The sequence below is a fragment of the Pholis gunnellus genome, assembly GCF_910591455.1.
Source record: "Pholis gunnellus genome assembly, chromosome: 3".
Classification (NCBI taxonomy): domain Eukaryota; kingdom Metazoa; phylum Chordata; class Actinopteri; order Perciformes; family Pholidae; genus Pholis; species Pholis gunnellus.
Genome location: NC_136529.1, coordinates 2,970,475 through 3,114,653, shown reverse-complemented (window position 1 = coordinate 3,114,653; position 144,179 = coordinate 2,970,475). Strand labels below are relative to the sequence as shown.

At 41.1% G+C, this 144,179-nt stretch overlaps 1 protein-coding gene across 1 annotated transcript; it reads right to left on the bottom strand.

Annotated features, from left to right (window-relative positions):
• Positions 1 to 80,452: 80,452 nt before the first annotated feature.
• On the bottom strand, positions 80,453 to 138,541 carry nfasca (neurofascin homolog (chicken) a; the record flags this gene model as incomplete). Its single annotated transcript, XM_079183379.1, has 33 exons — positions 80,453 to 80,748; positions 88,794 to 88,811; positions 91,541 to 91,610; positions 92,591 to 92,626; positions 93,738 to 93,866; positions 94,733 to 94,882; positions 98,928 to 99,050; positions 99,698 to 99,952; positions 103,092 to 103,118; positions 104,970 to 105,143; positions 105,886 to 106,008; positions 106,862 to 107,072; positions 107,236 to 107,351; positions 107,530 to 107,752; positions 108,014 to 108,084; positions 108,824 to 109,021; positions 109,470 to 109,571; positions 110,218 to 110,262; positions 112,297 to 112,421; positions 112,836 to 112,983; positions 114,233 to 114,399; positions 114,529 to 114,640; positions 115,361 to 115,504; positions 116,196 to 116,327; positions 116,410 to 116,594; positions 117,116 to 117,227; positions 121,494 to 121,541; positions 121,976 to 122,146; positions 124,800 to 124,922; positions 125,327 to 125,523; positions 129,739 to 129,844; positions 132,258 to 132,275; positions 138,448 to 138,541. 33 exons carry the CDS (start codon positions 138,539 to 138,541, stop codon positions 80,520 to 80,522), a joined length of 4,182 nt encoding a protein of 1,393 aa, XP_079039505.1. The 3' UTR covers positions 80,453 to 80,519.
• Between the last annotated feature and the right edge of the window lie 5,638 nt (positions 138,542 to 144,179).

Sequence of the window (144,179 nt, the reverse complement as noted above, 5' to 3'; positions counted from 1 at the left end):
TTGACTACGAAAACACTCGCTGTTGTACAATGGTGTTACAGAGTGAAGCTTCTCTTCCTGACAGCTGATGTGACCTACCGCTGGCGATGTTTGTCATTTTAACTAGTGTAGTAGTAGTAGTAGTAGCAGTATTATTAATCAATAATCTATCTCTTTAATAATATACCATCCTCTATAAATATAACCTCACCCAAAAGTGAAAGAGCCTGGAATCTCTTTGTTGAAGCGAGTAAAGAACACGATCTTCTCCCGCACCCAGCCGAGTGGCTAGTTGCTGGAATCAGTCACTATACCAGTGTTCAGACTGAACGCTTGCACACACTGTGTGGAATGGCTCACTGCCTGGTTCCCGGAGCGTGGGCGGCTATATTTACATTAAGTGGAGTTATTAATGATTTCAGGTCAGACAGTATTGCCGCTCAGTGAGAAAGTCATTGTGTGTGTGATTACACAAACAGCAAACGGTAAAGATCAGCAGTTTTATTATTAAGTCACAGATGACGTCTTAATATACGTCAAGTATTGCAAGTGTGAAAATGGTAAAATGAATGAGGCTCAATATGGGAAATACAAACCATCCCTTAAAACCTCTTGAACCCTAGCTCTATTTTTAGGCCTCTGCTCGAAAATGCCATACCCATACTCAAAGGGGCTTATCTCTCTAACTACAAGGTCTATTTGAATAATTTCAATGAAATAATAACAAAAACACTTGTGAGATTTGTTAATATGTGTACATATCAGTGTATATATTACTGGTTAATGCTGAATGAAGGTAGCACACAGCTCAAATTGAAAATGTTCAGTTTCGCCTGGAAAAAAAAGCACTTCTATTGATGCTATTGATTTGAAATGATGCAGACGAAGGCCTAAACTCTCCCAAATCATAGCACAACATGTCAGCAGTCCTTGGCTTTGATAAAGTGAAGCAGGCCAGAAATATCGATGGTTTTGTACAGGTCAGCCGACGTCAATTCTGATTTTGGAAGCAGCACTTTCAGCAGTTTTATTGTAATTTTATATACTATATAACTATATATTTCACTTCTTTTATCACTAATAGTGTTCAATCTATCTAATACAGCAGTTTGGCATCATTTTGAGAGCCTGGGCCTATATAAACCTATAAAACAGAGCTCATCCTCATCTGAGTTCCAGTTTTACAGACTACAATTGAACCTTACAGAGCCTGGCGGATTTTCACCTACGACACAGCGTTGAATGCGGAAGAGTCCAAGGAGTGTAATGATATGTTCTTTGAGTTGATTGACAGAATTTTAAGCCAATAAAAAAAATCGAAAACCGTGGCGCGCCCCCAAGGGTCAAACCCATTGGCCAAATGAAAGACAACCTAACCTTCATACAAGCTAATAGAGACTCAGATTTTTCACACAACGAAGGAGAGAGACCGGCAGCACATGGCTGAAAGGATTAATTTTGGATTTTTGGCGATTTTCTTCCAGAAAACCATCTCAAAGTGCGAAGCGTTTACAATTGTTTGATGTTTGGCTGTGTGTTGATCTGTGGCTTATGGAGTGCAACTTGTTAATGGAGAGGAATTTGGAAGATATGGTTGGATTCAGTGTGGAGTCCTCATGCTGTCTGATATGCAGTGTGTCTGTGAAAGTGCCATAGTCTTTGGTTGGGATCGGTAACGGAGAACATAGCTCGCCGTGTCCTGGTGAAAAATAGGTGAAATTGTGATACCACTTGTAGTATATAGTATTAATTTGTGTATATATATGTTTTTGAGTGAGTAAAATAGCTTACATGGTCCACTTTATCAGAATTTCTTCGTTACGTAGGTTTTTGATATATCTTAAAATATAATTTAATTCGTTCTCAGAAGTGATTTGTACTACATGTGTGTACTCTGTCGCCCCCCCCCCCCCCCCCCCCCAGCTCTCAGAGACAGGAGGTTAAACATGAAACAATCATTAGAAAAATATTTTTATAGTGTGTTTGCAATAAGTTAACCGTCACAATAATTACTATATCAACTCATCATTCAATACATGAGCATGCCCTTAATCATTTCACGTTACTGACTTATCGTATCATAAATGGGCATAACCTCGATAATTTTTACATTATCGACTTATCTTACGATATCTCAAATCATTTTCACATTACTGACCTATCGTACGATATATGGACATCACCTCAATCATTTTTACGTTATCTACTTATCGTAAGATATATGGACATGGCCTCAATTATTTTTACGTTATTGACCTATCGTACAATATATGGACATGACCTCAATAATTTTTACGTTATCGAATTATCATACGATATATGGACATGACCTCAATCATTTTTACGTTATCGACTTATCTTACGATATAGACATGACCTCAAATATTTTTATGTTATTGACCTATCGTACGATATATGTCATGACCTCAATCATTTTTGCTGATCTCGATATTGCACGTTGTGTTTCCATGTGTTTGTCACCAACATTTGACCGAAAATGTTTCCAGAATAAACAGCAGGCATAGTTCAGTGGGTGGACGTTTTTTAGACTGAAGATCTGACCAAACATTTGGTGTCAAATTTCAGAGCTGTACTATTTGATAGTCTGAGAGGTGAAAACACTTTCGATGGTTCTCAAAAAGGCCTGATGTTCCAGACTCAGCCTTTGGCGTATGAGCACTTTTGTCAGATTTCTGGTTATGTGGTAAGATGTCAATGGCTCGTCTCTCATCAATCTAGTTACATTCTGCTCCAATGCAGTTATGTGACAGGTTGCTGAAAAATGATTGCTTCACAGAGCAGATATTATGTCACTATAATACTAAAGGTTAGTATTTTGTTCAGTTGGCGGAAGCCACCAGCCACAGGAGACGTTTCTTTGATCAGCAGAAGGGGAATCAAAGATATGCCACGTGATATAAAAGAGATTATGTACTAAGACAAAAAAATAAATGAAATACAAGTACAGAGGCATCTGTGCTGCTCTGACTTCAGCGAAAGGACTGAAATGGATCAAATTGGACGTTTAAATTTTTTCTGGCTAGGAGAGATCTTGTTCCATACCTACACTCATATTACCCTTACTGTGTGGGTAACACAACACCAGCTTTTTATGTGCCAGGATACTTAAACTGTGCTTTGATTTCTGTGAACACGTGATAACCTTGAGTTTACAGTATATTTCAATGATCAATACAGATTCATTTTGCCATTCTCGTTGAAAACGTGAAGTGTTACTCATTTTACATTGCGTAGAGTATTTTCCTTGTATTCAACTTTGCATTCAACTGTCTCAGGTCATAATGTTAAACCTGAAATCCAGAATAAAGCCTAGTCGATACATCAGCCTGAACAACATTATCAGCAAATTTGAGCTTACCATCACAGATATGGTAATATTGGTGTACTTGTTGCCAGTGCAGTAGAGAAGTGTCCAAGATATGTTTCAGGTAATTTAGGAACAGTTTCGCTGTTACATAGTTTGACCACCAGAGAGAATTGACAAGTTTATTTTCTTACTGCATATTGTCCTATTCAGTAGGCTACTCACCCCGGTATATAGAACCAAATGAAACCAGATTAAGTAATTTAGGGAATCCTTACTAAAAATGTATTAAAAGATTGTTTGTGTCGTGTTTTGTTAAAAAACTGAATGTCGGTCGATGTATCGTTAGAAGAATTCTTACATATGGAAACCATGGAAGTCCAGGGTCCATTTAAAAGTCCATTTGTCAGTCTCTAATCTGCAGCATTCCACAGGTGAAACTATAGCAAAGATGACAGAAACTGTGTTTCCTTGTTGCTGTTGAAATTTTCATAGCTTCCAAGTACCTTTCCAAGTATAGATTTTATTTACTGGAGCGATAAAGTTACGTAGTGTTGCCATTGTATGCCGGTCAGGTGAAGTACAACCCGACAAACCTGATCAACATTTCAAAACAGCAGTGTAGACAGAGCCTCTCCAAACAGAAAGAAGTTTTAGAGTAGCATGGTACACTAACCTCTAACCTCTGGTTATCTACGATGAGCAGGATGGTACTTCACACTTAAGTGTAGCTCTGTATTCTCAGTGGGCTAGCGCTATAGCTTACCTAACATTAGTTAGGTGCACTCAGTGCACTAGCTCCTCGTGCTGTCCTGCTATTAGCAGTCTGCAGCATGTTCTCCTGCACAGCGCTTGACTGGTTTTTAATTTGGACTCTGAGTGTTGGAAGGCTTCTATCTACAGCCTCAACACTTCCCAGACACCAGGAGGCTTCCAGCAAGTCATCCCTGACTCTGAGAAACACACATCTGCAGAGTGTTCATATGACAGAGTCACCATATATCAAGCTTTTCTTTTTGCATGACTGGGCCTTTTATAAAGGTTTATGGTAGCTTATTCTCCAGTCTGGAGTAAATAGAACAATAAAAAACAACATTTTAATGTCATCGTGTTTATACTGAAGGCTGGTTTGCTTGGCCCCAGTAAATTATAGAATATATAAATAAATCAGAATGCATGAAACAGTTGCAGAATGTAAATAATTCTTACTGTACAAACACCGATATAGTAAAGAACAAGAACTTAAAAATAAATAGATATGCGAACAACTTTCTTTTTAAAAACAAAATATTTTAAAATTCTTATAAAAGCAATATCAACTGACAACAGGTGTGTTATTGCAGAAAAGTGGGCGTCTGTACGTTGGTGTTGTTGGTAAAAAAATATGTGTTGCTTTACACTGAGCTGTAGAGGAAAGCAAACCCACGTCTCAATCCATCACTACCTACATGAGATTCAGAAGATGCATTTAATCACCATTGAAAAGTGTGTTTTCACCTGCACCTTCTTCCTAATTCCTACTAGTCACTTCTCTGACTGCTGAGGTCCACTGCAGCTGGCTCTGAAGTTATTGTGAGCTATATTTGGCTTCAACACACCATTAAACAACATAACGGGCGCTGAAGTACCCAGCCACATGCTGATCTTGTGTTTTAGGCAGAACCTATGTATGCCACCCCAAAATATAAATGGCTAATGCAAATGGAAATGCATACAAATTTGGAATTTGACTGTGGAATTTCAAATGTCAGCAGATGTGCTCCCAGATCAGCTATCAGGATGATTTCTCTGAAGAGGACAAAGCATTCTCTCTCTAACCAGCTCCATATCTCCACATCTACCCGACGCTTCAGAGGTTCGTCATGACGGGGTGCTCAGCTCAAATCTCTCTGAAATGAAGGGACTGACCTCTCTGGTCTCAGCCCTTATGAGAGCACAAAGAGCTGCTGGGCATGCTGACAGGGATCCTCTATGAGTGAGAGAGGTCTTAGCGAAGGCTCAAAGCGTGTCACAGATGAACTGAAGATGGAGTCTGGTCCAGTCAACTCGTGGATCGATAGCAGCCTTGATGGAGATGTGGAGACTGCGTACTGATGCAAGGGATTTAAAGGGAACTTAGAAGGAATAAAAGACAGATGAAGCATGACTTCACTATCTTGTTTAGTCTTAAGATCTAGTCATCATCTCTAGATAACAAATGGGGCTCATATTGAGTTTCCTAAGCTCATTGTTCTTATAAAAGATGTATAATGTACCGGCCGACACTTAGACATTATAATGAGCCAAGTTCAGCTCATTACTGATGCTTCTGTATCTGTATCTGCGTCCTGCCCAAAGTAGGCACTTTTTGCACTCTTCACAACTGCTGCTACTCTTTTCTATCTCTCAAGTTCTCTGGCTGTTTCATAACTCATTGATTAAAATTAATAATACACCACAGCCCAAGCGTCACGCCTCATACACAATATGAACATAAAGACAATGTGGCGAAAATCTAGATGAGCCAATTTAAGCAATTATTACTAAAATGATGTGAAATTGCTTATTTTTAAGTGAAAACCTTCCAATTAACTTAGGGGAGTATTGCCATTTATTTCTTCTCACTTCCAGCAGTGTATCTGCGGCTACTACTAACATTAGCTGTTATTTCTTCACAGCTTATCACACATGGAGGGATGACTATATGAGCACCAGTCTGACATCAGACTACATGTTGTTCATGTTGTTCATGCAACCTTCTCTGCTGACCTTTGCCTCCAATCCTTGATCAAATGCTCTGATGAAGGAAATGTCCTGAAGAGAGATCCCCATCAAACAAGGGAATAGCTCTAGCTGGCAAAGACATTAAATGTGGTTGGTGGACGAGGGCTCAGTCTTGCGATTTGTATTTCCTAATCAGTCCACTCCTCTGGTGCATTTCTGACTATCCATCTGAGGCAGCATAGCAGTAGGTGCTGGGTTACTTGCTGGCTGTGACCAATCCTCACTTTGCGGTGGCTGGCTCAGATTTACAGGTATGTAATCCTCTGCCATTGTATTGGGCCTGTTTGAAGTTGCTGCCTTTCTTTATTCCTTCACCGGGTAGGAGTTCATTGCATTCGGTGATGCTTTGGAAAAACTTTGAAGGTCAAAGGCCTTGAGAGCTGCTAATTTAGCAGCAGGTGCAGCTAGCATAGCTTCCAGCTCAAGTTGCCCTCTTCATCTTTTCAGCATTTGCGCTTTTTCCTCCAAAGCATGCTTTTCCTTTAAAACTGATACACGAGCAAGCAGCACAGCCCTGTCGGACTCTGCTTTCACTCTTGCAGAGAAAGTGAAGCTACATTTCCTACTGTATGCACACCGAGCAACATTTGAAACACTCTGTCCTCTGGCTTAATACCATCATCATTATTAAAGGCATAATGTTCAGAGCATGCTACCCACTCTTTCACATCAGAAATAAATTCATCATTAAACATACTTTTTGCTTCCTTTTCATCTCCAGGTAACATCCGATCAAAGAACCATGGATCACACAAACTGACAAGATCATCAAGAACACGTTGTACATCGGCTTTTATCTTTTTTTTTTGCATCATGTTTCTTAACTTAGTAGCATTATTTAGCTTAGCTTTCCTTTCCTAGCACCCGGCAACCTTTCCAGCTTTTCTCCTCTCGCCACAATGAACTAAAGAACGAAACAACACTGTCCAACTTCTGCTGCTTTGCCTTGGATGGATATTTATTGCTCAGTGTTAATGTTCTTCATCTTCAACATGTCAACGTTACAAGAGCCCATAACGATTGTCAATCGATCGCCATACAGCGACACCTTTCATCTTCAACTAGCTTGGCGTAACGGTCCAAACATTGTTTTTTATCGTCCGTGCAGCAACGCCTGTCACCTGAGTGAAAGTTCCTACCTATAGTTTACATGACCCAAGGCACAATGGTGACACCTACTGGACCAATTGTATCCTACATACACTTCATTCATTTCACACTATAATTAAATGTGATATCTTACGTTATGATTTTAATTAATTTAATCTAATTTAATTAACTTGCCTTAATTCCAGATGTGGCTTCTTCAAGTGCAATCTTGCTAATGCAGCTAATATTTGTTCTAGTTTATTTTTTTTAAATTTCAGGTTCCTTCACTTACAACAACAAGGGTCACAAGTAAACAAGAGTATTGAGTCCATTTAAGGTAGCCAGAGACAATCACCTTTCATATCTCCAGCTCGACACCTGCAGCTTTATGACAGAATATCATGTCACAGTATTAAACTATCACGCTCTGCCAAACTCTTCATTACAGCTGAAAGCTCATAACATCTCTCTACACGTCTTCCCCAGCTTCGCCTCTCTTTAGTAGTGTTTCACAAGCACTGACTTTTGTTTTGGAGAATCTGACCAGTCTCTCTGACTTGTCCTGTTCACTGAAATTTAAACTATGAATCATTTGATTCAGGTTGACTGCATGTACTGTACATAGAGTGAGTGCAATATGAATACTATGATACTACAGTAGTTAATGGAAACAATGTGGTCTGTTTTAAAGTGAATAAACTAAAGTGTGTCTTCCTGTCAGTGATCAAATACCAAAATAAATACAAATCTATTACTGCAGTGAACCAAAGTGTTAGTGACTCAATAGAGCAGTATTTTGGTACAATGCAGTTATTATATTATTATTGTTACGGCCTATTACCAGTACACTAAAAGTAGAAGTAAAAATGAAGACAGTGCATAACCTCCATTGCTATAGCAATAGTGCCAACACACTATGTGATTACAAGATGGGATGACCCCATCAATCAACTCAAACCTTTTCATGTGTCAGAGCTCCAGACATTACTTATAACACTGAGGCTATTTAAGACCATCACTCATTTACACTTAAAGGGATGGTTCAGGTGTTTTGAAGTTGGGTTTTAGGAGGTACTTCTCCATAGTGTACCACGGTACGCCCCCGGTTTAAACAGACAGGAGTACCAGCACATGCGTAATGTACTGCTGTGGACTGGGGCAGCAGCAAAACATATTTTAGACTCCTAAAGAAATCAATCAATCAATCAAATTAAAGTGTAATTCACCCTCAGGTCTGAGCCTAAGTCCACTCACTGCATTATTTTGAAAAATGCTAAAAGATGGGCAAGGGGTTGAGATGAAACCATGTCTTTTTCCGTGAAGCCTTCACACAGCATTGACAAACGCAGCATCGACAAACATGACAGCCAGAGCAGATGACGTCAGCCAGCGCAAACCCTAACCCGTGTCCACAGCAGCAGTCTGCTCCCCTCCCGGCTGTAGTCTTCAAGCAACGGGGAGACAGCAGACCACCAGTCTAACGTTAGCGGGATAACGTGGTGGTAATGTTAGCGGGATAACATGGTGGTAATGTTAGCATGATAACAAGGTGGTGATGTTAGAATGATAACAAGGTGGTAACATTAGCGGGATAACATGGTTGTAATGTAAGAATGACAACATGTTGGTAACGTTAGCGTGATAACATGGTGGTAATGTTAGCATGATAACATGGTGGTAACGTTAGCATGATAACATGGTGGTAACATTAGTGGGACAACATGGTGGTAATGTTAGCATGATAACATGGTGGTAACGTTAGCGGGACAACATGGTGGTAATGTTAGCATGATAACATGGTGGTAACGTTAGCATGATAACATGGTGGTAATGTTAGCATGATAACATGGTGGTAACATTAGCGGGACAACATGGTGGTAATGTTAGCATGATAACATGGTGGTAACGTTAGCATGATAACATGGTGGTAATGTTAGCATGATAACATGGTGGTAACATTAGCGGGACAACATGGTGGTAATGTTAGCATGATAACATGGTGGTAACGTTAGCGGGACAACATGGTGGTAATGTTAGCATGATAACATGGTGGTGATGTTAGAATGATAACATGGTGGTGATGTTAGAATGATAACAAGGTGGTAACATTAGCATTATAACATGGTGGTAATGTTAGAATGATAACATGGTGGTGATGTTAGAATGATAACAAGGTGGTAACGTTAGCGTGATAACATGGTGGTAATGTTAGCATAACATGGTGGTAACGTTAGCATGATAACAGGTGGTATTGTTAGCATGATAACAAGGTAGTAACGTTAGCATGATAACATGGTGGTAACATTAGCATGATAACATGGTGGGATTAGAAAGCTAATGCTAGCTAGCTAACTAGCCAGCTGCTAAATTAGCTGTGCTGTGATTGTAATGCTACACAATGATTACTGAAAAAGTTAAAGCGATAGACGCTGTGGAAAGGAGTGGAGGAGGGTCTTATTAGAGGGTGTTAACATCAGGCGGCAAACTCCAGTTCTGCCGAGTGAAGCCGATGCAGAAGTGTCTTAAAACTTGCATTCTCTCTCCTGGCCATCAGGGGGCAACTCCTCTGGTTGTATAGAAGTCTATGAGAAAATGACTCTACTTCTCTCTTGATTTATTACCTCAGTAAACATTGTAAACATGTGTTTATGGTGTCACTCTCTAGTTTCAAGTCTTCTTCAACACATGTTTATTTAGTAAATTATGTTCCATTTACAGTCAAATAGACCATAAAGCAGAGTATGCTTTAGGGCGGGATTACTGTGATTGACAGGTCGCTGCCACTACCAGAAACATACGGCATCTCAACATCACTCCTCCGCATCCCAAATATGGTAACTTCTGTTCATTGTAATAAAATCAACATTTTCCAAGATCGTGACAGCGAAATTGACAAACTTCGAGGCTTCAAAATGGCAGTCCACAAACCAATGGTGGACAACACGATGACTACTTCCACTTCTTAGATACAGTGTATGGTTAACATTCTTTTATTTCATAACGTAGATTGGTCCCAAACGGTCCACCTTATCTCACAATTGGCTGATTTAATTCAGTAGATATCAAGCTACTGTATTGATGTATATGACAATGACATTTTAAAAAATGGGCTAAGAAATATCAATATTAACACCAGCATTGATGTGCTTCATCACAGTACAGTCATATCATTTAGTTCATAGCTTAAAAAATATGTTAAAATGTGCAGTGAGCAGTACGCTAAATTTAGAATACTTGAACCGCCAAACCATGCTGTCAGACAACCCCTCCCCAACCGGGAAATGAAGCAGTTATCTATGCTCTCTTCAAAGCCACCACTCAAAATATTCTAAAATATAGTGTACACTTAAACTGGTATTGATTTTTTTTAGACATCTAAAATAAATTTTGCTGCTGCCCCCGTCCACAGCAATACATTGCTTTGCTCCTGTGCTGGTACTCCTATCTGTTTCTACAAACTCCATCTACTGTCGGTAATACACCGACTATGGAGAAGTACCTCATAGAGTCCCTCTTCAAAACACTTGAAATATCCCTTTAGAGTGGCAATATCCAAGATTTTCATTTAAATAAAAGTCTGTTCAGTCACTTTATATCCCCTCTGGCCCACTGATGAAAGTATGCAATATTTATATATTTCCAGTATCACAAACTGAGTGCATGTGGTAACATTCCCAGAAAATAATTGTGATAACTATTACAGTCTCAGCACAGATATGTTTAGTATTCAAAATCATGCGGGGGAAATTCTGGTGTGTGTTAATAGAAAGCACATTCTCTGATCTTAAAGAAATGTTGTAACTTGCATCATTCATGAAATATCTATAGTTTTGGTATGCATGGAGGCAAGGATAATACTGAATTACCACCTGGTCACCGAATCACTCATCCACTAATTCCTAGCCTTCATATGGCATCATTCAATGAGGGAAAACTGATAATTAGTCATTTCGCTGTGGTCCTCCGGTCCGGGACCTCTGAACGGACTCAAAGACCCCGTTATTGGAAAGCACTGCTCCTCCTGATTCAGTCCGTCAAAGGAGCCTTGGCACAAACCTGAGCCAAACCTCTGCATGGCTACGAACCCTCATTTGCCAGATTTTACACAGTACCCTGCAATGTTCCCAGCATGCATATGGCTCGTCAAAATTTGAATATGCATGGATGTGGACTTTTAAGAATATGGGAATTAGCGTTGGCCGTAGAACACAGGTGTAGAGTAGCATGATTAGATTAGATAGAGTAGCATGAAACAATACAGGGTTCGACGTATTCAGCAAACAGCAGAAGCCTGAACCACTTCAGTAAAATGACCGATACACGCACATAAAGGAATTAAAGACGTTCCAGGTTGAAGTTTACCGACATGGAACTTGTTTTAGCCGGTCGAAGCAAAGACCAGGCTCGCTTCACCAACGGTCCTCAATTATGTTTAGAGGTGCAGCCTACGTATGGGCTGCATTCAATTAAATGTAATGTGAAGTTTGCCGTAACGTCCCTCACCTTAACGTTACATGAACACAGGTGTTGTACCGTTAAGTACTGGTAGGCTACTCCGGGTCTCTCCGAGGTAGCCGACACTTGTGCTATTGCGTCAAAACAGACTAATAAGGGGGATACCCGTTCACACTGAAGCTATTGGTGAAACAGCGTTCAACAACATCCCGAAAAACCTGCATCTGCCGTTATGTTTTTCAGCGCATATTGTGCTAAAATATAGGGTAAATTAAACAAAATAAGATGAGGCAAAAGATAAAGGTGTTTGGTGATAGGTGTGGGTTTGTTTACCTTGTTATGATGCGGATAGTCTTCTCCACGGGCAGCTGCGGATACGGAGCCGCGGATGATGCGCAGGAGGCTGGGTGATGCTGCTGCGACGTCGGTGTAACCAGCGCCGTGTTTCAGATAACAGAAGCGACCCGGACTCGTTTCACATAGCTTTGTTACTGTCCCTCTCCTTTTCTCCGCATTCAAGGACGAGCCAGCTCTCTCTCTCTCTCTCTCTCTCTCTCTCTCTCTCTCTCTCTCTCTCTCTCTCTCTCTCTCTCTCTCTCTCTCTCTCTCTCTTTCTCTCTCTCGCTCTAATTTCTTCCTCTCCTCCGCATCCCTGCTTTCTTTTGATCACCTTATGGTCTCGTTTTATCAGTGTCAAGCCCGCGAAAGTATAGCAATAGTACTTCCGGTATCCATATGAAGAATTAAACGTCCTCACTTGAACGTCCAGCTAGCATAAATGCTAATGTTGGTAGCTATATTAATTAATCAGTATTTCTACATCGTGATGTTTATTTTAAACTGATAATGTTGATGGCAAGCCATTTTCTGCAAAAACAACACTGCACCAAACCAAAGGCAGAAAAACATTTCTAAACCAATCAAACAATGTTTTGTTTCGCATCTTTACTGTAAAAGGAAGGTATAGGTTTTGTTTTTTAAATACCTTCAACTTTGTGTCATTTCCCCTTAGTGTCTGACTAGACTAAAACGAATGGAGCAAAAGTTATGTTACTTGGGAAATACTGAAGCATAGTGTATTAAAAAGGGTTTCAAGATGACAAATGTATGCCAAATTCCTACCTCCCTATGTATGTTAATATGTAACTTTAAAAAATAGTAACATCAAACAACTTATTTTTAGGTCGCTGAAGTGCAATAATCATCCTCAACATGTGTTGTGTTCTGGTTTCAGAATGATATGGACAGCTGGAGAACAATTTACACAATAAAAATGTTGTGGGCTTTACAGAATGATTTATTTTCTTGCAAACTGACGGGTTTCTTTCATATGACATACATAAGGTATTGTTATCAAATGGCTTGAAATATAGTACATATAGCTGCCGTAAATAGGAATAGAATCCCCTCCCTGGTTTGGGCTGATACCCGAATATTTGCAACATCTGGCTCCACACCTGGTTAGGCCTAATTATACGTCCTCTAGCGCAGAAACCCAAATTAAAAGCTTTAATTTTGAAGGCAAGTCGATAACTTCCGGTATTTTTCTTGCTTCCCCCGGCCAGCTTGATGCAGCATCTCCGTTTTTGGACGGCGCCAGTAAGCATCTCCTTTTGTTGTGGGCTCCTCGGCTGCCTGTAAGTAAAGCACAGAGGGGGCAGGTGCTGCTCAAGGCCCCGCTCCACACCCCTGCTCCCCGGGGACCAGCGCAGAGAAAGAGACCCCTCCAATTACACTCTGCAAAGTATATTGCACTGAAGACTCTGCTTTACTTTTCATTTTATTATTCTTCATTTTACTTTTACAAAATATCATAATAACAAAACTATATCCAAAAATAAATTCAATAAAGAAGAGGCCATATGAATAAAGTGATTAATGACGCAATAAACAAGTATGAATGTTATTATTAATAATAATCATAACTGCATTATTATTAATAATAATAACAATAATAAATACGTCTATTTTCATATGAATGTGAAAAATGTCTTAAAATTCAGGTTTATTTCATATGGTCTGGTGTTTTTTCTAGAATGTTCCATTTAACCAGTACTAGAAATTGTTTTAAAGCTTGAAATTGATGGGGATTTTCATGTATTAAGCTTTGTTTAAGTAACATTTGCTTTTATTTGAATCACCATTACACACATTAAATTGATAATGGGATTTTAGTGCAACAGTTTTTTTGTTAATTCAATCGAGCTATTTTTGATTTGCTTGACAGTCAATCAATAAACAAATGTGGATGCTCAGTGGTTTCACAGACTCTTTTACAAATGAAAAATAAATATTGTAAGAAATAAATATTAACTTGGGAAATTCACTGCAATTATATGTACTAGTTAGCCAAATGTATGTAGAGTCATTGGTGTAGTCCAAGTCCTCTCAGGCATGGATGGAGCTAGCTGATTTGTTTCAGAATATTATCCATAAGTCATTATTTTAAAGACGGCCAACAGGCCCTGTTTCATAATAAAGGTGAGAATGGGGGAAAACACAAAAGTTTGACACTGTTTTGTTGAGAAGTTGATCGGCCTCTTTATTGCTGCAAGAGGAAGACAGGAACATAATGCATCAACAATCAACCAGATCATTCTCAGGAGACAAAACTCACAATGTAAAAGCAGTGAAACACTTTCTGTGAGTGACAGCATGACAGTGGAATCTGTCGAGTAATAGATTACTGTGTGAGCAATAAGCACTAATCCGACTCTATAATTTCATATTTCAGCCTCAAGGTCATTAGAGCAGAGCAGGCAATGCACAAAGTGCCACCAATTAGACAGACTGCATGCAGAGCTAGCAGGTCCTTTCTAATTGGTAATTACTCAAGTCACAGTGCCTCAAGGAAGACTGAAATGTGCTTAATTAATCAGCGATTATTCACACCTTTTTTTTTGCCTGTTAAATAACGAGCGTGCATGCTACTTCCTCCATCTGAAACTAAACCGTTCAGTAACGAGTTCAGATTGAGAAGAATTGGCTCAAACTGATTCAGAGTAGGTTTGAGCAGCAAAGAGAGGCAGACAGTGAGTCTCAGTGTTCAGAGAGGCATTGCAATGACAAAGCGATAATTCATGAAATAAATGAAACACGGGAAGCAATTTCTTATTTGTAGACATTAAAAAGCACACATAATAGCTCTCTGTTTTTATTCAGCTTGACATCCTAGATATATCTTTTAAAGGCATATTGTAGAGCCTCGGTTTGCTTTTGTCTGAAATCTGTCTGTCATTGTTTTTTCTGTCTTACATAAATTTAAACAGTGGTCGTTTTCAAACAATTTAATGTAAATATTATATAGGCACATGCATCTTCATGGGCAGGAGATGGGACTGTAGAGCCCATCAAAGAGAGTCACAGTCGTGTCACCAGATGCTCTCTTCCTGCTCCAGCTTTCAGTCAAGTCACAGCCAAAGAGTTCAATGAGGTAAAAAACCCTGAGTGGTTGTCATGAAAGGATTTCAAATTCATTTCTTTTGGCCATATTAGGGACTTTCATTTGCCCACTTTTCCTTATACACTCGTATTTGATGTGAGTGCCATTATTATTCCTCTGAGCCTCTTTGCTCTAAGATCTACTGATTGTCCAGGTCTCAACTTCAAAAACACCGTGAGGATCTGAAGCAACCACACACACACACACACACATCCTACAACAGGCTCTTCATAATTCATCTGTGCTTTATCTTCCTTGCTGGACAAAATATCAGACCAGCAGTCAATGCCTTCATATATCTATTACTGGTAATGTGATGTCCCCTTGTCCCTCTAAAATCAATTTAAATGCAATGACACAATATAAAACATCTGAAATCCTCCTGTCAGGAACATTGTCTGACACCTCTTCTTCCTGCCTTGATATCCCACCAACAGGCTTTTTCAAAAATGTTTCACATTGATAGGCCTTTTGGTCTTTTACAAATTGTAAACATGTCTTTTCTCTCAGGTGTCCTCCTTCAGGCCCTCACAACTGCTGACATCAAGCAACTCTTAAAAGTGAACAATCGAGACACATCACTAATTAACAATTACAGGCCCATAACTAACCAAAACATAACTAAACTGGTTGGAGGACTACTTTGTGTCCACAGGTCATTACACCTCTGAACGAATAACTATGACACGTGGAGTTCCCCAAGGCTCCATTCTGGGGCCTCTTCTCTTTTAATATCGATAAGCTTCCTGCTTTTATGAAAGACAACAAAATAAGTTGCAACAATGATGCAAATAACACACATTTACATAACCACATGACCCGGTGGCTATGGTCCGGTACAAGCACTGTACTAAACACTTTAAATGTATTAAACAAATCAAAAATTGGATGTGCCTGAAATTCCTACCATTAAACAAAGAGGAACGTTTAAAAGTCAACGCAGATCTTCAATCGGCATGTTAAAAAACCAAAAATCAAGCCAGAAGTCTATCAGTGTAATCATGGACTCAGACCTGAATTTCAACAGCCACATAAAGACAATTTCAAAGTCAGCCGATATCATTTTAAGAATATATCAAGGATTAAAGAACGTATGTTTCGGCGGGATTAGAAAAAGACTCTTCCATGCGTCTATCTTCAGTAGACTGACTACAGTAATGCTGTCTGCACAGGTCTCACTAAAGAATCTATTAGACAGCCGCAGCTGATTCAGGACGCTCTCCTCACTAAGACCAAGGAAGTGGATCACATCACTCCAGTTCTGAGTTCTTTAGATCGGCTTCTTGTCTGTCAAAGAACTGATTTCAAAATACTACTGTTGGTTTATAAAGCACCGAATGCTTTATTGCTGATCTCCTGCTATGTTGTGAACCACCCAGAGATCTCAGGTGGTCTGGGACGGGTCTTCTTTCTGTCCCCAGAGTCAAAAGTCAACATGGAGAAGCAGCGTTCAGTTTCTATGCACCATATATCTATAACAAACACCCAGAAAACTGCAGGTTCACTGCAACTCTCCAGTAATGAAGGCTGGAGACTTTTCTGTTTGCCGCTGGCTGCTTTAATTGCATTTATTGCAATTATTATTATTTTATTTTTTCACCTGTCTTCTTCTATTTTAGCTTGTTTTCATTTTATATTCTCTTGGGTTTTAAATGTCCTTTTATAATGTGTCTCTTTTGCACTTTGTCTTCTGATGTTTTATGTAAGCACGTTTGTTCCTGAAATATGATAGAAATAAACTTACCTTGACCTTTCACCTCCTCTGCTGCTTTCACTGACCTCGTCCAGAGTTTGACATCAGAGCACCTTTTTGTCACGGCAGGACTTTGGACCTAACTTCGGGGTTGAAGCAACACAGCTTTTTAAATCTAATATCATGAGCTTGTTTCGTGCAGACATTGAAAATATTTAACTAAATTAATATATTTGTTCATATATATGGCTCATACTGTCCACTACCTGCGCAAAAATGATCACTAAAAGAAAGTGATTGGTAAAAAATGTAATAAATGTAAGAACAGAGTAATTCCACCCCCCTCACGCCCCTCCTTTGGGTCTTTGGCTACCCCAGACATACCCGCTCCCCCCCTCACCCCTGTCTGTGTTTCAGTCCCCCCAACCACTCCACTGTCCCCCCTCTGTGCTCCCTACCGACCTATTCATTTTCATTTGGGCTATGCATGCACACAAACCATCCACCAACTGTCACATGTCATCTTCCCCAGGCTGGCTGTGTGTGTGTGTGTGTGTGTGTGTGTGTGTGTGTGTGTGTGTGTGTGTGTCTGGTGTCAGATTTATCAAATGAGGTTTTCAAAGAGTGATGTGCAGCAAGAGTAAATTAATTGAATATGTCGCCTAATGAAATACCACATTGACAAATGTATCAAGCGGTCACAGTGAAATGAAGTTTGCAGACGCTTGTTTCCTTGTGTGACAGTAGACAGAGATGCACTTCACCTTGTGTGTCCTTTACTCCAGTTGCTGACCACCAGAGTAGAGCAGGGACGTTTGTCCCACCAGAGAACTGCATTTTATTGACTGCACCTTTAGAATTTGACGAATTATAGGGCAAGTGTGTAAGATTTAGGCAATCTTTTGGAATATAATATGGAATAACAATTGCACCGCCATGTTTCTACAGAAGCCCAGAACGGACAAACCAAACACTGGCTCTGCAGTGGGCCAGTCACATGTTTACTTTACCTGAAGGCCACCGTAGGTCTCTGACATGCTTTGAAAGGGAAGGATGAGCGAAGGGATAATTACTGGGTTGCAATCTTCAACCTCACTACTAGACGCCACTAAACCCTACACACTAAGTGTTTTTAACTCAAATTAAATGACCTTTTTTGAATTTTTCCCAAATTTAGTTTCAAATTATTGTAAAAAGTAAAAATGTCAGGAAATTAAATCCCAGATTTTTGGGGTTTGGCTGATTGTTGGCAACACCATGGATGAATCAGCTTGAGACAGATCTCTTGATTGACAGTTCTTTGTCACTCAGATAGCTTCTATCTTTATCTTTTTAACCTGTTTTCACCACGGTGGACTTATAACCGATAGATAATTGAGAACTATGACATTTTCACGGAGCGCTTCTATTTCAACCGGAGCAGTTTTTCTAGCCTTTACGGCACTCGTTCAACGGTCCAGGAAGCACACCGACCAAGTATATGTGCTGTAAATCATCTCACGTGATGCTTGGCCCAACAGTTGGAAAAAGTACGTGAGTCAGAGAAGTTATTTCTCACGACGTGCTCGATAAAGAGAAATGTGGACAGAGACCAGAGCCTTTAACCAAGAATGAACAGACTCTTATATATAATCCCACAACCAGCTTAAAACCAGTGCGTCTCACATGAGAGAGAGACCGTGGTGATTATTAAAAGCAGTAATGTGAAGCGTCACTGCGAGACAAAGCACAAATCCTTTGAGCAAACGTACCATCTCACATCCACAATGAAGGCACAGAAAATAAATGATCTAAGAGCCCAATATGATCAGAATCCTAACTCATGAATTCACTGTCCAACAATGATGTAAACAGAGGACTAGAGCTGAAACAAGTGGCTTAATAACCACAGAGAAAGTCCAGGCACACACATTTCTCTTTTTAGAAGATAAGAATATAGTATTATGGCTTTTTTGATTGACATCATTTAACACCTGAATAAACTGAATTTAAAGTTGCAGGACAATTCAGTTCAATGAATTTAGCTAAAATGAAGTACTTTTATTTTAAGAGCCACCTTTTTCAAAAGCTCTCTGTTATGTATTGTTTTTGTATACAGTCCTTTGGCTTTGCCAAGGGATAATTATCTGTGGATGTTTTTCCAGACTTGAATATCAGTCTATAGTGAAAGCTGAGCTGACATGATGCAGTCTGACTGTGCTTCCAGCTAAAATAATGTATTATGTATGAGATGCTGGTCTGCCGGTGAACACGTCTCATGTCCCTCTGACCTGGAGATAAGTTGGAATTCATTGAGCATTTACATAGTGTGTTTCTATTCATAGTGCTTTACAATATGCCTCTCATTAACCCATGGACTGATGATGCTGATTGTGGTGGTGTTTTGGTAAACGCTTTGTTTCAAAGAGTCAGTTCAAGGCTACGGACGGTGTCTTCACTTCTATGTACACAGACTCCAAGGCTCTGCTGACCTGTAGTTTGATGTGTCTGTTGGACCAATAGAGAAGTAACGTACAGGACAATTTAGCTTTCTATGTTCAAGTAAACTAATGTTTGAGGGGCTGTATTGAGTTTTGTATTTACTGTCCAGCTTTTAGAAGGTGTGCTGTAGGAGTAATTCATTCATTGTCTCACACACATTCACTGAGCGGTCACCTTGTCCATTTCATCTTAATGATGGTTAGTGAGCAAAGTTCTACGTGTCACGATGTTTGTGGTTGAAGTAGAAGTTGTTTTTTTCAATCAGGGAAAGGAATTGATGGCAGGAGAACACTGAGGCAGCAGCAAAAGGTCAGCTGTCAGCGAGCAACACAGCGGAGGACAGAAACGCTGGCTTATTGGTTAGTCTGTGAAGCAGCTACAATCCATTATGAGGCTTATGGACAATAAGGAAATAAGGGAATTTGGAAAATGTGGCACTTTGGTTTGTTTCGTGTCTCTTTTGTAACACAACATGGTAATGAAGCTCAGTAGTAATAAAGGAAAACATAAAAAAAGCTCTCAGTGAACTGAGATTCACAGAGAATCTTTGGTTACAGAAGAAAATCGTGGAAGTTCACTATTCCTTTAGCGAACGGTCACTTAAACTCCCGACTGATTTTAGCCTGATTAATGTCCACCCAGTCACAGGTACCTGGTGCCTGGTTTGTTTGCTTGCTTGCCAGCCAGCTGACTAACACATGAGGAACAAACAATGATTCAATCATGTATGCATTTAAAAATTTGACAAATTCAATGAGGGATTTTTCTGACCTTTGCACATAAATAAAAGACACCAACCAATCACGTTGTGTGAAACGGACATAATCAAAACGTACTCTAGTGTAGAACAGCCAACAACACGTACACTTTATCACTCCGTTCAACCTTGACAAAGGCAGCACAGACCAGATCCACTACTGCTGTCCTTACCGTTCACAATGAAAGCCCGAGACATATACACTGTGAAACTGTTTACAAGAGGCAACTCAAATTCATTCAGAGCATTTGGCTAAAAGGAAACTCAATAAAATCGCTTACAGTAGCTGAGGCTAAACAACAGCTGAGCTCAGACAGACTGCCAGAAGCTATTTAAACTGCTCTGTTTAAATAGCATGCTAGTTGTCTGTCTGCCTGCAAGAATCTATTCAAACCTTTTATTGGAAAAGTGTCACAAAAATGTCTCTAATTCACATCACTGCCAATGTGAATAGTTTTTATGCAAAATAGTTCCAGGCGAGTTTCATTCATCACATTTTTAGATGGTTGATGTGTCAAGGCCTTAAAACTCACCTGCAGTACCTACTGGTAGAACAATCGGGTACATTACCTTCAGTGACGTGCGGTGAGGTTCATGGCTGGTGAGGCACTGACTCTTTCAGAGTCAGATTTACAAATATATGATCCCAATATAGAGCAGCTTCAATCACCATTCAATTGGCAGCTTTGCACATTGACTACTGGTTGTTTTTCATATCAGCATTCTTTACACACACATAGGTAAGGTACATATTTGATTGCACCAGGAGCGCGATCTGCGACCTGCTCCACTGGGAGCGTTTCAGAGGAGGAGCGCTCGCGGGCGCCACCCGCGAAAATCTCGAGATCCCACGATAATTTGTGTAAGAGAACAACAAACACACAACAGGTTACTTTACCTGTCCGATGTTGAATTGCTGTTGATTTGGTCATATTTCCCTGTTTTTTGAGAATTGTTAAAGCTTAGATATTTAATCTTCAATGTTTGCGGTCAAAGCAAAACTGTATGAACAGTCTCACTCTAGCACAGAGCTACTCATCAGGGTGAGTCCAAAGTGTTTCAGAGAGCAAGGTTTTGGCGCAGATGCACATGTATGGAAAGTAGTGAGCATACTGTATGTTAGACTTGGATTATACTGCAAGAGTTATGTTAGAGTTTGTAAACGGATGTGTTGATACAGTTTAGCTGCTGTTAAACCTAGACCCCATTTACTTCAATTCATCAAGACATGTTTTCAAGAATTCAAGGTCGCACAAGGTGAGTAAATGATATACAAACAGTCATTTTGTGGGTGAAATATTCCTTAAATACCACCAATGATGGCTCTGTGTCACTTGGAAATTCCATAATCCGTACCAGTGCGTCAGCATGGACAGGGGTCCTGGAGCTGGACCACCTAACTGGAACGTCATCATAACATCTAAGCTTTTTCTATGGCATGTCAAAGTGTCCACAGTGCTTTGCATAACTTTTCCAGGCATCTGTTCAGTCAGTCTCACATCCAAGGGTGAAACGCATCCCCATCATTAGCACCTTGTATTGATCAGCCCTGTCCAGCCTTTGCTCATGTTTTACAGTAGATCATCCTGGGTGGTGAATGACAGTCCAGCCAGACTCTGGAAAACCCCCTGAGGCTGCGTCCATCTGTTGTTTGGAGCTGCTCGATCAATACCGCCGATGTTAATGACGGCTAAAAGCCTGCTAAGAAACCTGAGAGGCTCTTTTAGCCCAGGGCCAGCACTGTCACCCTGGTGGGCTATCAGTCCTTGCACTTGTCAGCTGAAGACTAACCCAAAGAGGGTTGGTGGTGGAACATCACATTCAGCCCCAGTTTCGACCTGTTAAGATGAGCCAAAGACCTTGAAGATGTTTCTATCGCCATGATGAACACGGATGAGAACAGGGTTGATTGCTTCACACACGTTGTCTATTCCTCCCTCATGGCATGATTACACGAGGCCTTAGATACCAGAAGCTGAGAGAATGTATGCTGTGCCACATATCCGGGGTTTGTAGAAACGTACAATGCCAACATTTGATTGTGGCGACTGGGTTGCCTCATCCCAATGACCTTTAGGTCAGAGAAATAAACACTACTTGAGAAGTTAGAAAGTACAACTTTGAAAAGCATATTCATGATCCATTCCGTCTGCTGGAGTCAAATATAATACAAGCTCACTTGCTATTAAAAAAGGTCAACATTATAATTCATCATTTTATTTTTGGGGCAGAAGAGTCTGGGGATTTTGTAAAAGTTATTCAATATTCTGCCACCTTTAAAAAACCGTAAGAAACTAATTGAAGAAACTAATATCTGTGACTCTACTGTAGTCATGAAAGCAAAGCTTTCAAATGTGCGAGACAGCCTTACCGAACATGGCTGTGGGGCAAAAATAACCTTCTGAACCGCCACCACTCACTTCCAGGGTGAGTGATGTATCCAATGACAAGTCACAGTGTGTATTCATCCTGTCACCTTAAAGCAAACAAATAATACAGATTCATATATGCACTAAGAGAGCACAAACATACTGAGGGTATTCAAACCAGTCCTTTGCATAAGACACAGGGCCTCAGGAGAATGCAGCACACAATCACATGACCTTGTCATTCCAATTAAAAGGTGGAACATTCAGCGTTTCTCATCCAAATGCATATTGTGTATTGTTGAGGCCTAACAAACATGTTCCATGCATTTTCTTACTAATATAACATTAGCAAAACCAATTTTAAAAAACATCTATAGTATTACAAATATTATCTTGAGACAGATCTCTTGATTGACGTTCTTTGTCCCTCAGATAGTTTCTATCTTTACCTTTTTAACCTGTTTTCACTGCTGAATCACTTTGACATATTGATATGTCCTTCAAGCAAATATTATAAACATGACGTCACTAACAATTCTCATTTAAATGTTTTGTTTTAATAATATCGTCAATAGTCTTCGACATACAAAAACCAGGGGTGGAGTAAGACCGTGTAAACATTCAGGGCTCAGCCCAAACCTAGGGGGGTCCAGGTGGGCATCCTCCCCCAGGGAGAAGGTTTCCCTTATTTACTGCAGATATATGCGCTATTTTACAAGTCACTTGATAATAGAATGCCTTAAATATTATGTGATATTGTGAAACAACAGTCTGAAGTTCTGAAGCGAGTCTTTATTGATCTGTTAAACACAGTCAGGTCAATGCTGAGGTGTTTATCAGTGGCCCTCTTCCACCAGTCAGAGGAGGAGATGAAGGATGCAGCAGGCTGTTTGCACTGAACAAATGGCTGTCAACTGCATTCACCACATCTTATCAACAATTTCTACCTTTTCTGGGAGCGCAGACATCTTTTTAAGGCACATTTTGCATGAACAAGTCAGGGGTAAAACTGTCTATCTCTAACCTATTTTTCTTCCTGCGTCACCCGTCTCCCACTGCCAAGGACAAGAGGAGTCTAAACAAGAGAGACCTGCATCGCCATGGAGACCTTACGGGAAGGATGCCCCCGCCTAACGACAGCCAAGAGGAGGAGTCTCCAACCTCATCATCAGGGACCGCCTCTGATCTCCCACTTTCCCCACCCTTCCGAGAGGAGGAGTCTTTACCTCCCTCCCCAGCACCTACTTCCACCCCCCAGACTCCATCCAGGTCCCTTTCCTCTCTCACACTCTCCCCATCCTCCCCCCACCTGGAGTTCACTGACCACATGAAAGAGCTGGTCATTGTTGGAACCAAACACACTCCTCGCCCCACTCCTCCACGTACAGTTCCAGCCACACCCCCGCCACTGGCTCCAAGTCCTCAGCCAGTTTTGACACAATCGGCGAAGTTAGAGCGCCCTGCCCCTCCCCCACCTCCACTACTGTCTCCCCTACCTGATAAAGGCAATAATTGATATCTTCTGGGTCCAGGCTACAAGGCTAATGACACCAATGATTCTCTCCAGGAAAAGCCGGTATGCAGCTAGCCTTCTCAATTCCTGTCCTGATAGTTTATAGAAAAAGAAAGGCTGCGAAGAAGGCTGCGAAGAAACAATAGTAAACCTGCAAACGTATCAAATGTAACATTCATTCCTTGTCAGCCTGTCCAAATAAATTGGGCAAATAAAGCTTTAACCACATTAAACTCAGCTTTATTAAATGTCAGGTCTCTGTCAGGAAAAACATTTGTAATCAATGATTTTATTGTTAGGCACAAACTGGACATTTTGTTTTTAACTGGAACTTGCTTAGACCAGGATCACAGTGCAGCTGTTCTTATTGAATCAACACCTCACAACTTCAGTTTCATGAGTGAAACAAGAGCACATAAGAAAGGCGGTGGAGTTGCTATTTTATTTAATGATTCTCTTCAATGCAAGCAAAACAAATCATCCCGTAGATCCCAACATCCTCTTTAGTGTTGTTATCCAACTGTCTTCATCATTCTGAAACTAGTACACATCAAATGTTGAGTCAGTCATTAATCAGAGGTGTAAACCAGAGATGTAGCAATTTCACAATGCTTCAGGATAGTTGCTGAATTCACACTGACCTAATATCCCATCATCCCACCTCAACTCCTCAATCCTCAATCCTCAATCACTTCCTCCTCAACTCCTTAAATACGCTCGGAGGAGTTGAGGAGCAAAGAGGCCAGTGCTGCCTTTGCAGAAGTGTTATTGCTATGTATAAATGCTCCTCCTCCAGCTTCACAGCTGGTCAAATGTAAAGGAGATATTTAGTTTGAAAGATGATGTCCTATGAAGCCGTTAAACAATCGTCTCTAGGGCTTTACAAATACATTTCACCACTGTAATGCAAAGCAGTTTATTGTAAAGGAACGGGTGATTTGACAGGTGATACAGCTGTGGACACGCCATGAGTAAAACACGTGTCCCATTTCCCAACTGAAGATTCCTCTGTCCTCGATTCTCATCCTCACGTCTTATGCTGTGTTCAATGTATGAGCCACACAGAAGCAGGCCGCAAGTCAATGAGTGACATGAAGCTACAGACTGCCACTGTGTAACAGGCATGACGCGCTACGAACAAAATAGTTTCAGCTCTCCAGTGACGAGGTGAAGCCTCAACCACATATGTTTTTGTTCCACCCTGTTTGGTTCCATCTAAAGAGAATGCTGTTAGCCAGTTACCATTTAACGACATAACTACGGCCCACAAGCACTGAGGACGCGTGACTGTTTAGTTGCTCTTGTCGCTCGTAGTGTTTAACATATAGCATTATGGGGGCGGAGCTAAGACGCAAGGAAGAGACTCAGGTGATTAAAACAAAGATGTGAAATAAGCTATGAATAATGTTTAATTCATCTTTAGCTCTGGAAAGTGAGTTTCATGATCAGCTGAGCCCCAACCGTCAGCTAACATTGTCTCTGTAAAAAAAAAGAGCTTCTGAAGCAGCATCCAGACGTGCACAGATCCCAAATCACTTAGAACAGTTGAAATAATCCTGTTTCCTCAGCCCCCATCTCTGTCTACCTGTTTCAGCTCCCTGCAGAAAGACATCTCACCGCTTCTGTTCCTTTGCACATTAGATGTACGGATGTTATTTACTGAAACTGATTCACATCATATTTTATGCTGTTGAGAGAATTCATTGAAAAACACTGAAGAACTGATGGGTTAATGCCATGTTTACAACTTTTTGGAAATGATTTCTTCTATAGAAGTATAGCTCAGTGCGGCCCCCTTTCTCTCTCTGCCATGGTTACCCCTCACCTGGAAACTCTCCCCATTTGGCAAACTACAATAGTTCCACACATTCAGTCAAATTAGACTGTGGAAGAGAACCAAGCTACTTCTAAGAGGCATGTCTGTCCTCTGGCACAGACGGAGCTGGAAGACGTTGCTGAGGAGATGGAGGTCTGGATGAAAGAAGGTTTTGATTTTGAGTATCTTGTTGTTTTACCTTTAGCCAGATTTTGCCTTCTTAGTATGACATCCACATCTCTGACCTCTCTCCAATTTCTCAGCTCCGTTTCTAATTCTTCAAATGTCTAAAAGTTTATCTATCTGTATCGCACATACGGAAAAATGCTGTGATTTTACAAGGAGTTATTCAGTTCACATTCAGTTCACATTTAGCCGGGCTAACAGTTCACTCACAGTTTGATTGTGGTGCGCAGCCTCTGTTGAAGCTCAGCCTTCAGTGATGTCAGCTCTTCACTCAGTCGGTCAGTGTCCACGTCCAGTCGTGGGGCCAAAAATTACTTTGGTGGTAGGAAGACACAAAGAAAAGGTGTCTCTTTCACCCAGGAGACCATTGTTCATGCCCCGCGAGAAACGAGGAGTCAATGTTGATCTATTTTTCACATAACTTCCATAACCAAAAACTACAATCTCTTCCTGAACTCAGTAGTTTTGTTGCCTAAAACTAACTAAGGATGTCACAAATGTCTCCTCAACCTAACTAAGTTGTTTCCTGTTAAGACAGAAGTTTATTTTGAAAAGACTATATGCATGTAACGAACGCAAATTGACGGGTGTTGCTGGACTTTCGTAGGAAAACTCACAAAGAATGAGGAGTAACTTTTTCTTAAGAGATCATATGAACTATTGTATAAGGATACGTTAGGGAGACTCTCCATGCTGAGACATCAGCTCCTGCTTGTCCAAAAGAAAGGGATAACAGAGAAAAGCAGAAGAAGGGAACCATCCACCTGTTTGTTCTAAGCCTTCAGTTAGATTTTTCTGGCAGGAAGCTGTGTTTGCAGCCAGAGCAGGGTTTTTTTTTTTTCTCTTCCCATCTTTGGACGGTTAGCTGCAGAACCTTGATGGTCTGCTTTGGAGATTAGAAGAAAAAAACAACACAAAAACATATCATTTTCACTGCCGGGCAGAAAGAGAGGCTGTGAGATCAGACAGGGCCTTGAACATGAAAGTTAAAATGGCTTCAAAATGGCCAGAAGAAACACAGCAGAGCGTTTGCTGCAGTGTTTGGTCAACAATAAGTGGTATTACAGTCCTTCTTTCTTTTCAGTGCTATGGTGAGCCATAAGAAGGTCTTTTCTCTTCATCACAATTATTTTACTCGTCTCCTCTGATTGTCTGAAGACAATTAGCATTGAGACTTCAGTTGTGTCCTGAGGTCCTGTTACCCTCACCCATGGGTGTTCAGCACCTCAGGGTGGCAGCTTCTTTCCTGAGCGGGAGTCTAATGGGTAAATTGTGTGAACCACAACACTGCTAAGTCAACAAAGCAGATTTTTTTAAATTTGATTTACTTTTATATGAATTGGACAGTGTTGTCTTCAATAGTGTTTTATATTTATACTGCGGAGTACACTGAACCCCAAATTGCTCCTGAAGGCTGTGCCATCGGTGTATGAATGTGACTGCGAGTTAGTTTAGATGGCACCTTGCATATTAGCCCCGGTCATCCTTGTATGAATGTGTGTGAATGATGACACGTAGCGTTAAAGCGCTTTGAGTGGTCGGAAGACTAGAAAAGAGATATACAAACACAAGTCCAGCAGACATTTTTTTGGTCTTTCAAAATAATTGGCCTCCCTAGATGAGCCTCGTCACGACGTGGCTCTGAAGCCTTGACAAAGGAGAGGGAGACGCAGACTGAAGGCAAATAATCAGTAATTTATTACAAATAAAGTGGATGGCAATAAACCCCAAAACAACTAGGGAAACGAAGGCATGTGATAATCAGTCAAATCAGTGGTGTAGGTGGATGTCTACATGACTGCTGAGTGTGGTGTGAGAAATAGATGTTGCATGGATGGGAACAAAACAATAATGCACGGGAGCGCAGAGGGTCTCGCTGTCAGAAAGGCGGAGTCATATACGCGGTGAGCACCGGGCCCAGGTGCTTCCAACTAGGGCGATCAACACCTCCAGGTACCTGTTGCATTAAGAGACACATACTGTATATGTACAAGTATACAAGCCATGGGACGGTCATAGCCGAGTGCCGAGCTACTAAATAACTGATCCAGAACTTCCGTTCAACTTTAAGAGAGATCGCACTTGTTACATGTACCCTGCACCATATTGTTCTCACAAGCCAATCAGAGCAGACTGGGCTTTCTCAGGAGGCGGGCTTAAAGAGACAGGCGCTAGAACGGATCAATTTAGATATACAGGTATATTCAGGCAGACAGGATGAGGAAAATAAAGTGTTTTTCAAACATTCAAGCTTTTAATCATGTTATACTAGAAACCCAAAACACAAGTATGAACCTAAAAACGACCGTGATATGCCCCCTTTAAAACCTACAGTGACTACAGTCAACTTTGAAAAAGTCAACAGTGACACAACGATCTTTTCCTTTAAACACAAAAGCTTTCATCATGCTTTATTTGCATTATTATAAGTGGATATCTAGGGGAAGAGACATGGAGTATGTTGTCAGTGAATGTTTTTCAGATACAGTCCATTCAGTTGGAACGTTTTGAGATTTTGCAGATACATTCATGAAATATGATGTTGATTCAAACACATTCTGGGTTGTGGGAATGAAAGGAGGAAGACAACAGGTGGCTAGCTTATTAACATATGCAACATGTAGCATTTGAATGGACATGTTATATGATGTAATGATATTCATGCTGTGGCATGTGGTGACAAACTGTGCAGACAGTTTTGCAATTTATTTTTTCCAAACACACAACTCCGAGAACTGCTTCAAATCTCTTTGCCTGAGTTGTATTTGTTCTCAGTGAGCCATCTGGATAGTTCTTTATCACTGTGAGAGTTTCACAGTTCTTCTGCATTAGAAAGGAGACAAGGACAAAGTGCCAGAGACCCTTTAAACGAGGAAAAAAGACAGAAACCATTACAAGGATAACACATGAAGGACACCATCTCCAGACAGAAGTGGAGGCAATAGAAAGTTAGTTTAGAGTTTATAACACATCATTCATCGTTGAGGAGGAGCGTCACTCATCCAACACTGGCCACATAATCCTTTTTTTCTCGTATCCCCATTTTTCACTTGCCAAATGGTTTCTGAGCCTGAGCTTCTCATCTCCATCCCTGACAGTAAAGAGATATTCTACCAATTCAGAGTTGACTTGGGGGCCAGATAACAATGTAATCCACTTTTGCTCTTAGTTTCTGCCTTCCATTCTCCCAAGTAGTTTTTTGGCATTGCTTGATAATTAGTTTGAGTGGAGTTAGTGCTTGGAAAGCAGCTGTCTGATAAGCGTTTCCCTGAGACATCTACAGTATATAGTCTGAAATATTTTTTGCCAGTTTGTGGGTATTAGTTCTTGATGAAAATCGGACTAATCCGGCCCCACCTGTCTCTTCAGGGGTTTTCCTTTGAAAGTGGACAACGCATATATACATCTTTTACATGTTTTTGTCATCTTCTCTAAACCAATAGCTTGAATGTTAACCCTGAATTATGATGCTGTGAAAAACAGAGAGAGAGGCAGTAGGATTGCTCTTGTTTTTATCAGCTCAACATTTCAGACAAATAACATGAAAAACACACAGAAGCTCTCTTTTAGCATCACTCTCCTTAGTTTGTCTACAGCTATGTTGTACATATTTATTATAGTGCTTTTTCTAGTATCTTTTTCATATTTTTATTGTAACTTTTCCATTTTGTATTTATGTTCTTGACTCTTGCAGTACTTTGCCTGTATATTTAGTTCCTCTTAAGATGTTTAGTGTATACACCAAACACCAAGGCCTTGTCCTTGTATGTGACCTAATCATTCTGATTCTATGACCACTCATCACCCGTTCATTTGATTTCTGTCTCCATGCTTCCTCTTCACAGCTGTAGGCAGGTATGAATGATCATGGAGAGGAAATAGAAGGACGCCTCATCTTCTCTTTATAGCACAATGAAACAATGACATCATTAGCCTATCATATGATTGTCTCTCTACCTTCAGTAAGTTCATGCTGCTGTTACGCACCCCTCCACCTCCCCATCTCCTCCCAGTCTTCATCAGATTCATCAACTCATCATTCTATCAGCCTCATCAGCCACCACCACCACCAGTGTCTGGACTCCACAGGGGGTTTATCTTGCTGCTGCTCAGGGCAGACGCCCCTCCATGACAAATCTCCCTGTAGAGTCTAAGCGCCAAAGACTCTGTCAAGACTTTATCATCCCATATCATCTGTTAATAATAAACAATTATCTTTTCTTTATCTGACTTCTCTCTCCTGATTGAAATCATGATGTTTTTACGAAATCAAACCAAGTGTCACGATTAGGCTTTGCCTCTGTGTTCTGTGTCTTTGTGTTTCTCCACTCTACCTGTCAGTCACTCCCTCAGCCTAATTCCCTTCACCTGCCTCTGATCATTAATTAAGCACTTCCCCCTCATCAGCACAACTCTTCTCACCTGTTCTTCTCTCTACATAAACTCCTGCCCCTCAGTCACTCACTGCCAGATCCATGTAATGTCTGCCCGCCCTCCCTCCCGCCCTCCCTCCCTCCCTCCCTTCCTTCCTTCCTTCCTTCCTTCCTTCCTTCCTTCCTTCCGTTCGGCTTGTCCTGTTCCCGGTTTTCCAGTCTGCCTTCCCTGTCTCATTCCTGCTGGATTCCCCCCCCCCCCCCCCGTCTCTTGTCTGTTCTGTGGATCCCCTAGCGAGTCCTGTAAGGTCTGCTGTTGGATTATTGTTCATTAAATTACCTTCTTCACGCTACTCTGCCTGGTCTGCGTTTGAGTCCTCCATGCCCCGTGACACCAAGTAGTTTTGTAGCGTTAACTGTTTTGCGTTATTTCAAATGACAGCGTTAACCACGTGTTGAAACTGCGACTGTAATCCAGGAGAAAAAACATTTCCATTGAAACTTAACTAAGAATACAGTTTAGTTGTATGGGAACATCATTTTGTTGTTTAGAAATAGTGACACGAGTCTTTTGGAACAGTCAAATGGGAAAGCATAATAAACTCCTACAGCATGAGTGTTTCTAAAGCAGGACAACATGCTCTGTCTGTACCCTTCAAAACAAATCACTGTTGATAAAATAAATGAGTTATATGATGTGATAATACTCTGGTTAATGGTTGGTTTGGTTTGGCACAAAAACTACTACTACTACTACCACCAGAATACTGGCGCTACAGCAAGTTTGATTGGCTGTGAATAAGGTCTCCATCGATAGGTGGTATTCCTTTGACTTTGTGCTGAGAAAAATAAAGTTTTTCCCCATGGACTTTAAGACAGAAATCGAATGAGCAGCACCACTGTGCTTCGAGAAGAGTTCAGTTTTGTGGTGATGTTCCGATGTAAGACAGAAGACACCCTGTCTGTCCATCGACTAGAGTTCATATTGATTTACCCTACGGAGTGACAGAGTCCATGTGCAGATGGTCTGCAGTGTAACCTTACTCTGATTAATACACCTTCAATCAAATACGCAGATTCAATTATGACAGAGTTTCTGTCACAAAACTAACACATGGTAGACACTCCACCTACATCCTGGAGCAACCCCACGTATCTCATACTGGATGGTTCTCGGGGGAGCTGCACCATTAAACCGCATTATCTGGATCGAGAGAGGATGAGGGGCTGGGGCATTGATCCGTCAGAATGGTCACATCTTCTAGTGTCACACACATAAATGGATGGAGTGTATCAGGCTAGAAACCAGGGATTTAGAAAATGTCATTCATGCTTTTATCACTTCATGATTGACTGCTTTAAAACCTGTCCACCTGCCTCAGTCAGTCTGCCCCAGCTCAGCTCCAACGGGTCCAGAAAGCTGCTTTTAATAAAGAGACAGTGATCACACAGCGTTTTTAGTCTTACTTCATTGGATCCTTTTACAACTGAACTCTTCTTTGCTTCCCTGCAGTCAACCAACGAATAGCGGTCTTTGACGATGCTGTGAGCAGCAGTGCCAAGCTATCCGCCCGCTACAAAGGGCTACTAAACAGCTACTAAAGAGCCAAGTCCCGCCCCTCAAACGCAGACTGGCCAATCATAGCGTAGCATTGGACAGCTCTGACCGGGATCCTGGTCATGGTTAAACATGTAATGGTGATACTTGTTACCCAGAGAGGTTGTGAGAAGTATATGTTTCTAAATTACCTGTTGAGCTAACATTAACAGAGTGCGTTACCATATCTAGCACGTCTATGCTACGCTAGCTACTGAAGATATAATAAATGTCTTATACTTGCATTCTCTCTAATGTCCATCAGGGGGCGACTCCTCTGGTTGTATAGAAGTCTATTCAAAATGATTGCACTTCTCACTTGATTTATTACCTCAGTAAACATTGTAAACATGAGTTTAAATTTTATTTTCTGAAATAAATTATTCTCCAAAATGAATTTTTTTTCCTTTCCTCCTTTTGATTTTGTAAGTTACTCGTTTAATTTCCTAAACAAACACTCAGCTGTTTTAGTAGATTTGATCATTTAATTGTAACACAAACTCATTTGGTTTTTGAATCCTCAAAATCCAACACACAGCTGTCACAGGCCAGAAGTGCTAAAACCACTTCATTAGCATTTCAATACCTTTGGTTGCAAAGTAGTAGAACAGTCGAAATTGTAAGTCACAAGACTAAAACATTTCACTGTGTGCCTCAGAACAGTAATTAGCATACAGCAGTAGATCTTGTAAGTCACAGACTAAGCAGTTCACTGTGCACCCGCGATAACAGTTATAACAGCAACAGTCTCTTGCTCACATCCAGTAATTAGAGCCACTGGGTGTTGCCGCTTACTAAAAAGTAAAATGTGCAACCAGAAACCCCACAGGTTAGGAGCTGAAGCTCTCCAGGAGTCAGACAACCCTGCATTACAAGATGCAGCTGCTGGTCTCCTCAATCTCCCCACAGAGGTTTGAGATAATGTTGGTAGCTACAATGCTATCTCATGCGATGAGAAAATAAAAAAGGATTTAGGGGCTCACAGACCGTGAAGCCACAACGCACTGTTCCAGACGTGCTGGGAGCAATACTCCTCCTTTTCCATCGTTTACGAGCTACCATCGTAAAGTTGCAAGCTGAAAAACGTCACCAGCAAACTGAAAAGCTGCAACAAAAAGCTCTGGTTGTTCAAACTACACTTACAGAGTTGCAGCAGGGCTACCATGTTGCGCTGCAGGACACAACTGCCCTGCCCCAAGAAGCCCTGGTCGCTCAAACAGAGCTTGACCAACTGCAGAAGAGCCACACAGCTGTACTGCAGGATAATGCCAGCTTGGAACAGGACGTTATGGTCCCCAAAGCTGTAGCCTCTAAAGTTTTAGAGAGCAACACCCTGAGTGCACAACTCCAGGCTGCTCAGAGAAGCACTAAAACCTGGCTAGAACCTCAGGGGGGTCAGGTAAGTATTGCTGTCGCAATCTCCAACCCCATGATAGGCCTCCCTCCTAACACAGTCAGCCAAGCCCCGCCCCATAGGCTTGATAAGGCCCGACTGAGTGGACAAGTGTTGGAAAAACTTAAATCATGTTTTTGTTTAGCCACTGTAATCTAGGCACCTGATTCCATAAAGTCTGTGCACACAAGCTTTCTCAGCTGTGTTCTTCATTAAAGTGTCTTAGTTGGCTTTCTTAATGGCCATCTCATCCGTTTGTTTACTTATGACCGGGGAAGGTAGTAAATCTGTTGTGTTCACGTCAGTATATACGTAAGCTGATTTGCAACCATGACGTCTTCCGAGATTAGGATAAAATGACCCTTGACAGAACGAATTATCAAAGAAACGGGTCTAAACAATGTCCAGACTTTATGTAAATGAATCTGTACCAACGCCTTTGTATGTGGTATCTGCAGTATATATATCAGAGACTCAGAGACAGACCTTTGAGCAGCAACTTGAAGCTTAACCCGTTTGTGTTTCAACTCCTTGTTTTCCTTCTTGCAAGAATAAATGTCCTGATTAATGATGTTTACATCGGTGTCGAGTAAGATTTTTCTAACAACAAGCTACTCCAGTCAATTTAAAGACCACTGCTAGGAGCTTAACAGCCTCTAGTGGTGTAGTTCTTCACAACACCATGGGACAGCGACCGAGCACCCCAGTCTGCTTGCATGCTTGATCCAGGTGTCTCACTCCCCACTTTGCGTTTTGACAGAGGAGGGGGGACTACTCCCAGGCCCCGAGTGGCATTAGTGGTCCCAAACCCACATCCACAGGTGAACAAGACACCCCGCATAGTCCACATGGGCACTTGAAACGGAGTCCCTCCCCCACACGTAGATAGGTTAGTCGTCCTCACCGCTATGGCGTCTTTAACGACTATGCACATTCAGACTACTCGGATGGTCCAGGCCCTCTCTGTGTGCAGGGTCTGCGTATCCGTCAGATTGAGTCTCTCGCGAACGACATAGAACGCTTTGATCCAGATAATCATGAGTCATGTATCGATGACTATCTTCGGGATGTTGATCACTGCCTCCTTGATCTACCTCACTCCTTGTCACGTGAAACACTTAAACTTATCTGGAAAACCACGGTTAGAAGCATCCGTGTCTTCATGGAAACACTCCCACCTATAATCCGCGACAGCTACTCAGCTCTCTGTCAGTGTCCGCCACTTTCGGTGCCTTTGCTATTTCACAAGGAAAGCAAGAAGCCCCAAGGTACTACTACAGGTGCTTGAGGTCAGTGTATTTCCATGGACGCAACGACCCAGGTCTAGAAGAAGACCATACTTGTAAGTCCTTGTTCTTGTATAATCTTCACAAGAGCGTGAGGTACGATGTCACCATGCACTGCAGAACCAGTAACCTCAACAACAACAACAAGAAATGAGGAAATACGTGCAGCTAGCATGGGAGACACGTACACTCCCTGCAAAAAGGCATGAGCACAATGCCAGAGTCCTGACGACCCAGGCTTGTGAAATCGATGACCTGGCGCTTGAAGGCAGTGAAATGTTTCGTGCTAAGGTACGAAACAGACCACTCCACAGGAGTTGACGACCTTTGGCAGCCGGATAGACAACGGAGCCAGGGGGGTGAGAGACACACCCAAAGTCAGAGTCAGGTAGAGCCTTGGCATCAAAAAACATTTCAACCTAAAAAGAGAATTAGGTTTAAACGAAATCCCAAGGCCCAAACCCACTCCGGAAGAGCAGGTTTAGACCCAGAGATCGAGAGTCTTATCCACAAATGTGTGACAGAGGTGGTAAAGCGACTTACCATACTCTGGGCACCGGTGGACGACCCGAAGCCACTAAACCTTAGGGACCCAGGAACATAGACAACCGATGCCCCTCCTAGAGCCTGATCCTGACTCTAGTCCACCCAGTCCGCCTGCATGCCTACAACCGCCAAAATCTGACAACCACAACCAATCAGATGTCTTTCCTTTGTTCGCTGAAAAACGCGAACAAAGACGTACAACACTATGACCTCTCCCTTGCAGTCAACCAGCCTGCAATGGAGAATTTTTTTTGTTTCATTTGCTTTCTCTCTTTTATCTTTTTACTAACCCACACATACATATAGCGTTAAGCTACATGTAGCTCAGGGTGAGCTAACGGCTCAGACATGTGCAGATAGCGATATCTATTATCCAGCGCCATTTTGTGGTCTCGCGAGGTGGTCACGTGCAAGCTCCATTTTGATAGGCCGAACTATCTTCAACATGTAGTTCCACGTGACGTAGCTACGTTTAGATTACATCATACATTGTCTGAGCGGTGCTCTCATCGGAATGAAAATAAATGACATCATACACAATGTCAGTGCATTCTCTTGATAGGTGCATGGTTTCCAGAGTTTCACTGAGGAGTTTTGTTTTTCCTTCATATAAGAACCCAAATGAATGTTAATTACTACGTGAAGACAGGCTCGCATGGTGCAACCTGTTGTGACTCTGGGTGGCTGTCATTTACAGCGGAAAATCGTCTCTCATACTCATTCATATTTGTGAATACATGTTTTACAGTTTCAATAATTAAAACTGCTGGGCATTAATCAGCTTAAGAACCCCTAAAATGTTTAGGCTTTCAGGGGGTTCTCAAGGGTCAATCAAGGATTCAAGGGGTTTCGAGAAAGATCCGGATTCACTGCAGAGTTGGACCTGCAGTCCGAAGATCTGGTGGAAGGCCGTATTGCTGGGCCCGCTGTAAGAAAAGGGAGGCATGGGAGAGCCAGAACCAGGACTGAGCGGGGCAGACTGTCAGACACCTGCTGCAGTAAAATAAGACGTTTTCTAAAAGGGGATTGTGGCGCTTGTAAACACTACCACTTTCATTCCAGAATCAACACAAAATAAAAGTTCCTTGTTGTAACTTTAGACAACTGACTGCTGCACTGTGAAGTGTAGAATACTGATGGAATCACAGAACACTGGTTGCATCCTGGGGGAAAGCTTTTTTTTACATTTCCCTATTGCCTTATTGGTCCAATATGACATTTCATTTTGAAACAGACTTTCAATACTGCTGCCCCTGAAGTGAGGCAGAGTTTGTGTGTCCTTGTTGTTTTGAAGTCATCATGAAGGCCCTCTAGATTTAAGGAGTCAATATATGCCATCTTCATTAGGAATTTAAGAGGCAAACCAATAGTTAGTGCCACAATCAATTACCCGTCTGCTGTCAGGTATGTCTGAATCCATCCACTCATTTGCAGAATGAGAGTTTCTAACTAGCAGCTAATCATGTTAGCTTCTTGACCCCTGCAAAGGATACCTCCCCAGGGAGGATGGACCAACACGGTTCCCTCTTTTACTTACAACAGATTGAACCGACCAAGGAAATAGCTTATTTCCGTCTTTGTTCATATTTGTTTCATATACTAAAAGCCATCAATTTGGATTGGAGAACATTTCATTTGATTTATCTCAGGCCATTCTGTAAATACTGCAAACCAAACTTTTGTTACAAAAGAGATGATGCTGCAAAGACATTCAAAGCACTGCAGTCATATTTGTTTGGACGTCATTTGTCTTTGTGGCATCAGTCCCCCGCGGAGAGACTGAAATGTCAAATATTTATTCCATTCAAAAGGCAAAAATAAATGGAGGCTGTTCTGAGTAGAAACACAAAGTTTGGATCTATAATGCAGCACTATGCTGCCACTCCTGGAGCACAGTTTACTGAATAAACATGGCTCATTTATTGAGATGGTCAACTGTTACAATACAAAGCAGATCTGGAAAAAACAAAAACGTTTTAAAGGTATAATATAAAATAAAATTGAATAAAAAGAAACATAGATCCCTTGTGTCTATTGTTCAGCAAATGAGTATGAAAAGGACTATGAATCTCAAACAATACTATTTGTTTTGGATGTCGGGAATGTTAAAAAAAACATCAATGGTGGCCTTTTGACTTTTTAAATATTGAATGAATCATGTTTCGCTAACCTTAACCCAGGTGCTTTAGTAGCCTTAAGCCAGGGGTCGACAACCCGCGGCTCCGGAGCTGCATGCGGCTCTTTAGCCCCTCTGTTGCGGCTCCCTGAGGCTACATCCACACTAATACGTTTTAACAAAAACGATCTCTGTCCACACGGCGTTTCAGCATCGTTTTCGGAATGATCTCCGTCCAGACTAAAACGCCTGAAAACTAATATCACGTGGCTATTCACGTACACTGCTCATGTTTGTGAATTTCCGGGTAAGGGTCACGTGATGGGGCGTGACGAATCAGGGAATGACAAGTCGTGACTGCTATGAACCAATCAAGTACCGAACGTGGGTGTCAACGTCATAGTTTCTAAACGTATGCGTTTACGAGCGTCCACACGAAGAGGTAACCCCGGAGTTTTCAAACTCCTCCGTTTTCGGTGCTCGAAAACTCCGGCGTAGTGTGGACGCTCAGTTTAAACGTAGCAAAACAACAACGTAGTCGTGTGGACATGGCCTCAGGCTTTCACAAAAAATAACATGGAAATAAATAAAAGGTTATTTTTATTAGATTTTTTGCACAGTAGACAATCTTTCAAAGGGAACACCTCTTACCTTGGAGTTTGAGGTGATACTGTGTCACTGAAAATAAAAAATGTTTTAATATTTTGTCAACTGAAATGTGCGTCACATCCTATTACGTCGCTGTCAAGAGCCTTTCCCTGCAGGTGGCTGATCATGATTTTCAGACCCCCGCCCTCGGTAAACTATCAATGGATAAATCAAAAAAAGGAAAGTCACGGAGGGAAATAGAGTTTAATTCTGCGTGGTCTGCGTATTCATTTGCTTTCACTGCCAACGATGCCGGCTTACCTGTCTGCTTGAAATGTGGCAAGAAATTAGCAAACAACAAAAAATGACATGTTGAAAGTCACTTCCAGAACAAGCACACAGCATTTGCTGAAAAGTATCAAGCTGGAGATGAGCGACAAAGAGCGAATCCTCAACTGCTGCAGCAAACTGAGCAAGTTTCTTTCTCCTCTTCATCAGAGTTTGATGTTGTTATAACAGGTAAAATAGCAATAAAATGTCAAGAATTGTCTTCATTCTTGTTCTATATTTTCATAAATACAACAAACTATAGTTTTTGTATGTATAATATAACTATATATAAAACTTTATAAGCTGTGATATCAAATAGCTTTTGCAGCTCCAGACAAATTTTGTTTGGTGGAAAATAGGGCAAAATGGCTCTTTGGATAGTAAAGGTTGCCGACCCCTGCCTTAAGCTAACAACATGTAGTCAGCAAGACTTCATTAAAACCTCTTGAACCCTAAGCCTTTTTTTAGGCCTCTTCTCGAAAATTGTAACCCATACAAAAGAGACTACAATTCTGTAACAAGGTCTATTTTAAAAATTGTGATGCATGAATAACACTAGGGATTGTGGGATTTGATGAGATGAGTAAATATTGTGTATATGTTACTGGTTAATAGTAGCTGAAGACTGAACACAGCAAATAGGGGAAATTCCCAGGTTCGTCTGAAGAAAAAGCACTGTAATTTATTAAATGAGGCCCTGGCTAGCCTAAAAACATTCCCAATTCATAGCACAAAGGGTGCAGGTGCCTCACAAAAAGATTTGGTGTAAATAATGTGAAGCAAACCCCAGTTATAGGTGTTTATATAAAAGAAAACATGCCAAATTCTCATTTTCGAACCAGAATTTGCAGCTGTTCCATTGTACTTTTATATACTATATAACTATATATTTCACTATATTTCACTATGTTTATCACTCATATTGTACAATCTATCCTAACAGAGCTGTTTGGCATCATTTTGACCTCTCATATCTCTCCTTGATGCATTTTCCTCGTCTCTGTCTGTTTGTCTGGAGCCCTTGCTCAGGCTGTGCTGGGCGGATCTTGTCATGTGACATCTCATTAGATCCGGGTGCTTATTTGGAACACACCCATGTGTTCCATGAAGTGATTGACAGAATTTTCAGCCAATAAAACTCCAAAACCGTGCCGCGGTCAGCCTCCAAGCCCCAAGCTCCCTGTATGATTCGCCGCCGGCATTTTGACCTCCATCTTGGCTCAGATGAACGGAGAAATGCCATTTTAAGTTCCAGACGTAGTCAGTTAGCAGACGAACACATTTGTCATATGGAATAATTTGGGATTTCACCGTTTTCGCCCTGAAAAACCGACTCACGGTATGATACAGTTCTAATATTTGGCAGTGTGGTGCTTTCACTGAGAGTAATTTGGATGCTACCGTTGAAATCTGTGTGAAATGCTAATGCTGTTAGCTGTGTGATATGCTAAGGGAGAAGCAATGGCCCCGGTTTACGAAGCAATCTCTGAGTTGTTGGCTCGCCGGCTGTGGCATAAAATACATGATATTGTGGCGGATCTTCTTAGTTAGTTAGTAGAATAGTTTATAATGGTGTTTGCAGTGTGTAAAATGGTTTACATGATTAAGTTAAGGAGACTTTTTTCGAAAGAATAAAAAAAAAATGTATTATTTATTTTATTTATTTCTTTGTGAAAAGTCCATTCTACGACATTTGGAAGAGGTTGGTGTAAAGTCCTAAGCTTTGTACAACCATCCACCAACCCAAACTCCTCCAGTGAGGCTTCACACTACCTGCACTGGAAAATAACCAGCCTGGTCTCCTAAAAACACAGGACTTTCACCCAGGAGACTGCTGCTCTTGTCCCATCTGAAGCCAAAGGTCAACATTCACCGATTTTACATTACATCTGTAACTTAAATAACATAACATATACACTTATTTTAAGCCAAACCATAATGTTTTTACTAAACATTAGTAGTAGTAACATAAGCACTTTTGTTGGATTTTTGTTTTTTACAACTGAATTGAACTGCAACTGTTATCCGAGAGGAAATATGTTCCATCAGTCTGGGATAACCATAAGATCATATAGTGCGGGACTTTTGCCCCAGATATAAAACAGGCTTGTAGGTTTTTATATCAATAATCAGCATTTGACCCCCCCCCCCCCCTCCCCGTTCCATCAGTCGTTCGAAACAAACCCAAAGTGACAGCAGCTGTAAAGAAACGTACGATGTGAATGATTAATAAAGATCACTTAAAGGCTCTACCTAATTAATAAAAGATGCTGCTTGTTTTAACCTCCACCCCCTGCTGTGCCTGTTCTCCTCCAGCCCCTCCATCCTGTCCCAGCTAGACAGCCAGCACACAGTCAAATCCCCAGCTGGGACTCAGTGTTTGGGCTGGGTGTCTGCTCTGTGAGGCACTGCTAGCCATGCGGCACCGAGGAGCACGACAGAGAGATGGAGGAGAGGGTGGGTGTAAATAACCAAATTCATGTGTGGCAAGCAATCTGTTGTTTTTCGTTGCATGTTTTGCCTGTTTTTCTGAGTTTATGTCTTTATTGTTTTTAAAACGAAATGCTTTTATTTTGAAAGCAGCTCTGAGAGTAATAGACGGAAGTGGTATTGTATGCGCAAGGGGAGAGAGTAACGGACGGAGAGAAAGACGGTTAGAGAGTAACGGACGGAGAGAAAGACGGTGGGAGAGAGAGTAACGGACGGAGAGAAAGACGGTAGGAGAGAGAGTAACGGACAGAGAGAAAGACGGTAGGAGAGAGAGTAACGGACAGAGAATAACGGACGGAGAGAAAGACGGTAGGAGAGAGAGTAACGGACAGAGAGTAACGGACGGAGAGAAAGACGGTGGGAGAGAGTAACGGACAGAGAGTAACGGACGGAGAGAAAGACGGTTGGAGAGAGAGTAACGGACGGAGAGAGAGTAACGGACGGAGAGAAAGACGGTGGGACAGAGAGTAACGGACGGAGAGAAAGACGGTTGGAAATGGATATTAACGGTACGGGATGAGTACCCCCCCGAAGAGGCACAAGCTCTTACGTTGGTTGTTTGTAGTTGTTTGTTGTTTGTTTGATTAATCAATAAATTACACAATCATCAGTTAAGTGTCAAACCATCATTCGGAGGGATACGCTACAGTAAGAGCTTCACCTTCATCTGCTACACCTCGCTACTTGTGGAACAAAGACGGAACGGCCACAGAGCAGCGAGTTGCAGTACCTAGCTTGATGGTCAACAGTAGCGGTAAGGAAAAATACATTCGACATTACTTCATAATCCTCCAGATGTAGTAAGCCTCTAATTTCTTGGATTTCCGTTTGTAGCTTATATATCTGATCCTTTATGGAATCCATTTTGAATGTATTTTTCCTTACCGCTACTGTTGACCATCAAGCTAGGTACTGCAACTCGCTGCTCTGTGGCCGTTCCGTCTTCGTTCCACAAGTAGCGAGGTGTAGCAGATGAAGGTGAAGCTCTTACTGAAGCGTAGCAGATGAAGGTGAAGCTCTTACTGAAGCGTAGCAGATGAAGGTAAAGCTCTTACTTTATCGTAGCAGATGAAGGTGAAGCTCTTACTTCATCTGCTACGCTTCAGTAAGAGCTTCACCTTCATCTGCTACGCTAAAGTAAGAGCTTCACCTTCATCTGCTACACCTCGCTACTTGTGGAAAAGTAAGAGCTTCACCTTCATCTGCTACGATAAAGTAAGAGCTTCACCTTCATCTGCTACGATAAAGTAAGAGCTTCACCTTCATCTGCTACGCTTCAGTAAGAGCTTCACCTTCATCTGCTACACCTCGCTACTTGTGGAACAAAGACGGAACGGCCACAGAGCAGCGAGTTGCAGTACCTAGCTTGATGGTCAACAGTAGCGGTAAGGAAAAATACATTCAAAATGGATTCCATAAAGGATCAGATATATAAGCTACAAACGGAAATCCAAGAAATTAGAGGCTTACTACATCTGGAGGATTATGAAGTAATGTCGAAGCAGGAATTAAAGGAGGAAATTGAATGTAAGGAAAAACAGCTAGCTGAGCTTCAACTTGAAATGAATGATGCTACATTACCACGTCGATCAGAACGTCATATTGTACAAACGGAGAAAATGCTTGCCTACCAACAGGATGAAATGAGTAAAAAAGAAAAAAGACTCCTAAACTTGTATGATCAATGGAAAATTAAAATCAGAACATCCAAAGAAAATTTAAAGAAAGACATATCAGACACCGAATTGTCTACAATAGCAGACAACATTGAAGAAGGAATGGATGATGTCATGAGAGCGTACAGTGAAATAAGAGAGCGTGCCACACCATCCACTGACTTGAGACGCAAGATTGATGCTTGTGAGGCTGTGACTAAAGACGTCATGAAGATAGTCAATGAACGCTTATCAGCAGTCGATGGTGATTATGATGCAGTATGTGAAAGGCATCGTCTCCGTCAGTTATATGCCCATGACTATGCGTACTCAGTATATGGCACAGCTTCTCAGTCAAGTGGCAGTCACCACTCTGAGTCAACGATCATAACTGCAAAAAGGGCTGAGGCAGCCGCAGAGCTCGCAGCAAAGGAGGCTCAGTATAAAATACTGCAAGAAGAAAGAAAGCAAAAGGAAAAAATAAGGATAATGGAGGAAAACCATAGGAAGGAATTAGAAAAGCAGACGTCTGAATTAGAGCGTCTACAAGTAGAAAGAGATATGGAAGTTGCTCGTGCTAGACTGGAGATCTACGACAGAGAAATCAGACAAGAAACTGATAGACAGTCCATTCAGCAGAACAACAGACCCCCCATCATTCCTTTCAACCCTGCTATATACCATCAAAATCCTCACGTTGTGACACCAGCGCCCACTAATGACATGTCCTGTCTAGCCCAAGCAATCCAAGACAGCATAGCCATAAACAGACTCCCAGTGCCAACGCCCACAGTGTTTAGTGGAGACCCAATCCAGTACATTGAATGGCGAGCGTCGTTCATGTCACTTGTTGACCGAAAGGGTATTTCTTCAGCTGATAAACTGTATTACCTAAAGAAATACGTCAGTGGCCCTGCTCATAAATGTCTCGAAGGCACATTTTATCGCAATGATGATGAGGCATATAAGGATGCATGGAATAAGCTCAACCATCGCTACGGACAGCCTTTTGTCGTCCAAAGAGCTTTCAGGGACAAGCTATCAAAATGGCCAAAAATTCAGCCCAAGGATGCTGAAGGGTTAAGAACATTCTCGGACTTCCTAAGTGCTTGTCTGCAAGCCATGGCCCACGTGAAGGGTTTAGAAATATTAAGTGACTGCGAAGAAAACGTAAAGCTAATACAAAAGGTTCCTGACTGGTTAGCATCAAGTTGGAATCGTCGGGTTACAATAGCCCTAATGGAAGGAAAAGAGTTTCCCACCTTTGAGGATTTCACTAACTTTGTGTCTTTAGAAGCAGAGATAGCATGCAACCCAGTCACTTCCATATATGCTCTTCACTCAGCCAACTCATCTCATGACAAAGGATACATAAAGGAAACAAAGGGAAACAAAGCCAATGTTTTCAGCACTCAAACTGCCATGAACAGTGACAAGTCAACATTAAACAATGCAAAACCAAGGTCCCCCTGTTTGTGGTGCAACGATGACAAGCATCAACTTCCCAAGTGCCCTGACTTCAAAGAAAAGTCCCTTGAGGATCGACGAGCATACGTGAAGGATAACAAGCTGTGTTATGGATGTGTGAAACCAGGCCACGGTGCCAAGGAATGTCGTCACCGCCATTCTTGTGATATATTTAAGGGAAGGCACCCTACTTGTCTCCACGATGAGAACTACAGAAGACGTGATGGTAGAGAAAGGTCTGTACCCCTTGCCAACACAGCTCCAAACACTGTAAACGAAACCATTGCAGCCACAGCACTCAGTGTCACTGGAGGTAGTCAGTCAGGCAGCACTTCCATGATCGTTCCTGTATGGGTGTCCTCTGCTGAAAACCCAGCCAAAGAACAGCTTGTCTACGCATTACTAGACACTCAAAGTGACAGCACCTTCATCAACAAGGAGATAAGCAAGGAACTACAAGCAGACGCATACCCTGTGAAACTGAAACTTACCACTATGCTTGGAGAAAACATGATTGTGAAAAGTGAAAGGGTATCGGGACTACGTGTGAGAGGTTACAATTCAGGTGTTCACATCAACCTTCCTCCTTCTTACACCAAGGACTGCATTCCTGTGAATCGTGATCATATTCCCACTCACGAAACTGCAAAACAATGGCCTCACTTAACAGCGATCGCAGATAAGATGCCACCTCTTCTCAGCTGTGATGTAGGACTCTTGATTGGGTATAACTGTCCCAGAACACTAACACCCAGACAAGTAGTAGCAGGAAAAGACAACGAGCCCTATGCCATCCTTACGGACTTAGGATGGAGCATTGTAGGCTGCTCAACACAGTGCCTCGATGAAACAGAATCAAGGCTGTGTCACAGAGTCACTGTAAAGGAACTCCCAATAGTCACGCCAATGGATGTGATAAGCGCCCTGGAATCAGATTTCAAGGACTCCAAAGGAGATGACAAGACTGTCTCACAAGAGGATATCATTTTCCTAAACAAACTCAAAGAAGGCATAAGGAAAAATGATCGGGGACATTACAAGATGCCTCTGCCCTTTAAGCAGCGGCCACACTTACCTGATAACAAAAAACTCGCTGAAATCAGACTTAGTCATTTACGACGGAGGTTCCACAGGGACGAGAAATATAAGGACTACACAGACGGTATCCTCAAGGTGGGAGGAAGACTCCGCCACTCATCACTCGCCGACTCATTCAAGCATCCAATTGTCATCCCCAAGGAGCACCATGTGACAAAGCTGATAATAGCTCACAACCATAAAAGGACAAAGCATCAGGGAAAAGGATTCACCATTAACGAAATCAGATCCAATGGCTTTTGGATTCCTGGAATGAGCCGAGCAGTTCTGGAGTCGGTGGAAACGTGAATATCTTCACAACATCATCGCAAGGCAGCGCTGGCATACACCGAGGAGAAATCTACGTGTCGGTGATATAGTGATGGACATTGAGGAACTGTTGCCCAGAGGTGAATGGAGACTTGCAAGGGTCTTAGAGACTGTTAGTGGTAAGGATGGACTTGTAAGGAGAGTGAAAATCTCAGTGGGAGATAAGAGACTGAACAAGAAGGGTGAGCGCCTTAGAAATCTCTCCATAATGGAGCGCCCAGTGCAGAAGTTAGTTCTGATGTTAGAGACTTCTTAAGCTCAAGACTACAAAGGGACATTGTCGCTCCTAATGTGAAATTATTCATAGTTCATATGATGTAATATGAAACATTCATAATTTGGTGGGAGTGTAAATAACCAAATTCATGTGTGGCAAGCAATCTGTTGTTTTTCGTTGCATGTTTTGCCTGTTTTTCTGAGTTTATGTCTTTATTGTTTTTAAAACGAAATGCTTTTATTTTGAAAGCAGCTCTGAGAGTAATAGACGGAAGTGGTATTGTATGCGCAAGGGGAGAGAGTAACGGACGGAGAGAAAGACGGTTAGAGAGTAACGGACGGAGAGAAAGACGGTGGGAGAGAGAGTAACGGACGGAGAGAAAGACGGTAGGAGAGAGAGTAACGGACAGAGAGAAAGACGGTAGGAGAGAGAGTAACGGACAGAGAATAACGGACGGAGAGAAAGACGGTAGGAGAGAGAGTAACGGACAGAGAGTAACGGACGGAGAGAAAGACGGTGGGAGAGAGTAACGGACGGAGAGTAACGGACGGAGAGAAAGACGGTTGGAGAGAGAGTAACGGACGGAGAGAGAGTAACGGACGGAGAGAAAGACGGTGGGACAGAGAGTAACGGACGGAGAGAAAGACGGTTGGAAATGGATATTAACGGTACGGGATGAGTACCCCCCCGAAGAGGCACAAGCTCTTACGTTGGTTGTTTGTAGTTGTTTGTTGTTTGTTTGATTAATCAATAAATTACACAATCATCAGTTAAGTGTCAAACCATCATTCGGAGGGATACGCTACAATGCTACAACGCTACAGTGGAGGGATTGTAAAGTAGGGAGGTAAGGCAGAGCGGGATGGGGGGGGGGGGGGGAGAACAGAAGGTAGTGGTTTTACTTTTTAAAAGCGAAAACCTTCCACACCCTGTCTGTGGCACTCAGCCCCTACATCCTACTGAAGATCTTTAAAAACAGATCACAAGTACATTTTATAAAAAAACTTTGTCATTTCCTAAAGCAGCTGGTCACTGTAGCTTTGATCAAACTTCACGAAAACAGGAAGAAATAGTGCATTTGTTGGAACTATTTTCTGCTTCGGCTTAATCCACAGTGGGTTCTTTTTTGTGCATTTGTGGTAGCAGGACGGTGTGTGTGGGTTGAAATACAACACAGTGTGTGTCTTCATGGTAATAAAGGAACATGCAAATTCCTCAAAAGCATACAAAACAGAAGAAGAATTCTGATCAATGACATTTTGTAAACAGGTCCAGTCTCTACAACTGACAGGAAATGAGTTGACTTTGATGATTGGTTAGTCACCACAAGATTTACAAATTTGAACAAGTTCAACCTTTTCAGATATAAGGAGTTGCTTTTGTTGTTGTTAATTTAATTTGTCGTTCTGGACCTTTGGACAGAATAAAGAAAACTGAGTTCAACTGCTGATTTTTTAATTTTACATTTTAGAGCGAAAAGAATTAGTTTAAAAATGTGTTTCATCAATAATGATGAATATTGTTGCCAGGTTATTATTTTCCTAAGTATAGGACCTTTTGATTCATTTGGCACATGTTTTTCTCCAAAGCGACATCACAAGGGAAACAATATGATTGAGGAAACTTAGACAATGACAGGAGACGAGGATTGAAACACCAAACTCACCATTACTGGCTGATTCACTTTCAGCCTAAAACTACAGCCACGCCTCTTTTTCTTTTTTTTTACATCTTATTGTTTATTTTTTTCTATTTTATATATTGTTTTGTAGCCATTAGTTTGTTTTTGTAATGGACGGATTGATTGATTCATCCAGTGATTCATTAATCAGCCGGTGAAGCATTCATCCTACACAGTAACTGCAGGGTCCTGTGTGCTGTGTAACAATGTGCTTTGATTGATAATGCTGAGGGCATCACATTTCCATGGGTTGAACAATATAACTAGGATTCTGTTCTTCTTGTTGAAGGGAAAATATTTTCATCTCACCTCATCACACATTTGTTTTTCCCTCCGATAGAAACGAATCTTCAAAAACGTAACTATACTGTGTAGTGCGGAAATCTCTATGGTGAAGGAGTGACAATTGCATTATACTCCAGCTGGGATCATTACGTCTCAATTAAAGTGTTGTGAAACTTAATTATTTATCATTTATTTACTTATTTATCAGAGCCCGGGGACTGCCTCCAGGGCCCCCGAAGGTCCACTGAGGCCACTTTATGTCTCACTGACGCACACCTGTTTAGAGATAGAGATTTTTATTTTGAGCTCCATTTGATATTAATATGGATTCTAATTTTATTCTAGACCATCGTGAGGAAATAAAACTCAGCCATAGTTAAACTGATGTTATCTCTTTATTAGCAGCTTGTTAAAGATGAGGCAGGCTTTATAAAGCTTCACCAGATCTTTGCTTCATTGCTATTTCAGCAATCTTATCCATTGTTCTCACACACAGACAGGGGGCCGGAGGAGGGAGGGATGGGGTAATGGGGCTGAGTGATGTGGGTGAGGGAGGAGGGGTGTCCCTTCCCTCTCTGTGATATGAGCTAATGGCTCTCTGCTGGCATCTGGCTACTGTGTATACATGCAGCTCATTAAAGAGTCACTGTGTAACCCCCGAGAGAGAGCCAGAGGGAGGAGGGAGGGAGGGGTATAATGCAGGGTGAGGCGTAACGCCACGCTGACAGCGGCACCAAATTAGCTCAGTTTCCTTCTACAGTGGGACATCATCTTCCATTGATTTTTGTCACACTGCCTTTTCAGTGAGTACTGGTGCTCCCTGTGGTGCTGATTGGGGTTGTTTGTTGTTTTCTCGTGTAGCTGGAGACCCACAGGGCCAGACAAGTGCAGGCAGCACCGTGCCACCGGAATCATCACAGGCCTTCGCACCAGTGAATTATAATAAAGTATCCATAAATGATCGGCTTATCAATGTGAGAGGCTCTTTTTGCCAGAGCTTAGCAAGTAATGACTGACAATTACTAAGCTACTAAACAGGTGTCATCAAATAGATTAAAGAAATAAATGAAATGTAAAATTGCTTTCATTTTTGAACAAAAAATATCCATCACTTAAAGCCACAAAACTAAAAGTTCCACACATTATTTTGTTAGGGATTTTTGACTCTGAAAGAATCAAAGACACACAAATTAACATTTATTTGTACTCATTTTAATTGTGCTTCAGTCCCTAGACCTCATAAATATAGGTATAAAGGAAGTGGTTCCCAACCTGGGGGTCAGGACTCCTAAGGTGCCGATAGATCTGAAGGGTCACTTGACTATCAAACGGCTGAGCACTAAATTAGTTTTTCACTTACTTTCATCTCTTCAGGTTTCAAAAACTTCCTTGAATTAAACAACCGGAAAGAAAATAAGTCACTCTTTTTTTCATGTCCAGGCATTTTTTTATTTATTGTCATTTCTATTTCTTTTGTAAAATTCTGTATCCATAACAGTGGCTTTGAGAGGCTATAGGGATGTGTTCATTTCAACCCATTCTCACTTCAAACAGCTGCTTGGTCAGTGGCCCTACGCTTCAAACTATGCCGCCACATACTCCAGCGTCAATTTTGGACACGTCAATTTACGCTACATACCAGTGCCAGCAAAGCCTTCTCTGCTGGCCTAAAGAGAATCACAAAATTATAGCTATTTTATAATTTTTCACAAATACACAGTTTTTCCCATTAGCAGCATTAACGTGCGGCGTGATTGGTCAGCGGGCTAGCATGACTATTGTGACGCTGAAGCAGCTAGCAGAACTCAGTAGTAATAAGAGTTCAAGTTGAAAGATATGTAAGAAGTTATGACATTGACATGACATTTTTAGCATTTTGCTTGGTGTGGATACATTTTTTTTTAACCTAGCTGTGTTTGGGCCCTAACCCTATTTTGTAGGCTTCTGCTCAAAAATTGCATACCATACTAAAAAGTGCATTTCTGGGTCTATTTTAATAATTTTGATGTTATAATAAAGGTAACACTTGTGAGATTTGTTCAGATGTGTAAATATCAGTGTATGTGTAATTTTATATACTATATATTTCACTTGTTTTATCACTAATGGTGTTCAATACATCCAAATACAGCAGTTTGGCTTTATTTTGAGAGCCAGAATCCTCTCTGAGCCCTCTGTGTCTCTGCATCATGGAGTATGGCTGACTCCAGTTCCTCTGTGTCTACGCGAACCTGTAAGTCAGCAGCCCATTGGTCGATATCAATGAATCATCCCTCTTTCGACGCGTTAGAGCCAATAGAATTGAGCTATACACACACGTGGAAAAGATTGACAGCACGTCAGAATCAAAAACGCACCGTCTCTCGTGAAGCGTAAAAACCGATAAGCCAAAATTCAAACCCTACCCCCAGCCTTTACGGAAACAGATTTATGACAAACAGGACATCCGTAGAACAGATATTCGAAACAATACCTGCAGATTTTATGCCTTTGTCTTCACGAAAACAGCTCAAGGTGAGGTGCGTTTCTGATAATTATCGATAAAGCGGTTTGTGGTTCTGGTGCTTGTTAGCTCATATCTCTGTAATGGTTTCACAGAGAGATATATTGAAGATATCTCCGTAATCTGTGTATAATTCTCTTGCTTTCTGGTATCTCGGTTTTCTGTGTTAGCTTGTAACTTTGTCTTGGTAGCTCCGACCGAGCTCAACGGAGTGGGCTCAGCCATGGCATTCTTTTAGTTGTTTGTTTTAGTTGTGTAGAACTGTGTTTGGAGTGTGTAAAAATGTCTTACATGATCTTGTAGCCCAGACATTTTTCTTTAAGGAGGTATATAACATGTGTGTAACATTCATTATATTCGTTCCTGAAAAGTGCATTGTACGACACTGTACGCTAAACTTTCTCGATGGAACCCCAAATGGTCCGCGGTCGGGACTCAATGGCTGGAGGAGAAACGGATTTCTCAAGGAGGACATTTCAGGAGAAGCTGGACATCGTAAGAAAGGGTCGGCCTACCCCACAGCTAAAAGCCCTGACCTAGCAAGGAAAAGGATTTGTATGCTACGCTAACCTGAGTTAGCTAACCAAGGCAGCAACAAGGCACCATAATACGACAGGACACTTACAAGCTATGGTGCTTTTGAAAACTTTAGCTGAGACCCGAGTGGATCTACAACTCAACAAACACGTTCGCAGGAGGACCTCTGGCTGGAACTGAACCTCACCGATGTTCTGTACAACCGCGTCATTAAACTCTTTGTTAAGAAAGGAGGATGGACTTTGTCTTGAAGTGAACAGCGGCTTTGGTAAGTGAAGTGTTTTTACATCTGTAGTTGCGTTACTGTGTTCATTTGTCTATAGTGTCGATTTTATGATATGATTAATATTGTTCCCTCTGATGTGAATCATTTTTGAATGGCTTGTGCTCTTCAGTGTGTGGTGGAATACGTATTTTAGCGCCGCAGTGTTGCTGCATTGATGTGTCATGCTTTGTTGTCATATAAATATATGTGACTGGTTCTTGAGAGTTTGTTCTTGTCATTGTGTTAACTACGTTGATTTTTACTATATGCATTGTCCGTTAATAACGAAGCCTCCCATCATACGCGGGGTTAGGGTCGGACATTTGATTCTCTGTTTGGGCTGTTTTCTTTTACAAAGCAGGAATTATGGTCTGGAGAAATGGGGATTGTGTGGCGATTGCTTTAGCTCCGCTTGAATAGGGAACAGCTAAATGCTGCGGGGAGAGTTTTCAGCATGTGTGCTGCTGTTGTTGTTTTCCTGCTAAGCTAGTTTAGCATAGTGTGCCTCCCAGAACACACGCGCCTCACCAGAGTACAATGTTTTGGTTCCGGGGTGGGCGTGTCAGACAGCATGTTGCCAGGTTGAGCGAAGTCCACCGAAAACATATTTCCCACAATTTAAGCTTCTGCATTTTCCAGATGCACAAGTATTATTCAAATGTATTGTTCGGTTCGTAAGCCTCGTACCGAACGGTTTAAAATGAATGTGTGTATTGTTACACCCCTAGAAACAAATAATAATCCGTAGCTGTGGTATCTTAATGAGGTTATTAGGAGGTGGTTCAACTGTAGTAGGACAGCACTGAAGGCCCAGGTATAAAATGCATGGCCGCCACTGTTACATACACATACACTGCAAACACTTATCAAAATACATCAACTTGGTTAGGTTTAGGAAAAACAACTGCTTGGTTTGGTTTAGGACACGATTGTGGTTAGGGGAAAAACAAGAATGTTTGTTAGTAACACAAGTTAAGTTGCACAATGTAAGCTAAGTTATGTAGCATAAAGTTAGTCAACAGTGACTCTTGGTTTTGCATGGAACGCAAACACCAGAATCAGAAACAGTTTTTTGCCCAGTACGTTACACATACAAGGAATTTGGCTATAGGGGATTTGGTGCGTAACAGTAAAACCCAATAGTATGACATCATTTTAAAATAGAAAATGTGAACATTTACAGTAAAATATGAACAAATAAACAAATAAGAGTATGTTCAAACAAGAATATTTTGAAAGTGTCAAGCATATTGAAAGAGAAAGTCTCTTGGATGAGATTCCTGTGTTTTCTGAAACATCCATTAACCCCATGCTCTTCTCTCCACAGACTTTAAAGCTTTTCAAACTATAGGGTCTGCAGGGGTGGACAGCCATTAGGAAGTTCAGGAATACTCTCGAATAGCCGATCCGTTGCAGGCCAATCCAGCGTGTGTTTTTATTTTTTAAGTTTCTGATATCAGTCCAGCTGTCGGACTGGGATAGAGGTGGCATTCTAGGTCCAATTGTTATCATGAACAAAAATACCCCCCTTTGTGCATGTACGATACATCAACCGTGCATGAGGGACAGAAAATGTAAATGTAGAGAAAGCAGACAGAGGGGGATGGATGAAGAGTGGAAGAAAGAGAACAGATGGCCAACGAACAGGACAACACTGCCACAACAGAAGGAGGACCTCAGCATCCATCTCGATTTTTTTTTTCAATGTGAGGATAAGCAACGAGGAGACAATGACAGAGAAAGAGATGAAGAGAGAGAGAGATGGATGAGCTGAAGATGATGGATGAGACAGAAATGGGACCTGCTGCCCAAAATAAAGTGCTAAGATGGCTCAGGATGTATAGCGTCTTGGTGGGAGAGGTTAAGTGCAGGACTCTGGTGGAGCCACATGGTGACAGAGAGATGAAGTGGTTTACACTTAAGATTCAACACAGGTTTCTGAGGTAATTCACATTAGTCCACCTCCCTCGCCTCAACTACATCAACATATGTGTCGACCAATATATTCAATAGTTTAACTGTTGAGTGGAATAACATGGAACCCAACAGTTGAATTGAGGGCTACACACAGCAGGAGACTGAGCAGGAAATACAGAGTTGACAGTGCGGAGAAGTAGAAATTTAATTTGAATACTCGCTGGAGTAATTACCAGTGTGAAGCAATAAGCAAGACGACGCCACAAAAATCAGATGTAAAACTGTGCTTTTATTACTCTTTACAAAAACAGGGTAAACACAAAGGGTTGTTTATCCTGGTGGCAGTCCCCTTGTTGAAAGGAACAGTCACTAAAAGTTAAAATGGCCTGAGTGAAACTAAAAACGCATATGTACCATTTTTACAGACCGTTATATGTATTTTGGAGGGCTCACACATCCAAACACGTCCATGACATCCAGCCTATAGGGCCACCAGAAAACCCTGACATTGGTAATTTTGCACTCTACAAACACCCTTTTTCTTAGTGAGCCTGGAGGATCCGTTGTCCTATCCTGGAGGTCTGTTTATCTTGCTGTGGTCCGTGCAGCCAAACAGCCACTGACTGGGCCTACCTCACTTTCCAGGAGACTGTTCTCCCAAGAAAAACACAGCATCACTTGTTTCAGAAAAAAAACAACAACATTTGTTTCACCATATGTTTACCTGGAAGTAACAAAGCTCTCCAATAGCCATATGAATCTTGACTCTTGACGACAACCTGAACTTAAACAACGGCTATTCGTTCGACTTCAACACTGGTTTCTTTATGACAACAATCCTTCCCCAACATAAACTACCATGTAACCATGGCCATGAAGGTCAACTAATGGACCCAAGAGCATTGGGGGGCTAAGGGGGGGCAACAGAGTACACACATGTAGTACAAATCACTTCTGAGAACGAATTAAATGATATTTTATGATATATCAAAAACCTACGTAACGAAGAAATTCTGATAAAATGGACCATGTAACCTATTTTAATCACTCAAAAACATATATATATATATATATATATATATATATATATATATATATATACACAAAGTACTACAATATACTACAACAATTACACCTATTTTTCGCTAGGAGACGGCGAGCTATGTTCTCCATTACCGATACCAGCCACGACCTACGGCACTTTCACAGACAAACCGCATATCAAAGAGCACGAGGACTCCACACTGAATCCAACAATATCTTCCAAATTCTTCTCCTTCAAACCATTAAAGAGTTAGAATTCATCTGCCATAGAGCAACACGGAGCCAAAGAGCAAAACAATTGAAACACTTCGCACCTTGAGATGGTTTCTTGATGAAAATCGGCAACAACAAAAAAACATCCTTGCAGCCATGTGCTGCCGGTCTCTCTCCTCCGTTCTGTGAAAAAACGGAGTCTCTGCGAGCTTGTCTAAGGAAGGGGTAATCTTTTCAGTTTTGGCCAATGGGTTTGACCCTTGGGGGCGAGTCTCATGTTTTTGTATATTTATAGGCTTAAAATTCTATCAATCAACTCAAAGAGCGTACCATTACACGCCTTAGACTCTTCCGGGTTCAAATCTGTGTCGTATTCGCAAATCTGCCAATCACAGGCTTTGGTAAGGTTCTATTGAAGTCTGTGAAACTGAAATTCAGATGAGGATGAGCCATGTTTTACTGGTTTATATAGAGCCCAGGCTCTGAAAATGATGCCAAACTGCTGTATTAGATAGATTGAACACTATTAGTGTAAGAAGTGAAATATATAGTTATATAGTATATAAAAGTACAATAAAACAGCTGAAAGTACTGCTTCCAAAATCAGAATTGACGTTAGCTGACCTGTTCACAAACCTTTATTTCTCAGCCATACTTCATTCTATCAAGCCAATTTGTTTTTTAAAAGACCCCTAACCTGTTGTACTATGACTTGTGAGGGTTGATTTGGGTGTATCTGCATCATTTAAAATCGAGAATATCAATAAAAGTAAACATTACTGATTAGCATCAGCCCCAGGGTCCTGAAGACCTGCGCCATCCAGCTGTCTGATGTCCTTCAGCACCTCTACAACCTGAGCCTGAAGCAGGAGAAATTCCCGGTGCTGTGGAAGACGTCGTGCCTGGTTCCTGTACCAAAGAAGACGACCCCATCTGGCCTCAACGACTACCGACCAGTTGCCCTCACATCTCATGTGATGAAGGTGCTGGAGAGGCTGGTCTTGGCCCACCTCCGGCCACAGGTGAGATCCTCACTGGACCCTCTGCAATTTGCATACCAGCCTCGTGTGGGAGTGGACGACGCCATCATCTACCTGCTGCAACGAGCTCAGTCGCACCTGGATGGAACCAGTGGCTCTGTGAGAATCACTTTCTTTGATTTCTCCAGTGCATTTAACACCATCCAACCAGTGCTGCTGAGTGAGAAGCTGCGGGTGGTGGGGGTAGACACGTCCACCGTCTCCTGGTGTCACGATTAGGCTTTGCCTCTGTGTTCTGGGTGTCTGTGTTACTCCACTCTACCTGTCAGTCACTCCCTCAGCCTAATTCCCTTCACCTGCCGCTGATTAGTAATCAAGCACTTCCCCCTCATCAGCACAACTCTTCTCACCTGTTCTTCCCTCTTCATAAGCTCCTGCCCATCAGTCACTCCTTGCCAGATTCTTGCAATGTCTACCCGCCCGTTCGGCTTGTCCTGTTACTGGTTTCCCTGTCTGCCTGCCCTGTTTCCTGGCCTGCTGGATTTCCTCCCCTCTTCCCGTGTCTCTTCCGTGGATGCCCCATTGTGCCTGTAAGTCTGCTGTTGGTTTTGAATTGTTCATTAAAACTACTTCTACACGCTACTCTGCCTGGTCTGCGCTTGAGTCCTCCACCATGCCCCGTGACACCTGGATCACTGAGTACCTCACGGGCAAACCACAGTTTGTCCGACTGGGCAGTGTGCTGTCTGATGTGATGGTCAGTGGTACTGGAGCCACACAGGGAACTGTTCTGTCTCCCTTCCTGTTCACCTTGTACACCACTGACTTCCAGTACAACTCGGGGTCATGCCATCTGCAGAAGTTCTCTGATGACTCTGCAGTGGTCGGGTGTGTAAGGGACGGACGGGAGGAGTACAGGGCAGTAGTGGGTGACTTTGTGGAGTGGGCCGGTAGAAATCACCTGCTTCTGAACGTGGCCAAGACCAGAGAGATGGTGGTGGACTTCAGGAGGAAGACGATGACTCCACAACCGCTGAGAGTTCTGGGAGAGGATGTGGACATGGTGGAGGAGTACAAGTTCCTGGGTGTCTCCATCGACAGCAGACTGAACTGGAAGACCAACATCAACGATGTGTACAAGAAGGGGATGAGTCGACTCTTTTTCTTGAGGAAACTTCGATCCTTCGACATGTGCAGCAAGATGTTGGAGATGTTCTACCAGTCTGTTGTGGCCAGTGCACTTTACTTCTCCGTAGTCTGCTGGGGGAGCAGCATTGGAGCCGGAGACACCAACAGACTTAACAAACTGGTTAAGAAGGCCGGCTCCATCATTGGCTGCAAACAAGACTATCTGGAACAGGTGGTGGAGAGGAGGACACTGAAGAAACTATTATCCATATAGGATAACCTGGACCACCCTCTCCACCACCTACTGCAGGGACAGTGGAGCACTTTCTCCAACAGACTGATCCAGCTCCGCTGTCACAAGGACAGATACAGGAGATCATTCCTGCCCTCTGCTATAACACTGTATAATAAAACACCTCTGGCCAGATCATCCTCCTTCAAATGACTACAACAACGCTACATGGTTGTTGCTTGTTGTTGGTGATCCTTGCACTACTGTTTAGTGTACCTAGTTGTTAATTGAATACCATTCTAATTCATTGTATATACTGTGCATTTTTAATTTAAGCTTATTTTTTATTATTCTATTTCTTCAAATTTAATATCTGCTCTGTTCTTTTATTGTACTGTATATATTGTGCATTTCCATATATAATATTTTATTTTACTCTGTAAATTGCTGCTGCTAACTAATTTCCCCCTGGGGATGAATAAAGTGTATATCTATCTATATTACTCCTGTATTTGCTTCATCCCTGGAGTCTTTGTGCTTTCTCCCCTCGCAGGTTTCCGTGGATCCTGGTTTTATCTGGACCCTGGTCCTTCCTTCTGCCGTGGTTCTGTCATATGCATTGAATGTGTTGTAACTCTGTTATGTTGTTCACTCTGTACACATGACATCTATCACACTTCTGTCCATCCTGATAGAGGACTCCTCCTCTGTTGCTCTCCCTAAGGTCTCTTCCTCTTTTCTCCCTGTTAAAGGTTTTTTGGGGGGAGATTTCCCTGTTCTGATGTGAGGGTTCTGGGACAGAGGATGTCCTATGTGTACAGATTGTAAAGCCCTCTGAGGCTAATTTGTGATTTTGGGCTTGTAAGAGGATTGTAGAAAAGAATGAAATCATAAAACTGTAACTGAACGCAAATAACCTGTTTTATTTCATGATATAAGTGATTAAACATATAAATTGCATAGAGGCTTTATGTAAAATAGTTACTCAAACATTCTATAATACTTCCTGTTCAAAACAGGATCAAACCAGTTACATTCTGTGTCTGTACTAAAAACGGGAGGACTCATGTGTGAGTGACTCATGAAATCAGGGCGGTTCCAGCCTCAGGCGAGCATAAAAGCATCAGTAAAACTGAGGGAGAGAGCGGTTTTTCAGCATAGAGTCTGGACTAAACTTCTTTAATTAATAAGAAGACTAGGCTTAAAGGTCTTACACCCTTAGGGGTGACTAGAAGACACTTCTGCTACCAGAAGACTAGGCTTAAAGGTCTTACATCCTTAGGGGGGATTGGAAGACTGCACTTCTGCTACCAGAAGACAGTATGAAAACTAAAGGAAGAAAAAAACTCACAGCGAAAGCTGACTGAGAGGGCCTGTTAAATCAGGACTGATAGTGTTAGCTGAGACTTTTTTGTTGAATTGAAATTGTTGTCAGTGACTTAACTTTTGAACCACTGAGACCACAGCCTTACCATTTATAAGTGACTGGGATACAAACTAAAGACTCTGGTTTTTAGATTAATTGAACACTCTTTCCCTGTCCCTAAAACGTGTAATACAGATGTGACGACTGACTCTACCAGAGGAGCGTAAGGTAAGTTCCCTGGGTGAAGACTTGGTAGTGTTAGTCAAAAATGGTGAGAAACTTTAAATAGGCAATAGTAAAGTATAGACAATCTACATAACTATTCATACTGGGTGTTAGGCTTACATCCTACTGAGAGCGCCTAGGGCGTAGCGGACAAGACTCTCAGAAAGACAATAATTCCGAAATTCTAACGGTTCAGCTACGAGGTGAGATAAAAGGCCGAAGGTATTTTTCTGACATCTCTGTGGGACACTAAACCCACAAAGAGTTACGACCGTGTTAGGTGCTTAGGGGTTAGGTACAGCCTGTACATTTCACGGTACAGACTATACAAAATAAATTGAATTGAACTGAATTGAATGTGCCTGCCTTTTTCCAAACCGTTTCCAATGACGGCTTCTCAGACGATTCTCAGAGTGCGTTTCTGTATTTGTTTGTGTTTTCTCTATTTTTCTAAATGCTGCACATGTTATCAAGTTGGTGACGGATGTTTTGTACATTTACTGAGGTCCATCATAAAGGTCAGACAATGGATGGAAAATAGAAAGATACATAGTTGATTAAAGAAGAAGCCCAAGATTCCATGTTTGTTACTGCACAATTCCAACCAATGAGAACATACTGAATGTCAAAATAAATAGTGCAACGTCTGATGCGCTTTTCTTCGGAATTCAGCCCGACATCCACCATGATTTTAAAACACAGTTCTATGGTTGTGAAGAGTTTAAAGGCAGAATTTACTTTGGAATGTAAATTGGCAGACATGCAGTACAGTGAGTTTTTACTGCCTGGCCTGTCTCACTTCTTTCTCTCTGTCTGACCAGACGTCTTAAGCAACATGAATAATTTGTCCTGACAGACTGAGCCTGTGGCGGCTCAGTGACTTCTAAGCCCTGCGAGGGCTGCCATCGCACCACCTTTAAATAGCTCCCCCAATGACAAATGAACATTAATGGCTTTACATGCTGTGCCATTAGACATTTTATTATTCTCCCTGTGACTAATGAACACCACACAACAAATAACCCAGATTGATGGCTAAAAGGTGGGCAGATGCATACATAACCAGGACGGAGGTCGAGTCCTGCTAATCAAGTTCCCTAACGCATGATGAAGTGTCTCATTGGACCAGGATGGACAGAGACATTGTGGACTTTAAACAAATGCATGACACAAGCCAGCTAATTGACTGATAGAAATTAAACACAGATAGATGGTCTGCTCTGTGGACTGAGATTAATAGAAATATTTCACAGATTAAAGAAGTGACAGGAGATCATGAAGGGAAACAGGATAGACAGCAGGGTGCACTGAAGAGGAGGAGGAGGAGGAAGTCTTTTTTTCAAAACCCTATTAATGCCTTTACAAACAATCAACAAAGACACAGTGCCGGTATAGGGAGCTAAATAAATCATGATGAAGCTGGATTGGAGACACAAACATGTTGTTTTGGTCATCACACAGCTGTATTTTGCAGCATGGCAGAGCACCTTTTTTTAACTGACTTTGGTCCGTCGATATAATGCGCTGCCACAGAGCTGCTCCCAGGACAACAAGACAAGACCGATGTATCAGATCGTAGGTCCACTCTTTATGCAAACCCTCCTATCTGAAAGAAGTTACTGATGTCTGTGAAACATTTACAAGTAATAACTCCTTGTATTATCTTGTGGGTCCTAAAAATAGCAATGTTGGTCGCACGGTGATTTGATAGATGGAAATATGCACAACACTGTTTACAACTCCTTCCTGTAGTTGGCAGACAAGTATGTTAAGTACATTGTTTAACCTTTTATTTCTGAATTCTAAAATTGTCCCTTTCACACAACAAACCATCTTGCTTTTGAAAGAGTTGAAGCAGCGATAACTGATGCTGGGAAGAGCTGCTGGCTCCCTGTCATGGACTACTAGGAGCAGCAAGTTCTAAGGATAGGCAGATACTGTGGAGGATCACATTCAAATGACTTATTGCTGCTTCTACCACTATGCCTGTAGTTTACACCCTTCCTATCACTCATTCACAGCCTATTATGTCACTCTCCATTACCCTGCAGCTGCTGAAGCCATACTAAGCTAAGCAACACGTCTTCAACAGTTCTTATGATATCTTACGAAAAGTTATTTTGCTGTTTTTCATGCGTTTTTCTAGAAATGTCCAGCAACACTAAGAATCAGTGCGCCTACTCAAGGCCCCGTGTTGTTTAGGCAACAACACTACTTGGTAAGGTTTATGAAAATATAAATATTATAATAATTATATATAAGAATAATAATGATAGTGATCAATCGTTCGATCGACGTACGGAGGGTACGTAACAAATAAGTCAATGTTTGGGTTGAAATAACAACAGAAGTGGTGTTACTGAAGTACAGACGTTACGAGTTTCCTGAGTCAATCTTGACTTCTGGTCTCACATGGGACACGAGCAGAGGTCACATGGGACACGAGCAGAGGTCTCCTGGTTGAAAGTCCGTGTTTTTAGATCCGTCTGTCCAAAAATAACAGAATATGTTTTGGTAAGATATTATACGAACTGTTGTATGTGGATAACTTTGCACAGAATGTATTTGTTTCAGATGTTTGCAGCTCTTCAAGACTTTAAGTAGAAGTGCTGATGAAAGGGTTGTCCACAACCCAGCAATGGCTTCTCAAGTTCCTAGTTGATCCATCAATATGAATGATGCCATTGGTTTCACCTTATGGCCAAAAGAGGAAGAGCACGCCTTATTTACAAGTTGACTCCTCCTAGCGGTTAAGAGATCTATGTGTGTGAACCCTGCAGCTTCACAGTGAGGATGAGAGTGCTCACTGGGGGGAAGCTAGCTGTTGATGGTCAGTTAATGTCGCCAACTGTAGGGTAGTTGATTAGTTTTTATTTCTACATGTCTGAAACAAAGAAGGCGTAACAACTGTGTGGAGACTTGTTTGTTGTTTAGAGCAATGCTTACTTTCCATAATAATTGTCAACACCATGCAGGGCCATATTTCAATCAGGAGAGACTGGTTTTAGAATTTAACAATGATTTATTATACATGCATCAAATATTAATGGTGCAAAGTCTTTGGCGATTGGACTCCATCCTGAAGTAATATCACCGAGGGTAAGGATACTGAGGTCCAATAGGCCTAATCCCCCCTGGAGTCCAGACACTGGTGGTGGTGGTGAAGGGAGTTGCTGCAATCTGATGATGAATCAGGAGCCTGACTGTGATGCTGCCTGTAGGTGACTGGGGTGGAGGAGGGTCGCATCTGCTTAGCTGAAATGGCAACTGACAGCAGCAGAGAGGAGAAAAGTTTGACAGCAACGATGTGATTGGGTTAAGGAAACTATGTGCAGAATGTGGTTGATTACTTAAAAGTGCACGCCCCCAATCAGCTGATAGAGTAATTACAAGGAGGAGAGACAGAGATTATGAGTAAGTGTCTTCCTGACTGAACTTGCACTTAATTTAATATAAAAATAGCTATATTGCTGACGAGTTGTCTTGTACCCTCCATGCCGAGTTTCCTTCAGACCCAGATGTTCAGTGAAACCCAACAGTTCACTAACTGCCATTCAAAGTGTTGAATGTCTCATCTTTCTCCAACTCCACCAGCTAAAAATCTACATTGGTTAAGGCTCTCAGCCTGTGCTGCACGCCGGTGATGACTCATGTAGTCCCTACTGCGAGACATAAACAAACACACATACTGATGCACCTCATTAAAGCTCAGCAGATTCCAGGTCTCAGTCTGTCGTCCCTCCATCAGCTAAGATTCAGAGAGCACAGTTCACATTAAGAACCAGCTCTCTCCAGCCAAGACAAAGGCTGCTCCTCACGCTGTTTTTTCAAAGTCATAAAGCCTTTCGTGCGAGGATTGTTTTTGCATGAGACGTACATATGAATCTTCGTGCTCATACAGCATGAGATACAAACAATACAGGGACTGCTCGTCAAAACTCTGCTTCATCACATCACTAATGGTCCAAAACTCGGCAGGGTACTTCTAACATAACTCCTCCTTCAACAGTATCGACGCTCAGCCCCTCACTGTGTCTGAACAGTAATCATTTGTAATCAATGTAATCATCAATGTAATCATTTTGGAAGAGCACCCACTGTTTTTGATGGATGGCAAGCCCAAAACAAAGAGGAATACATGTTTTGAAATGTAACCAGTAAAGCGTGGAAATGGCCTGACTAACACACATGATGCTGTCATGAGGAGGATGTCACTGAAAGGTCAGTCTGCCTGGTGACGGGTTCATTAACTGAGGAAACCTTCCATGTGAGGGAGCTCTGAGTGTGTCACGCTTTCTCACTTTGTGTTTTCTCTGATTGTAAAAAAAAAGTTTGGGTTGCAACACTGTCAGTTTCTGTTCATTACATGCAATACAATCTCTTATCAAAATAAACTTCCAACGTAGGTTTTACTTAGTTTTTAAGTTTACTTACATAACAAAACTATTTGGTTATGTTTAAGCAACAAAAGGTTCATAGGGCCAGGTATAATCGTATACCAGAACCCTTAAAGTGATACCGATACCAATAGAATACTTTATGTGATACCCAACATGTGAATTAAAGCTGTGTGTTCTCTGCTAGCTTGTTAATCGCCACCGCTCTGCACAGTGCTCATACGCCATCCCACGACTCGCCCAGAATACTGGTGGATACCTGGGTGAATACTGGAATACTGAATACTGAATACTCCAGTTCCTCCTCAGGTTAATACTGTTAGTTCTGTCAACACTGTGACATTGTAAATGTTGTTTGTGCTGCTAGCTGCCGACTGTACAGGTTGTAGCTGCTGCAGTTGTGGCCCAATCATGTTGCATTAAATCAAAGAACTCTTACAGTGATTGGCTATGAGCCAAAACTATTTAAATTGTATATTCTTTTAAAATCTGGGCACAAAGAGGATAGATTGTAGGCATCATTTGCCTGGAGACATTTTATCGGTCGATACCTTAAAGTACCATAAACGATATTGAGTACTGAAGTCCAGCCCTATTGGTTAGGCTTAGGAAGAGATCTTAGTTTGGGTTCAAATCAGTATGTTTGTTACGCAATATAGTTTGTGACATAACTGGTGTTCATCAATTAAGTACATCAATTACGTAACAATATTATGGTAAAATAAGTTTGAGGATTTTTGGTTTCACACATGACATGAACAGCCGTTTCCGGGTGAAAGTCCTGTGTTTGTTTGAACAGGATCTCAACACTGAACTAAGAAGATCAGGTACGATGCAGTGGACTTTGAAAGATGTTGTGATCATCATAGAGGCAGATGATCGGCTTATGCAATACATATCTAAACCATATATTTTATGCATTGACTAGTAGAATCTCAGTTGGAGGACCTCGTAATAAATCAAATGTTTCTGCAGGTTTCCTATATGTCATTTGTCTTTTTAGTCAGGCAGAGGTAAAATGTTTGGCTTCCAGAAAATGGCCTGTAAAAAAAAGCCTGAACGTGATTTTCTTCTCCCCACAGAGTCCATTCAATCCAATGACGATGGACGGTGTGAGCTCATTCATTCTCAATATGGTCCTCAGTGTGGTATACAGATGTGTGCCAGGGAGGATGCATTTACAAAATTAGCAGGTCAGGGCATAAATAATACTTTCAGGACAGAGAGATGAAGCGTGGGGGGACATTTTTGGGAATGACCTCTCCTCCTAATCCGATGACTCCAACGAGATTCTGTTTTAAAGAGATTCATATCTGGAAGGAAACCGGGGAGTCGACCTTAACACTTCACCAGATTAAATCAGAGTTCCTGCCAGTTGTGTGTGTGTGTGTGTGAGAGTGTGTGTGGTCCCAGGACAGGTAGCTGATTTGATTGGATAACTGGCGTGAGGCTTGTGCTGACTGCAGAGCATCTGTCTGTGCTTATGAGAACATTTCCCGGTGGAGACGCCAACAGCATCTGTGACCACAAGGGCAAAAGTGTGTGTCCAACACATTGTTTCACGTCAGAATCTATGTAACATTACAGAACACCAGAAGTCCGTCCATTCATTCTTATGGGAGATATTATTTTTGAGATTATTCACCTTTATTGGATTACTGTAAAATAAAGAGACAGATATGAAGGACGGTTAGAGAGACAAAGGTCGTGGGCCTCTTTCATAGATTGGAAATCACATTAAAATCCCACGTGTAAACCCAAAACCAACAATGAATGCACTATCGACAAACAATTGTGTGTTCATCACAGCCTGACATTCTTCCTCTGTGCCATAGAGATCCATGGGTGAAATGTTCCTTCATTACTATGAACACACTGTAGTTTATTTTGACTCAATCCCACATACACCGTCCTGCTGGCACAAATATCAACTGGAGCACCAAATGTGGATTAATCCGCCGCTGAAAAATAGTTTAAGGAAGATACTGAGCCTTTTTAAAAATAAAGTATGTATTTGTGAGTTGTTTTTATATTATAAATATATTAGTGCTGGGCAACGATTACAATTTTTAATCACGATTAATCGCATGATTAATTCAAAAGTAATGTATTGCGCACTTTTATTTTAAAAGTACTGCTATATGAACAAAAGTGCAATAATATTTGGTTTGCAAACATTTTAACAGCAGTATTTTTAACAGCAGTATTCCCTTTACACAGTAGCAGTTAAAATACAGTTATGATTCTGATAATAGATATTCAGCCGGTGTTCACAACTTTATCTTCATGTGTGTAAGAGATGCAATTTGAAATATAAATCTTGAAAACTGCAAACCTATCTACGTCATGTTTTTTTCTTTTTTTTTAATGATTGTTAAATTCTGAGTAGCGATATCTAAATGATATGCTTATTATACATATTCCAAACAAAACAACTTTAAAAACTCTAAAAAATAATTTAAATGAATCATTTCTTTTTTTGGTATTTTGGTCAGACACATATGCAACGCTGATTACCGTAATATGTGTGGTATTTATGTCCGCTGGTACATACACTGAAAAAAATGTGGTGTTGGATTTACTTAATTATTTTTAGGTAAGTGGTTGCACGAAATAAATGTATCTAAATCCAGATATATATTTTAAGTTGACTTTACTTAATTTATATTCATAATTTTACCTCAACTATTTTGAGTAAAGTTTACTCACTCTGTTCATGTTCAGTATTACTCAAATGTATTATGTAACCTCAATTACTATTTACCTTTTTTGTTTTAGTAGATTGAGATCAATTTAATGGTTTAATTTCTACAAACTAACATTAAGCTTGATTTAGTAAACATTTTTAGCTATTACTAGTATCTTAACTTTCAATTAGTGCTGTGCGATATGACCCAAAATGTAAATCATGGTATTTTGCATAACTTTGACGGTACCACGGTATATCACGGTATTCTTTTCAAACTCTTACACCTCACCATAAGGCCAAGCGTGCAGAAAACAAACACTCTTATTTCAATGCTTTCGCAGCACTGGTTTAGGAATGCGGTCTTTTCAGCAATTCCAATTGTTAAAATCGACCAGAGATTTTTTCACATAGATTCTCATAAGATCTGCTCTATGATGTCTTTCCTTGTCTCTCCTCCCTGTGTCACGGTGTGGGTACATCTCGCTGGAGTAAGGAAACGTTTCAGAATACCCTTATTTGATTGGCTAAACTGCATCACGTGACGTGATTTACAACGCATTGGTCGGCGTTTTTCCTGCACCGCTTAACAAGCGCCTTAACAAGCGCCGCAAATGCTGGAAAGGAGCGTGAATGAGTTCGTTGCATAAGGCAAAGGCCCGCAACCCACTGAAAACGGGTCCGCGGCGACCCACCAGTTGAGAATCTCTGGTCTGCAGGATCGTGACGAGCGGTGAACAGCTGTTCGTGTGGCGTGTCTTCCGTCTCTTCCGCTTTCCTTCACCTACATTCCCCTGGGTCCTAAGTCCCTCACTTTACAGCGTCTTATCACCCTCTATATACCAACGTACATCTATTACAAATGCCACACATATTAAACGTAATCAGCGTTGCATATGTGTCAAACTCTATCGGTGCATCTCCGGTCTGTCTATGTTCATCCTGCATCAATCTGTTCTGTTCTTTAATGTAACGTTGTGCACGTGATGAGCCTCTCCCAGCTGTTAGCAGACTGTTGTGCTAGCAGGCGAGTGAGCTGTACCCAGCATGCAGTTCGGCGGTGAAATTTTATAAATGTACAATTATTAGTGTTACAAATTGTTTCTATGTCACAAACTGTTGTGTCGTGGTGTTTTGCCCTGTTAAATAGCGTTAGTTGTGGGTTATTCATTGTTGTGTTATAAAGTTAGAACCATGATCAAGGGTCCCTCTCAATACAGTTCATAGAACTAGAGTGAAAACAATCCCGCCTCCAGAATTTGAATTTCTAGCAGTCTGCCCATGCGCAGACAGGAAAACGTGTGGAAATTAAATTGTACATATTTTTTTCTCATTACTTTTACCTGAATGGAATTAACTCATTTTAAACGAGCGCAGAACATTTTGAGATTAATTAAAAAAGATACGTAGGATTCAATTACACATTAAAATCGATTAAATAAACTAAATTAAGACATGTAACATTTACAAGGGGGCCGAATAATTTTTTTCAGTGTAGAGGGTGATAAGAAGCTGTAGGGGCCTACATGGAGGGACTTAGGGCCCAGGGGAATGTAGGTGAAGCACGGAACCTGGAGGGAGTCTGTACCGGGGCAGTAACGTGCAGCATGTGGAAGTCATGCTACTAAAGAGTTGCAGTTAAGAGCAGTTTGTTCTCACGTGCTTATATGTTCATTTAAAAACAATAATATGTATTTTCTTATTGTCACGTTTGATCCCGTTACGAGACGATCGTGCGCGGTGACTGAGTGAAGGGGGGAGACGCCACACAAACACAGCTGTTCACCACTCGCTGCCGCTGGTCGGCCGGCCGGTTCTAGTAAAAATGTCCGCTTAATAAGAAAAAAAAAAACTGCGTTTGACGCACGATAAAATAATTGTCGGCGTTAATTAATGACTGCGTTAACTTGCCCAGCTCTAAAATATATATTATATTTCAAATGTGAAATAGTGCAAAAGTGCAACAGACAGGGTTGGGAAGTCAGAAAATCCTAAGAGACAGGCTAACATTGTTGGTTTTGTTCTCTTCATTGGATTGGTTGACAATAACAAATGTATGCAGAATTACACCAACCTTATCCTTCAGGACACCCAACACTTTTCATTTGATCTCATTTCATGTATCAAGATCTCCAATGGAGCAGAGCTACTTTTCACCAGTGGTTAAACTTTTAAACCAAGGCACCAGGGGCGTACATATAGACAGGCCAAATCCCAATGTCCCCCCTTACGGACTCACGGACTTTGAGGCGCGCTCCCACGAAGTCCGTGAGGGTTTAGGGCTGTCCCGTTGTCAAATCATCGAGTGTTTGAGGGCTCTCTCGCAGACATTTTGAGCCCTTAATGAACCCTTTCCGCAAGTCAGCATGGTATGCTGACTTAGCCTAAGGGAATTACCCACAAATCATTGCAATGTGACGTTAAACACGGGGTAACCAGTGGACGCATGGAGACGTAAAAAAAAAAAGGTAAACAAAGAGGACGGCTCACGTGTGTTCAGCCTGGAGTATTGCATTTACACAGAAACATTAAGGGTTAAAGATGGAACAAAAAATAAACATGAAATCAGAGAATATTTATTTATTTATTCATCAAATATTTGATTTTGTCATTGAAGCTGTTTTGACAAAAACGAGTAAATAGATTTTATGAAGTTACTTCTCATCTTGTGAGGAAAGAGTCTGGAAGACGTTCAAATCAGGGAGTACAAAGTATAAAATAAATACCCACAATTATACATCATATTTGTTGTCGTTTTCATGGTAACGTGATATGTTGCAGCAAAGTGCTGTCCCATTCCTATTTACACCATCTCAAGCCCTCACAGCCTCTCACACTCAACCACTTACCAGGTGACGTCAGTGAGTCCTTGAGGGTTCAGGGTTTGAGGGTTTAGGGGGGACATTGGGATTTGGCCACAGTTCAAGCAGTGTGGTAGCACTGGGGCCCTTGGGGCCAGGGGCCTGTAAAGAGAGCCCAAGTAACCCATTAGACTGCAAAATGCTGGTTATTTATATATATATATATATATATATATATATATATACATATATACACACACACACACACACACTGGAGAGATATTTGTCGTCTTCTCGAGTCTAATGTAGATCTCAAAGTAGATTAGTCGTAGTAGAATACTTTGTAAGACTTCATCTTCACATTCATGCAGATCCTAGTTATTATCAAATCTTAACTCAACAGCAGATACAGCAGATGGAAATGGAGCATGCTGCCAGCGTCTGAGCCAAGGGCTGAATAATGGTTTGGTTATCCAGGAGGAGAAAACAAAATTCATATTTAACTTGACATTTACTCAGAATTTCATTAAAGGAGCAAATATAAGTCGTATTACTAAACTAAGAAACTTGAAGCAAACACACACACACACACGCACAATATGTAGCAACTCAGACTACGCAACCCTGCTCTCCATTGTCAACTCTGATCATAGAGAAATCTCAATTTATATTCTCAACTTTTGGCATGGTTGCTGCAGAAACCCAAGGAAGACGTAATAATTACCCAACACTGAGACGCCAGGCCATGGCTGCCTCAGTACACTCCTCTCTGCCATTCCAAGTATTGGGTTGCTAATGGCCTTTACCCGCTGATGTACGAGGCGGTGGGAACGGTCGTCTATCGAGGGCTAGACATTAATATTTACCAGCCTAGAGGGGGTCAATGCAGAATGGATCAGCCCATCTTCAATAAAACATGTCACCACCAAAGGGACCACTCCCTCATGCTCTTTCCATTTGTGTCATACCCACAACTAGATTTACTGTCCTAGTGCGTTTTATTAATCTTTGAGTTGATTTTGTGCTATAAAACAAGCTCAGCAATCATGGCAGTTTAATGGGAATGGTGTAATCCACTTTAGCCCAGGGTACAGGGGATACATCAATAGCCCCTGGTTTGGTTACTTTATGGACTGAAACATGATTGTAAAAAACCACTCAGTCAAAATATCAAAGGTTTATTATGCAGGCTTTTAGACGTTACATGGACTTAGCACCAGACAGAAAGAAGTGCTCACGGTGTCACATTCTCTCTGGTTCAGCTAAGACTCAGGCGCAGACACAGGAGACGAGGGGAGGTAGAATGCAAGGTTATTTACTGGGCACCAAGTAGTCACAAACAGGAACTCAAAACAACTCCAACCGGGAGTGAGCTAAAAAATCCAAAAACGGGGATAAAGCAAAGTCACAAACCGTCGAGACAAACACGAGGGAACACTCTGGAGACAGAATGCAGGAACGAGGGATTAGCACTGGAAACACGATGAGCGCACACAGGGATGCACAAAGCCGGAACATGAAGCACACGGGGAAGAACAAAGACGATCTGAAAACCAGAACAGGGTATCAAATCATGTATAAGGCATCAGTATAATATCCATGCTAGAGAGAGGTTGACACACACACACACACACACAGCAGGTAAACATGGACGTAATGTCTGTGATGTCACTTGAGGTCATGAATCCTAATTTTGGGCAAAGTCTGGATCGATCGTTGAGGTGGGAAAAGCAATATGTAACACACTGGGTTGAGACACCTGTCACTTAAATTGTAAGTTGAAATATGTTAAAAAAGCCTTTTGTGCAAAGCTAAACATGAGCCTCAACATCTGAGCGGTGCAGCGAGAGTTTGTGTTGGCAGGGTGTCGTTTTCCATTCAATTGGAAACCAGCCCATGATGCATGCTGACCTGAATCACTGACCTGTCCACTGGCAAGAAAGAAAAAAAAGTTCCACGAATCAACAACATGGGAAATTAAAGCACCTGGTAAAAATACAGAATCTTTCACATGGCTTGCCGAATCCAAATGAAATCTTTGCCAACACTTGCGAGTTGTCTAACAATGAAACTGAAGTTGATTGACAGTTGCATATGATTACCTGATGGCTGATATTTGAAGCCAGCCTCTAGAGGCCATAATACTGCATATTCGATGCTACTAAATGCAAACCTGCTTGCCAGAATAAAGCTAAAGACACATTTTGTACTGCATAAAGTGGACAAAAAGAAACCATGTAATTCTCAAAGCATCCACAAAGGGTGAAATGCACCTCTAACTGCTTTGCTAAGCAAACTGTCTTAGTGCTCCTGTGCTATATGCACATATTTAAATTTGTATAGGGCGACATTAGGCGCAAAATTGGAATGAGCTCCATTGCAAAAACAGTCCAATTCAAAAAGATACATTGAAATTATTCCAGCTTCTTCAGAGAGTTGGTGGTAACTGAAGCGCATTCATAAAGGCTGTCACGCCCAGAAATATTATTCCAAATAGATATTATGTCACATTAAAATTCCTTGTCTGAAGTTTTGAGGTCAGGACCTGTAACTTGCTGTTGGAAAAATTTAATTTATCATGTTCTCCTTGCCATTGTTCTGCCTACGGTGTTCTTGCAAAAGCTACATTAAGACTTTACCACATGGGTAATTGCAATCAGACACAGAACTTGCACTCAGATGCACAACTTCATGGGCTGTTTATGGTAGCAGTAAGAGTGGTGTGAAACTTTAAATAAACTGTAAAAAAGTGTATGAAATAATTAAATATGATCAGAGATCATTTCTATAAACATAAATGAACTAATCTGCTCACAAACAAAGCTTCTCTAAGGCACAGGAGGTTGGAACAGGATGAAGCAGGAAAGTCTTAATTAATGCTGTTCTCTGGCTTGCTTGACTCTAAAATGGCCGCTAAACTCTGAACAGATCATGTGACTCTGAACAACCAATGGGAATAGTGTCTAAATGTCTAAAGCAGTATTTCTCAAACTGTGGGCACGCCCCTCTAGTGGGGCGCAGTGGTATTACAGTTTTCTTTTATTTCAAGAACTTTATTGAGAACTTGACATATTACAAAAATACAAAGTACACGACCATAAAACTAAGTCATTAATAAATACATGGGGAAATGCCTGTTCTTTCGTGTAAATGTTTACGTTACACCGTAGGTTACGCTTGCGCATGCGCGACGGCCAAGATCCTTGGCGACTCACATTTGTAGCTTAATGTGCAAAATGAAGAGACATTATCGAGACGACGACTGACTCTACCCGGAGGCTGAGGTTTACAGCTCAAACAATGAGTGAGTTCTGGCTCTGTGTGGAGAGGGAGCCTCCACTCATCGGACAGAGGGCTGTGGGCATTCTGCTTCCCTTCACCACATCCTACTTCTGTGAGATCGGCTTGTCTGCTGTTGCCTCTCAAAACAAAATACAGATCTAAGCTCAACATTGAGCATGAACTGAGAGTGGCCGTATCAAGTCTGCAACCCCGTTTTAAAAAGAGTTGTAGTGGAAAGCAGCTGATTGCAGCCACTGATACTGATACAACCTGATGGTTAACATATCTGCACTCATTTGGTTTGGTTTTACACAGGTTGCACGTTATTGTTGTTTTGAAAAGTGTAAAACTCAGTAAAACTCTTTATTGTCAAATATTTTAACTTGTTTAGTTTTTCACAGGTTGCACTTTATTGTTATCATCTTGAAAAGATATTCAATGCAAAACAGGTTAATTGCAGCCACAATAAGCTATTTTTTTCAAAATATTAGTTATTTTTTGCACATAGAACTTTATTTGCATTATGCATATATTTTATATATAAAGCCTATAGTAGTAGTCTGTGTAGTGAACAACTGTCTACTCAAATAAAGAAAGTACACATCAATTATATTTTAACAATTATTATTCTCAGTTTTCAAATTTAACTGGATGGATTATAAATAATACATAGAAATACATAAATAAATGTTCTTCTCATTTCAAGTAAAATAATGGCTGCATTAAAGAATAACTGACATAACAGAAAGCTTTTGAAAAATGTGCATCTTAAAATAAAGTAATTCATTTTAGAAAAAAATAATTTCACTGATTTGTCCTGCAGCTTTAAATTCAGTTCATTCAGGTGTGAAGTGATGTCAATAAAAAGCCACAATATTATATTTTTCTCTTCTTCTAAAAAGCGAAATGTGTGTACAGGGACTTTAACTGTGGTTATTAAATCACTTTTTTCAGCTCTATTCTTTCTGTTAACATCAGTGTTGGAGAGTGAATTCATGTGTTAGATTCTAATCATATTGGGCTCTCAGGGTTATTTTCTGTGTCCCCATTTCAGATGTGAGTGAGTACATTTGCTCTAAATGAGACCTACTGTTTTAAAACTGCCTGTTGGAACCTATTTGAGTTTGTCCATTCTTGGTCAAAGACTCAGAAGTCTCTGACCACTTTTTTCTTTTTGGAAATTGTCTTGTGAAATTGTCTTACTGACCATCGTAACCGTGTTCCTACTCTTTTTTCTCTTTCGTCGTCTCTCCCCCCTGTGTCACGGTGTGTATACATCTCGGGAAACTTGTCAGAATACTCATATTTGATTGGCTGAGCTGCATCACATGATGTGATTTACAGCGCATTGGTCGGCGTGTTTCCTGCGCCGCTGAACAAGTGCTGTAAATACTGGAAAAGCTGCGCCGGTTAAAATAGATGCGCCCGTCAAAATTGAGTAATTCTCAATTATCTATCAGTTTTAGGTCCAGGGTCCGGATACAACGGCGTCTGGGTCCGGATCCGGACCGCGGTCCGCCAATTGGTGACCCCTGATCTAAGCCATCAACCTGTCTCTAGACCTCATCCCAGCTAGGCTGCTCAACAATATTTGATTGGAATTAAAGGAACCTTATCTATGCTTCCTTCAGGAAATGTTGTCATAAAATAATACATTAGCTTAATTGTTATGCAGATGATACTTAATTATAACTAGACAAAACTAACCAGTTCTGTAAACGTCAAGCATACCTTGAAGACATAAAAACCTGGATGAACTGCTACTTCCTATGTTAAACTCACAAGGCCCAGAACACCTCCGAAATGAATTATCGAATGATATAGTTTCTCTAGATGGCATTGCCCTGGCATCCAGCACTACCGTAAAGACTCTCGGAGTTATCATTGATCAGGATAAGTCCTTTAACTCACAGATAAAACACATTTCTAGGAACTGCCTTTTTTCACGTACGTAACATTGCAAAAATCAGGCACATCCTGTCTCAAAGCGATGCAGAAAAATGAGTTCACGCATTTGTTACTTTGTTACTAAACTAATTCCTTTTTATCCGGCTGCTCCAATAAGTTTCTTAAGACGTGTACTTACAAAAACTAGGAAAAAAGATAATTAAACTCCTGTATTACCATTTTTTCACTGGCTCCCCTTAAAATCCAGAATAGAATTTTAAATCGGTTTCCTCACTTACAGAGCCATAATTGATCAGGCACCGTCATATCTTAAATAGCTACGCTCACAGAATGCAGGGTTACTTGTGGTTCCTAGAGTCTCCAAAGGTAGAATGGGAGCCAGAGCCTTCAGCTATCAAGCACCTCTCCTGTGTAACCAGCTCCCAGTTTCTGTCCAGGTGGCAGACACACTTTTTCCACTTTGATAACTCTTAATATTAGGGCTGGCTCACATTAATAGTTAGGGGTGGCTCAGACTTGCCTTGGACCAGCCCCTAGATATGCTGCTACCTCTACCTTTTATTCATTAATGCATGTTACTCACTTGGATTCTGGGACATCATTGTGCTGTCTTGTCTCGCTGGTTGCCATGCGTAATGGCTGCACATGGATCCTTGATTGTGGCAGCAATTGTTGCTGGGGTTCTGCTTGTTACCCACTGCTATGTTATCATTATTATTATTAGTCATATTTCTATTATTTTTCTAGTTATTGTCATCTTGCTATATCTTGCTCTACCCTGTTCTCAAGAACAGGGTAGGGTGTAGAGAACAGGGTAGGGTGTAGAGAACAGGGTAGAGTGGTAGAGAACAGGGTAGAGTGTAGAGAACAGGGTAGGGTGTAGAGAACAGGGTAGAGTGTAGAGAACAGGGTAGGGTGTAGAGAACAGGGTAGGGTGTAGAGAACAGGGTAGAGTGGTAGAGAACAGGGTAGGGTGTAGAGAACAGGGTAGGGTGTAGAGAACAGGGTAGAGTGTAGAGAACAGGGTAGGGTGTAGAGAACAGGGTAGGGTGTAGAGAACAGGGTAGGGTGTAGAGAACAGGGTAGGGTGTAGAGAACAGGGTAGGGTGTAGAGAACAGGGTAGAGTGTAGAGAACAGGGTATGGTGTAGAGAACAGGGTAGGGTGTAGAGAACAGGGTAGAGTGTTAGAGAACAGGGTAGGGTGTAGAGAACAGGGTAGTGTAGAGAACAGGGTAGGGTGTAGAGAACAGGGTAGAGTGTTAGAGAACAGGGTAGGGTGTAGAGAACAGGGTAGAGTGTTAGAGAACAGGGTAGGGTGTAGAGAACAGGGTAGGGTGTTAGAGAACAGGGTAGAGTGTTAGAGAACAGGGTAGGGTGTAGAGAACAGGGTAGAGCGTTAGAGAACAGGGTAGAGCGTTAGAGAACAGGGTATGGTGTAGAGAACAGGGTCGAGTGTTAGAGAACAGGCTAGGGTGTAGAGAACAGGGTAGGGTGTTAGAGAACAGGGTAGGGTGTTAGAGAACAGGGTAGGGTGTAGAGAACAGGGTAGGGTGGTAGAATGATTAGCTGACAACTGATCAATCTTGCTTTGCTTCATGCTGACAATTTGGCAAGTTCTCAAGTAGGTCTAATAGGTTGGCTGATTAAGTTCACGTTAAAACTTGGAAAAGAATATGAATACTTGTAAAGAACACAAAAAATACACATACACGAAAAGAAAATGGAATTAAATCAAATCCAGCATAGTTTTTCAATCAAATAATGTTTATATATAGCACTGTACCCATTATGTGATAAGTCATTTCTTATAAAATGGCATTTTTTAGGCCTATTCACTGGATTTTATTTAATCCAGGTGAGAGACTTCAAGATAACATTGGCTAATTCATTAATTAATTCCCAAAAAAGTGTGGAGAGCACCTTCTTTCTTCAGGGCTCGATAGGTCCCTGCTTAACCAAGAGATGAGCAGGAAACCGGTGAAGGTGATAAGCACTGTGAAAGGAGCTGCTAAACCCTGGGGCCTCACTGGAGAACATGTGTTCTTCTTGTTTTGTCAGAGTTTCTTTCAGGTGCTCTAGTTTCTTCTGAACACTGGAAAGTCTAAATAGCCCACACAGTAGGTCGGACATCGCAATGCACCTGTCAAGGGTTTTACCCCGCCTGCCCCCTGCCCCTACCATGGTGGATGAATAATGCTACTTCAAGGCAATTTAGCAATGGCTTCAGCATTTGGAAATGGCAGTGGTTGCTAGACGGCAAGACAGTGATGGCTGGCTGATAATGAGCACAATCTGGCATCTGAAGACAGTCAGGTGTATCTGTGATGAAACAATCAACACATAACTTACTCAGGTCTGAGAATCACAATTATCAATTGATGACTTCAATAGCTGCTAAAGACTGCACGACATTACCTGAGGGTTCTAGTATTTCTACAGCTTTTCCACAATGCAAAAGGTCAGACAAACCAAAATCTATGGTCTTTGTGTTTTTTTTCTTTTCTTGTTTAGTTTCTTTAAAGCTACAGCTAAATGTTTTGACACCATGACAAAAGCTCCGATATGGACAGAGAGACCAGCAGCCGGGAGGTAGAGAAAAGGAGATAGCTTTACTATAAAGAAGGCGTCGCTAGCAGAAGTTGCAACATCTCATCATACACGCATACATGGTGAATATATTTATGCCATTTTCTGTTGAGTATGTACCTTACAAAAGCTGTTGCGTGTTGAAGCGAGACTTTGACGAGCTGCTCTGATACACATGGTAAAACCAAGAAGATGCTAACATGAGAATTCATATAAAAAAAAGCCTGTGATCAATCGTTAAAAAAAAAATCCATTTGCAAATCTCGTGTGTGCATCAGTAAAATTCTACACACTGCAGCATTTTGAAATGAAGAAAAACACAAAGCTGCACATTGACATCTTCTTTTCCCCCGTTAAAGGTCAGTAGACAGTAGAAAGAGAGTCGGCTTGCACGAATAAAAGGACAAGAAAAAAAGCACTGTTCATCAACAAATACGCATAATTCTCTTTTCTTTGTTATATAGCCAGTTTACAACATTTCACCACTGTGATCCACTTGAGGGGGGGGGGGGGGGGGGGTTCCAAACCAGATCTGGAAGAAAACAAGTCCGGTGAGAAAGTTTGGACATATATGTTCCATGTTTGATCCCTCAGTGCTTTTTCTTTCTGTTTTCTTCTATTTCAGCAGCGGTCTCCTGTTTTTGTTAAAATGTCTGTGCTCGGTGCCTCAAAATAACAACCCCCTGTAGTCACACCAACATACTGTAACACATGGCATCTGAGAAAACACCCAGCTGATTAAAACTCAGAGGATATTGCTTTGAGTTTCTGCAGCGACACAGAAGGGAACATGAGTTTTTGGAAGAGGGGATTACTGACAGAGACGTTGTGTTTTGGGAGAATCAGACATCTCTTTGTTTTAAAAAGGGGTGAGAAATACCAGGTCAGGACTCTTTTCAAAATGGATAAATGTTGTGTTTGATTTTAGGGACCTCCTCCTTCGAAGTCTGGAAATTGAAAATATTATAACAGATCAGCGAGGTCTGTCCTAATTAGAAGGCTCCTCCAAATGAGCAAGGAATTAAAGCCTTCTTTTGCTCAAATTTGGTCAGTCACATGTTTAATTGTGCATTTAGGCAATCCTTTTCAACTTGTAATGATGTCAGATAAAGCTGACTAATGTAAAGCAGGATGTGAATAGTGACTGTTGGGAGTAAAATCCACTGTTTGTTCTAGTTTGCAGACTGACCATCTGTTGGCATTACAGATGTATACGAACTTTATTTGCCCTTTTAACCTGCTTCACTGTCAGGTGTCAACGAGTGAACTTACCCAAATTTATCACAGTATTTAACACTTCTACCCTTTTTTTGATAACATATCATAATGTGTTTCAACTCTTCTGTACTCGACAGTCTCATTTGTAGAGGAGGAGCAGACTCGACCCACACGCGGTTCCACTACGATTGAGGGCATGCATCGGTCTGGCGTTCCAAGCATGCACATTTCCCGATCCACACTCCATTCCATTTGGTAGCTGTAACGCCATTTCACTGTCTTTGTGTTCCTTTATAGACAAATTATTCAATCTCTTTGCAGAACCTCTCTTCAAACGCACCCTCTTTGTTATCTTCTTCTTCTTGGCAAACCAGCTAGATGAGCATACGCCACCAAATGGACCGGAGTCTGGAACGAAACTGGAGCATGCGCCGTCGCCGTGCAGTCCGGTTACACATTTTGAGCTGCATGCCCTGAAAGTATGAATTGGTCGTGTAAGGAGGCCCCTGAAATGAGACTAGCTATGCAACAATAGGCATGTTAGGTGAAGGAGTCTATGCAGTTAAAAGGAGAGGAGTTTGTTCCAATACCTCTGTGAATGCATGTTCTTTTAGGCCTACTAGCAGTCTGTGTGCAACAATGCTACAAACAGAATATTGCAGGAGCACCTACGTCTTTTTTACATCATAGAGCATCTAACTTGTTCCTCTTTCACAATATAGAATCCAAACCTTCATCAAACAAGTGACCACGTATCACAATGTCAAAGCAAAGGGCAACATAGAGTGAAGGATGATTCTCGTTATTTTTTCAGAGTGCAAATGTTAGTCAAAGCTATTACAAAGGTGCACGACAGACTAAAGATGCACCTGTCACATGTTGCTTGGTGGATACAGAATTGTGACTTTTTGTCTCCTTCTCGGATAAAGCATGTTTCTGGGGGAATCGACTTTGAAATATTTACAAATATAAGAGGGGTTTTTTCAGGACCTACATGTACAGAATATATGTCAAATAAATAATAAGCAACAACATTAATTTTCTGTGAGGCGGAAAGGTTATGTTACATAAATCTGAATAACAACACAGAGTAACTGTAATACGACATGAGTACGAGAAGAGCAGCACAATGGACAGATAAACATGACACGTTGTTTACAGCAGAAAAGCCAGCTGCTACAAATATCACACATGTCTGGAACATATTATGTTTAATGCCTCTCGTGATGAACAATGACAGATTCTGGAGACATCTTTATTTCTGGCTTCATTCTGGCGTGAATCAACAAAATGAGTTGGTCAAAAATGTGGATACAACAATTATTAAATTAAGTACTAATATTAATACTATTCACATAATGTAATAAATAGAAATATAAAATAAATATTTGAAAGACAATGTGAACTTCAGTCTCTAACTGCAGTAAAGAGTTTTCGAATTTAGCAGTGGAGGTTTTAATAGTGCTGTTGAGCAGGTAACTACAGTACGAGTGCCAAAATGATGCTGTGAACCAAATGTGAACATCTAGTAGAAAATAAAGAAACACGGTCAGTCCATCAGTCTGCTAACAGAACAATGACGTGACAAATATGGTTGTAGGACAAGTGGAATACTGAGCTTACATTAGTTTCTAAAAGGTTCTGTTACTCAAACAGTTTTCTTTTTTCTTTCTTCTTCTGCAAAAAAACAAGTTGATACGTTTCATTTCAAAGGTGGCCGTGAATTCGATGTATATATTTTCATGCTGTAAATCTGGTCATTTAATTCAGGTGTTCTACGCGGCCCTAACGCTGTCTTTTATCATCTGTAATGATCAACACACTAATTGCATTTGTAAAAACTCGAGGGAGGGACAGAGGTGTAGATCCTTCTGTAAAGGTGGGTTCAGACTAAACACCGAGAAAATGCTGTGATTGCATATAAAGTTAATGCACAAATGAATGAAATGAGTTGAGCGAAGATATGTCCATGCTGACGCTCGAGCAAAACTTTGTGGCTAATCCGAGGCTTTATGGCTCCAATTCATGAAAATACGAAGACAAGAAAAGAGAGCAGTCTGGAGGGGAGTGACTGACTGAACAGTATGTTAGTTAGCTAGCTGACAGCTAACGTCTCTATATTGGTTGTGGTCCCGGTCAGACGGAGCACATTTTAGCAGCTTTTTCTAACTGTTTTCAATGAGAGTAAAGCTGCTTTTGCTGAGCACTCACGTTTGCCTCACGTTGAAACAGAAGACAACTTGAGTTGACATTTATTTTTACAAATGTGAAGGAAGATTAGTGCGTTCTTTGACATTTCAGGGAAGTAGCTTTCAGGAACTAAAAACTTTACTATCAATTGTTAAGAAGCGTAAAGTTCGTTGTTTGTGTTAAGCTAATGTTAGCACTCATTTGGTGGTTGCCCAGCAACAATGAAAAAAAGACACAACGTTTTGTGGGCAAAATGAAAGGCATTGATAGTCTGAACACACCCTAAGGATCCTAGCCTCTCATGCTGCATTCATGTCCCATGGGAGAGAATGTGGACATTTCCAACTTGAAATGATGACACATCTCAACTTTCAGGCGCTAAACAAATATTTGGAAGTTTGGGGTTGGGACCCCAAACTTCCAAAATGGTGTCACAATTGAAAAAAATACATGCAGGTAAGTTTTAGAGGAATATATATCCATTATAAAACCCCTTTTTCCTGTCATGATCAGCCATTATGTGATCACCATGTTGGATGGACATAGCAATGTCTGGTTTGGTATAAAACGTACTTTCAAAAGTACGACGTGTAACAATTAAGAAACCAAAGTCAAAAGAAAAAAAGAAACATCTATCAACATTTTCGCTGTCCACCAACAGCTGTTGGCATTTGACATGAATGCAGCATCAGCCTGCATGCTAACTAGGGAATTGACTGGGTTGTGGTCTACTGGTGTTTCTCAAGCGAAGCTAACGTTCCTCTCTGTTGCTTTCCATTTCTCTTGCACTAAGTTACTACCATGCTCCAAAATAATATTCGTCATTAATAACATACTGTAGCAGAGCTTGGTGCTTGTGGCAGAAACAGCCTTTCTTGTGGCGGCCATTTTGAACATCTGCACTACAACATTGGAGTAGAGGTAAGAAAAACATGTCCACCACATTGTACAAGGCAGAGTGAATAAAAGCATGTGATTTAGCCTGCGAGTGGTAAAAAAGAAACCCGAAACGTGTACTTTTACTAACCAGGTTAAACCCAGAATGCTATGGAGGAGGTGATAGTGCATAGTTTTGCAGGGCACTAAAATGTGTGCCAGGACTGAATACAGCACTCTTTAAGATTCAATGACTCGTCTGCTAGCTGTGGAAAAACTAAAATCTTTCATTGCGTAAATATCAATATGATAAACATATCTGCCGGCATCCTGTTGAGTTTGATGGTTAGAAGCTGATATGTTACAGGACGGGCCAGTGTGTGTGTGTGTGTGTATAAGGGACCTCTTCTGTGTACTTTACCGGGACGCTACAGAGGTATGAGGGGCGCATCGGGAGGGAGAGCGGGGACACTGGAAATGTTCGGAGCAGAAACGAACCAAAGAAAAATCTCTAGAGATCTCCTCCAAGTGCTGAAAGCTGCCCCGAAGGCACACTTCAAGTCTGTGTAAGGGCAGGCAGAGAGCCGAGGAAGACGAGCACTGTCCTCTTTGTCCATACGCCACCTCCAATGGGCCAATTTCTTTGAGCTGGAAACTAAAATAAAGGCTTGTGGTCTAATTCCACTCCCGCGTTCCCGTGACTTCATCTGCAGAGGGAAGCCTACACAGTCTCCAGACAGGCCCTGCTGCGTTCCTTCTGTTTCATATAGTAATATATTCATGTGTGTATGTGTTTGTGTCTGGTGTGTGGTGCTGTGGTTTGTCGTAACGCCCTCAGGTCAGAGGGGCCACTGGCGCTAGGGCGCTAGGCCAGCGAGTAGATGGCGTTGACGGGCGAGGTGGCCTCAGAGCTCTCGTTGCCCTCTGTCTCGTCCTTATCCTTCTTCACCGTGTACTGGCCGATGAAAGAGCCATCCTCGTTGAACTGGCCGTCGCCACCTTCGCCGTAGTCAACCAGACTGTCGTCGCTTTCCTTCACGTTGCCGTCCAGCGATGTCTGGCTGCCCTGGAGAGGCTTGTTGTCCTCGTCGCTGCTGCAAAGGTGGATGGAGAGCAGAGTTGAAGGTTAAAACGGGAGCAGGAGTCAGTGTCGGCAGGAGTTTAGGACCCTGTTGTCCCCATCGGCACGGGTTAAAAGGGGGAAGTGAAAGGTTATGTGGATTGCAGGTAAAGAAATGATGTTAATCATAATTATTTTCAGCTACTCTTGGTGACTGAATGTCCAGGTCACTCAGGTGTTATTAGGCTAGAATTTAGACTTTTATGAGTCATTTCTTTTCCATTTTTCCAGGATTGGTTTGAATAATATGAATACAGTACTCACATGCTATATGTCATTTGAAAGAGTTCTCTGTATTTATTGCTCCACACTATACTCCCCATGAAGCAATTCCTCCGTAGAGCGACTACACTGTGAGTGAACGGGACTGAATCCACAGTTATGTTCTATGAATGTGCATTCTTAAGTTCAGCCAAAGCTCATATGAGGCTTCAGCCAACTCAAGTGGGTAGTTGTGTACAGGATCATTACTAGTGTTTTTTTAGGGTGGTTTCCTTCTAATCGGTTACTTTTTATTTAAGTGTGTGGGTTACGGTAATTTGGGCTGCTTTCTGTACCTTTTGGGCTGTATCCACCAATATAAAGATATGATATGTTCCCATAAGTCTAAATAGTGGGATTGAGATTGACAGGACACTGAGTTCAATAGGCTCAACTCGACTTGCAAAGACTGATTCCTTTCCTGAAGAGTGGGCTGGTTCTACGCTGTGATGCCCTGATCGGGCTACTTTCTGTCAACATTGTTACGGACACCTATGAACAAATCTGGCAACATGGACGTATTTGACTGCCAGTCACCAGTTAATACTGTTAGCAGACACTTTGATGTTTACTTTGTGGTCATTAGGTTTCCCTAGTTAGAATTATATTTTGTTATATTTGCTAGCTAAACTAGCAAAATACTAGAATTGTACACTTCTTAGGACAGCTTGCGCTCTAAAGCATGCGTATTGTGGGGGGACGCCACCTCAGCCCTGGCGACTTCTTTACTTTCGGTACTTCCCCAGATTCACGTGTACTCCGTGCTTCAGGTTAACAGCACCGTGAATAAGATACGTATGGCATATGAGTACTGTATCAAGATAGAATTCGAACCGAACCTTTAAATAGACAGCTGCATTAGCATTTTATACCAAAGATGCTTGTTGAGCTACAGTTATAAGTCGATTTTGCAGAACACTATACAGTATTCGCCTCTATGTTTTAAAAGCAACCCTGTCTCCTAAAATGTACTTTCAGATAAAACTAATTTGTTTAAAACTAATAGGTTTTATCAGAAATAAATGACCTGGATTAAGATTGAATCTATCAAGCAAGCTATTCACTGCCAATATAAAATGTTAACACTGAATGAATCTGAAACGATCACTGTCAACAACATCTCTGATCCCTAAAGCTAACAACACATGGGATGCACAGGATACGCTGGAATTCTCTGTGATTACCTTGCTTTCTGTACAGTATAAGAACGTCACACTTCCTGGACTGGGACAGAAATACTACCAGTGGAATTATGACGAACATAGACCTAAGTAGGTATAGAGTATTTGGTAGGAGATAGGGGTGATTAAAAGAGATAAATACTGTCGTCAAAAATTCAAATGAGACATTTGCATACACATGCCAAATGGTGGCCATATTCTGACCTGAGATCTAAGCATGAGAACTCCAGTGCACCTCATTTGTGGAGCTGTGCTTGATCTTAGTTCAGAGCATGGCTGCATGTCTCCTTACTCTGATTTTAGGGGGAAGAGAACGTCATGCACAGCAAGAAAGTGCTACAGAGTAGCATTAGCTTTCTTATCTCAGATCAAGCCAGCAGCATAACAGCAGGAGGTGCACTCGAAGGATGCAAAGGTGAGATATTTTTCTGTTTGATATCTCTTAACTCTGCTCAGGTCTGTCAATCGCATTTCAAGGTTATCAAACATTATATATTCCGATTTACTCGGCGAGGACAAAATCTACACCACAGCTTCTCAGAATCATGCTCCATGCTGAAACACTTTGGGAACCACAGACTTGATACATGTTATAAACCAGACATGTTAATAATTAAGAATACATAGTAGATGCAGCGCAAATCCAGCAAATATGACTGTGATCGAAACCCCATATCCAGTATTCATTATATCAATCCAAAAAAAAGAATCTTACAGAGTAGAGCGAGAGACAGTTAGAGAAGCAGAGACAGTGAAACGATGGACGCTTTCAGAACACATGCTGACATGTAACAAGGTGAAGAAGAGAGTGGGAGCATAAAGTGGGTAAATGCGAGAGCATGGTCGTCATGTTTTAATCGATTCGAATATTAACTAGTCAAGCAAACCAGTCGCCAGGAGAAAATGTCGGCACTGTACGTTTCTGAAAACCCCGGCTACGTTGAATACGGATGTTTTTGCATTCGTCAAAGCAAGTGATGATGTATATGGAGCGAAAGTTACATTGTATAAAAGTTATAAGTATAACAATTGAGGGCTGGCGGGATGGATCAAACAAACACAGGACTTTCACCCAGGAGACTGATGTTAGTGTCTCGTGTGAAACCAAAAGTAAACTTTGACTTTACGCTTGTTACGTAACGTTATGTAATAAAGTAGTTGATTATTCACACTAGTTACATTGTTACATCATTACTTTAACACAAAGCATGATATTTGTTCTAAAGCGAACAATTTGTTTCACAGAGTTAACCACGTGGCATTGCACAATTAAACATATCTCTGAAACGTACTTATTTATGGTTTAGAAACATCTTGATTGTGTGTATCCCGTGGTTTGCAGAAACGTACAATGCCAACATTCATTGAGTCAAGAATATCTCCGTTTTCTCAGCAGCTTGGCCTGTATGTTAACAAGTCAGGTCACACAAATGACAAAGCTGCATACAGAGCCAACAAAGAAAAGATGTGTCACTTTCCAAATACTTACAGACTGCAGCACGTGTGTATTTATTTCGAAATAATGAAGTAAGTTGTGGATTCAGGTGCGGATGACGTCATAGCTGATGAATGCATCACACTCAGTGTGCAGTAAAAAGTGTGCTCCGTGGTTTCCATATGCTTGGAGTGTGCCAGCAGCAGATCAGACGGACATCTCTCTATGCACCAGTGCCACTGAAGCGCTTAGAGATTTCATCTCTAACAGCTAATTAAATAAATGTGGCCAAGAGGCAGAGCCTTTTTCAAACCGTCTGCCCCGGTCACATTTGCCAAAGCTTGCTTTCATCTGTTGACTGTACCGCACCAGCAGCTTCAGTGAGCCGGGGAGAGAGCCTTTTATTTCTGTGACTTCAAGATGGCTTCAGAAGGAAAGAGGGCAGAGTCGGGAATGATTCAATTATCTGATTAGGTGATTTTTTTCTAGAAGAGCAAAAGGTTGGGGAAGTTACTTAGAGGATGGGAGTGAGTTTCAGATAACCTTTCTTGCAAAAAAAGAATTTGCCAAACTGCAGCATCAGATTAACATGACTATAGAGTCAGGAAGTCAACTCGCTGTGTTTTTTGGATTAACCATGCTTAGAAATGCTGTTATTTATTGGATAAAACTCATTAGGATGTTAACAAAGTGGAATGAGTCCAACAGACATTCATCAATTAGAATGCACTGCAAACGAGCAATAGTAGAAGAGGTTTTCTTAGAGCAGGATTAAGAGGACTCTTCTCCTTTCATACAATACCTTTCAAGAGACCTTTTGGACCAATGAGGAAAATAAATCCCAAAAAGAGACAAAGGACACAGACATAAAGTGGGGAGGTAGAACACAAAGACAGTCATGACACAGATGGACAACCAGCATGCATAAATACACAGATACTGAAAAGACAGACGAGGACAACATAACAACAACATTTATATACATTTATATATATATATTAGTGCTGGGAAAGTTAACGCGCTATTATCGTGTTAACGCATTAATTAATTAATGCCAAGAATTATTTTATCGCGAGTTAACGCAGTTTTTTTTTATTATTACATTTTTTTATTATTATTATAGTGTGGCATCTCTTCCGTCTCTTCCTGTTTCCTTCACCTACATTTCCCTGGGTCCTAAGTCCCTCCATGTACAGCTTCTTATAACCCTCTATGTACCAACGTACATTTATAACAAATATCACACATATTACGGTAATCAGCGTTGCATATGTGTCTGACCAAAATACCAAAAAAGCAAAAAAGAAATGATTCATTTAAATTATTTTTTAAGAGTTTTTAAAGTTGTTTTGTTTGGAATATGTACAATAAGCATATCATTTAGTTATCGCTACTGAGAATTTAACAAACATTAAAAAAAAAAGAAAAAAACATGACGTAGATATGTTTGCAGTTTTCAAGGTTTATATTTCAAATTGTATTACACACATTAAAATAAAGTTGTGAACACCGGCTGAATATCTATTATCAGAATCATAACTGTATTTTAACTGCTACTGTGTAAAGGGAAAACTGCTGTTAAAAAGCACCTTACTTTTAAAGTGTTTGCAAACCAAATGTTATTGCACTTTTGTTCATATAGCAGTACGTTTAAAATAAAAGTGCGCTGTACACTACTTTTGAATTCATTATTGAATTTTGCGCATAACAATGCGATTAATTGCAGAAAAATCATGCGATTAATCGCGATTAAAAATTGTAATCGTTGCCCAGCACTAATATATATATTAAGGGTGGAGGTTAATACATTTAAATCATCATAACCCTAATTGCATGACAGATGTTTGAGTTTATGATATTTTTTGTCTGTATGAGAGAAGGGCAGCATACCATGTGTATCATCTAATTTGAGCTTGTTACAACTTGGGCCTTGTTTTATTGGGGGGGGGGGGGGGGGGGGGGGGGGGGTTTGGCCATCATTCCTATTAGCAACAGCAGTGATGTCACCAGTTGCTGAGAAATGGGAACCCGGGGACTTCACTACTACAAAGTTTAGTGGGGCAACAAACACAAGCAGTCAATCAGTTTATTATTATATTTGTCACAGCCCGGTATCTGATTACTACACATCTGATCATTCCACACCTCATGATGTTTGGATCCAATCGTTCAATACCGATGCTGTTGTCTGGCAGCAGGGTTGGGTTGTAAATAAGCAAACAGTTTGTCCAAACCACTTCATGTGGAGGTCAAACTGGTGACCCTTCATTACACAGGAAAACTGTGTGCACACCTAATGCGTTGAAACAGGAAGTGGATCTGTAAAATGTGATTAAAATTATCATTGTTCACCTTTGCTTTTTTTCCCAATAAATGATCTGGAGGTTTGTTTACAACCTGCATGATGGTGTGATGCTTGTGTTTCTTGACCCGTCTGACTTTAAAGTGATGTTGCTGCATTCACAGATCTCAGCAATTTATAAAATGCTAATGGCCAACTATGTAAATAAATTAGATTTATCCTTAAGCTACACTATAAAATCTCATGTGTTTTTCATGCAAGTAAAACAGTTTTTGCTGTTTCATTCTTGTCCTACACAATAAAATAGTGAAGAACCTCAGAAAGAAGACAGAATGCAAAACCAGATGGAGCGAACAGGAGAAGTAATAGTCCATCATTCCTGATGCTTTTACTTCTAAGTACCCTTTCTATGAAGCCCATGTCTATTCGGCATTATTAACATACTTAAAGTGTGTTATAATCTGTTTATAGCACTGTTATTATAGGTCATAATGATTTATAACAATTATACCACATTATAAAGCATTTTATAATGACTTCTATGGTCAACTATCATAATACTTCATATTTGTTGGTCACTCACTGAAATGTTTTTTATGCAATGATCATAGTGTACAACTCCAATAGTAGTAATACATTATAAACATTCTATAATACATTATAATCACCGTTATAATGCATTTTAATGTGGTTTGCTATAATTAAAGTGAAAAGATATCATTCAATGTATGCAAGAGAAACACAAAACATTGTAAACATTTTTATTTTCTTAAAGAAAACAGTGACTACTTAGAGTAACTTATTATCACAATTTAATGCATTATAACAGTGATTATATTACTTTAGAAAAAGATTATTCTGTGTTACAACTATTGGAGTTACAACAAACTATGATCCTTACAAAAAACGTCAATGAGTCACCAGCAATTATGAAGTATTATGATACTTGACCTTAGTCATTATTAAATTCTTTATAATGTGTTGAGATTATTGTTATAAAGCATTATGAATATGTATGAGTGCTTATACGTATAACTCAACAGTGCAAAAGCAGATTTTAACGCATACAAATTTATGTTTATAAATCATTATAGACATGGTCCTCAAAGAAAGTGTTACTGTATTTGCTAAGATACAGAGATCTAAGGTCATAACATTTGTTTGTTCAATCCTACGATTGTTTCTCCAGTTGTTTGTTGCCTAAACCAGTTTCCTGAAGGGTGTCAAATCGTCCCAAACATAGATCATCCTGCCTCTCTGCCCTCACTGCAACCCAGATTGATTTCACTCTCCATCTCTCATCCTGTGCACCTGGTGGCGGATGCTTTTTAAATGTCAGCCGGCAGAGGAAAAAACAATGCAATTAACCTCTAGAAGGGTGAAAAACATGTGAGTGCCTTTGGCTGGAAGGAAAAAAAGGACAAGACCTCCCGTACTGTTCTCTCTGGCTACTTTCTGGGATCAGTCCCCTCGTTCATCTGGAACAGCTGATCCATGAAGAGCCTTTTACAGTTCCAGACAAGCTCCTTCTCTATGACTGATCCATGTGCAACTCAGGGTAACGGAAATGCACACGCAATATGCCATTAAGATGAATGGACTTGTGTAATAATGCTCCAATACTGAGCTCTATAAAGAGCAGTTTCGAGCCATACAATAAAAGAATATATGGAACTTTTGACTGTGCTACAGGGGGCCATGGTCTGTGTGTTTTAATTGAGCTTTGGCTGCTAATGTGCTCTTTCCATGTGATTCTATGAGCGCCTTGGGCTGAACCACGGCTGAGATTAACCACAGGCATTTTATATCTAGCTCTGAACATTAATACAACCTCAGCAGCTGCTCTGCTGTGTTCTGAGAGATAACACATCCTACCTAAAATATATTTCCCTTCATCTTGGCCAACTGTGGATTGTAATTATGTTCATTTGTATGGGCTTAAAAAGTTTAAAAGCCGAAAATTCATCAGCAGGGAGGATATTTAGTGATGAATCTGTTTTTATAGAGTATGTCTCAGTTTGGGGTCTCAAATGTTAAGAGCCTGCCCCAAGGATTCCACAGGCTTGTCAAAGTTAGCCTCATGCAAAAAGAAGTGCTCTGTTGCTACAACTGTGGCAGTGATCCCACCTGCTGCCTGTTTTCTTTTGTCCAAACCGAAGCACAAAGAAAGACTTTGTCTTCACGCTGACTTGTCACCAGGCAACCAGACTTTTAGAGGAACAGTTCAGCGTTTTACACTTATTTTCTTTCTTTTTTTACACTGGTGAGATGAGATCAATATCAACCTCCACCAAAACAAATACATTCAGAGCTGATTGTTTAGTCTGGAAACAGAAATGGATCAACGATTTGTGGGTTTGAATAAAATATATTTTATGAGTGCAATAAACATATAGTGACCAAAGCTCGGCTTTGTCCGTCTTTCTTTTCCCTGTCTGTGTCACCATCATGGAACCAGAATGCTGCAGAGCCAGGGGCCCTGGCCTTGAAGATGAAATAGTTTGGTTGACAGTTTGACACCCATAAAGGAACCAAAGCACTAACTGAATCCTGTTCAGCTCTGCTAATTACATTCAATCACTATGGCTAAATCATGTCTGTCACATTGTTCAAGCAGTGCTTTAAAAGCCAGTTGGACTACTGCTGCTTACGTCTTGAATGAAGGCTGTTTGCAGACTGACCAAAGAGCCAGCCCTGCACTGATCAGGCACATTATCCAGTTTGGTCTCCTTAAATCAGCTACACCTTATCCAGCCCATGTTCTCCCCAGCTCAGGGGAAACACCTGCTCCCCCCTACATGCACAGGCCAAGAGAGATGCCGTGCTGAAAACCAAAGTACCTGTTCTCGTTTTCGTTCCTGTCAGGGACAGACGACCCATTTCAGCGTGGGGGAGAGAGAGGGACGAGACGTGAGGACACAGGGGAGACAGCGGGAGAGAGAAGGGGGTGCAGAGAGAGAAAGAGGAGAGGAGGAGGACAACCTCCACATGATACATGCATGTAAATCCTCACATGCACACACACACACACACACACACACACACACACACACACACACACACACACACACACACACACACAAAGAGCTGAGTGGAGTCTGGGTCAGAATCAGAGCAAAGCAATGACCTTGACTATAAGAGAAGGGTTGGTATTAGAGTAGCGTTGGACTCATTATTGATTAAAGAGCTAAACAGGATCTCACACACTGGAGATGAATCACACGGTATTATGCACAGCAGGTGGTAATAAATGCTGATCGCGCCTCTTTTCTCATTCACAGCCATCTTTTCAATTCCAACGCCATCGGATTCAGAAATTTCATTCTTTTAGCTGAAACATTTTGCGCCAAAGCAGAGCTACACAATGATAAGACCATGGATAGTCTATTAAAGACGGGATCCTTGTTGTTATGTGTGCTGATATGGAGCCATTCATACTGTGATCCAAGGTCAATAACAGCATTCAGAGGCCCTTTCTCATTCCTGTCTACAGTTAGAGAGAAACGTGCTAGTGCCACTCTCACACAGCGGAGTTACAACATGACATGTGCAGCTTGGATTTAGAAAGCAGGTTAAATTCAACATGTTTTTAGTCAAAGTGGACGGACACAGAACAGACAGACTCATTCTTCATTAAGAGGAATGAAGCCACAGAGATCAGTGGGACCTGGAGGGAGCAAAAGACACATCACTTACTGACACATACTGCACAGAACATACAGTACATCCTCGCCCTACTGTACATGTTATTCTCATAGAAGACCACTGCACAACACACACATGAGCTTTCTGTCACATAAGGAAAAAGTTTAAGACCTTTCGTCCAGATTTACAAAGGCGGTGTTAGGATGGCGAGCAGGACGACATGGTGCCTCAGTAGTTTGAGCTCGACAGCTGTTCAATACTATTCAAACAGTCGTTTTTTAAAAGCTAGCCGTCCATAGAAACGCCAGAAGGTCAACAGGTTGACAACAACATTGCTGTGGAATGGTACTTGATGTTGGATAACGTTGGCTAGATAATAATAATAAGAGGTTCTATCTGCCTTCTGTTGCCTTCCACTTTCTCTCTGATCCCTTTTTTATTGTTTCACTTCAGCCAATTACACAACACAGGGGTTATCACAGGTCACCCAAGCTACGAGCTAATTAAGGCTAACAGCTGTGTTAAGAACTTGTGTATGCTTAGTCATCATACAGCATCAACTGAAAGATGTGATAATAACAACAGCTGTTGCTTTTTAGTGGGTTCTGTAATCAGTAGAACATGAACCATGTGTCCATAGAGCCGTTTTGAAAAGCTTCACTCTGAGGAGAAAAACAGCAGCTTGGAGAGAACTCGATGTGTTTTCATGTGCCTGCATTATTGTTAGAAGGAGCCCTATTCACCATGATTCATTAATAATCGTTTTGAGTAAAAATGATGATGCCATTACCAGTGCTAGTACCCTTAGTTATACAAATACCAATAAGAGTACTTCATTTGATACCCATCATGTGAATGGAAGGTCTGTGTCCAGTGTATCCACTACAAGGAACTGGAAATGGACGCCATGCCAATTTGAATATTCAGAACAAGGATTTGTTTCTTCAACGAGAGCTCTAAGCTTTCCTGCAGTGCCGATGAATAGCAGGTCTTTGTGATTTTGCTGTTTTAAGACTATAATGCTTTAAAGGTCCAGCGTGTCGGATCTGGTGGTGTCTAGCAGTGAGGATGCAGATTACAACCAACTGAAACCTCTCTCGTGTGTCAAGCCCGTAGGAGAACTGCAGTGGCTGATGGGAAAACGTGAAAACACGAATAGCCCTGTCTAGAGCCAGTGTTTGGTTTGTCTGTTCTGTTTCTGTAAAAACAAGGCAGTATGTAGAAATAAACAGCTCCTTCTACGATAACGAAGACCCAAGAATTCTTATTTTCAGACGATTATACACTAAAGAAAACTTACTCAATAATATTATATTCCATTTCTGACAAAAGATCCCCCAAAATGTTACACACTGACCCTTTAAAGTAAGCTAAGCTATTGCCCCCATCATTGTGGGTGCTGCAGAGATGACATATTTTTTGTAGGCCAATCCCAAAAGTAAGAAAAAAACATGGTCACATGTCAAGGCTGTGAAGGCAGTTTAGTCTGTGATGACGCTTTGCAGAGGACGTTTTTTAGCCAGATGTTAGCAACCGCCTTTTTTAAGACAAATACAAGCTGCAAAATTATTTACTGACATATTTGATATCATAGAAATAAAAATCTCTGAACCACAGACATTATTTCAGGTATCTAACCTAAAACACATTTAAAAAACCCATTGACTTGGAGATTAGGGAACCCTCAATTCTGTGTTTTAGGACTCATTCCTGCAGCACTCTATTGCTTTAACTGACTGAAATGTCTGGCTATAACACTGTCTTCATACAGGATACAAGATGAGACAATACTACTTAGCTGTTGTACAACCTGATCCAATCCCCTCGATCACTAGAAACTTCAAACAAACGAGCTTCAAATTACTTCAAAGGTCAGCGTTCAAACAAAGTTAGCCACTGATGAAGGTGGTGCCAATGTGCTCACACTGTGGTATATACTTACTGGTAATCGAAGGATCCGTCCTGGTCTTTCTGATCTACTGGATCCAAGGGGAGATCTTTTTTGTCACGGACTGAGGAAGGAAGAACAACAATGTTCAGCATTTTGCTGTTGTGGTTACATTTGACATTAAAAACCATCCACATGTTAATTAAGGGGTTCCTGGAGTTAGTTTGAAGAGAAATTATGTTAATCCTCATCTGGTAATACAGTTCCATGTCTTTGTCTTCAGCCTTCATGTTATAAACTGTTAACTAACACTGTGTCACAATTCCAGACTCAATTCCATTTCAAAGGGAAAAGTATTTCCTCTGGGATTAAGATTTCAGTGACAAACGTGTGGTTAAAAAGTACTTTATTAGGTTTTGTAAAAGACTTTCACTTAAAAGCCTGTTTGTTACGTTACTTAAGATACAGTTCTGTACATAAGAAACTTTAAACATTTAACGTTAGGTTTTCATTTCACACAAGACTTGTACAGCGGCCTTCTGTGTGAAAGTCCTGTGGGACATATACGTCATTAAGATGTGAATACATAAGTGACGTGAACATAGGCTCAAATACATCCACATAGAAATGCGTTTGTGACACATTGAAAACACTTTAGTTTAATGTGAGCACATTTTTTAGGAATCAGGCTGCATATAAACTGATGCTATACAGCAAACAGATGTGGACTGTGCAATATGTTGCCACAATAAATGAATGAACTCTACCAACAGGATACGATACAAGATGTTTGCTAAAAGACTTTCATTAAATTGCTGCCATTTAAATTTGAGAAAGTGAAAATGTGTTTGCATTCTTTCGTGACTGTATTGTTTTCTGCCTCAGTGAGTCATGTATTCAGTAGTATGCATTAGGAACACCGTGCACTTTTGCAGAGACTTGCGAGCCTGTTTTAGTAGCAGTTATAGAACATTGGGTTGGATTTGTAAGGTGTGTCAGTGCTTCAAATATGTTTTACTCACTGCATGTGAGATCTCCTCTCATTAGTCACTTTTCCGTTATTCTTATTATTAGGTGTTAGTTCTTCACTCTTACATTACCTACCCAGATATTTTGCGAAACCAGTCACGCAACCACCACCTAGACATTATAGAAACTGCAAAACATTAACACGATTCTAACTTCTGTTGTTCCAAAGCATCGAATCATCACATATCCTAGATCAGCATCAATGTCGCATGAAGACTATTTAGGAAAATACAGTTGTTGTTTTTATTTTTGTTATTCTTGTTTGTTTGGGAGCAAAAATATTAATATTGACTGTGATATCAGATCAAATAATCAGCACTGTATGTGCGTCTTTAGCTGGTAAATAGCAGCCAGTTGTGTTGTTGTGCTGTTTGCTCTGTGATGACTTCAAAACAGTTCATGAACTTAACAACTTCTATCAGTCACCTATCAAATGCAGCAGTCACATGGATTGCATGGATTAGACTGGCTTTTAATGGAACAAAGTAGGTAACATATATCTTCACCAGATATAAAAAGACATATTTCAAAATGAGTGCCATCATTTGGTGTTTTTTCTTCGGGAGTTGTGGATTCTTGCAAATGCCGTTAGGAGCAAAGGAAACCGATTTATCTGCCTCTGATAGTGACAGTTTGAGCAGATATGATGCTGAAGTTATTTTTATTAAAGTTACCAGCTGAAGCTTTAAGTTTAAAAGTGCGAAGGTTCAAATATCTGACATCTCAGTTCAGTAATCTCTTCAGCACCATTGACTGAGTTTGTTAAGAAACGTCCAATCAGAAGATTTCAAGTTCTGTTGCTGTGTTGGTTATTGCAGACAGAACTTAGAGTTTGATTAGTAAATTAAATGAACTCACTGTTTTAGCAATCATTTTTGAACAATTCAGTGAATACCATGGGATGTTTTGTTCCTGGTTTACTGTCAAGAAAGGCTTCTGACTGCTAGACCTCTAGCAGTCAGAGGAACTGAATCTCCCAAACTGTCAAAACAATCTCATTTCTGAGGAATAAAATTGAAATGCAGTATTTATATTCATCGCCATTACACCACCTAATAATATTGTTACATGACCCAGGAGGTGTACAATGGGCAGAATACTGACTCCATCCCATTTGCTCTGTATTGATGTAGCTTCAATCCATCCTGTGGACCTTTTTCAGACTCTGTGGGGTTAACGTTGGTCTTCTAGTGGGTGTCAAAGCCTCAGTGTGGGGCCTTACCTGGGTATTTGCCCCCACGACTCCTCTTGATGAAGCAGACGATGAGGAGGATCAGTATGATGAGGGCGATGGCACACATCAGGCCAATGAACCAGCCTTGAGTGGCTATATCTACCTGGTCTATGTAGGCTGGAGGCACACATACACACAGGGGGGAAAAAAGAAGAGTGGAATCACAGTGAGTGCTTTTCAGGACCACAATGAGTCCGAAGCTGACACATCAGACAAGCTGTTTCCATCGCAGAGTGCTCGGCAGAAGTCAACATCTCAGAACCAACATCTCATTATTGGCCCTGAGCGCATATCCAGGATCTCCAGCAATAATGTGTTTGTCTTCTTTCCCATGACACAGTGTGTGGATTTGAGGTGGGGTACGAGGGTGTGTGGTGTGAAAATAATTGTTGCTTCCCAGAAAGAATTGCAGTACAACCTAAAAGAACACACATTCTTTAACAGCTGCCAGACATTCTAACTCTGAAATGTTACAGATATTTGCACTGAATTAGAATAAATGGCATTATCCATCATGATTACCAGAGTATATGTCTCAAGATCACAAAGATCTTAAGGTGCACATCAGTATATTGACCTTATACTTGTTATTTTACTCATTGTGTCCATGGAAACTAATCAAAGAGGAACCTGGAGGTACATTTGTGAACAATATGAGCATTTACCTGTCAGAAGAGAACATGTGAATCGTGATAATTCACAAAGTTCCATCTCACAGGAACGCAACTTTTACTTCCACTCGTGCATTAGATACTGCTCATAAAGACAACCAAGTCAAAGTTGATGACATCCAAAAATAGAAGTCTTATCCTGACTCACTTGAGTTTACCTTTGGGAGAACATGCATGGTAACAAAACAAACAAACCATAATAACTCACCCAGCTTAGACTGAGTTACCGTAGAAACGACTACTGTAAGACTTGCACCCAGAGTAGCCCACCTGGCTGGAACCCCGGTTCCACCTGGCCAGATGGGGCCTCACCTGGTTTGGTCTTAAAGATGAAAGATTTGCTGCTGATGCTGTTGAGCTCATGGGAGTAAACCCTCAGGTGGTACTTGGCGCCTGCGATCAGATCCGCCACAGAAACGGGGGGCTGCTGTTTCACCGGTACAACTTTCACCGACTTGTCGCCTTGAAGACACAAGAAAGGGGCCAATCACACTCGAGGGGGTGTGGCCTTCGCTCCACAGTAAAGGCTGCGCTGACTAGCAAAAGTCATGGCATCACGATGCTTTGCTGGGAGACTGGTTTCTCCGAGTTAGAGCAGGGTCACTGAAGTGAATTGAGACTGATAACAATGCAGTGCCCATCCCCATCATTAAGATCTGACTCGTTACAGTTTAGGAGCGTACCCATGGTGTGGTTTAGTACGTCTAGCCATTATGTATGAGGTGCAACTCTTTGAAGCTCAGTGCTGCTGACACATTCTGGTTCAATTTACTCTTTTATGGCTATATTTTCTCTCAAGGGCAAAGTTCTCTAGAAATCTGGAAATGAGAAGGGAAGAATAGGGGCTCAAGGAGAAAGTGTTCCTCCAGGCAAACCCACTACGCTGTGGAGTCTCACTCAACCAAACCGGGTAGAATTGAAATTCATCATCTTGGGTAATGTGGGGGTCGAAGGTGGCAAAGCATTGTTTTGTCTCAATCATTTACAGGCCCACACTTATCTCCATGAGGACAAAACAAAAAAAACAGCAACCTGCATCTTTCCTGTGGAAAGACGTGTCAGTCATGCCATGGCTGAGCTATGAGCATGACTCTGAGGTTGCAGTGAGAGGAAGGGGCAGCACGAGGTGGTGACATCATGCACCATGCTGTCAACCATTCGTCAAGGTTGACGTCATTTAACAGAACTCATTCCAAAGCCATGCTGTTATCACCAGCCCTAAAACCAGCCAAGCAAAACGTCTAATGCAGACACCAGAGAAGACATGCCAGTCCCTTTTTACATACTTATTCAATGTAGTGCTATGAGTGACGCCAAGGCTGAGGTTTTGTATTACAAACACAGCATGGTGATCTTTATGTTTTTAATTGAAAGCTAAAATGATTCAAATGTCTTTTTATTTTTAGCCCAGACACCAGGAAGATACGCGGGCTTTGTACGTTTCTGAAGGGTCGTAGTACAACTAGTGACATGCAGAGCAAGTGACTGTATATTGAGTGACCATCACTGAAAGTTACATTATTCTAAATGTTTTGTGGTATTATAACGAATAATAGAAGCAAGGAAGTCCATGAAGGGTGGGTGGGAGTGGTAGGACAAATGAGACTTTACTAGACTGCTTAGCTACTGTCAATAGAACTCAAAACTGTCTGCAGATGTTTAAGATGAAAAGCACAGCAGGAACAGGACGGGTTACGCCCTTTGAGCAGCTGGAAGGATTTCAATGTGAAAGATACATGCAGCAAAGTGAGCATAATTTCAGTTTCATTTATGGTAGCTTGAAAGAAAACTGTGGTCATACCCATGGATTAGGCTGTGAAATGTCCTTCATCCTGAATTTATTAAGAAACAGCCAAACATGGAGGATGTGTTCAACAGAACAGCGGCTTAAATAAGTTAAAATATATTGATAAAACAGGAGAAATTAGAAATATGTGAAATGCCAGTGATATCTAGCTAGTTTCAGATAACAGCACGGTTCTCTATGTAGTTAAAATAAAATGATAAATAGATGCTGTGGCCACTAGGCCTTTATTTATTCACTGGGCCACTGTGGCTCAGTGGTGGAGCAGGGTCGTCCTTCAATCAGAGGATCGGTGGTTTGATCCCCGGCTCCACTAGTCCATGTCGATGTGTGCTTGGGCAAGATGAGGAGATGATGATGGAAGGTGGGGGAGTGTCACAGGCCTCCTACTACTCTTCACTTAGAGTCAAAGCTTTCAGATTTGACCTTGGAGAGCAGGGGATGGGTGGGGACCATTAGATCAGTCTCATCATCCCCCTCTCCTCCCTCCCTTTCTCTTTCTATTCACATTCAGACATCATTAAGAATTAAAGCCGCTGCCCATGAAAAATACATCCTCCCTTGTTTCCATTCTTAATCAAAGATCACAGACTGTTGAATTGGTAGAGAGCAATAACAAGGAGGCTATAAGTTATGGACTATCCAATCTCAACCTGTCCTGGGATTCCAGAAATGGAGGGATGATGTGTTTAAAAAAAACAAGACTTCAAGAGTGCTCAACACCCAATCCAAAGCAAAAAGCAAGTGATTATGGAAGCATGGATGGCCAAAGAAGTGATACATTCAAACAGCGTTTCAGACAAAGCAAGCCGAGCAACTCATTCACAGAGCACAGGAGCCATTGGAAGCCAGGCAGCGTGTTGAAAGAAACCATTGTGATGGAGCACTGCACAGGAAGGTAGTAGTGACATGATGATGGTCAACATTTCCCGACATATAAAGACCAGACAGATATAGAAAGAGAGAAAGACACACAGAAACACAGACTGTGGTATGTTGTGGCTTCTGCTTTTTTAAACAGATCGAAACGTCAGCCTTTTAAAGTGCAAACATCACATCCTTCAATAAAAAGTAAAACAACAGGCCAACGGAGCAGCAGCAGCTGGTTATCTCTGGTGACATTCTTTGGGCGTGAATGGACGTTATCAGCGGCTACCGCTACCGTTCTAATGCTGCAGACCAACCAAACTGTCACGATGTGAAAGTGAAAATTAACATTTTGAGTTGAAACAAAACAACTTTGGGTTCAGGCAATAAAACTTCTTGGTTAGGTTTAGGAAAAGATCGTGGTTTGGGTTCAAATAAGTACTTAGGAATTTATTTTAAAAAACTACAGTATAATAACAGGCCGACTTTTGGTTTAACACGGGACACGTACCGCAGTTTCCTGGGTGAAAGTCCTGTGTTGTCCCTGACCACAGTCTCATATGGACTTTGTTGGTCTTGACATCGCCGTCGTCTTCTTGTATTCGTATCAGTGATCAACCATGTGAATCGATGATAGTGGTCTTCTGAATCTACTTGTAGGTGTAGCAGGTCTAAACCATATTTCTGAGGCTGACCACCAATAAGGACCATTGTGATGACATTGAAAGCAGGTGAAAAAAACCCCTTTTTTCATTTTTTTTGTCCTCTGTTTCCTCTGAATGCTCTGGCCTCATCACTTGTTTGTCTTGTCAGCAAAAAGAGCTCTCCATTAATGTTGCTTTGGTAAGACAAGGACACATTTCAGCAAAACCCCCAGAGCAAGGAATTTTGGGGTAACAAAAACCTGCCATTGAGGTGTAATAGAAGTCTGTACGAAAAAGATAAGGCATCAATTATTTAATGAGAAGGCCCCTGAATCATTCTTTAGTTTTTCCATTATTTCATATTGTAATTGTAATCAAAAGGATAGAATTTCATTCAAGAGCGAATGGGGCCAGATGATGACATTTCCGTCTAGTGGGGATTTCTGTGAATAAAGTTGAACTGAGACAGTGGGCTCGAGTGCTAGTGTAGATCAAGATGTCTTTCACATCCTGTCACTTCTCTAATCCCCAGCAATGAAAAAGATTAAACAAATCTAGTTTTTGTCAAACACTGGATTTTGTTAGTCGCTAAAAGTGAAATTATAAATGATCAGCTCTTTCAAAGCTGCATTAATCAGGTTGGGTTTATTTGCCCCTTTGGGACAGAACCCCAAAACAAACTAAAGATCATGCAAATTTGGTCTATTGTGGTCTTGTAAAGTTGACATGGCTAAGGTCTGTAGCAAAGGCTTTTTACACGCCCCGGAAACAACCGTGAGAATAAACCTGACTAAACCTGACTAATAGCCTGACTAACAAAGCAGTCGGTTGAAAGGTGCTAAAATGCTCTATAGCTGATGGGAAGTGAAGAGTTGGGTTCATTACTACAACCAAAAAACACCATCATACACAGTCATTTGGCCCATTGTTGATATAAAGGATGTTGATAGTGCGGCTTTAAAATGAGAGCTGGTCAAGTCTAAAACCTACCAAAACTAGTAGATTCTCATTCGTGTCCCGATCTTTTCATAAATTTGAGATCTGTTTTGCCTGATCTTTGAAATATTGTCCGTTGTCTGCTCCTGCTCCTTTTGACTCTTTATCTCACTACTCTGTCTCTTTTGGCCTTTAATAAAGAAGTTCAGATCTAGCTCTTGTTTTAGCTCAATGTAGGCTTGGGCTGGTTTCTTACTGTCCAGTGTGAACTCTAGCACAAACTCGCTGCTGCCGGCCGGGAAGTTGTGTCTCCAGCTGACGTTAGTGTAGTTACTGTTAGACTCCACCGTCACATTCCAGATCTCCCGCCCATGGCCCACTACACAAGGGGGAGGGGTCAGGGGTAAAGGGTTAAAGGTCAGGGGCAAAGGGCAGAGATTGCACAGTTACAACAACCATAAACAGGGCTCTATTTAGACCTATGCATGGTGCTAGCACTAAGGGAGTCTATCTACAAGAATGATCGTCCAGATCATGGTCTTCTCAAAACCCAAGTAAATGTAATATGCTCATGGACAGAAAATTCCCCCATGAGAAAATACCAGAGGATTTTTCAGTTCATGAAACATTTAATTGCAATGCTTAGTTCTGGTTCAGAATGGACTAAAAACTAAAAAGAAAAAGACGAGCTCTGCCAATATCACAACCCTCATCACTCTAAAGTGTTGAAGGGTACTTTCTCCAAGGCCTTTACACTTATCAACATCCATTCAATCATAAAGAAAAGTTTGGATTCTCACTTCCTGACCAGGAGGATAGTTGCTGGCTACATCCCAATATTCTGAAGTAATTCCCCACTCTTTGTACGGTAGGTACAGCACAGCTTATCGGAATGCAGCCCTGATGTAGTCTCCTGTTTGGTCAGGTGGGAGAAGACAATTGTCTTTTGATATCCATGAAGCCATTCATGGTCAACTAAAAACATTAGAAAGACAATAGAAACGATAGTGGGACAACAGCATGTACCCAACACATTCTGATCGGTACGCTTGAAGGTGACCAGCTCAGGAGGAGTTGTGGTGGTTGTGGTCGCCTCGGTTGTAGTGGCAGTAGTGGTAGAAGGAGTAGTAGTAGCAGTAGTAGTAGTAGAAGTCGGAGTTGTCGGAGTGGCAGAAGTTGAGGTACTAATGGTTGTAGGAGCGATGGTAGTAGGAGTAGGAGGAGCGAGAGGAGGAGGAGTAGGAGAGAAAGCTGAAGCCACGGACGCATCCGTAAGCTCGACTACAATGGAGGAGGAGGGAGAGAGCAGAGGGTTAAAGACAAGGCAGCAGGAACATCAAACAGGCACACACACACAGTGACACACACGGGAGAGAGAGTCCACACAAGCAGCATCATACGCTTCACTAAGGCACCATGAGTCAATAAATGATCACAGTATTCACTTGAGTGTTTTCCACTTCATCTCTGCTGGGATCCACACACACTTCATCACTGTCCTGCAGGGACCTAGCTTCCACTGCCACCAAGAGGACAGATGCTGACATTACAACATATCACTGGGTTTCCTTGAAAGAGCATGCTGTATTTAATAAGAGCTGGTTTGGAGAATGCCAAACTGTTTCATCAAGTATTTGTGTTGCATTTAAAGGGGCTCCCCACTGGTGAAATAAAATATATGTCAGTTTACTCATTATGGGAAGTACGACTCAGCCTGAGACAGAGAGAGTTGGTTAGATCTCTGGAGAAGCCACAAGAACTTGACTAGAATCGACTGGACTTTGTAATATCTGAGAGAACAACCCCTGATGATGTCATCTGGGGTTACCTCAACTTGGACTTTAAGACTATGTTACAAACATGGAGTTTGAAATTCGTGGGTCAAAGAAATATTTCGATATTGGTTGCATTATGGGAAATGTTCGATCCAGCATTTTCTCTCATAGGGACTAAAAGCCAATATATCGCAACCTCTGCTGCTTCCATTTTAACCCCTTTATTTTAAAATATGCCTCTCTCAGCTCCCCACATTTTATGGAAATGCAATTTAAATTGTCCAGAGTGCCCCTTTAAGTATTGCTCCTCTCCTGTATGGATAAAGAGGACCTCATGTAATACACTTGCAGACCTAGTTCTCGTCCTTTACAGACAACTATTTCACACACGCATCACTGATGGAAAAATACAACACATTTTATAGTTATGTCACATTTCATTCAGTGTCTGTCATTAAAGTAGCAGCTCTGATTACAGTTATTTTTTCTGTTTTGCAGTATTTTTATCATGCAGGTACAGGCTATTTGGAGGGTTGACTAGAAATGTCAGAGCAGTTGTGTATCAGACACCAATACTTTTTGAAAAACCAACCAAAATGTGTACAGTGGGAGCTTGGAAAAGTGTCAGATATGGAAAATGGCACTTACTCAGGTCTTTTTTACGTGCTGTCTGATTAAATAGTAACCAATTTAACTTATAATTTTCATAAATTGAAGACAAAAAATAATGCATCCAGCCCTGGTCTTCTCCATCCTGTGACTTTTGTGACACTATGGTGCCCTCTTGTGGGAGTCAGACTCCGCTCAGGTTGGGAACCAGCACATCCTTTTCCACTTTAAGTGCTGTTCACTCCTACACTACCATGAAGTTGAGGACATCTCCAACCAGTTAAAGGGCCCATTACTGATCTGATGGCCCCAACCCTAACACTTCCATCATATATCAGCCTCAAACACCCGGCCAGCATGCTTGTATCACCAAGCCGGAGGCCAAGCATGACCTCAGACCGCCATGCGATGGAAAGAGAAAGTACGACAGGATGATGAGAACATCAGCATGTTCAGGAGCCGTTACAGCCCTGTGAGGTAAGCCTATTCAGCCCAAAGCTCCAAACAGCCTTACCTGTAATCCTCAGTACTGGATGTAGAAACGGACCAAATGAACAGTAGCAGTGGACAAAGATGGCAGAGTGACGTGACTTTTGAGAAAAGCTCAGAAGCGAGGTGATCAAGCCGATGAGTGAGGGCGCAAGCCAACTGCTGATGTTTTGTTGGTGCCCAGCACACTCAACAAGACACATCATTCATCAAAATGTGACATGTTGATGCATCCTCCCATCCACACACGCACACTCCCTAAACAGCAGTGTCATCATGACATTGTATCCCATGACGATGACTGAAGAACAAAGCGCATTAGCTGCTACACAGGGCTAAGTTGCGTGTCATGGCAGACAGGAAGAGGGCGTCGAGAGATTGCATTGTACAGGTGCGCCATCAGGGATCGGTTCAGGAAGGTTAACGGTCAACATAAATACAAATGGCTGGAGGCAGGATTCTACAGCAGGTATCAGGGGGATTGTATAGTAAAATATGATGCCAAAGATTTTGAAATGGTGATGGTTCTGATACGTTTCTTTTTCAAAAAACTAACTGTGTGCATCATAGAGGGAACCCTGAGCATGTTGAGTGTTCTTCAATCCCTGACAGCACACAGCAGCAGGTAACCAGCAGCTTTACACACAGGGGGAGGATGGAGAGGTGATGACAGCAGTTCAGTCCAATAGCAACAACACATATCATTTCTGATTTGGGTTTTGATTTTGAGTTGCTTAAACAGACCCAGAAATGCATACCTTATTATTATTTTAGACTTTTTAAAGTGCGTTTGAACTAATCTAAATCGGAAACAATACATTGATCAATTATAAAATAACTATTACATGTGATTGAGTCATTTTTGACATCAACCTCCTCAAGTACGTCATGTCTACCGATCACCCAATCAGTTCGCAATCTTGAATTGGAAATAGTTTGAGAACCAACTAAAGGTCCAGCACTCATCTGAGCTTCTGTTGACATGTAAGCTAAACAGCAGTCATGATTCCATCATATAATATATCATATTACAGAAGTCTATACAATGATATATATTGTATAACTATTTAACTAGTGAGCCTGCACGTCAACATATCTATATCCATAACTCAGTCTAGTTTTGTCAAACATTTTACAATTTCAGGAAATCCTTCATTACTTAGTTTTGTAAATGTGGTCGTCATGGTGTTAATCCTCATTTAAGAACATCTGTCACTCAATAAAGTGATAGCAGGATTATTGATTGTGCCTTCAAGCTTTCATTGTTAATGTTAATGGTGAATGAAAAAGCCAATATCCAGTCATGGAATAGCTTCCTGTAGGGTACCATACACAGGCCTTGCACACAAAAAACAATATGATTATGTAAAAGTAGTTAAGTTCTCCCTCTATTGCCCACCGGAGTGAGCTGCAGGGGGTGGTAGTGCACTTCAGTGGATAATAGAAGGTGAAGGTGGACTGCACTGCTGCTCAGTGTTAGGATGGACAGATAGAGATATGGAGGGTGGGGGAAAGGTGGCAGGCACACTGCACGTCTCATTCATTACCTAGAGCTGTAGGATCAGTAAGGTTTTCTGCCAACAAAAAGAGAGGTGGAAACAGGAGACAGAGGAGAGGTGTAAGAAAGACACAGAGGGACAACAAGCACAAGACAGCAGCTGGAAGGTTCTCATTCACCACTGATGGTAGTCTGCTAAGGTTCAGAGTGTCTGCCTCCGTCAGACTTCTGTTTGGATCTATACCTTCTGCTGAAGAAACAGTCCTGATCAAAATTGCTCACAGTAACGTCTAATTAATGATGTGCTAACGTACTCTGCTAATGTTAGCTTCACAGGTTTTTAGTTAGAAAAGTACCTCTCCGGGTAACAAATATTACTATTACACCAATGTCTCCAAAATGTACCTCTGTTGTTGCTCACACCAAAGAACAAACCGGAATCCTATTCATAGTGTTCAAGCTTTCATTTCAGCTGATTGATAATCAATTGATTGATAAGTGTGGTATTTCAATGTTTAGCAAACAACACACAAAGGCTTTTAGTTTTGAGTAAGTCTAATGTATAACAGCGTGTAGATGTTTTCAAGTCAAACTTAGTGTTAAACATGGCTGGTCCATAGAGAGGTTACATGAGTTAGTGCTTTCTATAATTGTGCCACAAGTACCATTTTCTGTGTCTTGGCAATTGCAAAAAGCCGTGAAACAACCTTTCAGGTGATTCATTCATGACTGTAAAATGTTTGCAAATGTTGATAACTCCTCTGATCCAGCTGTGTATCAATGTGTGTGTATGTATGTGAGTCACCCTAACAGAGAGGCCTGTGTTCAAGGGCAACAATCTCATTCACTTTCTACTCCTATGCCTCCGTCTCTCACACACACAGTGATTCTCACCATGTAGACTCACTATGGAACCGACCTGGTTCTATGCAGAGAAAAAGGGCTAGTAATTGTGTAATTACACAGTAAAAGACACAATGCAGCAGAGTGAAGGTTCAGAGTTAGGAGACAACGTTGGACACACTGTGTTGAAGGGACAATTCCAGTAAGTGGTAAACAGGGTCAGAAATGATTTTGTTGAACTTCTAAATATCTAAATCTATTATCTACTTCAAGGTTAATTTCAACTTGATGAGTGTAGTGAAACGTGTTCAAGGATATGCATTAAATGTGTTGTAACTCTGTTGTGTTTTTCGTTCTGTACACTCTCTCTGATGTTTTTTCCTTTTTTTCCTCCAGTTAAAGTTTTTTTTGGGGGAGTTTTTCCTGTTCTGTTGTGAGGGTCTTGGGACAGAGGTTGTCGTATGTGTACAGATTGTAAAGCCCTCTGAAGTAAATTTGCGATTTGGGATTTTGGGCTATACAATCATAAATTCAATTGAATTGAATTGAATACGATTTGAATACGAGCCTCTCATCACTGTCCAACTTCCCTACTCTGTCTGTAGCTTTCAACCCCCATTGGTTCCTTCTGAAGACATTTAAAAAAAACTCACAAATACATAGTTTCATTTTTACAAAGGACTCAGTCCTTTTCTAAGACAGCTTGACACGATGGAGTTCTCCATATGAACGATTGAGTTCTATGACTGTGGATTAGATATATCTGGCTTTGGCCATTCATTATTGGTTTGGGTCTTTTCATGGGATTTGTCGACAATAAGAAAAATATAGACTACTGCCTTATCCTCACCATTTAAAATCAATGGCTAAAATATATACAGTAAGAAAAGTGGTGGGCTGATGGACTATTAAATATGAGGTGATATTTTGTGTCACTGGCTATAATGTAAACCTTGGTGAATTTTGGTGATTATGATGCCTCCTCACCCTCAACAAGATTTAAAAATATTTCTTTGGGACGCACTGAATGTGAGATCTTTTTTGGCAAATGAATTGTCAAATTGTCAAATGAAGAAAGACTCACCTTCATTGGCGAAGTGAGGGGACTCCTCAGCATAGACCTCCCCTGCTCCCACCTGGGTGAACGCTGACAGGAAGAACTTGTAGCGGGTGGATCGGTCCGGCAGGCGGAGTGTGAACTCTGTCACGTTAGGAGGGAGAGTCTCCAACTGGGCACGACCCACTCTGGAGCCATTGACTGCACACACACACACACACACACACACATTCACAGAAGAATGACAGAGAGGGACAGATGGGTTGGCTTCAGAATTATTCCCAATTAATCTGGGGGAGTCTGGTACTGCTGCAACTATAAACTTCCTCCTTACAGAAATTCCATCTGACTGGCAACATATGAGCAGCACTTTCACAATGCAGTGGCTGAATACAACAGACATTTGGAGTGCATTCACCTTCATTGGCAACAGGGTTAAACTGGTTTGGTTCAAGCCTTTGATTGTATTGTATTGCAGAGCTGCGTGGTGCAAATACAATTTACTCAAATAAAAACTATAAAACAAAGCAAATCCCTCAAAAGAAATATGAGCCCTAGTTATACTTTACTTTATTAATAGCAGTTCCGTTTATAATACTTTTTGGAGTCCATTTTGAGGAAGCAATCTACATGCACAGTAGATTGCTATCCCACCACTTGTTGTGTTGGGGCAATGCGGTCTGTCCGTGTGATCACAACAAATTGGTGCAACGCGGATGTCCGAGCACTGAATCTTCACGTACACCCTCTGATGACTACATTTACATCACCTGGATCCTTAAGGACCCTCACGGAACTTCGCACACTCACAAGTATAACATAGGCATTACAGTTCATAATGTTCAAGCAAATCATCACCAAGTTAAAAAATGCTTTCTGTCTGAAGGTTTGAAAGGTACCTTTGTGTGAATAGCTTTGGTTTGAGAGGATCAGAGCAGCTCACCTGTCTGGTACTTGAGCTGGTATCCAATCAGAATGCCATTGGGCTCCAGAGGTTTGTCCCATTCAAGGTGAATGGTGTCAAACGTTCTCCGGTTAATCCTGAAAAACTTCGGAGCATCTGGCACTACAAACACACAAAACAGTTGTACTATTGATTGTTCAACAACATGAATAGATATTAGAGATGAATTATGAGCTGTTTAACTTCCTAACAATAGCTCTAAGGAGCTTATAACACATCAGTAAGATCACTAATGAATTTGAATTGAGTGTTTTTATGCAGATAACCAATATACAGGACTGTCTCAGAAAATTAGAATATTGTGATAAAGTTCTTTATTTTGTGTAATGCAATTAAAAAAACAAAAATGTCATGCATTCTGGATTCATTACAAATCAACTGAAATATTGCAAGCCTTTTATTCTTTTAATATTGCTGATTATGGCTTACAGCTTAAGAAAACTCAAATATCCTATCTCTAAATATTAGAATATCATGAAAAAGTATACTAGTAGGGTATTCAACTAATCACTTGAATCGTCTAATTAACTCGAAACACCTGCAAGGGTTTCCTGAGCCTTGAAAAACACTCAGCTTGGTTCAGTAAACTAAATCACACGTATGGGGATTATCACAATATTCTAATTTTCTGAGACAGTCCTGTATATTTCTTGAACAAAGTAGAAGGATAATATTTAGATTTTTTGATGGTTTACATAGACTTCAGGACAGTTGAAATTATTTCTTGGGATGGTGGTAAAAAATAGTCTGGGGGCGTTGTCGACCAGCTGCTGAACAAAACAAAACAACTACAAAAACAATAATCGGCACACCTCTAAAAGTTATATTTGTTACCCTTTTCTTTCTGCTGATCTGATCTGTGACTCAAGACCCTGATACAATCGGAACCATGGTTTTTGTGAGCCATTGCACCCTTACTCTTAGATATATTAGTTTACGAGGGCCTTGTCCTCACCTCCCTCCTTGGTGGTGACCTCCACCGTGTTGCTGGGTGGACCCTCAAAGACGTTGTTGGCCACAACCAGGAACATCTTGTAATTCGAGTAGGGCACCAGGTCGCTGAGGATGCCTGACGGCTCGGCCACGATGCTGTAGAAACCTTTGGTCTTCTTCTCCTTACTAACCCCCAGACCCGGAACCAGACTGGACTCACGCCAGTAGTACAGCTGAAAAGTAGAAAAATGGGAAAGTGGTTAGTGGGAAACCAGTGCAGAAGAGGGCGACGAGATTAATTAAACCGGAGAAATAGTCAGCAAACTGAGGATCTATTTTCAGAATAGCTCTGCAGTCACTTCATTATCATTACAAAAAGTACACAGCTAGTCTCACTCTGTACTCCTTGAACTCTCCCTGCACAGAGCTCAGGTCCACGGGCTTCCAGTGCAAGTTGGCCTTGGTGCTGTCAACCTTTGACACCCTCAGGTCAGTGGGAGCGTCGGTGGGCTCTGAACACACAAAAAGGGACAAAGTATGTGTGAATAGTCGGAAAGGTTAAGCTCTGTTTATGCAGGAAGAAGAACAAATTGCTTTCAAATCAAAGAGAAAAGATTCACTGATGACATTGTGAGAGGTTTAATCTGGTACTGACTTTCCCAAACAAATACCCATTGGGTCTCTACTCACTGTCCTCTCCAGAGTATCCAACGACCACATTAGACTCAGGTCCGTGTCCAAACTCATTCCTGGCCTGGACTTTCATCTCGTAAGGCACGTAGGTCTCTGTGTTGTGGACGACATGTTTGGACCCAAGCGTGGACGTGTTACTCCACCTCTCTCCCAAATCCTTCCGTCTCCACCACAAGCTGTAGTGCAGGTTTGGCCCGTTCCTCTCCAGATCAAGCAGAGGCTGGAGAAAACAAGACAAGAAGCTGACTGTGAAACGCACACTGACTGAAAGTAAGATTTACTTTGGGTTTGTTTTCACTTGTAAGACATGAAAAGAACATAACACCCAACCATTCAATCAGAACTGCTGTTCTTCTCACTTACAAAATACTACTTAAACTACTGGTTTTATAAACAGTTCCATCTACGATCATGATTGATGTATTCATGAATTCAACAGGAATCTCATAAGTTGTAATGTCCTGCCTTGTACATGTCTTACCTCCCAGGTGATCTCCATATTGTCCTTCTTGGATCCCCATCCTCGTAGACCTCTGGGGATGGCATCTGGGGCTGGATGTAACATAACGAAATTCACTCAGATTGAACAACATCAACTGCAACTACTCCCATGTCCTCAGGCACAGAGTTGTGTTAACACCACCTGAGAAACCTGAAGCTTACTGGCCTTAACTTTAACTCTGCTACTTTTACTTTAAAGCAAGGGGCTACAAACTACACATCCAGCCCATGTAACACTCTCACAGGGCCCTCCCATGTGTTTACAATGTTTTCTTTCACTAGGTCGACAATTTAATACTTGTTTTTATAGTTCCTATTTTCATTGTCCCTTAAGTGTTTCCGATAAGATAAGATCAAATATGATAAGATGCGATAAAATAAGGTACGATGAGATAAGGCGTATCTATATATATATATATATATACATATATATTTATATATAACATATATATTTTGAGTAATTCATTTATTTTCTATCAGGGCTGCATGATTAGAGCATAATGATTGGCTATATATTTCAAATTTATGATGGAGTTTGTTTTTTCTACTTCCATGTTCCCGTGGCTCCAGCTAGGAGACAACAACCTGGCCCCCAGGTCATTCGAGTCCTACAGGCTGAACAGTTCCGCTACGTCTAATCAAATCTTTTCTCACAAGATGTAGGTAGGTTGTTGTGACCTGAAGACAGTCCTTCAGTCAACAAAGTCATAATCTTTAAGTAAAGTACCTGAAATGTTCTTGATGTGGTGGTACATAAACTACACGTGTGAGTGTGTGTGGTGCTCCTCACCAGCTCCACTGGTCTTGTACCGTGGCGAGGGCCGGCTGGGCTGACTCTGGCCCACTGCGTTGACGGCGATGACCCTGAACTGGTAGTTGACAAAGGGGGCGAGCTGCAGGATGACAGAGTTGAGGTCCCCGGGGTATGTGGACAGGTCCTGCCACCTGTCCGGCTCCCAGCGGTCCTCCTCAAATTGGACCAGGAATTCTGCCGAGATAACACAACTGGCGTGAGGATAGGCAGGCCATAAGATCGTGCGGGTTTCATGTAGTCCTTGAAGGCATTCAGCAGGTAGGAAGGTTGGTAGGGTCTCCTGCAGCTTCTAGTTTAATGACCCTGTTACATTCATTTTACAACCCTCCATTTCTGCATGCCTTCATTATCATTTCTTTCCTGAGCTCAGAGACCTGGGATGGAACCTCACCACCCTTTTATCACTCCTTTATCCACACAATCTCCCTTCAGGATGCACATTTCACTGCTCCAGGTGTGTCAGGATCAGATAGAACGCTTTCACATAAACAAATCAGGCCTGTGTATGAGAAATGTAGAGAGAAATGTGAGGATGCAAGAGTAATACAACCCCCTTCCAGGATGTCCAGGAAAATGAGAAGTGTGTGTGTGTGTGTGTGTGTGTGTGTGTGTGTATACTGACCCGTGACTGGGCTCCGGTGGTCGTTTCCGGGGATCCAGGTGAGGCGAACGCTGCGGGCTGCGGGGTCTGACAGATCCAGATCCATGGGAGGGTCTGAGCGGTCTGCAGAGAAACAGGGAATAACCTGATCTTAGACATGGAAAAACATGACATCTACACACAACCATAGGCATGCAGCAACACTCATACTGTACAATGTCATCTATCCTGGTCATCAGTCAGTCAACTTTCATTTAAGATACACTTTAATTAGATTGACAAACTACTTTATAACACCCGATAGTACCTTCATATCTCCTCCCAGTTCACTGTCTGAAAGTTTCAGAAAATGGTAAATACATCGCCCAGAGAAATTAGGACAAATGAGAAAAACTACTCTACTAATAATATCCACAAACAACTTAGAATGAGTGGGAATGTGGGAATGTGGTTCCAAACTGGAGAAAACATTGTCAGACTCAGTATGAGATGAAATGACTTGATGGGATGTTTTGTGGTGCATGTATGTAAAAATCCATTCGGCATTAAGAACTCCTCTAACACACACACAGAGACAGAATCATCATTGGCACATAATGAAATAATATCCATTATAACAGTGTTTTAATATAAATAGTGTCATACAGCAGAGGCACACATTTAGATGAGGAAGAGGACAAAAAGTAAAAGAATAAGAAGACAAAGTAAACGGAAGGAAAATGAGGACATGACAGAAAAGCAAAAGAGAGAATTCCACGCCGTGTGTTACCTGGAGGCAAGGCACTAGAGACTGAGGGGTTGAGGGAGGCTTCCTCTGTGGGGCGAGGTCAAGGACCAGGAAGTGGGTATAAGGGTTAGAGTATGCATGTTAGTCTACCAGCCAGTCAACAGCAGGGGAGCACAATGGTTAACAAGTCATTTAGTACACACTGTATTCATATTAATCAGCTTCACTAAGCTCCAGTTTGTATGACGCCATATTAAGGTCCTTGTTGGTAAAAACCAAAAAAAAAGTAAATACGGAGCCAGGTGAGAGAGGTAATATTCTCAGAGAAAACTCTGAGTCTTCAAGATTAAAGTGGTACATTTACCAGAAGAATGTCAGTAAAAATGTCAGTATATATGCCTTGCGAAGTCAATCGATAGGGTTATTTCACAAATAAAACAATGAGTTTTTTCCTCATAAAGGTGTGGTATTAATCTCAGAGAATCGCAGAGTATTTTTCTTGTAAATTGATGTCTTTAATCTCGGAATCTTTTCATTTTCAGAATATTGTCCACCTCCCCTGCTTCCGTTTTTTCTTTTTCTTTTTTGTCTTTCAATGGCCCTAACGGACAATCATGTTATCCTCATATTTACATTTGAGACTTTTGTATTCACAATTAGATTTGAGAATTAGCTAAAAAAATAGATTACCCTCTGGGAACCAGGAGGTCATTCAACAAAAAAAGTTTTGAGCCATTTGTCAATTGTGTCTGTCCTGACTCAAACTAAATGTACTGCTCAGGAGAGGAAATACTTTTTCAGAGGACGAGGCTTTGAAGATTACAAAACACGACTTAAAAAAATGGTCAAAAACAGAGGCGACTGTGACTTACTAATGAAAAGTCTCAAATGTCAAAACAGGATGTTCAAACTGAGTCCACAACATAGCTTCACTACAGCACCTTCTACACAGCACCATACAGGAGCATCTCCATACGCTGCATGCAAACAGTTGAATCAGTGGGAGTGAGTAGAGTTAAAGCTTAGCTAGGTTCGTAGCGCAGTAAACTGTTGCAACAATAAAACATGCAGGATTTCCATTTGAAGACATAGAGCTGAAAAATAGTAGAGTGTCAAGAGAAGACATTTACAGAAAATATCTACTGAGAAAATATAAAGAGCATTAATACAAAGCCAAAGGAAAAGCATATAGAGTGTGTGTGTGTGTGTGTGTGTGTGTGTGTGTGTGTGTGTGTGTGTGTGTGTGTGTGTGTGTGTGTGTCTAAGAGGTAAATAACTATAATTATGAAGTGCCGGTACTTGACAATTTTGAGAGACTGCCTTCTTCTCTTTCACTATATTTCAACAACACAGTCACCAGGGCGTGGTCATTGTACGTCTAGAACTTCAAACCATCGATACCGTCCCTCAGAGCAAGTGGCGTGATATACCAAGCAACTGTTACTGAAAGTTGGTATAAAAGTTACGCGGTTATTAAATAATGAATATAACAGGTAAACGAGTCCACTAAGAGCGGCAGGGACAGATGATGGACACAGGACTTCCACCCAGCAGAGGGCTGTTAGTGCCCTTTGTGAAACTAAAAGCAAACAAAGGCTTTACCCTTGTTACATCACATTTTCACGCTTGTTACATAATGTTACGTAAGAAAGTCTGCTAAGGTTGGTTATTTAGTTACGCTAGTGACTACGCTTGTCATGAAGCATTGTTGTGTTGTAATTGGAACACACACCATGTTATTTGTTCTAACCTTGAACATGTAGGCTCAACCTTTGTCCTTTGTCTTTTGCCTAAACCTAACAAATCGTTTCACAACGTTAACTAGGTGGCATTGTGCGTTTCTGTTTGAGCGATACGAGGCTGATATGAAACGTGTTCATGAAACATATTTTTCTGTTCTACGAATCTCTTGCTGAAATGTACAATGCCAACATTTTTCCTGGCAGATGTAGTTAGTAGTTTCTTTACACAAAATGGTTTTACATGCAAAATACATGAACTGATACTGTGTAATAGATTATCTATAATTAAATAAGCACTGTGGTTTATTTGGGCTCAGAGTAAATAAAACTCAATCTGAATCTGCCATTTGCTCCAGGTCTGTTCTATATGTGAGTGTACCTAACACCGTGAGGCGGGCTGAGGCTGAGTCCTGGTCTATCTCAGATTTGACAGTGCAGGTGTAGGTTCCCTCGTCCCCCTCGTTCACATTGGGGATGGTCAGCGACTCCTCGTCTTTCCTCAGCCTGGGAGACAAACACAGGGAAAGAATTCAGGTTTTTATTTGAGCTGACATCTGTATAAAATCAATCAGTCATTCAATTATAACTGACTAAAAAAGTGGTAATTCTCATTGTATGACACATTTTAGCTCTACTTCCTCTCTAAGACAAGTTATTGGTGTGTGTCATAACTCTGAGAACTACCCTGTCTCATACAAAATTACATTCCATACAACTAAACAGAATTTTCATTTCATGCATTGAATGTGACATGAAAAAATCAAATCTTATTTTTCACTTAATAACACATAAACCACAGACCAATGATCCATTGCTGTCCATTTCTTTTCAGAGGAAATGATAAACATTTACTGTTACAGTGTTTTGGCTTTACAGGTGCATGATGGGAGCACCAGAGATGTCTTTGTGTGCCGTTACCTCCAGCCCAGGTAGAGAGGCTTGTCGTCCTTGGTCCAGGCCACAGTGATGGGCAGGCTGGGATCAGACTTCACTTTACAGTCAAAGTGAGCCGTGGAGCCCCTGACGGCCGACCGGCGCTCCGGGGCTCGAACAATACGAGTCGGCTCTGAGCGGGAGTGAGGTTGAAGGGGAGAGCATACACAAACACACATTCTTTGTTAACTCGGACACTCAGATGCATCCAGGAAAAATCAGTGACAGGTGTGTGTGATGACTGACTTGTCAGAGTTGGATGGAACACACTCTTTTCCAAAATGCTCACACACATATGACAGCAAGGCCACTTTCAACATCTGTTATTCTACCAGAGCTCCTAAAACTTTATTTTTTCTGTTGAACAAATCTGCCCCGAGTGTACTTTCAGTGACTCGCAGTTGCATGCCTCACACCAACCAATCAGTTTAAATCCATGTCTGTCCAAAATGTCATCAATTCATCATTATATCCTGTTAGACACTTGTGTGAAATTGTCATGATTCGGATCTGAATTCTTGAGTAGTGACCCAAAACGTGTTTCGTGACCTTTGGAATCAGTTCTTCCTTGTGTACGGGTTGACTTTTGTGCCAAATTTGAGAAAATTCCCTCTGAGCATTCCTGAGATATCACGTCCACGAGAATGGACCGGACAGTACGTATGGATGGACGGACGTACAAATACGTTTTGTTTGAATGGATGTCATTATGCCTCCTGCCACTGCTGTCAACGGTGCAGAGACATAATGACATCCATACACAACTTCTTTGCATTGGCAAATCCATTTTGTAGTAAATGGGTTAGGGTTAGCGTGTACGTCCGTCCATCCACCCTCCATGTACAACAGCTGTGCAGAGTAAGAACATCCCACTTCCTAGATCGGGGGAACTGAACGTAATCTCGGCAGCAGATTCTTCTAACACATAATGAACTAACGGATGCTCTCTAACGATGAGGATCTCTACTTGCCATTGTACTTGACAAAACATACTGACGAATGAAAATGTATCTCACTGCCTTGACAGATGAATGCACCTGTTTAAATAGTTTTCAGTTCAGCTCTACCCTGAATGCTAGGATGGGAATATATATGCAGTTTGAATACAAATGTAACTGTTAGTAGTCAGAAGTTGAATTAAAGGCACGATCCAACAGTGCAGGCTGTTTGGCACGAGGAAAATAAATCATTTCACATCTTCCACACAAAGTGACATGCAATGGGAGCCCATGTAAAACGTCATAAACCCTGTTGGAGCTGATTGTTGCACAATGTATGCTGCACATGATGTAATAACAACTCATTTGGAGTTGAAACATTACTTTAAGTTTCAGTTTCGCTGTTCACAGCACACCCTGTACAACAGAGATGTAATGACTGACCTTTGACCTCAAGGCGGACCTGGTTCTCGGCCGTGCCCAGCATGCTGTTGGCCACACAGGTGTAGGTGCCCTCGTCCTCTGCTCGGGCCCGTTTGATCTCCAGGGTGCCGTTGATGTAAACGCGGTACTGACCTCCGTCCAGCCCACTGCCCTGTCCGTTCTTAAACCTGCAAGCACAGAAAGCATAGGGGAATATGAATGATAAAGTATAGCTGTATGAATGTTGTGCTCAAGAACACAGATGTGGCTTTACAGAGGTTGATGCCAAAACCAGTATTAGAGCTGTCGATGCTCACCATCGTAGCTCCGGCAGAGGAGAACCGAAGAAGGGACAGTCGAGGAAGGTGCGGTTGTTCTCGATGACTTTGATCAGCTGGTTTTTAGGGCCCAGCATCCTCGGAGGCATGTCTGCAAAAAGAGGGACAGAGGATGACGCCTTCACCACTACATCACTTACCAGCACTCTGCACGAGTCACAGCGTTTTTAATATTTGTGACAGTGTGACAGTCAGCTAACGTGCACCATAACTGGTACTGAAGCAGCTACATTGAATTCAGCCTTCTCATTTTATTATCTGTCTGCAACATGTTTAAATATCCTCTGTGTAAAAGGCTTACTAGATTAGAATTCATTTGCAATCAATTAAAAATTATAAATGTCAAATTTTAACTGGTTACAGTTGAATAGTAGTGTATTCACATACTTTAGGATAAGCATGTTTGCTTTTTTATCCAGAGTATTTCACAGTAATATTCATTATTAGTAGAAATTGAATCTGCTGACGTCCAGTACAGGGATGAGTCCATGATGTGTTTAGCATAACATGTACACATGGAAGCCTGCTAGATCAATCAAACCCTGATTATACAGAATGTAAAAAGTGTCAAGAGGCTATGAAAATGTGTGTGGATGACTATCGACTTGTGTTCATTCTAATCATTAAAGGAAAACATGCACAGGTTCAGTGGTGATGGAAATATTCTTAAACCAAATGGCCTTGCATTCATATTTCCACAGATAATTCATGGCTGTAGAGCAAGGCGAGGGCTAAGGCTTACAGACAGATGGGCAACACACCCACTGCTCTGTAAACATTTTTGAAATGGACTTCCTCCTCCGTATCTCACCGAGGACGCTGACGAAGGCGTTGGCCATCAGGTAGCCGTGCTGGTTGGAGGCGTTGCACTGGTAGACGGCGCTGCTTCCCATCTGCACCAAGCGGAACATGATGGTGTCACCGAGCACCTGTCTGCTGGGGCTGTGGGGAGTGCCTGAGGTCAGGGGAGAGGACAGAGACACATAGCAAGAATAAGGAACATTACAGAATTCATTTTACACGGATGTCTAGTGAAGACAATATTTGAATTTAATTTGATTTGATTTGAGTGGTTACTTTAGTAGTCTGCTACAGACTCCAGTAAATAAGAACAGTACCAGGTCCTCATTGTCTTTTTCATTTACTGAAATCTGGACATTCAGAACAGATTAGTCAGAAAAGCTGGTTGACATAAAGCCGTAGTATAGAGTGTAATCAGGCCACTATTATAACATAGACACTCATCATACCATACTGTTAAATATGTCCCACCACTCACACTCACAGAGCTTTTTAACAAGAACATCTTTAATAAGAACATCCATCAAGCCATCTTCTGAAAAACTGTGTTTAAATAGAGCCCAATAATCACAATATTATATCATGAATAGGAAACATTCAACAAAAAAAGAAAGAAAGATAAACAGAACGAAAGGAAAGAAAGAACGACAGACAGACAAAGAAAAAGAAAAAGATAAAGAATGAAAGAAAGATAGATAGAAAGAAAGAAAGAAAGACAGATGGATAGATAGAAAGAAAGAATATATAGAAAGGAATAGAGAAAGACAGATAGATAGAAAGAAAGAGAGAAAGACAGAAAGAGAGAAAGACCGATAGATAGTAAGAAAGAAAGACAGAATATGTACTTTCTATAGGCAGTCCGTTGACCAGCCACTGGATGTTGGGTTTGGGGTTGCCGTTGGCCCGACACACCAGAGGGCCGTTCTCCTCCGGAGCGAGCACCAGGTTGAAGGGTTTGTCGAGCCAATAAGGAGCCGCTGTGGAACACGGAGTCAGATGAGCACGACGGACTCAAACACAAACATCTGTAGAAACACATAACCAGTGTCACCTCCTCACCTTTGACCTGGACAAAGATGGAGTGGCGTATGCTGCCTAGATGGTTGTTAGCCATGCATACATACTCCCCAGCATCCTCCTCTGATACGTTGATGATCTTCAGGGTCTTGTTGTAGTTGTCAAACTTCACCTTTCTCCCTGGCAGGTCCCCACCCTTCTTAAACCATTTGATAGTGGGCGTCGGACTGTATAGGGACAAAGAGGGGAAATCCTCACTGTCATTCATTATTATTATTATTATTATTATTAAAAGGTTGGTCCCGCACTATTGGAACTTGATCAGGGAATATCAGCTGAACATACTATGGACTGACAAATTACAGCTCAAACCTCTTCAGTCCAACTACTGAGTAGACTTCAGAGGGACCAAAGGAACACATACTAAGTCAATACTCAGAGCCCAGTTGCACTGTTGGGGTTCTATAATGATCGAGGGTCACTGGTGCTGGACAGGAAGAACAAATTCAGCATCCAAGTTCTAAGAGTATTCTCCCTGTCATGCATCACAGAGGGGACATAGACTACATGGAGATTTGAATCATTTCATTCTTCTTCTATTTCAAATGTAAATCAAACATCTGGTGTCTGAATTATGCAGTTTGTATCTCTGATATGAGTGTGTGTGTGTGTGTGTGTGTGTGTGTGTGTGTGTGTGTGTGTGTGTGTGTGTGTGTGTGTGTGTGTGTGTGTGTGTGAGAGAGCTCACAGTCCAGCAGCGATACACTCCAGCAGCAGTTGCTCGTCCCGTAGCACCATCTTGGAGCTCTCAGTCCCTGAGGGTGAGAGGAAGGTCGGCGTGGACTCGGCTACTTTACGGCCTGCGGACGAGGAATGGGGGCGGGGTTAACACATAACCAGGAGCTGAACATCCTGTTTGCAGGTACTGCCACATGAATCTAGCAGGGCTAGATCAGGGCTTGGCTAAAGCAAGGAGCAGCATTGGACAGGAACTAGAGAGCCTTTAGAACAGAACCTTGGTATTGTTTGGAGTTGGCTTTTAGGTTGTGAGGCCTTTAATAATCCACACACACAGTACAGTGACTGGGGGGGATTAAACCTCTGGTTTCTATAAAATAATCGAGGGTTAGTTTGGCATCAGTGTTGCTTCAGCTTGTTTCTTTTCAACACAAATTGTGAACAAACCATTTGAGCATTAATTAATCAAACAGTCAGTTCAGCTAAGCAGTGCTGTCTTTGTATACTTCAACAACCAAACGCATGTAGCACTTTAATCAGGCACGTAGTTTAACGTGAACTCACCTTTCACATAAACTACACTCGTGACAAAACTAAGTGTGTCAAACATTATGTCACCTATCTTTTCATTGTTATACTCTGTATGTGGGTGTGCCATACAAGTGCATTTATTTCAACTGCTTTATATTCAGCTCTTCGTTAAACTACTTTAAGTGTTAGTTTAACTAACTTTAAGTGTACAAACTGATAATTCAACTGTCCAAAGGGCTTGAAGGTCAGCTGCTTTCTGCTCAAACACGTTTATTTCAAATAAACTCTCTTCAACTGCTTTCAGTGCTGTTAACATGTTAAGACCTTTTAAACTGTAAACCCTGATATTATCTGCAGCTGTAATTTTCAGCAAGCCCAACAAGAGAAGTTAGTCTCATCTCTGTATTATTGTTTATTAATGCACTTTACATTTAAATAATTCAAAGTTCATTTTGTGAAATGGAATTAAACCTGTAAAGCCTTTCTTTTACTTTCTTACACTTAATTCTCTCTCCTCCTCTCCTCTGTCTGTCCTTCTCCGGCTCTTAATCTGGAGTTCAAACTGAGAGTGAAAGTTGATGTCTGTAAACTGTGATGGATATTACAACAGACAGTTTAGGTCATAATTCCACATATCATTGCCTGACTGCCCATGTTTATTCCCCTGTGAAAATAAGATCCAAGTTGTAATAAAACAGAATTATTAAATCTGTCCAGCAATACTAGTTTAAATTGCATGAGTTTAGAGTTACACTTTGGTTTGGACACATTTGTGAGGATGACATTGTGCTTAGTGCTCCTAAAGTCTCGGGCCAACCTTGTATTACATCCACTGTATGCAGCATTGGTAATGTTGATTGACTGGTAATTATTTGAAACGACACCACCGAATAAACCAATTCAAACAACTGCTGCTTTTTAAACCTTATTACACAGACTGATTTTTCTGGCTCTTTCATCATTACTTAAGAGTTCTAGAGAGCACATTTCCAGTCGGATCCAATCCCAACACAAATGCTGCCAACAGTGTGGACATAGAATCCAGCCAGCACAGAGCTGCAGCATGCTGAGAAGTGTGTGGGATTAAATTAGCATTAGCCTCCTTTGTGATGCAGATCTGTGTGGGATTAAAGCATGTGTTAGCGGTTAGCTTGTCCAGTGGCTGTCGAAGGAGGATCTGCTATTGTTAGTGAAACTGGGAGGAGAAGAAGAATAAGAAGAGGAGGAAACATACAGAAGACATGATCAAGGTGATTATGTGCACACTCACTATAGTGACAGCTACGGCAATTCAGTGAGCTACCTGGAGATGTGGCTAACATGGCTAGCACCCTGCTGAGGAGAATGGCAGTGCTTCCCAGGATGCACTGCAGCTTTAGACTCAATCCCACTCACAAAAAAATTTGAGTTCTGTTTTTGCATCTGTAGGAGATTACAAATAAAATAGCTAGCATGTGTGCATGAGCGTGTGTGATAACGGCCTCGTGTGAGTGTTTTCGACAGCTGTTACAGACCCTCACTCCCCCACGCTCACTCAGAAATGCGTCTGAGTGCAGACTCACTTCCATACATATATGATTATTAATGACCACAGCGTAAATCTGGACTGAATATTCATCATGTGACCTAATCCCTCTCTGAGCTGGAGCCTCTTCGGGGTCCCACTGGGGCCTCGGAGCCGCCAGCCTGGTCTGACACTGGGAGCATCTTCTCCCATTAGGGACACATCAGCCCCCAGTTCAGCCACTGACACATATGTTGTCACTTTGGCTGATCTCTTCCCTCCAGCTATGGGCTCATTCAATATATGTATAGCATAATGAATATACTGTATGTGCAATACATATGAATTAAGAGTAATTTGTGTGTTAATTAATATATGTTTATTCATTACGTGTGATCGTTTAACACTGATTGAAAGGTGGAATAGACTGATTATGGACTAAATGACATGAATACTTATTTCTACTGTGTGAGTGCATATTAGGGTCAGAAAGATGTTGATAAGTCTTCTATTGGATGTGACATCTGGCCCAGTCAGTTCATTCTCCTCGCCGACGTTGAATTTGGTTTGATTCTTTATTTAATGAGCAGCTGACAAACACTACACCGATTGAACAGGAGCAATTCTATTCTGCTGCAACATATTACATTAATTCATCTCTGTCAGTTATATTTGACATAGAGTTTCAGTGAAAAGTTGGCATGTGGCAAGATGTGCAAAAGGGATTAACATATTTTATTCTCATGGAAACTACACTTAAAAACAAAACATGTTTGATCTCGGAGGACTTTTTTTGGGGGGGGACGTACTGCATCTAGACATAAATAGCAGAAGCTTCAATCTAAAACATATCTTAAAAACACAGTGTAAACTATGTCTTGCGAGGTCAGACTGTTTACCTCACTAGCTTTTGAGATTGAAATGTGAAGAACATCGACTGCTACAAGGTTTAATTCAATTATGGTCAATGCTTAGATAATAGATAATAATTAGATAATAGGATGACTCAACATGTCTTTAAAGTACTGAAACTCAATTATTGCAACACTGGTTTTACTGTGGTTTAAGCACAAATTCAACAATGTTTTTAGAGCTACCAGTATGTTTTTCTTGTTTGAAAATGGGAATAAAATAAAGTTAAATAAATAGTAAATAAAAAATAAATAAAAAGTTCCAATGACTGGTAAATGTGTTCAATCAGTTTAGTCCTGTCTCTTATAATGTGCGTTCCCGTACAGCAAAACTGCATTCTCAATAATGTTTATAGAGAAACCTATTTTTTAAACAGCCGATAAAATACCTACGCATTTTTTTTAACGTAGCTCAAATACATTTCTAATCAAGTCTGAAAAGGGTCAAACAAACATGGGACTTTCACCCAGGAGCCGCTGTGTGTGTTCCCAATAAATCCAAAAGTCAACATCAAATTATCTAAATTTATGTCCGTAATTTCAATAACGTAACTAACCTACATATTTTAAGCCAAACCGGGATGTTTGTGAAAAAACCAAACAAGTAGTTCTGTTGAGTTTTTTGTTTTGTTTCAATTTACAATGTTCACGAGTAAAGAACTGCCACTATAATTTGGGAGAAAATACGTTTTCCCTCAAAACATAATTGAGAATGCAGATTTCTTGAGGATGTATTTTTGGAGAGTTGATATGTAAGTGAATGGTAAAACTGACAATAATATATTATGGAGCCTACGTATAATAACATTTCAGTGACATTAAAACCAATGCTTACCAAGCCTCAAATATCGCTAAAAATAAACTTTCAGTTTTTAACTCACAATGGATAACAGAACAGAAAGAAGCAGTGGCAGAAAAAACTGACATCTGTAAATGAAGTCAGCCAAACCTTCCAGAACATATTGAATCCTATGGCCCCCAGACTGACCTGAGAACATTTGATTCATATGTAAGAAGCAACAATTCAAGAACATTCTAATATTGTTGCTCACAAGTCTCATATTCCAGTCTCCTGTCTAGGTTATGTGATATTAGTTCGATGTAATAAGGGAAATAGTTGTTTTGTTTATTTTTTTGAATGATCTAAATGTGGTTGAATTCACGTAGATGTTGTGATTTTTCTCTATTGATAAGGATCCAATAAAAAAATATATAATATCGGCAGCATAAGATAGATTTATACCTTAAAGAAGCACAACCAACACTCACTTCTCCTCCTGCAGCCACTTGGTGAATTCTACACATGTAGAGAGCAGTTAGGGGGTTAAATGTGTGTCGAAGGTCAGGCTGAGGTCAGTAATGACTTGAGCTTCACTGAGCTAGCAGGTTAGTGTGCTAGCCGTGTTACTGTGGGACTTGACTAAGGACAGGAAGTGACTCACCACCGTAGGGGTCAGTGGCATTGTAAGACGTGTCATTATACGGCTCCTCTGAAAACACACACACACACACACACACAGTGTCCACAGTGGCTCATCAGTCCAAACATGGGACACACTCACAGAACCACGACACACGGTCACATCAGAAGAAAGATATTTCATATTATATCAGATAACCCAATATTTATTGTCTTCTCTTCTCTGCAGTAACCTGAAAAACACTCATTAAAGGTTATGATTGAATGCTTCTCATGTCATGTCATGACATCACCTCTAGATGGGGACAAGTCATACTCCATTGGTTGGATTGGTGTGTGATCAGAACAGTCACAGCAGACAGTGAGAGAGAACAGAGAGAATAAATGACTACTTAACTCAAAGTCAGTATGGGATCTGCAAGTGTGTGTGTGTGTGCGTGCGTGCGTGCGTGCGTGTGTGCGTGTGTGTGTGTGTGTGTGTGTGTGTTGTTGTTGTTGACTCACTAGTCAGGACTTTAAGTGTGAAGGGGTTCTTCTGCTGGATGGTGTGTGTGAAGAGGAAGCGAGCGTTGCAGCTGTAGTCGGTGTGAGCGTCTTTGGTCAAGACGTTGGAGAAGTACAGGTCTCCGTTCAGACCCATGGACACCCTCTTATCCTGAGGGATCGGAGTCATCGCTGGAAGACAGAGAAGGTGACCAGAGGGAAGGACAGAGGGGAAACGGAAAGAGAGAGAGAATGAAACCACATGAACAAGCTGATCTGATAGATTCTTCAGCGTAAGTAGCAGCTAGTAGTCGCATGTTAACATTAACACTGAGGTGAAGACATGAGGATTTGCAGTTTTAATGTTAAACTTAAATATAAAGTTGAAGACTCTTCACCCTGGATAAGTAATGAAACAAGACTTCAGGACTAACACACATTATTGTTGGGAAAATCATAGATTGTCGTTAATTGTTTTCTGATGAGAACACATGGCTATTTTCTATCAATTTGCATTTCATTCTGAATATTTGGGATTTAATAATTTGCCATTTTGTAATCATATTTGGAAATGTATAATTTGCTATACACATTTAACATTGTGCAAACAGTCCAGCGCCTCTTAAAATCACCCTTTTTTATGGATATGGTTCGTGTAATTCATTTCAATCAAAAAAAAAAAGATGAATTTGACTGACATTATTATTATAATATTTTACTCAAATGTTCTGTATGTTCTGTTCTTTATACAAAACCTATGGGTTGAACTACAAATTTCAATTTGTAGTTCATGGAGTTTTGAAAGAGAGGGGCGTTCAGCAGGCATGCAGGGTCTGATGAAAAAAGTCAATTGCATTATGGGAAATGCAGCATCCAGTGTTTTTGTAGATTGATCCATACTATGAACTATAAGTCTGGTATCTCTGCCACTACTGCTTTGATTTTGATCTGCCTATTTCAAGTCTCACAACTTATACTAAAAAGTTCTTAATGCAGGCCTATATCAACTATAGCTGTTGCTATATATACTAATGCTACCATCACCATCTATCTCCCACATCCTGTATCAAAGAATCCAACCACTAGCCTGTAGATTGTTAGATGCATATATCTTTTTTCACATACAGTATAACTCAGTTCAGTGTCTGTTCTGGTGAGCTGATGTGTCATCCTACAGTAGCTACAGGCAAACGTTAACGCGCGGCCCACAAACACAGATGTCCAGACGGACCGTCATCCACACTCTAACTGCTCCAGCTGACGTGAGCCGCATGGTCGTCAAGAAAATGCCCCGGGACCAATCAGCAGCCGGGCCAGCAGTCCTCATCAGGCGTTGGCTTGTTAAAGTGTCTGGGCTGCATGACACGCTGATGAACTGTGGTTGATATGAGACACCAACAGCTGCACTATCTACGTCTGTAACTAGGGAGGAAATCTTTATTTTATTAAAAATAGTTTTGTAGCAATGTTCTTCTCAAACAATTTCCAGGTATTTTAGTAATTTCAAGTCATTCAGTCAATGTTGTTGGACTACGGTACTTTTTTCAGCGTTGCTGTTTGGCTGTAAAACGGCTTCTGGCCTCATGGAGGTCTGCACACACACACTCAGCAGTACTGCGGCGTAACCCACTTGGGAGAAGGACCGTACAGTGCAAAGAAGAGAGGTGAGGAAAGGATGCCAGACTGGCTCCAGACTATAAAATCTCCCTCCAACTGCTGAAAGAGAGAAGCTGAGAGAGAATGAGGAATAAAAGCCCAAATTAAAGCAGTATGCTCAGAGGTCACTGGAGACACACTGCTATGAAAAGAGGGACATCAAGCCTGTCTCTAGATGACCTGATAGACCTCTAGCCTTTCACATTAAAGGGACTAGGTTGCTGTTCTTTGCGGATGATAATTGACTTTTACTTGAGGCAGTAAACATGAGAATGATGCAGTCAGCCTGAAAGCTGATCAGGAACAATTCTTTTACACAAAGTTGTATTTTGTGGAAAATGGAAAGGTCATAAGTCACCTCTCATTCCCTCTAACTATAAAAGCCAAGATACAGTCGTCTTCTGCTGCACCATTGTAAAAAATATCGATAACATGTCAAAGTCTACCATAAGACTGCTGGTAGACGAATGTGGGAGTCATTGTTACTGGCTAATACAGTGATGTCAGTGAAGGAAAGTATTAGGACCGTATAAGGAAAATAGGAATAGAACCGACTCTCCCATTTTAATCAACGTAGCAGGATGGTCAGAGCGGCGGCCATTTTTATGTGTACCGTTGCCTTTGCGACCACTGTAGCGTAATAATCTCTGTATTACCTAAACCGACTTACAGCAAGTCACAGACTCTCTGATGATTTATCCACACACTGCTATCACCAGATGAGTGATAGTTTTGTCCGGCTCATTTTCTGAAAACAGTGTAGCATTAAAACATGGGTGTATTAGCAAACTAGCTCGCTAACTAGCGTACAGCTGGCTCGTCAACTAGCTTGATCATTACTCATTGCATGAGCCGAACAGCGTGCTGGTGGTCAGCGGTAGCGTTGAGTCTAACGGCCTTGGCCTCACAACCTGCTGCTCTGGGGAAGGACAAGCTACCTAGCAAACTAGCCACCCATTCGTTTCCAGAGCTGTTCAGAGCAAGCTGTTCTTTACAGCTCCACTGTGTGTGTAGTCACCATAACAATGAACAATAATCACTACTTTCTTTGTACTAGTGAAATGACCACGGAAAACAGTTCTACTCCTATTCTATTTCCATCATCAGCGACACACAGCTAAAACACACTACATGTAGAGAAATACACTCTGTGTACTTGTGTGTATACTTGTGTGTAATTGTTGCTCACCGCTGTTCATCCAGAAGGTGAAAGGAGGAGGTAGGCCTGGTGGAGGGTTGCAGGCTAGAACCAGCGGGGTGCCTTCAGTCACCTCTACCGGCTTCAGCACCTCTTTAGGCCACAGAGGAGCCTCTGGAGGACGGGGACAGGGGGGATGGGAGTAGATGGTGGAGGGAAAGGGGAGGAAGAAAAAGAGACAGAGATGTGAGAAATGATACATGACAAGAATTTCAGTCAAACTAAGGTGAGGGAGGAATAATAGGATTTTGTCCATCAGACTAAGTCTGCAAAGTCTCCTACGAACTGTTGCTATTCTTCACAAATGATTGTATTGTATTGTAGGGCTCTAATTGTGGTCGCCAGTTTATTTCAAGCAAGCACAGTCACATTGAAACAAGCATTTAATCACTTTGCTGTTGCATTTCTTCTTTTTTATGTGAGATACCATAATGCTGTCTTTGTCGCCTATGATATGTTAATGTACATTATGTCTAAATATTGTGTAATGACGTGTGTGTGTTCTTGTGTATTCTTACTGGAGACCTGGAGCAGGATTTTGTTTGACAGAGCCACTCCGAGGTCATTAGTGGCAAAACACTGGTACTCCCCCTCATAGTCCTCTGGTCGTCCTCCGCTACGGAAACCGATCTCCAGAGTTCCCGAGCGTTTTCGCATTGTCACCCTGGGATCTTTCCCAATGTTGAAAAACTTCCCGTTCCTTCGCCATGAGAACCTGAGCCAGAAGACAACGGATCAAAGGGTAGGTGTTATAACATTGTTGATCCCTGGAACTGAAGTTCATTCTACTGATGTCCTCTTTATGTAATGCTCATTTTGACTTTGATACAGTCTTTCTGGTGACAACCAACTTTTATTCCCTTGTCATCAGTCTTCTTACCCTAAAACCACATGTCACAGGACATTGATATGAGTCAGCAAACACTCCTGAAAGCTGACCCAATGGAAACTATCCATACCTTCTATTGCATTACAACCAACATATCCAACTACTATAAATATCTAAAAAAGGTTAAATAAGACTGGAGAAGTTCGTATTGGTTGAGTGAGTTAAGTGTTCTCAAGCAGTGAAAGGTTATAAAAACATTTCCTTCATGCAACTATACTCTCAAGCTAAAATAACTTTGACATCATACCAACCCGTTCTCACCCTCAACCCATCGAAACACCAATGCTTGGTCAGTTCCCCTCAGCGTCTGACACCGACGCACCGAGGGCCCCTTTAGCGTCTGTATGAGAACCACCAGGCTTTCAACTGACTAAACCCATCCATTGACCTTGTCTGAAGAGCGAGAAACTCAGTTTAGATTGGACAAACAAACACAGGACTCTCACCCAGGAGACTGCTGTTCATGTTCCGTGTTTACCAAAGTCACAATTGACTTACGTACTAAACCAACGGCAATAACCTCATCAAGTAGTTTTGAAGCATAGTGCCACTCCAAGTGTCAATATTTGGTGAGTTGGGAGTGAAGATATGTGGATTATACAGTTATTTCACATGTAAACCCTTCCAGCAGCTCAATCGTTCCTGGCAGGGTTTTAAATCTGCAGGAAAAGTTTTAACGCAGCAGAGTAGAAAAAGCTCAAATGAATGGCTGAATGATAACAGTTTCTGTTAAAAAGAATTTCAGGGTAGTGTAGCATATGATAGGACTCTAATGTGATGATGACTGATGGAATAAATCAATAATAAGGTGTATATAGTTGTATACTTGTTAATTTCACTTGTTTAGTGACCACATGGAAAAAGTTATCTAAGCATGAGGTACACCCGCTGGGCTACCAACAGCTTAACATGGACTCTTAATTGTTTTAACAACCGGTAAATGTGAAAGTCCTTTGCTTGTCGCGTGGTTGCCATCTTATGTTACTCAACTGCCCCATGACAGCAGCAGCACAAACATCCGCCACACTACACGATCTCCATGTGCTTGTACTGTAGCTTAATCCTGCTCCATGTGGTGTTTCCAGAGGGCTCCCTGATTAGTGAGGAACACTGATTTATGCTTACATAACCCGCCGCTATTTTTAGTAATAAGCGAGGATTTACAGAGGATGCTTCCTGTCCACTTCCAGTGGAGCTGGGCCTGTTTGAGGTGTAGCACAGCACTGAGCCTGAACAATGGGCCACTATTGAAGGTCTGGAGACCAGAGCTGTGTGTGTGTGTGTGTGTGTGTGTGTGTGTGTGTGCGTGTGTGTGTGTGTGTGTGTGTGTAGGTGTGTGTGTGTGTGTGTGTGTGTGTCGTGGCATGTGTTGAGTAGTGAGAGACTATGAGTGAATAAGTGAACGATCCCTTACGCTGAATGTTTCATGAGCATGAATAGTCAACTGAGTGCATTATTGGAGCACAAAGCCTGTCCTGGGAAGAGGAGAGCCAGTGTGTGTGCACGGGAGAGAGAGTGCCTTATTGTGAGGATGTGTAAGTGTTTGTGTTTTGTATGTGTGTGTGTGTGTGTGTGTGTGTGTGTGTGTGTGTGTGTGTGTGTGTGTGTGTGTGTATGCATGTGTGTCTTACGTAAAGCCAATCTGTCTCCAAATAAACAATGTACCACTGTCCTGAGCTGGTCATACCCCCACTGATGTAACCACTGGCGACCCAGTGTGTATGTGTGTGTGTGTGTGTGTGTGTGTGTGTGTGTGTGTGTGTGTGTGTGTGTGTGTGTCTGTGCGTGTGTGTGGAAAACAGAAGCAGAAAAGAGGGAGAAGTGAGAGGGAAAAAATCTGTGAATGAGAAAGATGAGAGCAAGAGAGAGAGAGAAAGAGAGAAGAACAATAAAGACTTATCCCTGGCTGATTGAGCTCTTTATCGATCTGCAATCACCCCTTCCTCCAGATTGGCTTTGGCAGAACAAATACTATTAACATACCACATTTGTCTCAGATGTGAAAGTACTTTGATGCCAGGTGTGTATGGAGAGAATAAAACATTGTATCAGACCACTTGAGACTTGGTGTCAACTGTGTTTGGATGACCACATTTTAACATTTAGTTAAAAGTTCAATTTAGTTTAATTTAGCAAACAAGGGCAGATTAGACTGTAGGAAAGAGAGAAGGGAGGAAACACAGCACATAGTTTTCCAGAAAACAACCACAAAAGAAAGTACGGTATGACAGGGAGAGCTGCTGGTACGTGGAGGCCTGACAGAGTGATGGAGGGAACGGAAGGACTATAGAAAGGGAATAGGATGGTCGGAGCAGCGGCCATTTTATGTGTAGTGTCACAATTGCAACATTGGTAACGTGTGAACTTGTGTATAAACATCCATTTAAACCAGGGGTGTCAAACTCATCTTCACTCTGGGCCACATCAGCATCACGGTCGCCCTCAAAGGACCGGATGTAAATGTCAGACTGTGTAAATGTAACTACTCCTAACATATTGGTAAATAACTGTCTCTGCATTTGATTATTGTTTATTCAAGTGTTAAAATATTGTACATGCAGTTATATAAATGTAAAAATATATTTAAGCACATTTCTGTTATTATAACTGTTATTATTACTTTTAATTTAGGGTTAAGACCCACATTACTCTATCAAACTATTAAAGAAAATATATAAGACAAATATCAAACACAGTTATTACAATAACTTTGTTCAAAGCTTAAAATCCTTTCAAGGGTGCGTTTGCACAATCCCACGTGAAGTGTTTCATGTGTCGTAAAGCCACGTTTAAAGTCTTCAATGTACTCACAATACATTTACATGTTAAATGTAGAGTAACCAGCCAAAGAGCTGCTTCTATGACTGTTAAGTATCTCATAACTTTGACTTTCTATCTCATAACTTTGACTTTCTATCTCATAATTTACCATAATTTACTAAATGAACATCATGATGTTTGGTTTGGCATAGAGAGACAGAGCAGCAAAAAGCACAACAGACCACAACAGGGTGAGGCTGTGGAGGGCAGGCAGACAGGTGTCACACTGAGTTTAAAGGGTTGTTAGAGGGCAAGAACAGAGCTTTGGGGTACGACACCATTCAACTGAAGGGGAAGAGCGTCAGTGAAAAAGAGAAGGTTGGCTAACGTGAAAGTGTTATTGTGTGTGTGTGTGTGACAGACGGACAGACAGGGAGGGGAAGGGAGTTGTAACATGTGAGTTGCACTTTGCATAACTCTCACTGGCAGAGAGACACAGGGCTAGATGGAGAGGGCAAGGAGACACCAAGGACAGGTCAGACTGGGGTGACAAAAAGCAGCAGAGGAGACAATAAAAGAGAGAACAGAGAAAGACAATGAGCCCGAGAGAAAGGAATGACTGGATAGATAGTGGGAAGGAGAGGAAGAGGAGGGTAGAGGAATGTTTCATGTTCGGCATCACGTGGATCCTCCCTGGACCGCTCTGTATAAGGCTGTGCTGCTTTTTCCCTGATTCCTCTCCAGCTGCGTCTGACTGGTGCACAAAGTTACTTCGGCAAGTTGACGCGTCAATCTCCCTGTTTTCTGAGTTACCTGCAACACCAGCTATTCTACGCCTGTTAACTTTGGCCTCTCCATTTCGGTTTCATTTCCATGAAACGGTGCCCCGTCGATTCTACACCTGGGGAATTATGGGGAGACTTTTTTAGGACAGGCTTTTCATTTTCTTTTTTAATGTTAGTTTTAATATCTGTCAAATGTACCTTAATTCACCTCCATTGTACTGGAGTGGAGGCACTTCAGCAGAGGGAAAACATTTATAAAATAAAGAATGTTATGTTCAGACTATGCAGTCTTGTAGTATTGAATCGTTATTCAAAGATACATTTTGAATATGTTTTTTACCTCCTTCTACTTATTATCTACTTGTGTCTCTATAACTGAATCTATTCCATAAAACTCCAAACAAAGAGCAGAGGATACATGTGTGTGAGCGTGTTGTGAGGGCAGTGTGTGTGTGTGTGTGTGTGGGTGGTGGGTGTGTGTGTGTGTACTGCTTACGTTGGCACTGGGTTGCCCTTGGCCTCACACTCGATGATGATGTTATCTCTGGGGTCGACAATGTAGTCCTTCACTGACTGTTTGACTATGGTGGGGGGCTGCTTCACTGTGGGGGGAGGGGACAGGCAGAGAGAAGGTTACAGGGATAATAAGGCTGTGCACAGATAATGCAACACACATACACACACAGCGTTATGTGCTCTTTAGACAACATGGGTTTTTAATAGTTCGATATAACGATTTACAGGAAGCTTTCCTAGAGATCAATAGACCAATTTCTTGTGTTACAGTATTATAATTCAAGAGGAAGGGAGGCCACTAGCATACCTGTTGAAACCCAGCTCATGTAAGCTGACAAAGCCATAGAAAATGGATTTAGTTTCCAATATGTCCAGTAGCAGCCATGAAAAACATATCTTTGGTTTGTGTGTAAATCATCATACACTGTAGCTTCAATGAAACATGTATGTGTCCGTAAAGTTGTCTCACCGTGTAGAGACAAAGTTTTACTAACTTTAAAGTGAAATAAGAGAAAATCTAAGGTTCAGTTATAAACTGATATCTGAATATGTGTGTTTTAAACCAATGATCGACATTACCATTTTCAAACGTAAAAAGCTACTTAATATTGAGCCATTTACCCAGAATCCTTTTCTTACCAGGATAGAAAAGGCTCTGGAGCTTTAAAGGATAAAACTGTTATTCTATAGTTTTCTTAATGTCAAAACAATGGATCACTATGAATAATTGTTGAAACACATAATCTTAAAAAGAGGGTTCAGTAATTTTCAGTCTCTGTTGTACTTTAACAAGAGGAAATAGTGCTTTTTCAGGGGGAATATGTTTAGCGGCGGATTAATACACATTTGTTGTTATGGTGAATATTTGTGTATTTGAGAACGGTGTCAATCCCACATTGATACACACAATTATTTTTCTTTATATGGGATTTGTTGACGTTAGAAAAGTTATGGATTATTATCTTACCTTTTAACCTTTTAATCTCCAATCATTTATCTTTTTGATTTATATATCTTTCATATATCAATTTGAACCTACTTTCCGTTCTTATAAAATAAATGAACAGACGATAGTTTCCACCTCCCCAACTGTGTTCAGTCTACTATACATATTTAATGGCTCATCAAACCCCTCAACATTACAGACACACCACGCAGCCAACATTTTTCTGCCCTTTTGCATTTCCAGCTCACTGAGCCCTGCAAGGCTGTGTCTCTAACTGTACACAAGTACACACACACACACACACACACACACACACACACACTGACACTGTACACACAACACAAGATAACAAGCTCTTCAGAAGGCCAGCCGCCTGCTGGATTAAAGGAGGGGCTTGATGCTCTGAAAGAAAGCTCTGTGGCTGATACACCAATGAATTCCTGTCTAACAGAGAGGACAGAGATCTGTAATTGAAGCTATTCCAACTAATCTCATCCACAACTGAAAAAGGAATATATCCCTCATGGCAACCATAAGAGTATTTAGTATGCCTGGTAGTGATAAAAGCCGGGCTATGAGAGATAATTGGTATGGAAATTACTCCTCAGCATCATAAGACTCACATTCTTTAAACCACCTCTGAGTTATGAATGCTGTACTGCTATTAAATAATACTGGTGTTCCCTTAGTGTATTTCAAATGCACATTATTTACTGTTTCTTCCAACCAATGATCTGTTTCACTATTTCAATTCATCATTCACTCTCATTCATTAACAAATGTTGAGGATTTGAAAGCATTTTTTTTTTAAATCACAAATGCAAAGTATGTGTTTACCAAAAAATAGATGAGAAGTAGAAGGGGCTTTCTCATTCAATGTAGCAGGATGGTCGGAGCGGCGGCCATTTATATGTGTACTGTTGCCATTGTGATAGTTGTAGCCAGCTAACTTTCATTTAAAGTAAACCAAGTTTTTGGACTCACTGAGATGAGGTTTTGCAGTAACGACTAAAACGAGCATTGGAGTAGAAAACTTACGAAGCACAGAGAGCAAGAGTTAGTAAAATAAACGTAATGCCTCATTTAAACACTGTTGCTACAGGAAAGCACATTGCCATATTAGTTACAACTTTGTTTGGCTCATTTTCTGAAACCAACTAAATAGCTGACTAGTTAGCTAGCTTGCTAGCTCCACCATGCTTTAGTGCTACGCTGGTTATAGAAAATGAGCTAAACAGCAGGCTGGTGGACAGTGTCGCAGTTAGCTAACTAGCCAGCCATCTGTCTCCGGAGCTACGTCCACTCTCTTCCCGACTAGCTGCGACAACACTTCCTCTGATGTGTGTTGTCACCGTAACAACAAACAACAAAAGATATTTTCTTTTGTATTAGTCAAAGGATCAAAAACTGTTTGATTTCCATTCTACCCCTATTCTTTTTCTATGAGTGTGTTTTACCTCGAGCAAGATAAAAAATAAACTGTTGCAAGCTAGGGGCTACAAGCTAGGAGCTGGTGGGACCAATGATTAGCAATGTTAAAAAGAAACACTTACGGTCTTGCAGGATCTTTGCTGTTAGTCCAATGTAAAGCCAAAGAAAGACAGAGAGAAGCATGGACAAATAGTAATGTGATTGTTAATCGTGTTAGACATATTAACATTTATAGAACTATGTTATAACATATTTGTCATGTTATGTTATGTTCAACTCAGTGGTTCCCAGCTGGCACAGGTGCATTCTCAATAAGCCGGTGGTTCAACTTTGTCAAAGAAAAACTTAAATTAGAAATTTAGTGAATTTTCCAAAAGTGAATTTATTTTGAAGTACCGTTTCTGTCCTCCTGGACTGCTAACCAACTGTACAGTACAGGTGAACACCAGTATACTCAACTTAGTTTTACCTACACTGAACACAAATGGAAAAAGAGTATTATAAAGTGAAGTACTGGCCTGAATTGAAACCCAACCGGAAAACCACTTTTCTTTTATCAGACCTATTCAAATATTTTGGAAAAAATATCTAGTAGACCGAACAAGTTGTTTTTATCTTGTGAAATCATACCTAATGGTTAGCATTGGATGGATGGAAATAAACAGAGTGGGTATTACGTTGGCCTACTGTGACCTGATGGTTGAACCCTTAGGCTGGACCAGTTGAGAACCACTGTTTCAGCTTCCAGTTATGCCGTGTAGAGTTAATGCTATAAAATCATTAGAGAGAGAACTGTGATCTGCAGAATGAAACACAGAAATGATGACTCACCTGTAAGGCGTTCCCGTATCAGCAAAGGGAGAGCAGTAAGGAGGAGACAGACAACACACAAGTTATGATTTAGATTATAACGCAGTGTCATAACTGTGTATTTCATTGAAAATAACGGATTAGTAACAGAATGGAAGCATAACCATAACTGCATATAAAGCTGCTGTATTCAGGAGGCCAACACATGAAGTCTTGAAAGGTCTGCACTGTACGTACTTTGTATTGATGTAGTTGTGGAAGGATTTGCAGACACTGTTGACATTATGATAAAACCAGGGAACGGTTCCTAAGGCAGCCCACTCATGTTTTCTAACTTAACCAACCGCACAAAATAAAAGTTACAGGAGAGACTACAGATGTCCTGTGCAGCTCTTTCTGGTTGGAGTGCTGCTTACTGCTGGTGACGAGGCAGTTTGTTTGCTTCAGACTTTCATTTCATTTCATCTCAGTGAGTGGGGCCATTACACATTTTTCTTAGGCAGCCAGATTGTGTACGTGATTACAATGTGTTTTGGTTTCTGCATCGCCAATGAAAGTGAGGAGTATACAGTGAGGTGTGCTGCACCCAATAATGGAATCATTTTCTGAAAATGTAATACAGACACCTAACCTGATCGAAAATGCAATGTTACCCAATGTAATGATTTGAGATATAACATAATAAAATGTTCTGACTGAAATGTAAAAAGGGATGCTTTTTTCTCGGAAATGTAAAGTTTGCAAATATATAAAATGTATAATACTGTTAATGTCATGTTTACTACTGAAAACACTGATTTCATGGTTGACATTGTATACTCTAGGCTTTAAATTTGAAATTTACAACAGATTGCATTGTTATCATGGAAAAATGCATTAAACTAAAATCCCTGTCATTGAAAAGAAGGCAAAACAGTCAATTCAATCTCCATGAAACGTTCTTTTCCATCTGAGTCAACGGGGATTCTTATTGAATGAAGTGTCTCCTCTTCCTCGCCTGATCTTATGAAATGTCTGCTTTCAAATCAATTTTGAAATGATGAAAAAGGTGACCTTAATACTTAAATTCAGTACAAACTTATTGACTTCTACTTTATTCCACCCCCATGGATTATGATGGGTGGATGAAATCATATATTTAGTTAGTTTTAAGGGGGGGCTCACCAAGAAAGCTTGAGAACCACTGCTTTAACTTATAATAAAAGTATAACGTTGATTTTCTAGCTACTTTTTACACTCCTGGTGATTTATATCCTGACTAGGCAAAGTTAGCATCACTTTGTGTTTGGTTCACAATAACGTAATAAGGTATAACATTATTGATAAAAGCGTTATTACATCAGTCAGGACATTTTATCCTCGATTGGTTGAGTTATTACGTTATTGGGTTTTATTACATTTTTGAACCATATTACATTTTTAGGAAAGTGATACATTACTACGAGGTGCTAACTGTGGTAAAGTGGATTCAATGTGTCAGAAAAGACTTTGAGTAATGTGGTATCATTTTGTCCCATTTGCTATATACATAAGTGCATACTGTATATAAAGTATAAATCTAGTTCATCCAGTCATTTTGTAATGAATGCTGGAAATGCTGGCTTCTTTAAATAAAGTGTTGTGCTGACGGACAGAACAGTCTGTTAAAAAGACCGGGACCTTACTCAGGGATCTTAGTGTGTAACGTGACCTTTTGTAGTAAGTAATGTAATGCAACACTAATTATTCAACTACAGACAAAGATCATAAGAATTTAAAAGAACATTTGACCAATTGCTGTAAATGTACTAAATACCTGTTTGTGTAGATATATATTTGTTATTATGTTTGCCTGACTGGTCTGCTTTTGATTTCTCCACTGACACACAGAAACACACACACACACACACACACACACACACACACACAAAGATGAAGCGACCCCTATCAGGAGCCTGACCTTGTGTTACAGATGAGCCCTGATAGAAGGGGTGTGCTGTGTGTGCACTAATGCATGCTCACATCCATGCTGCTATTCACTATTATGTCTTTGTCTTGTATATTTGATCCAGTTAATAATGATGACTGTGTTCTGTCCACTACAGTAGAACATTTTACTGAACTTAAATAGCACTCATTAATAGCCCTTTAGATATTATTATGTGTAAATGGAGTGTGTGTGTGTGAGTGTGTTAACGTGTGTTAACGTGTGTTGATGTGCGGAAAGCTCTCATCAATAAAGGTCAGGAGTGCAGTTTGCTGTGAAGCCGATAAGGAGGCATAAGGAAAAGAGGGGGATGGGGCTGCTCATCCTGTCTACTGAATGAAACCATCAACACTCTGGAGCATGTGGTGCCGTAGTTAGCTCTGACAGAAAGCCACAAGGGGAGAGCCATTAGGGGTTTGACATGCCATATAGCATCATTTGGAAATAGAGAAACGTGATGAGGTGCATTGCAAAGCTGAAAAATGGATCGCTGGTGGTTTTTGATATACGTTCAACGCCTAATCGTGCAATCGGAAGAACCATTTTAACATTGTTCTTGCTGCTGTGTACATCCAGAGCTACTGGAAAGCCATGAACCAAGTCATACTCCTTGTACACTATGTGTAAACATGCTTGATCTGAATATTTATTGTCATTCTACATTAGGTCGCACAAAGAAATGTATTTTATGATGGAGTACGGAGGAGAGAAGCTGCTCTGTAGTCCGGTGATATGACAGCAGATTCCTCTGTGTCGCTTCTGGTTCTGATTCTGCTGCTTGAAATCGTGGAACAGAACGTATCAAGTATTTTGAAAAACAGGTTAGTTACCTGAAGCACAGGCTTATAAATAATGCTTTTAATAAAGTACAGCAATAGGCACTTTGAAAACAACAGCACTTTATAAAACTATATTAGTTGCCACACCCTACTATGAGCTTATAACCTTGTTTTCCAGACCTATCCTCTTTGTCTGATCTCTTATTCTATGTGTATTTCTTTTCATCTAAGAGATTCCGTCACCTCCATTGTGCACCAAAGCCTATTATAAAAACATAACAAGAAACTAAGACGGTGTTCAACTCCAACAGTGTGTTTGCACATGAAATATCACACACCAGGTCATGCAGCAAACGTGAACACTGTGTATCATACTGAATTATGAATCTATGTAGAAGTGACCAACTGATTCTGTTTATTGTCATAAATAAATAAAATCCCTGACTGTCAGTTTATCACAGTGTGGAGAATACATTAAGGAGAGGTCACTGGGTCATAATGTATTATCCAAATGGTCTCTGTTGGGCAGGGTGTGTGCATGTGCGTGTGTGTGTATCAGATCAATAGGCCATCAGAAGTCCACAGTTGAAAGGTCAGGCTTATAAAAAAAAACAGAGGGAGATGGCGCCATAGGGGTGTCAGCATGCAGTTGTGTATGCAACATATAGGCCAGCTGTCCTTGGAGCTTTCAGTATCCAATCATTTGTCATCACACAATTGTGAAACATTCATCTTCGCTGGGTGTGTGTGTGTGTGTGTGTGTGTGTGTGTGTATGGTGAGAGGAAGAAAAGGCACGACTCCTCCCTTTCTCCTTTGTGCTTTTATTCCCAACTCCCCTCAGGATTGTATTTAACAGCAGAATCCAGTCAGGCTCCTGTCACTAGTCATAATGGACAGGTATGAGAGTATGTGTGACTGCATGTGTCCGTGTCGGGACTGTAACTGTATAATATATTAATATGTGCGTGTTGGATCGTTTGAATTTGGGAGCCACCCAAAGTGATACGCTATCACCAAGGGATCTGAAGCAGTCTATTCTCATGATAATCAAATGTTAATGGGATCACTGGGGCTCCAGCCGCACACTTATTGTTTACATTTTTAAAATGAATGCAAAGATATTTTAAAACCTTTGTCGGCATTAATTTATTTATATATTTTTTCCTCTAAATCACGTCAACATATTCAAGATTATTGTATGATAAGAAAACTGGTTTGAAAAATGTCATTAATTTGGTTTCTTTGGAGAAAACAAAGAAGTGAACTCTTTGAAAGAGGCCTTACTTAGAGCAAACAGCTAATACCCACTGTTTCATTATTAAAAGGGCCCATCTACACCCAGCAGTGCTTTCATGTGATAGCCAGCAGGTTGGCTGTTTTACATTTACCAGGACGACCTTGAGGAGTTGCTCCTGTGAGTTGGTGGACTTAAAAGAAACACAAAATCAATGTAGCCGGGATCACAATATCTTGACTTTTAGCCCCTGGTATAGGTCGAGCTCCAGAAACACTGGATCCTAGACTTCCCAACATACAACTTGATAGAGTACTTCCATGCCTGTCAAAACTCCACAGACTGTTTGTTCAGTGTTTAATGAGGCCTCACCAACTGCACGTCTAACCACAATCGAGGAAACCAATTAGAGGCTATAATGGGGCTTGATCCCTTCAGTGTCTGTCTGGTTTAAGGATATAGTATTCATTGGGATTAACGATGCTGATGCTGGTTTGGGTTTGCTGCAGTATCCTGCAGAGCTCCACTGACAACTGTGTTGCATAGAGGGCTGGCCCTCAATATTCGACTATTCGGATATTCGTTCGCTGTATAGGTTATGGTTTTCCAATTTTGGGATTTTGTTTCGTTTTTTGTCAATGTGTATGAGAGAGAGAGAGAGTCCGGGATACAGTCCCGGGTGAGCGGGGTGCAGCAGCACCTAGTTACACCGTGAATCCAGCTCAGAGCCCGGCTCTCCCTTTGCTCCCCGGCATCCTGACGCCAACAGTTTACTAGCTAATCGGTCACGGTTGGTGTTGCTCTCTCGGACAGATCAAAAATCTAAAAATGCTAAAATGGTTTGCTAAATATACCTGGACGACCTTTAATATACCTGGGTGGCCCGTTAAAGTAAAGCCTGTGTGTGGGAAGCACAGTGTGCTCAGAACACTGGCTGTTGATTAGTGCCTCAGCTCCAAAGCCCAACATGTTTTATTTTGAACAGCCCAAGCTAATTTTCTCTTTATTTCACATGGTGTTGGATTCATCTGACATTCTAAAGGTTTAAGGTCTCTCAACTGCACACTGACAGAAAAAGCTGCCACAGCATGACGATACATGTATCACTGGGCCTTGTCAAAATAAAGGTCAGGTTCAAAAACATTTGTTGAATTTGTTACAAGCGGTGTAAATCTGGGAATCCTGGTGGTCTAGTAGTTTAAAACACAGTGTAGTATGTTGTGTTCCCCTCTCTCCACCATGTGGAACAGCTCCATTGTTCTGTGTCAGCTTGTGTCAGCATTTTGAAGAGTTTGTAAAATTTGAGCTGCTTTGCAGAATCTGACACCAAATGGAATAATCAGTACTACCATTCTTGTTTGTTCAAAGTGCTGTTTTCCAGACAGCAGGTCAATGGGGCTGCAGCAGTCCGAGCAGCATTGAGCGCCTTTGTGAATGGTCATAGGTTTTGTTTGCCGTTTTGATCACCATTTGCTGTACCATATTGTGTTAAAACGGATCTGATGATTGCTGAGTGACTTACGGTCTTGTGGGACTTCAATAGGTGCTGCTTCGTGACACAGTAACAGCACTAATGACATGACAGCCAGGGCCATGTGGCCCCCTTGCCCCAACATCTCTTCCCCTCCGATTGGCCGGCCTCGTCCCTCACCTCTCCTGACTGGCAAGATGGTTCTCCTGACAGCCGAGGACCTGAGAGTACAGACACAGAGACAGAGACAGATGGCTAGGATGAAGACCGTATATCTACAGTATAAACCCTCTGTGTGTGTAGACGTGTACTGTACGCATCCTGGCATGAAAGTGTGTGTCGACTCTGGCCTACATTCACAGCTGAGTCCTTGTGTGGCTCCCGAGAGAGAGCAGCCTAGAAACAATGCCAAGGAGAAGCTCTGTAGCACTGATTCTTAACGTAGGATCAGGCTCCAATCACAAGCTGTTTCACAGTCAAATCTGGAACGGTTTCAATTATCTACCCAGAAACGATGCTGGAGAACAGATTATTGGAATTACACCAATTTGTTTGCTACTATGTTATAATCGTTTAACTTGAAGTTACAAAAGGGTATTGAAAGACTTCATAGGACTGGGAAATAGCTCTATATTACCATCAATCATCACCAAGATTTTTAGGCTCAAAGGTCTTATCTATATGAAAATTCACACAGGCAAAATGTGATTCTACAAAAACAAATACTACCGTTTCAACAAAAGTTATAAAGATGTATTTGTTTCCATCATTCGGTTTTGAACGCTTAGCTGCAGCTTGTGGTGCACACATACTGGGACTCACATGCACTAACATGTACTAAAGGCACACTCAACTTGGTGGTAACAGCACAGCACTACTAACGTCTTGACTAATCTTGTCAATTTGCTGCTGTCAAGCTGGAGGCCACAGATTGTATTAGGAATAGGGGGACGTATTCTTGGTAGACAGTTTTTTCCACAGGTCAGGGTTTCAAAAGCAACTTGTTGTGTGTTGTTATCACATCATCTAAAATGAGCTTTTCATTTAGTGTTTGAGAGATTCTGTGTTTTGGAGTGTGTTTATTTGATTACAAGCGTCACACTCACCTGTTCTTGTTTGTGCTATCTCAACTACACCCATGGCCTTTTGCCCAGTTTCTGGCCTCAGTACCTGGCAAAGATGGATTCATAAACCTGTATAGGAGCTTTAGAATGACCCTGATAACACGGACACTACGTCCATGCTTTTCTACACTCGGTGTTCTAAACTCTTCTTCCTGCCACATTATTCAGCAGCCAGCCCACAAGCCAGAGATTTCTAATTTACTCCACATGACAGCCAGGTCTGTGTACTGGCAGCAATAGCAGGACCACCTGCCCACTGTCAACCCCTGTCCCCCATGCTGCCATCTCCCACCAGGATCAATCCTTCACTCTGTTTCACATCACACCAGCACTCAAAGCTATGACAACAGGATACATTAAAAAAAAGAGATCAGGTGGGAGTGTGGGGGTGGGTATTTACCGTGAGGTTGCCATTTCAAATATCCAGGAAATTATGAGAAAATGAAGGCGGAGATTGTGACATAACACAAAGGACTGATGAGGACCTGTGGAGGACTATGACTGTTATTGAGTCAACTGTATGAATAAACATTAAATCCAAATTAAAATAAACAAAGTGTGAGCTGATGTTAACAATGTTTAGAGAGCATTGCTGTAAAGAGTCTCTTTGTTGACTTTGTTTGCTACTGTCACACTGCCTTCTAAGCCAACATGCATGTCAGCTCTGTGGAGTTCCACTGGAATTTCATGATAATCATACAAACTGTTTTGGTCACAAATTGATCCAAATGGTCAAAAAAATACACAATTTAGTGTATTATGGTAACTGTGAAAAGACAGACTGAGTTCACAACAGAAGGGACACAACAGCTTTTTGGCCTGAGGGCAGTAGTCAGATTTCATCCAAAACCTGCAAACACCTCCCGTGCACACTCACACACATTATGCACAAACCATCTGGGGGAATGTCAGTCCAACACTATCCAAATAACTAGCTCATCTGCCCCCGGGGAGCTGATACACCAGGCTGGCATGATGTGCCAATCCCACACTCAAAATGCAGGGATGCAGATGCACAGGGATGTACAGCACATGGTCACACATGGAGACACACCCCTACACACTCTCATTCCACTCAGCATATACACACACACACACACACACACACACACACACATGTATACATAAAGCACATATAACTGTGTAGTATCTCTGTTTATTACTGAACTCTTTAGAACACACACACACACACACACACACTCACACACACCAGAGAGGAAGAACAGCAGAGGGAAGGGATTAAAAGAAGAGCATGCCACACAGTCCAATATGAGCCTTAAGACAGAAATCTGCTTTGAATTGCAGATTTATTCCCAGAGAGAAATCAAGATAAGGAGAAGAGAAAGAGACAGAGAGGAGAGAGAGAATGGCAGTGAAAGCTCTGAAATAGGTCAGTGGTTCTTCCCACGTGTGGAAGCCTACACACTGCAGTGCATTATAAATGACAGCACACAGTGATACGCAGAGGCTGAGCACATAATAGGCAAGAAATAGGGTCAGTGAACGTCACATACTACTACACATTACCACACATGGAACCTCACAGCTGGAACATAGCAGCTATATCGCAGGCTGCAACAACCTGGGGCCCATTTTTCAAAACTGCTTTTACACTCTGATAACAAATGTTGGCACAAATCTTTAGCACGTGAATATTGCAATTATTTGTTTAAGCCCGAGAGCAGAGGTCTTCAACAGGGGTTCCGCGACCCCTAGGGGGTCCGCGGAGGTACTGCATGGGGGGTCGTGACATTTTTGGATGATTAGACCATTTTTCACATTTTTTTTATATTTAAAAAAATAGAGTTCCCCAAACATGAATGTGTCCATTATTGTAATAGTTCAGTGTTGTATGCAAGATAACAGCTATGTTTATGCATGGCAGTGGCACTAATAGGCCATCACTCATTTTCATTTCCACATTTGTGTTTGAAATAAAAACGTCACTTTGAATAGCTTGTATGTATGATTATCATGCAATTGACAGACAGTGTTGATGTTGGCATTGGTATCAGTTGACACGGTATGTTTCTAAATGTCAGTGACACGGCCCCCCTACTCACTGTAGCTTCACATGTTTAAAATAACAACATGAATATATCAACCTGTGTATTATTTAAATAGCTTAGTATTGAATGCACAATAAAGAGGTATGTTTATACATGGCACTAGGCCCAGTTTAATATAAAACACAATTTTATACAATATATATAGTCGGGGGTCCCTGCTCCATCTCTCCATGAGTTTGGGGGTCCTTGGCCTGAAAAGCGTTGAAGACCCCTGCTCTAGAGTTTAGATTACACATTTCCCTTCAAGCTAGGGTTGATAATGTTCTTCAAAAACTATTTTCTTCGGGTTTGTTGAAATTCACTTTAAATTCCGACAGCAATCCATAAATCAAAAACCCTCACACATAATAACCTGCTATTATCTATGGCTGTTTTAGGACTTCAAGAACTGCTCGTCCAATCATTTCATGACTGAAGCTCAGAAGACACCGTAATGTTACATAGAACGTAAAGATAAAAGTAGAACATTTTACACTTTTTAGGACAGCTTGCATTCAAACGTGCGCGTATTGTAGGGAGACACCACTCAGTAATGGTGACTTGTTTACTTTCTGCGCGACTGTATAAACTAAAATGTTGTAGTTTATGGTGGAATCTCAGAGACGAATTACCACCTCAACTGAACTGATCCTGGCACCAAGTATTCTTTTCTTTTCAAATCTTTTTAATGATTTTGCAAATACTCTAGACAGAGGTAGAACAGGACGACCCCCAAAAGTTGGGATATACAGGCACCAAGTATTCTTGACAGAGAAGTATTTTACAACAGCAAAACATTTTTTAGGGTCCTATACTGACGGAATAATCCTATATCCTCTGCGTAAAGACTGATTTGGGTGAAGTGTTTATTGCTCTTGTTCAATAATTAAATGGTTTTAATTATATTTAACATTTTAGTTGGTAAGGAAGTGACAGCATTAAGTGACAGATCAAGGTGTTTGATTATTGAAAACTGCATTTCGGACATAATAGTAGCAAACTGACCAAACTGTCCATTGGAGGTCGTTTCACATTTTCTAGCTGACATAGTTTGGTTTACACATTACCCCCCCCCACACACACACACACACACACACACACACACACACACACAAGGTGACCTAATAGACTAGCCAAAACTCAACCAGGCAGGTCAGAGTTACCTCAGTTCAACCTCAGGCACACATTATCATCACACACACAAACTGAGTACTTCTCCCAACGTTACATCAGCGGGTGCATCGTAGAAGCCATTGGATTCAATTCCGTCTGGTCTCTTCCTTCTGCGTCTTCTGCTACAGGCTCTAACAAAAACAGATTGGGCTGTTGCAGGCTATTTCTAAAATGACCATGTTAATTTGTACTATGAGTACAGTACAGTGTGTGTCAGTGAGCCCTGCTTAGTGACCTTCCATGAGTTTTGCCAGAAGCACGCTCAAAGTGCAAATCATGACACAGAACGATACAAATGTTAACCTACTTCTACAAGCTGCATTAATTTGCTAAATGAGGCTGTTAAGAAAAGCGTTCTTTAAATAGCATGACTTCATCCATTAGAAGTCGAGGAGAGAAGACACAGGAAATTACATTTCCCAGTCTTGTCATGTGGAGAATGTATCAATCCACCTAAAGATTCATTTTCTTATCATAGCCTTTACGTTTTAAATTTCTTAAGAGAGGGAACTTAAAATACCAGAGCTAATCAACTGCTTATCATCAAATCAACTGCGAAAGCAAGCATTTTAAAGATGTGGCTGACACTACAGTACAGTGAGAACACTACAGTACTGGAGATGTAGAATGTCTTCAAACACCATTTTATCTTATTATTTTATTGTCGTCTTTTCCCTTAGCCATGTGCAATTACATTCAGTTCATTGTTGTGCTTCCTCTTTGTTCATGCAGAGAAGCATTCATATTCAACACATCCCCAACACAGCACGCACAAACGCTCACATAGTCTTTGTCCCAACTGCCACATTGCCATTGTTCTAGTGACTGTGAGATTCCATTAGAGTCATTTTGGACGATGCTGAGTGCTAATGGTGCTTTTCTGGCACAAACAGAGTGGAAAGGGCTGAGGAGGTGAAATGACACTGCATTCATGTAGATTTTCAGTGTGCATTTGTTTCTATATGTGTAAACATGTCCCAAAACTGAGAGAATCCCTCCTTTGTGAGTAATTGTGCTTGGAGAGACTTGAAGAGCAGGTCTGTATCTTTATGTATGCATTAATGCTTGTGCTTGTGTGCATAACTTTGTATTAGCTTTGCTACTACTATGTCCTAAATGCAGTTTCCAACTCTCAAAAAATCAAACACTTTGATTCTGTCACTTAAAACTACAAAAAATTAAGCAAATTAGTAAAATCCTTACCAACTAAACTATGCGTTTTGCAAATGATTTAATTATTGGATAAGAGCACGATACACTTCACCCAAATCAGTCTTTACTCAGATGATGTGTGATTACTCCTAGAGGTCGCTCACTTATCCCTGAAATCATGCTGTACTGTTGTAAAATGCTTCTCTGTCCTTGAATACTTGACACAAGGATCAATTCATTTGTGGTGATGATTCGTCTCTGAGATTCCCACCATTGGATACAAAAT